At 41.7% G+C, this 144179-nt stretch overlaps 1 protein-coding gene across 4 annotated transcripts; it reads right to left on the bottom strand.

The window, feature by feature from the left end:
• Positions 1-13366: 13366 nt before the first annotated feature.
• On the bottom strand, positions 13367-116602 carry KLF7 (KLF transcription factor 7). 4 transcript variants are annotated; one of them, XM_027965128.3, is made up of 5 exons: positions 116555-116602; positions 116102-116341; positions 74397-75027; positions 27611-27734; positions 13367-19512 (listed from the first exon to the last, which is right to left on the bottom strand). In XM_027965128.3, the coding sequence occupies exons 2-5, from the start codon at positions 116201-116203 to the stop codon at positions 19461-19463; spliced, it is 909 nt and encodes a 302-aa protein (XP_027820929.1). In that variant the 5' UTR covers positions 116204-116341; positions 116555-116602; the 3' UTR covers positions 13367-19460. The 4 variants fall into 4 exon arrangements, with proteins under 4 accessions (XP_027820929.1, XP_027820928.1, XP_060266279.1 ...); XM_027965127.3 differs by having other exon boundaries at positions 74394-75027; XM_060410295.1 differs by lacking the exons at positions 13367-19512; positions 27611-27734 and adding an exon at positions 28308-39286.
• Positions 116603-144179: the final 27577 nt, after the last annotated feature.

Raw genomic sequence — 144179 nt, forward strand, 5'->3', positions numbered from 1 at the left:
ACTGAGCAATACACACTAAGAAACTCTGCCCTGAAAAATGTCAGCTTTCTGTTAGTACCGATAATGACTCCAGTACCTAGTGAGTAGGCAACATTCACCAGGCCCCACTCCCATCACTGCCATGGATTCATCTGTGTAATTCTTGAAATGATCTTCAGGTGGCTCAGAGAGACCAAGACAGTCCACATGGGGGATAATTTGTAATTAGTATCTGCTGGTATTTCCAATGCTTTTATATTTATCCTTGAATATAAAGGCTTCCGATGTTTTTGGAACTTCCGAACCTAAAGAGAAAGTCTGCTTAGAAAGACCTGATACTTAAGAAGATGGAAAAGCAGGGAAATTTCTCTATCTGGTCACAGCCATGTTTTTCCTTAGCAGCTGAGTGTTACGGTTTCAAAGTGTCTCACCGAGAGAGGGAAGGCTTCTAGCCCAGTTAGACAAAGAAAAAGAAGCCATACATCATCAATGTATGAAGAGTGCTACAGGAGAAAACAGCATTGTATTTACATAAAAGAAGGTTTATCTCAGAAACACTGCAATGCAGATGATAAAGATTTTCCTTAAAGTGCTAAATTGTGCCTTTGGTGAGTATAGGGATCATATTTGCACATTGCCATTTGCACATCTAGAGCCTAGCCCAGAGATGAGCTGGCATTAAAAAATTCCAGGCTCCTCTGTCCGTGGGATTCTCCAGGCAAGAATACTGGAGTGGGTTGCCATTTCCTTCTCCAGGGGATCTTCCAGACCCAGGGATTAAACCCAGGTCGCCTGCATTTCAGGCAGGTCCTTTACCATCTGAGCCACCAGGGAAGGCCCTAATTAAATGAATTAAAACAAGAAAAAACTAATTTTTGCTTAGTGAATTAAAAGAATTAATGGAAAGATGAATACCTTCTTGGAACCAATCATATTCTTTGGCTGTCCTATAATTTCTCTATCAAATATTTCTTGAAGTTATATTATCCCAGAACTGAAGAAGAGGAAATAACTTAAAAATCATCTAATTTATTTTTTATATTTTTCAAGAAAAGAAAGAGAGGCCCAGAAAGGTTAAGTGATTTGCCTCAGGCCACACAGCTCATCAGAGGCCTAGTTAGAACCAGGAAAAGGTTTCCTGACTCCTCCCCTGTCCTTTCTGCCTGGACCCCTTTCATGCTGCTTCAGAGATGAACTGATAAGGAAATCCATCTTTGTTTTTACTGCCATGGAATTATGCATTTTTTCCTCTCATTGCTGCAGCTCTTCTCTTAATTCTCAGGGATCTGTCTTGAAGGATCTTCTGATTCTCCCCCTCCCCCTGCCTTTTAAATCTTTTGAAAGGAGATCTGGCAGAAGTGTAGGTGGACAGGGATTGGTTCTGGTAAAGTAAATAGGTTAATACAAATGTTGGATATATTAAAAATTATGACACAGAAAACACAGAACTGTATGCAAGGTCGTGTTGGATACTAAGATAGTTGATCCCAAAATGAAGAGGCTGGCTCTTGGACATTGCACCGGGTCTGCCATCGTTTCTACTTCCCCACTCTCAGCTCTGAAAAAGCGAACGCCACATGCCTTGCCTCTGTTCCCCACTCCACCCCAGCAACAGCTGATGTAGCTAGTGATGAGCCCTAGATCTGAGCCTGGCCCATTAAATTTTTTTTCACGGGAAATTAGAATTAGGACCCTGAGACCATTGTCGGTTCCTGTGGGAAGCCAGGGGATAGGTTCTGCTGAGGCTGGAACTAAGGAATTGTATTAATATTTAGGGGTGGCTCAGGTGAACGGGACGCTGGACAGTATACAATGGATGAGGAAGCAAATAAGCTTGTTTGTGGAAGGAAGGACAGAGCAAACAGGCAGAGGAAAACAGAGATGAAATGTGAAGGAGGCTAGGACTCTCCTGTTCTCTCGGGGACTATTTTTTCCCACAGTGGGTTTTCATGTAAACCTCCTACAAAATTTTATTCATCTTTTAATGTTGATACAATTCTACTGTTTTTGTGGTTTCCAGAGAGAGGCTGGCTTTTGAGTTAGAGAAAGCAAAGGAATAGAAGATTGTTTGCTTTTAAAGGGGCAGGTGAACTGGAGCTGGAAAGGGAATATGACCTGGAGAAGGAGGGGAAACGGAAGGGAAGAGAGCCTACAGAGGCAGGAAAGGGGCAGAGAAGATAGGACACTGGGAATGCCAGCGTGTGAAAGGCTGGCGAGGCTGAGGGGAGCTGGGTGACGGTGGCCGCCTTCCAGATACCCCATTGACTCAGTGCCCAGCCAGGCTCATTTTCCAACCCCAAGAGCCAATCAGCTGCTCATCACTGCTGCACAGGGAAAGCATCAAAGGGATTTAATAATGGTTGGCAAATGTCAAATTACATTGAATCTAAACCAAATTCCAGACATTTAAGGCTGCGTAGTCATTAACAATCAATTAGTGCACTCCGCTTTCAGTCAAAGCATTTTTCACACCCTTCGGTTTGCATGACAAGGAAACACAGGCATGGCTTCCTCTCCCCTCGAGGCTGAGCAAGGCCTCACTCCTTGAGTGTAGGCAGTGGAGGAACAAACCACCTCCTGTTCTCATTGTTTGTATTTCCTCACTTTCAGGAGTGGAAGGAAGCATTAAGTGCCATTTGTACATCCTGTCCTGCAAGCAAGGGCTAAGGAAAGAGACACTGGTCATTTTTCTCTTTCTGTGGAATCCTGAAGTAATAAAAGGGTAAATAAGATGTCAAAATCATCTAAAACCTTCTCTCTAGCTGGAAACCAGGGACGTTGGGCTGCTGTTTGTGGAGGAGGGATGCATACCAATTACACACCGAGGGCATTAGGTGAACTCCTTTCACCTCTAATGGTCCATGTTCTGATGCGGCAGGATTTCATTCCAGCAACAGAGCCGTAAACATTTACCGCAAGACAAGTCGTTGCTCTATCGATTGAGGAGTATCTGCTTCATCCTTCCCTTTCCAAATCAGCTCAGATTTATGGTGATTCCCTTCCCCCTTCCTGTTCTCTGAGTTACTCCCCACCCCACCCTACCCCCATTGGTGGGATGCTGCGGGTCAGAGGAAGAAGATAAACAGGATTCTGTATCTGTACATTTTCAGGAAGAGATTTCACAATCATTTTTTAAAATGCCTTCTTTGCTCCTATTTTTCCCTGCTAGGTCTTCCACGGGCCTATTTTTAGAACAACTTTCTCAGAATATAGAAAAGCCCATATTCTCCAACTGTGACATAGATTCCTTCCACTAGTTTAGTTGATAAAATCTGTATGGGAAACTGGGCTTAGCTCACGGGGCTTTGCTGACAGACAGCGAATTCCTACAGGCTCCTCCATGCCCTTAGTTGCAGGGGACTTCTACTCTATGGATGAACTTCAATGGTGTAAAGGCTGCAAAGGTTTAAGAAACAGATAAGGCTTGACTCAGAGAGGGTGTCGCTGGTGTCTCAGAAGCCAGGGACAGGGCCCAGGCTGAGGCCTTAAGCCCAAAGTGGGTAAGTTGTTAGGTCCTAATAACAGGCTGGTATTTCTATGCCCCAGTTAGGAACTCTGCCAGGGACTGTGTCAACACAGGGCATGAGCTGCCGAGGCCAACTGAAAGGATTGAATCAAAACCACCAAAATCAAAATGCACTATCCCAAAGAATTACCGAAGACCTCCATCTCAGCACATTTTCGGGAGAGGGTTCCTGGGACTTAATCTGATCTGCTACCTCCTTGGAAGTCACCCAGTGTAACTGATGACAGACAGGCTGTCCTTACTGTGACAGATCCCAAACATATGCAGTGTGATGAACAGACATACCACACTCTGAGCACATCAGAGTCATAGGTACCTACGAAAATCCGTATTTTTAAGAATCAAAACTAAGAACATAACAGCAAACCATCTACTTTTAAATGTGGCTTTGTTTCGTATGTTTCTCAGACTCTGAGATGCTCTGAAAATGACCTTAGGAAAACCTCTCAAAGTGCAGATATCCAGACCTACCCCCAAAGAATGTCATTCAGGTTTGGGAGGAGATTCAGAAAAGTGTCTTTTTAAGAAGTACACTTGGTCATTCTGATGCAGGTGGTCATTGGTTTGCACCCTCAGTAATACTACACACAGCTTCTGTGTACATTTAAGAGTCAGTTTCTATTGTGGGGCCCTGGGTCAGGAAGATTTCCCTGGAGAAGGGAATGTCTATCCATGCCAGTATTCTTGCCTGGAGAATCCCATGGACAGAGGAGCCTGGCAGGCTACAGTCCATGGGGTCATGACTGAGCAACTAACACTTCTATTGGGGGTGGGGGAGGGATAATTATATTGCATAATCAAAACCCACCTATATTGTAGCAGGAAAAATTTATATTCAGTATTCTACAATCCTGACTATCTAAGATTATCAAGTAGTTATTTTATTATTATTTTATTATTGCACATGTGTCTTAGAAACATTCAAGTGGGTGTGTATATGGCTGACACATCTTACGCAATACACACAAAGCAGTCACTGACCTACTGCCTGGCAGATCATAGTGTTTAAAAAATGAAGATGTTCTGGAAACTTCCATGTCATCCTATAGTTTTCGATTTCTAACTGTACCAAGGAAACCAGGAAAACAACCACAACCATTCTCTTAGTAGTGCCATCTTAAATAATGCTGAAAATGGACACCATCCAACTGGGATATAGTGACGCCACAAAGGTATGTAGGAGGAGGGGAGGAGGAAAGAGGAGCTTATGGGACGATGGGTGAGGTCTTTGGGACAGAATCAGACAGAAGTCCAATATGGGCTTGGGAGCTACTTTCTAATACCAGATACTAGGAGGCAGAGAGGAGGGAGAAAGAAAAGAGGAAAAAAGAATAAATAGGAACAAAAATGAAAAGAAAAACATAAAGATTGGGAACAGAAAGATATTAAAAGTTCCATGAACCAAAGATAAGATTCAAATTTTGGCCATTCATTAATATAGTCATATTAACATGAGAAATAGAGTGTGATTAGATATTTCTAAGCAGGAATAGAAAATGACTTTGTATGGATGTGACACTGAGTCAACCCATTTAAGATTTCCAGTGGCAAATCTTTCTTTGTTTCCATGAGCTCACCAGAGCTTGTACGATTAGATGCTTGTTTCTTACAGCCTGGGCTCTTTGAAAGGTAATCCCATCACCATGTACTTCTCAGAACAGTCTGCAAACTTAACCTTAAGAACATAGTATGATGTAGAAATGCAGAAAATATATTATCATTGCTTTGTCTCTTCGTGTCTGTTAATGATGATTTTTTAAAAACTATTTTCACAGAGACTCAAGTACATTTCCATCTCCATGAAGGGACCTTGACTTTCTGCTTACAAGACCAGGCCTCCAGAAGTAGTTGCTTCAAGGAACAGAATCAAGCCAAGCAACCAGTAATCTCTCATTGCTATCTAACGAGAGGCCACAAATTTGCTGGTAGCTGTTTCCTGTGTTTAGTTCTGCAGACCCAATTTCCTGAAAACTTCCATTTTGATCACATAGGAGACTTTGCTGGTAACAAAATAATTGCTTCCTTCTCTATAAAGTAATTTGCCTACCCTGTAGCTCTGCAGTGATAGACAGAGAAATGCTTGACTGACTGCTTCCCCCTCCCTACTCTTGAGTCCTGAGGTTAGCCACCTACTCTCCTATCCATGGTCCCCATGTCACTCATCTTCTTTGCAGTTGAAGTCTTTTCTTGTGAAATGACAGAATGCACTTATTCACATTAAAGTACAGATCATGGATAGAGTTACCTCCTCTGGGCTGGCTGAAATTTTAAAATAGTGAAGTGTTTAGGCAAATAAAAAGATTTTAATAGTAGAATATCAGGCACCCGAAAGCCAATTAGAAGAATATTTTTGGGGCTGAATCGTGTGTATATGTGCATATACATGTGGTGGGCAGGGAACCCCAGGAAACATGCCGTGAAGTTAAATGCATCTTTGATGCCATATTTCATGGCAGGCATTTGTTTCTAGGCATTGATTGTTGACTGGGGGACACAAGGAAAGGGTGATTTCCTTGATGTGGTCAACGCCTGATGTTCAGGGCTGCATTCCCAGAATAATGGCATGACCTGGCCATAAGCCCATCCACGGAGAGCACCGTTCCATGAGGGAAGATGGGTGTTCCAAGGATGGGAAAGCAAGGCAGAGAATACACTCTCACTCCACTCACGGCTGCATTATCTTCTTCCTCCTAAGAGACCTCTGGGTCCTTAAGTAACTTCCCAGTCATCAAATCAGTCTTTATTAAATTTTCACATGCACTTAGTCTTAGATTCAATTTGAAATGTGCTCCAAGGAGCATCATATGGACTAAATAATTAGCTAAAGAGAAATGGCACAGAATAGATTTTAGAGAATGGCACAGAATGATGCCTCTCCAATACTGCCAGTAGTAATTGAGTCTTACAATGTAACACAATTATGTGAATTTTTTATTTTTGAGTTATACATTTATTGTCAATTATACTTAAAGGGGAAACAGTCAAATCAGTGTTTTTACTTAGGACAAAGGAAATTTTTGCCTAGGACAAAGCTAAAATAGATGTTTAAGATTTTTTAAATGGGGTTGACTTGAAGAAAAATATTAAGGAAGTATTTGTGCAAGGATATCACAAGAATCTCAAAGGCCATATTCAAGTGACTAAAGTTTAAGAAGCGTGGCCAAGGCTAGTTGATCATTACTGCATATCAACAACCCTGGGTTGCCTCCTGTTCTGCAAAGGGTGTGCTGTATGACACTGGGAGGGTAAAAACCTCTCTGAGCACCAGTATGTGCATGAGTGCCTGCCAAGTTGCTCTTTGCAACCCCATGGACTGCAGCCTGCCAGGCTTCTCTGTTCATAGGATTCTCTAGGCAAGAATACTGGAGTGGGTCGCCATTTCCTCCTCTAGGAACACCAGTATACTCAAATACAATGGTGGCATTAAAAGAGATCACTAAGATCTGTTCCAATTCTAGCAAGTGATGATTTATCTACACTGTAGGTTACCATCTGTGGCTAAAAGGAAGGAAATTGGGAAATTAAGTCATTGTTGTCAATGGGGATGTCATGGCTAAACATGCAGAAGCAGCAGCTTGGTTCCTGAGTCACCAAAGAAGAGTAAGGGGTAGAGGAAAATCCAGAGTGAGAAGACCTATGTGCCATCGCTGTCCCCTGGACCTTCACAAAGTCACATGCCATCTGTGGGCCCTCTATCAAAGCCACATGCCCTCTGTCTACTGAGTTCCCGTGTCTCTGTCTGTGAAGGCGAAGGGCCACGGTAGTGAATGATACCTATGCCATTATCACGCAGTCTTGTTGCATGGCTCATATGCAATGCATGTGAATGGAAAGTTCTAATCAAATACAAATCTTATTCTCCACTACCTCTTGTAGCTCTTTGTTGTTTCAGTATTTTTAAATATAGTGGGGTGGTATCTAACCATATGATGGTTAAGCAGAATTTTTAAGAAAACAATAGGTTACATTCAAGTGAGTCAATATTGATAGTTTTGAACAGCAGGGATAAAAGGTTTAATGCTGAAGAGGGAATCACCAATTGGTTCATAATGGGTATTCCCCAAACCCATCATCATTCACCAATCACCTCAAAATCCTCTTTCAATTAAAAGTTTTAATGTCTTCTTCTAAACCTATAATCCTAAGTAGAAGATGAGCTAGCTATACTAAATTATTTATCCATTCCACTGAGCTTTGCTTTTTACAAGGTTCCTTTCTATTAGCACAGAATTTCCAATCAAATATGTAACCTCAGATTAGAGCTGTCACAAAACCTATTCACTTTACTCCCCAGGTTACCCAGGGTACACTTTGTGACTACTGCCTTTGAAACTAGAATTATAGTTATTTTTTGCACTTACTAAGTTACCAAGCTTGCTTTCCTGATCTGTGAGTTGAGGAGGAGATAAACATTGCTAGAGGGAAACACAAAGAACTTGTAATTTACAAATAGGGAGGCTGTAACAGAGGAAGTAGAATCAAATCACTCATTGTTAAGACTGGAGTCATTTAGTGTTGGGTCAGACAACCTGTTAGTACTCATACCTGAATTTATGCTATATGACAAAAACAGATGCTTGAAGTGTTGTGAAGTGGGTAATGTATTTTTAGACATATTTTAAACAAAAGTTATATCTCTAAATATGGAAAATTCAGTCATCTAGAATATTCAGACTCAGAAAGACTCATGATACTGGTGGTGGTGGTTTAGTCGCTAAGTTATGTCCAACTCTTGTGACCCATGGATTGTAGCCTGCCCGGCTCCTCTGTCCACGGGATCCTCTAGGCAAGAATACTAGAGTGGGCTGCCATTTCTTTCTCCAGGGGATCTCCCTGTCCCAGGGATTGAACTCAGGTCCCCTGCATTGTAGGCAGATTCTTTACCAACTGAGCTATGAGGGAAGCCCTAAACAGAAGTCCATCAACAGAAAACTGGATTAAAGATTTACTGAGCATGGCCCCGCCTATCAGAACAAGACCCAGTTTTACCCCTCAGTCAGTCTCTCCCATCAGGAAGCTTTCATAAGCCTCTTATCCTTCTCCATCAGAGGGAAGACAGTCTGAAAACCACAATCACAGAAAACTAACCAATCGGATCACATGGGCCACAGACTTGTCTAACTCAGTGAAACTATGAGCCATGCCGTGTAGGGCCACCCAATACGAACAGGTCATGGTGGAAAGTTCTGACAAAACGTAGTCCACCGGAGAAGGGAATGGCAAACCACTTCAGTATTCTTTCCTTGAGAACCCCATGAACAGTATGAAAAGGCAAAAAGATAGGACACTGAAAAATGAACTCCCCAGGTCGGTAGGTGCCCAATATGCTATGGGAGATCAGTGGAGAAATAACACCAGAAAGAATGAAGAGACGGAGAGAAAGCAAAATAACACCTAGTTCTGGATGTGACTGGTGATGGAAGTAAAGTCCAAAGCTGTAAAGAGCAATATTGCATAGAAACCTGGAATGTTAGGTCCATGAATCAAGGCAAATTGGAAGTGGTCAAACAGGAAATGGCAGAAGTGAACATCGACATTTTAGGAATCAGGGAATTAAAATGGGCTGGAATGGGTGAATTTAACTCAAATGACCACTATATCCACTACTGTGGGCAGGAATCACTTTGAAGAAATGGAGTAGCCATCATAGTCAACAAAAGAGTCCAAAATGCAGCACTTGGATGCAATCTCAAAATGACAGAATGATCGCTGTTCATTTCCAAGGCAAACCATTCAATATCACAGTAAATCAAGTCTATGTCCTGACCAGTAATGCTGAAGAAGCTGAAGCTGAACGGTGCTAGAACTAACACCCCCAAAAGATGTCCTTTTCATTATAAGGGACCGGAATGCAAAAGTAGGAAGTCAAGAAATACCAGGAGTAACAGGCAAATTTGGCCTTGGAGTACAGAATGAAGCAAGGCAAAAGCTAATGGAGTTTTGCCAAGAGAATGCACTGGTCATAGCAAACACCCTCTTCCAACAACACAAGGTATAAGACTCCTCACATGGACATCAACAGATGGTTAATACCAAAATCAGATTGATTATATTCTTTGCAACCAAAGATGGAGACGCTCTATACAGTCATCAAAAATAAGACCAGGAGCTGACTGTGGCTCAGATCATGAACTCCTTATTGCAAAATTCAGACTGAAATTGAAGCAAGTAGGGAAAACCACTAGACCATTCAGGTATGACCTAAATCAAATCCCTTATGATTATACAGCGGAAGTGACAGACAGATTCAAGGGTTAGATCTGACAGAGTGCCTGAAGAACTATGGATGGAGGTTTGTGACATTGTACAGGAGGCAGTGATCAAGACCATCCCTGAGAAAAAGAAGTGCAAAAAGGCAAAATGGTTGTCCGAGGAGGCCTTACAAATAGCTATGAGAAGAAGAGAAGTGAAAGGCAAAGAAGAAAAGGAAAAATATACCCATTAGAATGCAGAGTTTCAAAGAATAGCAAAGAGAGATAAGAAAGCCTTCCTCAGTGATTAATGCAAAGAAATAGAGGAAAACAATAGAATGGGGAAGACTAAAGATAGCTTCAAGAAAATTAGAGATACCAAGGGAACATTTCATGTAGAGCTGGGCTCAATAAAGGACAGAGATGGTATGGACCTAATAGAAGCAGAAGATATTAAGAAGAGGTGGCAAGAATACACAGAAGAACTATACAAATAAGATCTTCATGACCCAGAGAATCACGATGGTGTGATCACTCACCTAGAGCCAGACATCCTGGAATGCGAACTCAAGTGGGCCTTAGGAAGCATCACTATGAACAAAGCTAGTGAAGGCGATGGAATTCCAGTTGAACTATTTCAAATCTTAAAGGCTGAAGCTTGAAAGTGCTACACTCAATATGCCAGCAAATTTGGAAGACTCAGCAGTGGCCACAGGACTGGAAAAGGTCAGTTTTCATTTCAATCCCAAAGAAAGGCAATGCCAAGGAATGTTCAAACTACCACATAATTGCACTCATCTCACACGCTAGTAAAGTAATGCTCAAAATTCTCCAAGCCAGGCTTCAACAGTAAAAACTGTGAAATTCCAGATGTTCAAGCTGGATTTAGAAAAGGCAGAGGAACCAGAGATCAAATTGTCACCATCCGTTAGATCATCGAAAAAGCAAGAGTTCCAGAAACACATCTACTTCTGCATTTTTGGAGATGCCAAAGCCTTTGACTGTGTGGATCACAATAAACTGTGGAAAATTCTTAAAGAGATGGGAATACAGATCACCTGACCTGCCTCTTGAGAAACCTATATGCAGGTCAGGAAGCAACAGTTAGAACTGGACATGGAACAACAGACTGGTTCCAAATAGGAAAAGGAGTACATCAAGGATGTATATTGTCACCCTGCTTATTTAACTTAAATGCAGAATACATCATGAGAAACGCTGGACTGGAAGAAGCACAAGCAGGAATCAAGATTGCAGGAAGAAATATCAGAAACCTCAGATAGGCAGATGACACTACCCTTATGGCAGCAAGCGAAGAACTCAAGACCCTCTTGATGAAAGTGAAAGAGGAGAGTGAAAAAGTTGGCTTAAACCTCAATATTCAGAAAACTAAGATCATGACATCCTGTCCCATCACTTCATGGCACATAGATGGGGAAACAATGGAAAGAGTGAGAGACTTTAATTGGGGTGGGGAGCCTCCAAAATCACTTCAGATGGTGACTGTTGCCATGAAATTAAAAGACGCTTGCTCCTTGAAAGAAAAGTTATGACCAACTGAGACAGCATATTAAAAAGTAGAGACATTACTTTGCCAACAAAGGTCCGTCTAGTCAAAGCTATGGTTTTTCCAGTAGTCATGTATGGATGTGAGAGCTGGACTCTAAAGAAAGCTGAGCACCGAAGAATTGATGCTTTTGAACTGTGGTGTTGGAGAAGACTCTTGAGAGTCCCTTGCAAGGAGATCCAACCAGTCCATCCTAAAGGAAATCAGTCCTGAACATTCATTGGAAGAAGCTGAAACTCCAATACTTTGGCCACCTAATGCGAAGAGCTGACTCATTTGAAAAGACCCTGATGCTGGGAAAGATTGAAGGTGGGAGGAGAAGGGGACAACAGAGGATGAGATGGTTGGATGGCATCACAGACTCAATGGACATGAGTTTGAGCAGTCTGGGAGTTGGTGCTGGACAGGGAGGCCTGGTGTGCTGCAGTTCATGGGGTCAGAGTCAGAGACGACTGACTGACTGAACTGAACTGAGAATATTCAATTATGTAAACCATCTTCTTTCCTTATGGCAAAAAGATTAGACTTACCAGCTTCCCCTCTTATTATCTCAGCACAGTGTATGCTGTCGCCCACTTGAAATGTTCAATTTGATATGCTTTGACATGTCAGGCTCATTCTTACAGAAAAATAAGCCTTCTTCTAAGTAATACAGCAATGTTATCCTATGCTTCCTTGAACAGACTGATTTCTAAGCCAATGGACTTTGGTTATGAGATGGTTGAATGACTTCACAAGTCACTGATCTACTAAATGACCAGAGACCAGGAGGTGGGGCCACGGACTCTGGGGCCAGTGTTTTTCCCCATCACAGCCTGTAGTCTTTTGTCAGAAGGTTTTGAGTTGCCTGGGTGCCTTGTTGCCCAGCTCACCTGCTTACTTGAAAGATGTGGGCGCAGATGTTTACAATGGTCACAATCATTTTCCTGACCCCTGAAGCATCTATTGTTCTTTCCCCTTCAGTTTTACTGGAGTGAGGCCACATCACTCAGTTTCCCTTCCAAGCTCACTGCAACACTCTTCACACCCGTGTTCCTGTTCAGAGACATGCCTGAGCCCACGCAGCAAGTTCAGCCACTATAGTCACGATCTTCAATGGGAAAATAGAAAACTCTCTCATCAGATTCATCGGAGGAGGGATAGAAGTGATTCGCCATTGTATTTGTTTCTATAAACCCGAAGTGTGAAAAGAAAGCTTGAGAGCCCTGTGTCCTTGGTAGGTGACAAGCGAGGAGTTTGTTGCTGCTCCCAGTTAACGATAGCACTTTTTTCAGAGATTTGCTCTGTGAGGGGTCCTAGGATTCTAACATCAACTAGGTTCTCTGCCTTCCTGCTAATGTGGATGTTCTTTCCTGGAAGTGTATGGAAGAAAAATTTTAGTAAGTATTGTTTTCTATTCTGAGGCTCTTTCCCAGGCTCTCCAGCTCCTCCTTTTCAGTGTTCGAGGCTGCTTATGTTTGCACCTACCTTCTTGTACTATGCCTAGCCACATAATGGCTCTATCTCTGGTGAGCCATCTCGTCCCCACTTTGTCACTGATCTTCCCCTTCAATTTATATTGACTCACCAACCCCTTACCTCAATTATTCCTTCCCACTCACCTCTGCCCTTCTTCCCTCCTCCACCAACTGCTTCAAGTTATCATTTCCAAAGCTGCTGTATTTAATGCCATCCCATAACAATCTTTCCCCTTCTCTCACCAAATAAACTGCTTTCAATTAAGTTGCTCCTAACCCCCAAAACAAATAACATCCCAGAATCCACTTCGTTCTAAAATATTGCTTTTCATAACTTCCAACCATTTGCTGTCTTCCTCTCCTTGAAGAAATAAACTGCTTTCAGTGTTCCTTCTTATTTGGGCTCTGAGCTACCTCACTGAAACCATAAAATACATACACACACATGCGCATACACACACACACACCCCCAACAGCCTCCCAAAACAAAGACAAATGACCTAATACAATCTTTCGCCTTCCTTTTCTCTGAGAAAGAAAACTCTCATGAGGCATATAAGGGCCCATTTTAGTCTCTTTGAGGATATTTTTTTCTCTCCAATGAAATAAGCTAAGGAGAAATACAGTAAGGCATTCCAAGGCCAAACACATTCTACTGTTTATTACACATATTACATTCTTAAATAAAAATGCGTCACATAACATTTTTTGCATAGATATCTTACAATATACCAATTTAAAAAAGAATTATGAAACAGACCAGTAACAAAAATAAATTTTTTCTTCATTAATAATTTTGTAACATTAACATACCACCATCATATAATACAAATAATAGTTTTAAATCTTAAGACTTTTGTACAGCAAAAAAACTTGACAAAGTAATATATTTATATATATATATATAAAAAGCTTAAAAAAAATAAAATGTCAAAAAAAGGCATAACCGAGGGCTATAAGACTGGGTACTTCTGTGATATATTATAAATACCAGAGAAGGCCTGAGAGCATGTGACCGAGGGAGGTGGGGGAGGGGTGGGGGCTGGGAGTAGGTCTCTCCAAACACACTTGTTAGACACATCTGGCAAAAAGAAAATGTATAGTGCAAAAACAAAGTTCTTCAAGCAACTGTTAAGAGGATAAGAGAGATTTGAAAGAAAAGTGGTGGTGGCTAGGAAGCCATGTGGTGGGAGGAGGGAGGGGGAGACAAGAGAGGAGGAGTTTGGGGAGATTTATGGAAAGGAAGGGGGAGGCTTCAAAAACATTAAACATTTATTTTTGCCTCTGTGTTATCAAGATCTTGGCCATAACAGGTGTATTTTTCCTCCCTGGAATGAAGCAGAAGTGAACGATAAAGAAATTCAACTAAGTCTGGGTTCAGATCGAAAATGCATGCTGAGAAAAAAAAAAATTAAAAAGCTTGAGGACCAGCCAATGAGCCCCAAAGCCTTTTAGGACTGAGATCTGCAGAAATCTTTCTGCCTGGAGTCCAAAGGCCTAGGGTTAAAATGTCCCCTCTCCCCACCCTCAGCCCCTCCCCTCTATGTGGAACTCCCTGTGTGTTTTCAATATACTGGCAATTATAAGCATCCATCCCCCCAAAAGATATTAGGCACTGGTGGCTACTCCTCGTAAACGTCAGTAGCCTAACTGTTTTCCTTCTGCGAAGGTACATTAGGTACATGTGCACACGTGTCTAGCTGCATGCACACATACCACCCTCATTATTCTGATGTGGGGTCCTTTTTTATGGCAGTAGACAGAAGCTGGAGTCAAAGCAGTTTACGATTCCAAAGCTCACAGTTGAAAAAAAATTGTATAAACAGTCCCCAACAAAGAACGCATCAACGTCCCCTCGTGACTGCTGAGAGGGAGCCCTGTTTGAAAAAGAGTATCTCGTTTGGGATATTTGTGAAGTGACGGTCTGGGATTTCTCTCTCCATTTTTGATACCTGTTTCCCGAGCACTTATGCGTAAATGCGAAACACCTGAAGAATACAGTACTATCTTGGAAGGGTGCACGTAAGAAAGTTAAATTGCAGCTTTATTTTTCCCTTTACCGGGATCCATTAGGAACCAACAGAGGAGATTTAAGCGAGTGTTAAAAGCAAGAGAAAACCCTGAAGCCTCAGGCAGTTAGTCATGGGATCTCACATTTTCAAGGAGTTTTTGCTTCCTCTGACACATTTTCATTGTTCCATCTCAAGTATTCCCAAAGATCCTCACTGAGGAAAGTAGACCATCAAAGAGGCATTGATGTACACTCAGAACAGCCCCTCTAGTTTTCAAACTGAGATATCACCATGTTTACCGAAACCCAATCCAGAGCTGGAATGCAAATTCTCTCCTCCTGCCTCCACCCCCCACTTGGCAGTGGCCACTTCCGGAAGATGCCAGGGAGTGTCCCCAGGTAGATGTCAACCAGGTTCTACTTAATGAATTTTCACTTTGGCAAAGATCTGGGTGCAAAACTGTGGCCAGAAATGCTGGACCTCATAAGATTTAAAAAAAGAAAAAACAATGAACCTGGTTTTTGTAGTTAATATGTTGCATCTCCGACTTTCCAACCTTCCTTCTCCTAAAACCAACTCATGCAAAAGAAAGCCATTTCGCACTTTGCACTGTATTTTATGTTTTACGAAGTGACTTCCACACAGGAAACCATGATGAACCAGTAACATTAATCACTAAGCTCTGTTGTTCTTGCCATTTGAGTTCATGTCTTTTGACTTTGCCACAGAATTCAGGAGTTGGGGCTACAGGCAGACGTCCTGAATGCACTGGGTGAGCTGCCCTGCAGGTCCCATTTATTTCCCCTTTGATGCAAATAGACATGGCTAATCTGGAAGCTTATCCCAAACTGATGTCCTTAAAAAAAATCTTCTCTGGCTTCTAGATTCAAAGAAGATTTTTTTTTAAACATAGGAATCAGTTCTACTAATCATGCATGAGGTTGGCTGTCTTTTTTACCCTGTTATCGTCAGGCAATCAAAGATGTAAAAAGGGCACAAGAGGTGCAGGAGGGGCGGACAAGGGATACTTGAAGGGCTTTGCAAGGGAGAGCACAGAGAGGAGAAGGAAATGGTCAGCATGAAGTTCATTTTGGGGGGTCTCTGATATATTTATAAAACGCAGCTTTGTCGTGGAATCCAAACATCTCTTTTTCTGGACATAATACTTATCACCACCAGGCATTAAGCTGGGCCAATGAACCATCAGTGGGGCAGGAGGCCAGTAGCTAGGAGCAGCATTATAATTTCAGGTTTCCACATCTTTGACTTACAGTCATGTGGTAGGAGAAAGATGCACAAATTGAAATAAAGAAAACTGTCGATGGCTTCGAAACACTCTTTCTATACATTACACTCTGAACCCTGGATAAAGCGTGCTTCGGAGGATCACTACAAGAAACACCATGACAGGTTTTTCCTTTCAAATTGGAGATCTCCTGGAATGCTGGGAGTTAACAATTTAAATGAGAAAATGGTTTAATGTGTTTCAACTGTCCACTAAAGCACTACTTTGAATAACCTGTCCTCTTGGAAGCAAACTAGCTTCAGGTTATTTCCCAGAAAGCCTGTTTACTCCAGCAGGCTTCTTCCAACCATCTCTGCCATTTCAGAGAGGATGGATACTTGATAACATGCCCAAATGACTGGGGTTACCGCTCTCCCCACCCCGCAACAGACAGGACTGGTTATTGTTCAGAGGTGTCAATCGGGCTACACAAGAACAGTTTCAAAGCCATACGCTTAGCACCCACCAAATTCTCAGGCCAATTCTCGGTCAACAAATGCCTGGAGCCAGCAAGCCCCACCATCAAGGTTCAGTGCACCCTGCTTGGAGAAAGGTCAGGAGCAGATTACAAAGGACCTCACTGATATAAAAGAGAGAAGAATTGCCCAATATTTCAGACACTGATGAAGACCCAAGGGCCTTTGTTCTGTCACATTCAAATGAGATCTTTTCAAGACCACAGATGACAACGGGGAGCGAACAAGCAATGATTACTCTTTTGCATTTTTTTAAACTTTCTTTTTAATAGAGCCTTGCATTGGTCAGTTCAAAAATTAAATTAAGTATTATAAACCCTTAATAATAGCATTTCGAGAGGCAAGAGCAGCTCCAGCGGGGGAGAGAACATTTGTAAATCGTGGCAGCCACGGCTAATGCCATCACTGGGACCGTGCGTGCAGTCGTGCTGGAGGCTGCTCTAGAAAGGGAAATCAACGAACCAACAAAATCTGGGGTGTCTAAAGTTTCATCTAGTGCACTGACTGGAGGCGCTACAGTTTAATACAGCTGAGGTTCAAGGTCCCTCACACATCCTTCATCCAGAAAGGATGAACCACACATTCAAATGTAATCCCATGGTCCGCCCTGATGGACTGGCTACAAACGCACTCGAATGCAGTCGAGAACTACGAGATTGTCAGCAAGCAGTGCTCCAGAAATGTTTCTAAGTCATGTCTAGTTTTAAATCTTTGGAATAAAACTGATTTTTTAAAATACCCTCTGACTAACATATACATAATTGCCTCTGGCAAATGGGCAGATTTTGTGTGTTTAGGGTGGTTTTTCTTTTTTGTTTTTGGTCTAAATTGAAAAAAGGAAAAGAGAGAAAGAAAACTTGAAGGGCCAGACCTCAGAATGCCCCAAGTGTCCAATTGGCAGCTACAGCATTTGTGATAAGGAGGCTCCTCTGCCCTCAGACGAGTAGTTTCAACATTTCAGTGAAATCAAAGTTTGCAGAAAGCTGAGAAACCAAATGCCAAGGATCTTGAAGTTTGCTGTCATAAATGAATCTGTGTTTCTTATATTTCCTTTCAAAGACTTCAGTTTTGCATCCCAAATAGGTATGGGGTGGCATTTTAACAGTCAATGAGTCAAACAGTCAAAGGAGGGCAGGAGAGGAGCCAGCTGGTATGAAGGAGCAGCAACCATGGGCGGACCAAATGCCATTTCTGTTTTTTTTAGACGTGTCTTGAAGGGATGGTCCCAGAATATACAAAATATACAATCTGCCCTAATAACCACCCCACTTGCTTGCATAGGCCATTTAATGGTCCTAAAGGCAGTCTTTGGAGTTGAGGCCAGTGCCAGCTAGCTAAGAATGCGGGTAGATGATGGAGACCGATATTGGATGTGTGTGGGGGATGGAAAGTGAGGCATGGAACCCCCTCGGAGTCAGCTTGCAGAGTAAAAGTGAGGCCTCTGTTGATCCCAGGTGCTCTAGGGCACAAGTCATGGTGGGCCTAGCCAAAAAAATTAAAAAATCAGAAATTTGTCTCTCCTTTTAGACAGACCATGAGAGAAATATCTCTACCCTTTCCTTAAATGTCCACCCTTTATTCCCACAACAGCATTTGAATTGTGTGTTTTAACAAGTGGGGTGACATGACTCAGTGGGTATGAGACAGGAAGAGAGGGTGATGGTTTTTGAAGCCACTAGACTTGGGAGGCATCCTCCGTTCTCCCCATTCCTGGAAAAAGGGATATTTTTGGCTTTTTTGTTAGGTCATAACCCAGAGTTACGTTCAATATGCAGCTGCCCTTTGAGACTAGCGACATCTATGCTGAAACTGGTTGTTAGGGTAGCAGTGACACACAGCACGGGGTTGATCACTATGAGCTGAGGTCAGGATGCCTCATGGGGGATGAAAAAAGTGTGATGTCCCATCTGATTGGCTGCTTCGAGAGCTGGACATCCAGGTGACGAGAGAGAGAGTCCTGGAGAGGTTTAGTCCATGGAGAAAAGATAAAACATTTAAGCTTCCAAATAAGCTTTTCAAGTTTTCGTTAGCAAAAAACAGAGAGATTAAAAAGAAAAAATCTAGCACTGGCAATAAGGTGAGGCTCAAGGGATACACTGTGATTGATCATCAAGGACTTTATTCTCTTGGCCACTTTGCAGTCATGCTAGAAGTTTCCAGAATCCCTAGTGCATATGGTGTGCAAGAGTCAAAAAGTAAGAAAAGAACACTCTTCCCTGGAGACCTGGAGAGTGAAGTCTAGAGAAATGCAGGCCAGAAAGGTGTAAGGTGTTATTCCGGAGTCTGCCGCCGCTAAGGCCGTTGGTATCGACTGGAAAGATCTCAATAGTACTAAGAACCAAAACTGATCAACAGTTCTGTGAGGAAGTCGGACGCACGGAATAGTAGGACTTTTCACACACAAAGGACAAATAAACCGAGAGTTAATTTTGGCTACCAAACTGCAATTTGGTTTGCTAGGTCATTTTCCCCCAACTATTGAAAAAGAAACATTAGTGCTACACATATGCAACTTTAAGACGTTGTATTCTCCTATCAAGTTGCACTGAGAAGCAAGTTAAATAAGCCCCTCTTACTGCCGTCCACCTGTAGAGACGTCACATCCATTTTCTTTGATTTCCATTGGCAACAGCGGGAAATAATTCCAATAGCGCTGAAGTAAGCAGCCAGACTGCCTTGCTGAGTTCACCTGGTTTCTTTCTTCTTCTTCTTCTACCATCTGGCTAGGGCAAGGCATAAAGATAGACGTATATATTTTAAATATAGCTGAGTGCATGACTGTGTGTGTGTGTCTATGTGTGAGTGCGTGTGTGTGTGTGTGTGTCTGTGTGTACACAGAGGTTTAATAAGTGAGAACTTTCTTCTGCGAGGCAATGGGTCCCCGCCTGAAGTCCAGCCCCCTGCCTCATAGCATTTCCTTCAGACAACGGCCGGCCGACGCCATGGCAACTCTGGCCTTCAGGTTTTTTAGATATGTCTCTTCATATGGAGGGCAAGATGGTCAGACCTGGAAAAACACCTAGGGAAGATAAGAAAAACAAGGATATTAGAGAGATCTGCATAAAGAACTCAACTTCTATCACCCCTTAGAAAATGATTAGCCCTAAGAGAGAGAGAGGGGCAGTGCATGTGTACTGAGGAACAAGGTATATGGGCAGGTGAGCTCAGCAGTCAAACTGCCTGGGTTCACCTCCTGCAATAGCCGTGTGACGGAGCACCTTAACCTCTCAGTGTCTTAAGTCTTAGTCGCTCAGTTCTGTCTGACTCTTTGCGACCCGACAGACTATAGCCCATCAGGCTCCTCTGTCCATGGAATTCTCCAGGCAAGAATACTGGAGTAGGTAGCCATTCCCTTCTCCAGGGGATCTTCCTGATGCAGGGATCCAACCCGGATCTCCTGCACTGCAGGCAGATCACCATCTGAGCCATCAAGGAAGCCTGGTATCTGAATTCCTCCTCCATAAAATGCAGAAAATGAGAGCAGTTACTTCATAGATTGGTTGTGAGGATTGAGTGAGATGATCTATATAAAGTACTTAGAAAATTGCCCAGCATATGGTAAAATCTTGATTAATATTAACTATTATTATTGTGATTGTCATTATTAAAGAAGAAACTAATGTAAAAGTGTTTTGGAAATAATATGTGTCATGCTCACATACTACAAAGAACGATTAGCCTGTACTATCAAATGATGACACTCCTAACATTTCAACACCCAGATTTCAGTCTTAAGTTTTACAGTGGAAGCCCAGAAATGCTGCCTGTGATATCTGAAGGTCTATACAGGCACTCCACATTCAAAGGGAGGAAAAGCTCATGTTTATTAATAATGGTGTCATATGTAGGCATGTGCTTGGTGTTTCTCCAGTACTACCCTAGACTCAATGGACATAAGTTTAAGCAAACTTCAGGAGAGAGTGAAGGACCGGGAAGCTGGCATGCTGTAGTCTATGGGGTCACAAAGAGTCAAACACAGCTTAGCGACTGAATAGAAACAACAATATCCTCAGCAATCTTTCATGGTAAATCTTCACACTCTTTTCATGGGCATGCATGTGGTGGGAACCGGAGGCTGGGGTCACACAGCCAGTGAGTGGCAGTCGTTGGGTGAGAAGGCCGGCAGATGTGTAAACCCATTCTTTGAACTGTTTCTAGTACCCAAGGTTGGCCACTGAATCCCTTTCTCAGAGTGAAAGCAGTGGCTGTTTCGACTCCTTCCCCTTTCTTTTAACACCACCCACTTGATTATGCCCTGGGTAGTAACTCTTCCACATTCTCAGCTGTATGTGGCTAACCCACCTCCTAAGGCTGAAGTGATGGCCACAGTGATCTGCTGAGTGACAGTCATGTGATCCACAAAGGTCAATGAGAGCGAGTTCTGGGACATTTGCTGAAACTGTTGGAAGAGAGATGCTGTCTTTCCACTGGGGCTTAGACACTAAGATAGGAGCTGCGGGTGTCCATGTGACCACAGGGGAGAGCCTATTTGAGAATGAACTCAACAGAGAAAAACAGGCCAAGGGGTAGGAAGGAAGAGAGTTTCTAGTCCTGAGGACAACATCTAAGCACCTGGACTCAGCCAAGTGTGAAGACAAATCGAATTCTGTTCTTCTTAGGTATAGGAGCTAATAAAAAACCCTGGAAGCTAACTCAAGACTGAGTCAGGGTTCTCTACTTATAACTAATAGAGTGGCCATTTCTGCATATCTGAGGCCTACATACAGTCTCAGGTTCTTGGGCTGGAATCCCAGGGAAGTCAGTGCATCAGACAGCAGTCATTCTGAGTTCTGGGTGTGAGTTCTCCCTCAGATCCAGCTCTAGAAACTGGTCTCCATCCTACCTGGGAGAAAATCCCCAGGTCCCCTGAGATACTGCCTGAGACATCCTTCCAGTTCAAAACTCTAGTTGGTGTGTTAGCAAGCTGTTCTGCTCAGGTCAGCAAGAGTTCCTGTTCAGGGCAGAATTTCCCTGTATTTGTTCATTCCTAAAACAAAGAAAGAGAAAACCCCTGGCCCTATCTGCTGACCCCAGCACTCTCCACGCACTGTTTGTGTTCATTTCTCAGATACACATGCCAGATAGAACCTCAAGAAAATGAAGCAAAATAGAACAAAGTAAAATGAAAAAAAAAAAAAAATTACCATAACAGGAACAATAAGGGTAGAAAGTGATCTAATTCAGTAACATATTGAACAGCAGTAATTCTAACCATAACTGCTTATTTCAGGCTCTGATTTGGTATAAGCAAGATACTCGAATAATTCCTTGGCATAGCATCTAAAGGGGATTTGATTTACTATAGAAGAGTGATAAATTTTCTTTAAAAGCAAGTACTTGATGTCACTGGTACAAGAAAAAGCAGTACAGCCTGCGGGGAACTTAGTATTTGACTGTCCTGTGCCGAGGGCACACTTAGTACTATCCACTGCCTCTTCTCTTTCTTTCCCTTTCTCCTTCCCAAGGGCACACTTAGTACTATCCACTGCCTCTTCTCTTTCTTTCTCTTTCTCCTTCCCCTCCTCCTTTCTTCCTTCTATCCTTCCTTCATCTCAACAGCGGAGAGAAAGAAGATCTAAGTCGGGAAGTTCTTTTTGTAGGTATTTCCTTTCTAAAGTTAACATTCTTACAAGAACTCCTTAAAGAAGGTACGATTCTTAGCCCTATTACCAGACGAGATATTCATCAAAAAGAAGCAAAGCCAAAATCTGAACCCAAGTAGCCTTGACTCCAGACCCCATGCTTTCAGCCATACCCAGTTCTCAGGCTGAGCAGAAGGTCAAGCTGAACTGTCCATTTAAAGAATTGGTAGTAGGCAGAACTGATGGATGGTCTTCCCCAAACACTTGCACCTCATCCCCAGAACTTGTGAATATGTTAGGTTCAAAGGCAAAGGAGAATTAAGGTTGTGGGTGCAATTAATTAATTTGCTGGTCAGCTGACTTTCAAATAGGAAACTTACTCTGGATTATCTGGGTAGACCCAATGTCACTGCAAGGGTCTTTAAAAATGGAAAAGGGAAGTAAAAGAGAAAACCAGAGAGATGGAAGCATGAAAAGGACTCAATAGCTTTGATGATGAAGAAATGGGGTCAGGAGCCAAGGAACATGGACAAAGCTGAAAGCTGGAAAAGGCAAGGAAAATGGGTTCTTCCCTTAAGCTTCAGGAAGGGAAAGGAGAGCAACCCACATCTTGATTTTACCCCCAGGGAGATCTGTGTTGGACGTCTAACCCAAGGAACCGTAAGATGATAAATCTGTGAAGATAAATAAGGGTGATACTAAACTCGTGACAACTGGCAATGTCAGCAACTAGAAAATGAATCCAGAAGTTAATCTGGTCAAGCCTGAGCAGCAAGGCCCTGCAAGAAAGCCACAGAGCATGTACCAAGAACCCTGTGTGTCCAAAAGAGGCAAGTAGGGATTCGAGATGGTAAGGAGCAAAGCAGAAGTCTTTGCTACTAGTACAAAATCTTTCTCTTTTCTTTTCCACACCCTGAGAACATACGGGACAACGGTATTTTTTTAAATTAATTCATTAATTAGTGTGTGGCTGTGCTGGGTCTTTGTTGCTGCACGCGGGCTTTCTCTAGTTGCAGCAAATGGGAGCTACTCTCTAGTTGAGGTATGCAGGTTTCTTACTGCGGTAGCTTCTCTTTTTGCAGAGCACAAGCATTAGGTCTCATGGGGCTCAGGAGTTGCTTCACGGCATGTGGAAATCTTTCCAGACCAGGGATCGAACCCATGTCTCCTGCATTGGCAGGTGGATTCTTAACCATTGTATCACCAGGGAAGTTGCATGGAACAACAGCATTCTTGATTTAGGATTCCATTTGAAATAACCACTCAGTACTGTATGTGTTCCATACTTGCATGCTCCTTTAACCAACTGCTTAACCTGTGCTGAGTACCTAGCAATCTGTACAAGCATCTATCTTTACTCTCTAAATTCTTTCAGAAAAAAAAAAAAGTGAAAAACCAACCAATTCTTTAACATGGTATAAAATATGATCACACCCCTCCTGAATCAAACTAGCATCATTATTTGTTAAAATTCTAGGAAGTTCATGGATTTAGAATGAGACTGGGTCCCTCACCGTTGAGGTCTTATTTAAATCCAATATACCAGTAGGATACTTAGTCATGATTAATTTATATTTATTAAATTATACTTACTGAATTCCACATAGGAATAGTAAAGTGAAAAGTAATAGATAAACTCTGCATCTAGAAACACAGAATCTAGTCATTCTAAGGGTAATATACCCCCAGAGGGTGTTTAGGACTTTACAGCAGTCAGGTGACCTTAAATAAGAAAGTTCCTAACGACTAAAATTTGTTTACTGCAGAGAACTAGTCAAACTCCTATTGTCATTTCTCTTGCTGATGAAAAAGGCCCCCTAAAGTCACATGGGCATTAAGCCAACAGGAACGCACCAGGGCCCCAAAGTGCTAGATATAGGTCGATGTTTCTCACCACCTGTAAGTGGGCTGACCAAGAGATCAAAGATCAAAATGCCTCCTCTAAACTTCCTAGGATTTTGGAGGTACTACCCTGGTGGCTCAGACGGTAAAGCGTCTGTCTACAATGTGGGAGACTCGGGTTCAATCCCTGGGTTGGGAAGATCTGCTGGAGAAGGAAATGGCAATCCATTCCAGTACTATTGCCTGGAAAATCCCAAGGACAGAGGAGCCTGATAGGCTACAGTCCATGGGGTTGCAAAGAGTTGGACACGACTGAGCGACTGACTATAACCCTGGGAGCAGGCTCCTTGGGTTACAGCTACATATGGCTACTTGGGGAAATAGACCTGCCTACTACCATCAGCAGCCTCTTGCTCTATGGGCTGAGAAACAACACTCATCCCTTTAGCAGCTGATCACTGAGTGGGCTGTACTGCGTACTTTGATGGTAAGATAGCAGAAACACCTCATTGCTTTCTCCCCAAACCTGAAGCCAGAGGTCACAAAACTTAATGTCTTTAAGGCCAGGCAGATAAAGTAAATGGGTGCAATGGGTCAAGAGTAAGAAACACATAGCATTTTTAAACCATTTGATTCTACTTCTGTGAATATAAAGAAATGTTGCTCTTCATTAAGAGGAGATAACTGGACATACTACACGGCAACTGATGCTCTGCCTTCACACTGGGGAGACCGTGGTGAGGGAGGGGGAACAGAGTGAAATGAATAATCAGAGGACCATTACCAAAGGCAGCTCCAGAAAATTATGGCCACCTGGGAATGTGAGTCCACTGTTACCAGATCTTCCAATTTTTCAAAGCCAGAAACAGAGATTTTTGTGACATTTAGCAATTTGAAATGTCAGCAAAACAAACAAGAACTCATGTATTTTTAAATTTACTCTATAGGCAAAATAAAAGTATAAGTTAGACTTGGTACCTGCTTTAAGGTCAAGAAACCCCAATCTTACTTAGTTCAGCCTCTAAGTAGATCGTCTGAGGGCTTCCCAGGTGGCGATACTGGTAAAGAACCCACCTTTCAATGCAGGAGACCTAAGAGATACAGGTTTGGTCTCTGGTTCAGGAAGACCCCCTGGAGGAGGAAATGGCAATCTGCTTCAATAATCTTGCCTGGAAAATCCCATGGACAGAGGAGCCTGGTGGGCTATACAGTCCATGGGATCGTAAAGGATCGGACATGACTGAAATGACTTAGCACGTATGCCCAGAGGGTAGTCTGATTATTCAATTATATGAGGCAAGAGATAGATTTCCCAGGCTCATACATATTGTGGCACCAACAGGATCCAGTGCTCTGCTAAGGGCTATAAATGTCCTCTTTCTTTGAAGGTAAAAGTCTTCTAAGGAATGCCAAGTCCGCGGTCACTCCAGGCTTCCCTTCCATCACTTTGGGACCACTCCAGCTCCCGCGCCACCTCCCAGACCTGCTCTATTTTCAGCATAGTTCCTGCAGCTGAAGTACAAGGTGCTGCCTGTCAGGAGACACTAACGAGGCTCCACCCCCTGGTTTCTGACACTGGTGAAAAGCACTGACTCTGCTGCCACAGAAGTTTGAGCTACTCGCCAGCTGCCCCAAATACCATGCCACAGAGTTTGTACCATCTGCTCAGCAAACTTCTAGCTCCAGAAATCAGAGTATATCTTGATGAGGAAAATCAAGCAAAAGACTAACTGAACTACCCATCCCTGACATCTCCTACACTGAAATATCCGGTCAGTTTGAAATTATTTCTCCATGTACATCAGTCAGGTTTAATCCTAGTATGTTAAGTGCTGGAAAGATGCATTGTTGTTGTTCAGTCGCTCAGTCATGTCTGACTCTTTGTGTCCCCATGGACTGCAGCATGCCAGGCTTCCCTCTCCTTCACCATCTCCTGCAGCTTGCTCAAATTCATGTCCATTGAGCTGATGATGCTATCCAACCATCTCATTCTCTGTCATCCCCTTCTCCAGTACAGACAGTTAATACTGCTTAATAACTCAGTTGACTTAAGAAGAATACGAAGTCTGGCAATTTCCCCAAAACAATTCTTTGCCTGTTTCCAAGGCTTATGGCTATACATAAAGCATGATTTCCAAGTAATAGCCTCACCGCCTTTCAGGGAAGGACGACTCATGTGTACCTACTACCACCACACTCTGATAACTCACAAAGGATATATCTTCATCCCCACTGATATAATGCCCTTCCTCAAAGGACTGTGGAGCAACATCAACATCACTAAAATATAATCTATAGGAGAATAGCTGCTGATTTCTATAAATTCAGGGGGACTTTGAGATGAACGGGGCAGAAATGACAAACAGGTTGTATTTTGGAGTAGCAGAAGAGAGCTCTAAGGGACGGACAGACAATAGCTTCATGGAGTATACTTCCTCAGCCTTGGGGTGGGAGGTTATCTTTGGGCTCCAGGAGGCATGGGGGCTTTATTTAGTTCTTTGAGAATGAAGATAAGAGGAAAATAGGCTCTTCAGGAAAAAGGGGGGAAAAAAAAGGAGGAACAACGTGAATACTTCTTTATAAGCATCTTAAAGGAGCACCAAGGCACTGGCCACCCAGGAAACGTGGCCACTTCTGTCCTGCTCTGCACCAGAGGAAGGTCTGGTGAGGGGGCTGGGGGAGGGGCAGGATGCAAAAGCGATCGCATTTCCTCCACTGGAGAGCCAGGCCTCTGTGGACATCCTGCACAGCCCTCCTGCCACCCTGGGAGCGAGGGGCTGGGCCGGGGAACCCTGAGGCTTTCAGGGCTTTTATCGTATTAGAAGCATTTTTCTCATCATAACCGAGACCTTTAATATTGCATTAAAAAGATGGTTAATTTTCTTAAGCTTCCTTTTAAACACAGAAATAGGATTAGAAGGATAACACGCTCAGATGCAAGCCCATTATTTGATTACGTCTAAACCTAATCCTGCCTTCACCTTGGCCTGCAGAGTCTCCATTTTGGGGTTTATTGGTTGATAATGCCAGGGCTGTCAGATACTATTACTTGTGTAGTGTCTGTTGCTACGTGCTCCTTCTTCCACTATCAAATGCTGAAGGTTTGAAATTGAATTATAGGATGAGTTCTCAAAGCCTCACCATCTTTTAGACCTTTGTACCTACTTTCAAAGAAGAAAGGATGGCCCAGGCCCCCCAAAAGAATGGGAACTCTCTTCAGTAAATTCATTTCTAACAATGCTTCAAAGGAGTCTTATAACTAATTTCCCCTCCTTCATGCAGGCTTTCTACTTCTCACACTGAGAAAAACGGTATTGATATTAATAAAAAGATCAGAAACTACCGGCGACCATTCTCTCTAGTCTATTAATTTTCTTATTATACTAAAATTATCTGTCACGTTATCCCCTCGAGGGTAGGAGTTAGGTCTCACTGATATCTAGAGACCATCACAGTTCTGGTGTTTATGAAATACTCATGTAACTGACCTAAGAATCCGTATCATCTCTTGAATGTATGCAAGGAGGCACCCTTAATCTCATTGGTTTTCTCCATGGAGAAGTACAAGGCATCCCCAGGCCCGAGTCTCTTCGAGAGAGGCTTGTGATGAAGCCAGGAGCGCACGACCAACCCAACCTCCCACCCACTTCACCGTCTCCCTTTCCCTTCCCACCAGCTTCTGCATTTCTTTACCTGTCGCAGTGGTTGCATTTAAAGGGCTTTGCACCTGTGTGTTTCCTGTAGTGCCTTGTGAGCTCATCGCTTCGTGCAAAACGCCACTCACACCCTTCCCATGAGCACTTATAAGGCTTCTCACCTGCAAGGAGAGATGGAATGACCATGGTCAGTGACAGGAACAACATGATCTGGGTCTGTTGCCTACTCTTCAGTCTTGGAAAAGGGCTATAAAATCATTCCTGAAAGGCTAAATTTCCTAACATAGTGTGTCACATTTTTTTAAGCCTCTTAGTACTTTTGTTGTTATTTTTTTTAACCTTCAAAAGTGGTTTCACAAGATCTTCAAATCTAGAGCTGTCATTTCAGTTCCCAGAGTCAAAGCATTTCCTTCGACTGGAGAGGGATCAATTTTTATTTATTTTCTATTCTCTGGAGCTCTCTGACCCCCCACATGCCAAGCAGAAAGGAAATGTGCTATTTTCATCAGAACCACAAATGCTTCTAATTCTATTTTTCTCCAGAACCGAGAGTAATTTACCATTTCAGCCTTTTTAGTCTTCTCCCCTCTCTTCCCTCCTACCACAAAGTGTAGCCAGGCAGCTGACTGACAAGGCAAAGAGCTCAGGGCTCCCAGAACCTCCGTTCCTTCCAGTAAATGTGAGTGGATGGACACTCATGAGGAAAGGCTACAATTTAAGAGTAAAACAAAAAATCACTCAACGATTCCTGGTATTTATGTAAAATACAGTCACAAAAGTCCCATTTAAGAAGATCATCACTGAATGACTCCAGTGCATTCATATGCGAGAGCGATACACATTATTACAAAATATTTTTAAAGTCAATTTGTAGAGCAAGGTTTCAGCCACGCTGAAGCTGCTTAGAAGCATGAAATCCAAGCTCTGTGCTCAAGTGACCTTTTTGCACAGTAAATACAGATGGAGGAATATGGGAGAGAAAGTACATGACTTTTCCTAAGACCTTTTTTTTTTAACCCATCAACGTCTGTCACCAAACATGACAAATATTTACCCTTCCAACTGTATGGTGGGCTGGTTCTAAAAAGAAGAAAAGAAAGTGATCTCTGAAATCTTGAGAGTTACTGAGCCCTGTCACTGAGAGACCTGTTAGCATAGAAGTCAAGAGCCCTCTGAAGCCAACTTTCCTAGGCTCAACTTTTGGTTCTGCCCTTAACTATCTATCCTTGGGCAAGATGATAAACCTCTCTGTGCCTCTGTCTTCTTTTACAAATAATAGTAGTATGTACCTCAAAGGGAGAGGATAAATGAATATACACATGTACTATATATTAATCAGAACAATGCCTGGCATAGAGACGATTAACATAACTGGTAAACAGTATAAACTGCCAAACCCAAAATTTCCAGATACACAAGTGCCAAAGTAGTACGGCTGCCCCATTATTTCTCCATTTTTAATAGCTCAATCTTTCACTAGGCAGCAGTTTAGGAGACCTTGCCCAGATACTATACTTGACCCACTTTCTTCTTTCCACCTTTCTCCTTCCCTTTAAACCTAACTACAAAGTGTTCACAATTCTTTATTTGTATCACCTAGAATTGAACCAAACAGGATTGAAAATTTTATTTCATTAAATCGGTGCCCTAGTGAGCCGCTGCTCTGTAAGGCCCACGGAGAAGAGGAATGAGAAATACAGGCATCTCTTTTCAACTGAACCAAGAGGACATGAAGGAGGGCCAGAGGCGCAGGAGGAAACCCATTCAGTTTTGGAAACCAGAAAAAAAAAAAAAAAAAGAATCACTAAGCGGTGTTAAAAGTTCACCTTCTAGATCCTCACAGCCACAATTTCAGAAAAGTGTGCCTGCTGCAGAGAGAGAAGGTGAAGTGTGACGGGGTCAGGTCAGCTTCAGAGTTAGCACACCTGGGATCTTATTCTGTTCGTTACAGACACGAGGCCTCAGGGTCCCCATCTGTCAAATGGGGGTGAGATTCCTGTGTCTACTGCGAGGCTGACGTAAGGTGTTGTGTATCAGGCATTTCTGGAGCCTGGAGCAAGGTAAATGGTTAATCTGAACCCCCACCCCTCCCCATTAGCCTGCATTCTCAGAGGAGGCTGAGGAGACAGGTCTAAGTGGTGGTCAATACAAACTTCCAGGACTCAGGCTCCAGCCTGCTGAGCCTGGAGTCACTCTGGGCAACCGAAATAGTGAAAAATGGGAGAGTCTTTTTAAGTCTGAAGTGTTACCTCAGTATACTGATGGAGAATGGACCAGAAAGACTGTGTCCTTTATATCTGCTCTGAATGAGTGGGATGTTGAAGGGGAACTAAGAGACCCAAGTTGGAGAGAGAAGTACCAGAGAGGACTGTTGGCATCAATTACTTAATGCTACTGATCACCCGTGAGCCTCTGTTACTTCAGAGAAATCTGGCAAACACAATAACAAGAAATGGAGAATGAGGCACCAAAGACTTCAAAATTCCAAATGCCCCTTACGCCCAAAGGCCTTCATGTACAAGTAACATTGGAGGGTCCTGGAACCTTGGGTACCAAGCACAGCTCCAAAGCAACAACGAGGCATCTGGAAATGCCATGACATTCTGCAGCAACAAGCAGAGACATCCGGTCCCCAAAATCAATCCCACAATCGAACAGACCCGTCCATCATAGGCAACCACACTCTGAAGGACACAGGAAGGACAGAGACAAAATGGAGATTAAAGCGGATGTCTTTGGTTTTTGTTTTTTTTTTAATTTCTAAGTGTTTGCTTTTTCCCTTGCTGAATTTTTTAAAATTAGTTTTGTTTTATGCTAACAAATAATGTCAAGGATTTAGTTATTTCCCAGAAGATAATGTGGATGCTCTGTTAATTCCCAGCACAAACCAAGCCACTCTGCCCAGTAGCTATTTCAGAGCATGCTTCCAGTGGCCGTGTCCCTGCTGCAGCTGCAAAGACAGAAGCTGCAGGCAGCTGGACTTGGCTCTGAACCGCGTTGCCTAACACTGTCTCCTGCTTCAGCAGGCACTGCACAGAGCACCACCGAGGGCAAGCCCCCCGCCCTGCCAGTTTAGCCATGCCATGCTACAGCGATTCGTCAAGCTAGTTTTCCAACATCTGATTAATTAACCCACAAGTTGCCATTTCTGCAAACGCTCATAAAAAATTAAAATAACCAAGAAAGAACTCAACCAAATGAAGGAGTAGTACCTGAAACAGGGGGAAGTTCAGAAATCAGAGGGACAAGAAAAGTAGAATGGGGAATACAATTTCATGTTTAAAGCTCACTAATACTGCAGGGCACGAATTCAGGCTTCCTTACAAAATGACCTCTGAAATGCAATGTGGCCCAAAGCAGAGTGGCCTTTTATTCAGTTTCTTACAGAGTAACTCTCCCTACATCGTGATCATCACATTTGGTTGATCAAAAAGTACCGTCACCATTGCCTTCTGAATATGCACCTCCAATACATGTAGATTAATCCATGAATTATATAAATGTACTAATGTCCTAATACATTAGGACGTTATAAAACATATACTCAATATGGAAATTTAAAAGAATTAGGGTCATTTAAATATAAACAGGGTCTTCCCCGGCGGCATAGCAGTAACGAATCTGCCTGTAATGAAGGAGATGCAGGTTCGATCCCTGGGTTGGGAAGATTCCCTGGAGAAGGAAATGGCAACCTACTCCAGAAACTCACCTGGAGAATTCCATGGATGGAGGAACATGGTGGGTTACAGTCCATGGGGTCACAAAGAGCTGGACAAAACTGAGCGACTAACCGCCCCCCCCAACACACAAATATAAACAGAAGTTATCAAATTTTCTTCCTGCATTCAAAACGACAGTGTTGCACAACTGTACTCACAACTGTGAGACCACTAACCTACAGGGTATACGAGAAGATCTTAGCTCCATGTTCACCAGTGTCTGTGCTTCCAGCCTTGGTCCCTACAGCTATTCTGCCTGCAGCAACCAGGAGAACCCTTTGAAAACAGAAATCGGAGCATCGGAGCACGCATGTCCCTTACAGGGGGCTTAATCTTTCTATTCCCATATAATTATTTTCTTTAACACCCTCTGGGATTTTATTTTATGCACTGAAAAACATTATTCTGCAGAGGGTTCCGCAGGCTTCACCAGACTGCTAAAGAAGTTCATGACCCAAAAAAGGTTAAGAAGAAATTAAAACGTAAATGTTCCAATGGTTTCCTACTGCTTTAAGGATAGAAGTCAAAAGCTTGTAAGGTCCTATTGTATAGAATCCCCATGATCTGCCATGGCCAACTCAATTACTCGTGCCCTACCTGACTGCTCCCACCTCAGAGCTTTTGCCTTTGCTCCCTGCTCTGCCTGGAATGCTCCTGTTCCCTCACTGCCACCAGGTCAATGCTCAACTGTCTCCACTTCAGAGAGATCTACCCTCGGCATTCTCTGTTGAGCAGCAGCATATTCTGTCATCTTCTGGGACCACTTAGTTGCAACAGACTTTATTTTTTTGGACTATAAAATCACTGCAGATGGTGACTGCAGCCATGAAATTAAAAGACGCTTGCTCCTTGGAAGAAAAGTTATGACCAAACTAGACAGCATATTCAAAAGCAGAGACATTACTTTGCCAACAAAGGTCTGTCTAGTCAAAGCTATGTTTTTTCCAGTAGTCATATATGGATGTGAGAGTTGGACTATAAAGAAAACTGAGCACTGATGCTCAGTTGATGAGCTGATCATTCTCACTGATGCTGAGAATTGATGCTTTTGAACTGTGGTGTTGGAGAAAACTCTTGAGAGTCCCTTGAACTGCAAGGAGATCCAAACAGTGAATCCTTAAGGAAATCAGTCCTGAATATTCATTGGAAGGACTGATGCTGAAGCTGAAGCTCCAATACTTTGGCCACCTGATGCAAAGAACTGACTCATCTGAAAAGACCCTGATGCTGGTTAAGACTGAAGGTGGGAGGAGGAGGGGATGACAGAGGATGAGATGGTTGGATGGCATCACCGACTCAATGGACGTGAGTTTGAGTGAACTCCGGGAGTTGGTGATGAACAGGAAGGCCTGGTGTGCTGCAGTCCTTGGGGTCGCAAAGAGTTGGACACGACTGAGCGACGGTACTGAACTGAGTCGCTTTGAAATGAGATTGCATATTGTTTGTGTGCAGTACTGTCTGCTTCCCCTAGGAGAGTATAAGCTTCACGCAGGCATCTCTTTTGTTTGTTGTGATACCAACAGTACCAACGTGGGGCCTGGCTCAACCCTGTAGAACACACTGCATGAATGAGGCATCCTTTCTGATTTGCAACAAAGACCCAAGTCCACACAGAGGAGCAGGAGGTCTAAGCGATCTCAGTCCCTCTCTATGTTCTGACCTGACTTAAGAGCAGAAAATGATTGCTGGCTTGTTTAAACCCGGCCATACCTCTGTGTCAGAGACCACAGTGTGAAACTCTACAATGGATTAAGTATTCCTTTACCATCATTCATCACTCCCCACTTCTTCTCTATCCACCTGAGCCTAAAAAAGGAGTATCCTGAAAATCTTCCTGTAACCTTCAACTCACGCCTGGGATCGGTCTCCTGAGCAACATCTCCTCTGGGAAACCATGTGCGTCATTTTATGGAATTCATTTGTAAAGGTTCTCACTGAAGATGAGTCTGGGAGAGTATAAGTGATATGTCAAATGTATTGCACTATACATTTGCCTTTAAGACAAAGACACGAAGTATGAAGTATGAAGCATGAAGTATGAACAGGTATCAGAATCTTGCATTAAAAGTCTCTTGAAAATAGACATTGCTAATGCATATTTTTTGCATTCATTTCCTGATCTGAAAATTTCAAGTTCCTAATCCAATTCCTAAGGAGACTAGGACCTTGACGTACCCAGGTTTCAGTTAAAACTAATTTCATCTATTTACTTTTCTTTTTCAAAAAAATGTAGCTACTAGATTTCTGTTGTCTAGGCATGTTAGGGTCCTAGTCCCCTTAGGACTTGGATTAGGAATTTGTAATTCTGAGGATCAGGAAATAGAAAAGCAAAATGGAAAGGAGGAAGAATACTCTGTAATGAGTTTATATTGCTACTGAGTACATCTAGAGGGAACCAGCAAAGACCTATCAATTGCTTTCACATCACACTCAGCAGCACTAGAGAATTTAAGCTACCTGGGGAATAAAGACATTGAGAGAGAAAATGTCACTACGCTTTCTTAACATTGGAAAAAAGAGTAACCAGTAAACATCACTCCATAGTTTGGCAATTCCGTCTCAGGGGGTACCTGCTACAACAAGAAAATACTCCAAGTTCTTAACTCTGCTTTGGAAAACTGTCTCAGAGTTCCTCTTAGATTCCAGATGAATCTTAAATACTTTCTTTAGGTGACTGATGGAAAAATGAGACAAGGACTTTATTGTCCATAATTTCAAAAGCATTTATTTTAATGACTACATAAAATAAAACACGTACTCTTTTATTTACGCTATATGTTGATTCTTTTCATTCATTAATCACTTGGTCATCCAAAGGCCAAATAGATGCTACGACCTGAGTTACTGAATTTACCAAAAGCACTAGTCACTTTACAGAGCATGCAAACATTTACTCTATTTTTTAAATTTTTAAAACAACTAATAAAATAAAAACTGCCCTAGGTTAGGTTAACTCCTCATCGCTTGGCGTGCATGTGTCCTTAGTTGCTTCTGTTGTGTCTGACTTTCTGCGACCCCTTGGACCATAGCCCATCAGGCTCTTCTGCCCATGGGATTCTCCAGGCAAGAATACTGGAGTGGGTTGCCATGCCCTCCTCCAGGGGATCTTCCCAACCCAGGGATCGAACCTGCAACTCATGTCTCCTGCATTGGCAGGTGGGTTCTTTACCTCTAGGGCCACCTGGGAAGCCCCTTCATTGCCTGGATTACCACCTTAAAATGGTTCTTTAAAAATCTATAATTTAGAATTTAAACTTTATGTCCTTAAGTAGTTATAGCTCCTATTTTAGAACGTGGAGAGAGGTGAGAAAGGATTTTTACTTAATCCCATAACTGTTGACACCTGTGGTGTCCAGTGCAGTAGTTACAAATCATATATGGCTGTGAGCACTTAAAGTGAGCCTAAGGCAACTAAAGAGCTGAACTTTTAACTTAATTTTAATTAAAATTTAAAAATTGAAGCAATGTAAAGAATATTTCACACTTTTGGTTAGTTAATGTATATTGTTAAAATTATTATCACTATTTCTATTTACTTCTTGAAAATGTGGTTACTAGAAAAATTTAAGTCACATATAGAGCTTACATATATTTCTATTTTGGACAGTACAGGTTAAAATATATCTTCTATGTGGAATTCCCACCATTAATTCAAGCGTAAGGGCTCATCCTTTCTAAACTCTTCCCAATGCCCAGCCCAAAAGCTACGTTACTACCCTGCTTTCCAGATTCACAAACCCTAACATGCATCATCACCAAAATACCTCATCTCTGTTCACGTGTGAGCAGGTCAAGTCAAATAATGAAACTTCTGATCTAACTCACTGATGGTGAAAATATCATCAACCTCTTCAGTGTGACCATCTGGATGCAACCAACCTAAATTATTGATTCTATTAATAAGATGCACTGAGCAATGACAGCGTTGGAGACTAAAGTGAAAAAGTCTCAGCATTAGAGGCATTCCCAGATTGGGAAACCCCATGTGTACACACAGATAATACGAACCCAATAAACGCCTGTGTGTGGATGTGTGGAGGAGACCATCCCTACGACTCTCTAGGACCATCAGGGTAGGCATCCCTTGATGTCTCAGTGAAACCTGAATCACTGGTTTGGTGGAGAAAAATGGACTAGACCTCCAAAAACAGATGCTTCTAATTCTGGCTTTGCTACATATCAGCAATATGGCCTGTACAGTCAGTTAACTCCTTCATCCCAACTTACGGTTCTTGAAGTGAAGTGAAGTGGCTCAGTCGTGTCTGACTCTTTGCGACCCCACGGACTGTAGCTTACAACGCTCCTCTGCGCATGGAATTTTCCAGGCAAGAGTACTGGAGTGGGTTGCCATTTCCTTCTCCAGGGGATCTTCCCGACCCAAGGATCAAACCCGGGTCTCCCGCATTATAGGCAGACACTTTACCATCTGAACCACCAGGGTGAAAAAGATATTTTAAAAGATCTGTCCTGCTTCCCTTGTCATTATGAAGATTCAGTGGAATCCAATACATAGAAGTGACTGGTCAATTACAAAGTCCCAGATAGATAAAGGGTTTTGACGATGATGGTGATGTCAAAAGGGAGTTCACAGATGTGCAGGAGGCCAGGGAAGACTATGGGAACAGAGACCAGTGTCCCCTCTATCTGCAAGGCAAGGGCACAAGGGCTCCTCCACGAGACTTAAGCTGGAGCCTAAGCATCGCACCAAATTACTCCTCAGACCCACCAAGCTTTGTGAAACACAGCCAGGAAATACACAGGATGAAACAAATCTTTGGGGACTTCTTCCCAGGTGGTGCTAGTGGTAAAGAATCACCTGCCGATGCAGGAGGCATAAGAGACTCGTGTTCGGTTTCTGGGTGGAGAAGATCCCCCGGAAAAGGGAATGGCGACCCACTCCAGTATTCTCGCCTGAAGAAGTCCACGGACAGAGGAGCCTGGCGGGCTACAGTCCATGGGGTCACAAAGAATCAGACACAAATGAGCAACTAACATACTTTTTCCAAAACATTCCTTTTGGAGGTGAACTGTCAGATTCTTGGTGAATTTGTTTGAAATGCTGAAGGAAGAGTGGATTGGTCCTGTAATTGGTCAGCAACCATCACAGATGCTGGAGCTTGTACAGCTCTCAGCAATTAGAATTTTTACAAGTGTATAACCTGTGATTCCAATATAAGTATTTTAGATACTGCAGCATGTCTCCCATAGCTCAGTTGGTAAAGAATCTGCCTGCAGTGCAGGAGACCCCGGTTTAATTCCTGGGATGGGAATATCTGCTGGAGAAGGGATAGGCTACCCACTCCAGTATTCTTGGGCTTCCCTTGTGGCTCAGCTGGTAAAGAATCCGCCTGCAATGCGGGAGACCTGGGTTTGATCCCTGGGCTGGGAAGATCCCCTGGAGAAGGGAAAGGCTACCCACTCCAGTATTCTGGCCTGGAGAATTCCATGAACTATAGTCCATAGGGTCACAAAGAGTCGGGCATGACTGAGGGCACTTTCACTTTCCCCTAAGGCTAGGAGTATCACAATATTCTCAAAGTCAAATTGATTTTTTAAAAATTTCATCAAAATGTATATAGTATTCTAATATTTTCAGTGAGGTACAATTAATTCCATTCCCCCAATAAAACAAAAACAAACTCCTGCAACTCTTAAGAGAATAATTCTCATACTATTATAAACTCATTTAAAAAGTCAGACCTCAACACTCATACCTTAAATTATATGTGCTCAAGTTTTAAAACAAGTAGTTTCTCATATTTTACTTGTGGGGATCTAAACTATTTTCTGGCAACATGGCTAATGTTTTCTGTATTTTTTTCTTATTTTGCTTTGATTCTCACTGGTTTAATTTGGTTGTTATCACCCAATATTAATTTTTACAAATAGTTTTATCAGCTTTTTAAGGATAAATTCAAAGAAAGTTTAATACCAATTTGGAAACCGAAGTACATTTTAGTGATTACCAAAGTTACAATAAAGTTAAAAACTAGATAGAAATTAGGTTTGAAAAGTTGTTAAAACATTTGTCTCTTTCTATGTCACCATAACTACACCATGTGAATTATTTGAAATTAATTCATAGGACATTTCTTCCATTTAGCAATAAAGATATTACTCTGTAAATCAGGTTCCCACAATTCAATGTGATATTTAGGTAGGAATTTGATTAAGACCTATAAATTTCAAACTCATGGTGAATCTTCAATTTTCACATTCAAATACAAAGATAGTATGATTGCAAAAGATCCATGCAGGAACAGTCTATTACTATAACCATGACTAAAGTATTCATTTTTTAATCATTTTAAAAAATTTAATTTTAAGAATGACAAGAAAAACAGTGTAACTTTAGCCACAAATAACATTAACTGACATGAAAAGAATCACCAAGCCACTGTAAGAGTAACAATATCTCTAATACAAGAGTGTGCCCTTCAGAAGCAAACCAACGTAGAACAGCACCCCTTCCCCCCAAAGATGCAATATGTTTCAGAGGCTGGGAACACAGGTGTAAAACTTCAAGTGAAAATCTGCAGGAATTTATTCTTCTTGTATGGAGGGAAGTAGTAAGACAAAGAGTAACTGTGGAGCACAGAGCTTTGAAGGAGAGTAGACCTGATATTGGGGAGGACCTGGGGGAGCCTGAGGACACTGGGAGAGGACTGTGTATCTGGGATTCATGGCAAAAACAGATATATGGAGGTCCAGTACCAGGGTGTAGGGAGGGGAGGCTTAAACACATCTGACCAGATCCCAGACACATGGCAGTCATCAATTGGCACATATCACATCAGTTGATGATGCCCAGTCTACTGTCTTAGAATAACTGTAATTTTCCTTTTTTCCTAATGAAAAAATAAGCTCAAAACACTTACTATTAGAGTACAGAATTAATTTTCTGCTACACAGGTGGTATACATGAAAAGAGAAGAACCAGTGGTATATAAAACCCGTAAAAGTGGATAATCCAAAAACCATGTTAGATCTGACTTTGGTAATTATCTAATGACTAGTGTCAGCATCTTGAATTTGTTCTGATTAAGCTAATGCAATCATTAATTGTTATTCCCTAATGTAGACGGTAGAGATGGTAGAGAGGTGGCCTAAGCAAATCAATATTTGATAAGGTAATTTGCCTTAAATCAATAAACAAAAAGGTAACTTTATCAATCCTCAAAAAGCCCAAATTTGATCATTTACATACAGGTGATGGAGACATGGGCCCACCCCTGGACCAGTTACCATTCAAGTTTAATAGATATGAATCCAATTCCCTAGAGATTTTGAGTCAAGATTTAAAACATCAATTTGTCTATATAACTTAACTCTCTTCCAAGATTAACCCCAGTTTTTTTTTTTCCAGAAACTGAATTTTCCCACTAAATAAAGCATCCCAAATATGTACCTTATCCAGGTATGAAGTTTAAGAAAAGACTAACACAAAAGGAAAATAGTAGTTTCTTACTTTGACAACTGATAACCTAAACAAGATGCTCTTCAAATACCACTGCCTGGACTTAAGAAGAAGAAATGTCCACAAAACCATCTCACTTCTTTTTCTACCCTCATCTATCCACTACTCTTTCCACAAACCCCTCACTCTCCAACATCCCCAAGCAGCCCTCCCAGCCCATCCTGCTTCCTGGGATGTCATCTACTCAGGACATGTCTTCTACACGCCACCCCAGCCCAAGCATTTCTTCCCTCAGAAACCTGTAGCTTTGTCTGAGTTTTCATTCTCTGGCCACTTTTTGCTATTTCCTGTAGATATTTATCCTTTCATGCCTTGATCATTTACCCTACTTTTCCCTACCCACATTACATGGAAATTGCTTTTAAAGCAGGGACATCTGACACCTCCAACTCAATAAATTCAACTGAGTATCCAATGTGTGTCTGGGTACAGGGCTGGATGCTTTCTCACTTGCCTCTTCGTCATCACCCACTGTCCAGCACCAGCTCAGGCACGTTATATGCACTCAGTACGGCACCTGTTAATGAATGGGTCAGTGATCAATCAGAAATCAACAGTAACATACTGTCTTCCAGATGAACAAGCCCTAACAGGCTTTGTTTCCGACACACCTCATCTCTGTTTGCAGGTGAGCAGGCAAAGTTAAATAGCAAGACTTCCGGCCTAACTCACTGATGGTGAAAAATACCATTGGCCTCTTCAGTGTGACAACATGGATCTAACTAATATTAATTCTTGATTTTAATATGCACTGAGCAATGAATGTGCTAGAGATTAAAGCAGCAAGGGTCTCTGTGTCAGAAGAACTCCCAGGTGGGGAAGCCCTACAAGTGCACACAAATGACCCAAGGTCCGATGTGTCTGATCAGTGCGTGGATGTGTGGAAAAGGTCATCCCCAAGACTCCACAGAACCATCGGGGAAGGCTTCCCAGAAAAGAGACGTCTCACTGAAAACTGAAGGATGTCGGGGACAAGGACAGTGGACATTTCAGGAAGCAGGAACATGAGATGCACAGGGCCAGAGATGGGGAACAGGGGGTTGTCATAGCTGAGGTGAAGGATGAGGATATGAAGAATTCCAAGAAAGGCCTGAAGCGGAGGTAAGAACCACACCCTTCGGAGCCTTGATGACATACTACGACCCCCTCACAGGAGGCTGACTGCCTTGGGGACAAAGCCCATGTCTTTACATAGCCGGATCCTCAGAGCCTCATCTAATGTGCGGCCCAAGGACCTCACAAAGCACCTTCTCGGGGAAGTGATTCTATGCCAGCTCTGATAGAGGTGGGCACCCCTTCCTCTCTGCTCCTGAAACTTCTTTTAGAAGAGTCTTATCTTACTACTTGAGTGACCTGTTTACATGCTGTAGCTTCATAGACGGGTCTCTTCAAGGGCAGAGGCTGGGTTTATTCACCTTAGTATTTCCAAGACTTAGAATACTGGAGACATTCCACACACTCTTGATGAATTTGATTGAACAAACATGCATCCTATGACTAGTCCTTATTCAAATCTTCCTTCAAAACTCTGTAACCTAGATCCTCCTACACTCTCTTTCTGTTGCTCTGTAGTAGGAATTAGGAAGAAAACACAATGATTGAAGCTACCCATGGAGTCTATAATAACACACACACACACGCACGCACCCACCTCCCCTCAAATCTGCAAACAATTCAGCACAAACATATTGACACCCACAAATGTAAAAACACCCCCACACAATCTGTCAGCCTATATACCTCTAACCTCAAATAGTCTTAATTTTGTCTGTGCTAAACCCATAGCTACAAAATACTTTTCACTCTCCTACTAAATTTTCATCCTGGGACAAAAATGTCAATGCAATGTGACTTTATACTTTGGAAGGGAAAAAATGTGCAAGAATATTAAGATGAGGTTAATTTGACCCTACAGGCTTACTATGTCAAAGTTATTCATTTCCCAGTCACTTCATATTATGCCAACAATGCAATATTCTCATAAAATGCGAAATGTAAATTAAATTTCCATTCAGAACTTCTGGCATATCACAGGAACCTAGTTTTCCTGCAGTTATTTGGATTGTGCAATGTGCTACAAACTAAAATGCACTCGGATTTTTTTTTCTTATCCTATTATACATTTAGAATTTCTGAACCCAAGTGCTTCATGCTTAAATGTCTTTAAAAGAGACTATTCTTAAGACTAAGGACAGAGAAGCAACAGCCAGTTGTCCTTCTATATTCATTCTCCCCTTTTTTATCATAAGAGACTCCCCAGATTTTAGCTGGGCTCCTTGCCATCTACAATGAGGATTCCATTTCCCAACTTCTTTGCAGTTGCATGTCAACATATAACTAAGCTCTGGCCAGTGAGATGAGAGTGGAAGTGAAAAGTGCCACTCCATGGGACATCCTTTCCCATTCCCACTTTCCAAATAGCTGCATGAAAACTAGATGCCTGGAAAGCAGGCCTGGGAATAGCCATCTTGAATTGCATGGATATTGGCTATTTCTTAAGGGCAAAAACCCCAGGGATGGGAACCAACAGGACAGAAGGAGTCTGGGCTTTTGACTGCTTCTCAGAAAACACCTGTCTGGGAGCCTGGACTCAAAGAGAAAAAATCTTCCATCTTCTTTAAATCTCTGTTAGCTTGGGTTTCTGTCACAAATAGCTTCATTTATGTTCTTATTAATTCAAAGGGTAACAAAAACCAATGAATGAAAATGATACATGCCCAAATGGAAAACCCACAGTACAAACCTTATTTTACATTTCAATCTCACTTTTTTTTTTAAATTCAGAAAGGTTGCCAGAACTTCTGAAAATGGAGTATCACGCTTGCAAGTAGCGTAGAACACACACACAACACACTTATGTGTTGACTCACATACACGACTTGCAATCAGGAGACCTGGGTTCTAACCTGACTCTTTCTACTTACTATTTAATCTTAGAAAGTTACATACTCTCACTTTCTTCCTCTGCCAAACGGGGCTAATTTCTTTGGAGTTGGCCTCACAGGATTACTATGAAGTCTGAGACAGATGACGTCTGGGCAAGTGCTTTGTATACTATAAAACACCATGCAAACAAAGTTATTATTAAAATATTCCCAAATAAACTTCCTTCTTTATGCAAGGTGGCTCATACCAATGCTGAGTGCCCAGACATACCATCCTGATAAGTAAATGGCCTGCAATCACCTGTTTCTACCTAAGATGGTTAGAGATCAGTGTTATAGTATTATGAGCAGACCACCTCCTAGGGCTCGTCTTCCATTTAATGATCAGAGATATCACCCTAAGCCCCTACTTCTCAACTGGTACTGTGTCATTGATTAGAAAGACAAAGTGTTTGGACCAAAGAGCAAAACCTTTTTAATAGAAAAATAGCTCATAGTCCATATACCACTAACACATGGTATGTATTTCACCATGTCTCACACCTCATCCACTGAAATATGTTCGACTTTTTCTCCTGGATACACGGATGGCAAAATCAAACCCTGATGAGATGTCTCTATTTCCCTTCCTCACACACACACACACATAGTAGGGAACCAAGTGAGAGAGAAAAACACAAAACATTTGTATATACAGACAGACAATAAATGTATCTTCCCTGAGAAAACATCTTGAATGATCATCCTGAGCCAAGACTTGTGGCCCAATCCTATCAATCCTCAATTGATAATGATGGTTTATAAATCTTGGGGAAACAAGCTATTGGCTAATATGTACTGAGCACTCATTATGGGTTGTCACTTCAAGCCACTAAGGGCTATTCTCTACTTTAATCCTCTCGACAGCCCTATGAGATGCAGGCCATCAACCTCCCCCATTTCATAGATGAGAAACTGAGAGACCAAGAAATTCAGCCCAAGTTCACCAGCTTGAAAGTGGCACAGATTTAAACCCTGGCAATCTTACCTTCAGAGTCCACATGATACCTTCTATCTCACTCTGCCTCTTATTTAAATGTCAACAATAAAAATAAATGTTCATATTCCTTTTGGAAATATTTTCTGATAAAATACATCTTTCAACTGGAAAGAATGTCACAAATCTTTAGAGGCACCCACACAATAGCTGTTCTAACCATTTTAAAATGAATAAGTGAAGGAATATTATCTATTGAAACTAGAAGCCAGAGGTGTGAACCACCCCTTGTTCACTCCTGTAAGGTCCCATGGTCTCATCTTTAGCTCATATAATGCTACTACTCACTGCAGGACCTCTGTGTGGGGTAGGCAGTCAAAGTCGATACCACATATCAACTGCACCAGTGGTTTTCCACTTCATTCCCTTCACTTTCCCAAAAAAGCATCAGTTCAGCCCTAGATAAACCAAAATAGAAACCCCCAAGGCCAATGACAAGGGAGGACTTCACTCTTAACCCATACCTCTGACTTTCTGAAGGCCCTGCAGGTTCAAAGGTAGCCTGAAGAAGGCTCCATATTGGGCTGGTTCCTCCAACTCTTACCTTCTGGCACATCTCCCACATCTAACCTAGAAAGCCAAAGATAGGTATCTGGAGCGTGAGTCCAGCTGGGGGAGAGACACAATGGGGAGAGAGGATCAGGCAGCGGCCAGACCGCTTGGTCCAATTTGGAAGCCATTTATCCCATCTGGCTCACATTTGAAATGTGAGCAATATAAATAAAGATCACTCTAAATGTAATATACATGCTGGGTATCAAAGACTTACTATGGAAAGAAATGTAAAGTGTTCATTAATAAATGTTAATATTGATGATGTGGAAATTAAAGTCTAGTACTAAAATTAATTAGTATAGTTAATCACTTTTTAAATAAAGTACACGTGGTTTGTATTACATATTTCTATCGGACAGTGGTCTCATACACCACGTTTAAGAATCTGGACAGGATGCTAAAAACAATGGCAGCCACTGTGAGCTGTTAAGCAGAGGCATATAGCACAATCAGATTTGAATCTTTAAAATATCACCCTGACTACAAAATGGAGAATGGGCTGCAGAGGGAAATGAGATGATGAGAGAGACCCTCTTGGATGTTCTACAACCATCTGGGAGAAAGAAGATGGTGGCTGGAACACGGATGGCACTACTCCTAGCAGCAGAGAGGCGGAGAGCTGAACAAATAAAAAACATAGTTAGAAACTATAGAAAACGACTGAATAAGGGGGAAACAAAAGGTTGTGTACAGAGATGCTTCCCAAGGCTCTGCTATGAATAGAGTGGCTGGGCCATTTGGTACCACCCTCTAGTAATTATACATCCAAGAAAAAACGGCCCATCCAGTCATCCCAGGGCCTCAGCGCTGTGTCTGCATGAAGCTTCCTCTGCAGGAGGCATGAATCATGGATGCTCTGAGTACTTGGGAACTAGCGCATGCTGTTCCAAAGTGCTTTCCTTCTGAAGAGCTCCCAGAAGAAGTAACTCAAGATTCTGCCAAGACAAGAATCACTTGGGAAAGCTGTAGGAAATGATGATAATTGCTGCTAAGATCAGGAAATGGGCTGAATGCAGAGCAAATGGGATGGACTGCAGTGGAGGTGGGGGGGGGGGGGTAGCGGTTTGCTCCTGTGCCCCTTCCTGGCTTCTTTCCTAGAAAACCCTGCAGAATGTTGCAGGAGAATGGGCTCCGGAGTCAGACTCTGACTCAGAAGTCAGCTCAGCCCCTCTCTAGTTGGGTACCCTTGGGCTTTCCCAGGCTTCTGTTTCTCATCCCTTGGATGGGAAAATCACCACCCACCCTGGGAAGGTTCAGGGTGATTTGATTTGCACAGGAGTGCCCCAAACTGAGGCTGGGACATCCCCTCTTTTCTTCTCTTCTCCAACCCATTCAACACCTACCATCCCCAAACCTGTCTTCACCTCTCACAACACCATCTCAAGAAAAGCTCAAGAAAAGCTGGGCTGGGTGTTTTGGCATTAATCTCCCAGAGCACCCAGCACTGAGCCAGGCTGCCAGGACACGTGGGGGACACTCCTCTCAGAGCAAGCATTAGCGTGAATAATTAAGGCGAAGCTCTGCTTATCAAAATAAATGAACAAAGGATGCCTCTGACATAGCAGGCACAATTTTTTTTCTTTTGTTTAGGAGACCATTTTTTCTCAGTTACTGCTCCTTCCAGTTTGATCATCTTCAGAGTCCTCCCTATCAATTTGGGTGAATTAGCAAGCTTCTCCATACAGAGCTGCAGCCACAAATCACCGATATGAGTATGTGTAAAATTATATAGCATGGGGCCCAGTGTAATAATAAACACATTTATATTTTATAACCGCTGTTTTCTCCACGCTCAAACCAGTTCACTGCTTGGGCCCCAGGGGCCGGGAGGCACCAGTGTCTGCCCTCACACACACACACACCCCCACGCCCCGTGGGAAGCGTTCCGGCTTTGTGTGCTGGTCTCAGACCCACAGTCTGCCAAATGCCAGCCGGCTCCGCTTTGTGCCGCAGGGGGGAAAGGAATCAGACCCATTCCCGGCCCTGTGTGCAGCACAGCGGAGACACAAATGAGCAGGTGACCTTTCAAACCGTGTCAAAAAGGGCCCTTGACCCAGAGACCTCAAAACTTCAGTGGTTTCACTGTCTAAATCAGCCAAGTGAAAAGACCCATGTTTGTACAATATGATTGTGTTTACACAAAGGTTTAACGCCTCAATAGAGCAAAAGCTGTTCAGTTAATTTTAATTATTGCTTTATTCTTCTCACAACAGATTTAAAAAAAAATGTTTACCAGTGAGCTCGCTGTAATTGATCCCGCAAACTTGGTGCCTATAGTTCTTCTAACTTGTGCAATGACAGCAGTGGGAAGGATGCATGAAAGGTTTTCCTTAGTTGAAAGGATTATTTCCAGTCCCTGTCACTGCTTATTTAACATTCTTTGTGGAAAAGATGGACACCAAGGAAAATCACAAAAAAAATTCAAGATCTGACTGTGGGGAAGTGGAAAAACACACATGGGTTAGAAAGCATTCTAATGCTTAGCAGCAAATTCTAAGCAAGCAAGAGACGCATATTAAGTGAGGATGAGGGCCCTGCCAGTTCTAATGATTTATTAGGTCAATTCTTTGGCAGGTAGAATAAATAGAAGAGGGAAGTAAATCTGAAAATATAAAGATGCACAGGAACCCAGGATCAGACAAAGGAAAATCCACAGGCAAACAATCCGCTAAAAGCAGAGCCCTCTGGGGTCACGTGTTGTTCCCGCCACCTTCCAGGAATTTGTCTTTCAGTGTTGAAACCATTTCACTCTTCAGATCTCCGGAAGACAATGCAAATGCCTGTCACTCGGAGGTTCCTGTAGATACTTAAGGCAGAATGCTAGAAAGCAGCTATTCTTCTCCACCTCATGCCCTTCTGAATACAGATGGAAGACTGTTGCACACAGCAGCAGAATCTTCACCTGTGTTGGGATCTCTGCTAACTAGGGGATTTCTAATTTCTGTATCGACCACGTGTTTTTCTCCTTAAGATATTTTACACATCCATAAACATCCTCCAAAAAATGTGGCAAAAAAAAAGAGATAAACAGAAATAATTTTAACTCCAAGAGGATCATACGAATAAAAATGAGAGCACAAATTATTTGCTCAAACTCCCCAAGCAAAGCCCTGGTATGCCTAAGACAGCAACGTGCAACCTACACACCAAGATCTATCCATCCATAGCTTCTCCCATCTCTTATCTAAGGTACCTCCACTTGGATTTTACAGTTTAGTAAGGAAAGCGGATTGCTAAAATGCATTCTTTTAAGGGATTGGAGAGAAGTTCCTATTTATGATTTATTTCTCTCCTCAAATTTTCTTAAATATGTAAGTGTATTAGTACTGAGCTATCATCTCGAGAATCAATGCTTTGCATTTGTTGGGTTTTTCAAAACTAGCTTTATTTCTTACAATCGAAAAAAAACACCCCAAAACCAAGATTAAAGATCATTAAGTTCAACCAAGACCGAATATAGGACTAGATGAGACAATCCTTCAGTTTTCTTATCTATTCTAACTTTGTCATACTGGATCCAAGATAACAACTCATCAGTTACTAAGCATATGTGTGAGACAAGAAGGATGGTAAGTATTAACTCATTTACTTTGCTAAACAACTAAACTCATTTATATTCTGTCTGAATTTAGTCCCTTCCCTCTAGCCCCACAAAAAACCTGATTTCCAAAGGACAAATAGAATGGGGTACACACTAGGCTTCATCACAGAAATCTTTGAAAAATCATTCTCAGAGCCACAGTTTCCTCATCTATAAAATGGGAATAAGAACACCTCATAGGTGAATGAGGCTTAAATAAAATGAGGTAAGTGAAAGCACTTGGTGAGCTACGACGATCAGTGTAAGTGATATCTTGCTGCTCACTTCCTTGGATAAAGCAATCAAGCTCAGGCAACCATTCCCAGGCTTGGTCCCCACCTGCCTTCATCATTTCCAATCTGAGTAGGAAGGTCTCAGCCTACCCTTTCTTTAGCACATCTGCTCTGGGGAGCTAACTAAATAACCACTGCCTCTTCAGGTCACCAAGATAAATCTTACTAATTCCCTACTGAACCTAAAACTAAGGTCCGATAACAACTGTGATCCAAAACATGGCACTCACCGTGACCCCAGGAGGCCAGCTCACTAATCGCAGTCTCTCCAAGTGGCAAGGGATAAGCTAATCTGTGTGAAAGACACAGATGTCACGTTCTCCCTACAGCCACATTCACATGTATGAGAGGAATAATGTCAGCAGTATTATCTCCAAACAGCAAGGACAATGCCACCCAATTATAATAGCATATTGTCCATTGTATCTGGGGATGACACGTCTGACAATGTTATTTTCTATGCATGTGAATGCAGCTGAAAGGGCCAATGCACGATTCACATCTCCTGACAAACGCAAGCCTGCAGTGTGTGTCCACTAGATAGTGCCACTTAAGATCCTCCCACCTCAGGCAGCACCTTTCTCCCTGAGAACTCAAAATGCCTCACGGTTCTTGCCTCACGGTACTGGTGTGAACCCAGCCGTGAATGATAGGAAACGCACTGAGATCGCACACACCAGTGCAATACAGTTTTCCCAGTAAAATTCCGGTCGACTTTCTGACTAAAAATATTTATTCTCAGCCTTATTTCTGCCCTAACAATCAACCTTCTCTTTGACAATAAGGAAGCAACTGTTACAGTTTGGCGAGACTGCTGTACGTGAGAGGATGGTAGAAAACGATCATTAGTGCCTGGTCAGATGGACCCATTTCCTGGCTAAAAGCCTCTCTTCCACCTACCAGCCTGGCAGCCCATGTGATTTAAACCCCTGCCTCAGCAAAATCTCAAATTGTTACAGGTCAGAAGCCTTCAGCAAGAAGGGAGGGGATGTTGCCTGTGAGCAGCTACAATAATGAATGTTCATTCAAGGAAGTTAAGCATTGGGTAGAGGTGGAGAGACTTCCCTCATATCATAACGGGGGAGGGGGGACAGAACGTCTTCTAAGACCCAAAAGAAATAATTATACAACAGTCATACTTAGTCAATTTTTATAAGAGCACAAAAGGGGGACTCCCCTGACAGACCAGTGGTCGGGGCCTCGCCTTCCAATGCAGGGAGTGCAAACTCGATCCCTGGTTGGGGGGAGCTAAGATCACACATGCCTCTCGGACGAAAAACCAAAACACAAAACAGAAGCAATATTTTAACAAATTCAATCAAGACTTTAAAAAATGGTCCACATCAAAAAAAAAAAAAAAAAGCCAAAAGGGAAGGCAAGACGTGGTCAGTAATCTTAAAAGGATGAAGAAATATTTTGCAAGAGGTGCAGAGGAGCCCAAAGAGAAGAAGCGAAAGCCAGCTAAAGTTGCGTGAGGCCAGGGTTTCTCAATCTCGGCCCTGTGGACACTTGGGGCCCGGCGAGCGTCTGCTGTGGAAACTGTCCTGTGCACTGAATTGCACTGTGTGGTGGACTGACCAGCATCCCTGCCCTCCACCTACCAGAAGCCAGTAGCAACCACCTCCTCCTCAAAGACGTGAAAATCCAACGTATCTCCAAACATCATCCAATGTCCCCGGTGCGGGGGAAATGGGCCCAAGTTGAGAATCACAACATTAGGCAACTAATGATCTCATATGTGGGGCTAGTGGCTGGGCTGAAAGGTTTCCTCTCACACATAACGGCTGGCCTCTTTAGCCACTGAGTTTCATACGTGCTCAGTTGTGTCTGACTCTTTGAGACCCCTTGGACTGTAGCCCACCAGGTTCAGGCCAAGACTACTGGAGTGGGTTGCCATTTTCTACTTCAGTGGATCTTCCCGACCCAGGGATGGAACCTGCCTCTCTTGTGTCTCCTTCATTGCGGGCAGATCCTTTACCACACTGCACCACCTTGGAAGCAAACCACTGAAGAGAAGGTCCCAGTATCCACCCTTGAACAGTCATGGGACTTTCATGCTCCTGCCGGAACCTCATTAGCTTCTCAAGTTCATGGAGGGTTAGGGAAGGCCGGCCAAGTGGATCAGCTCCTGTGGTGAGGAGGCAGCCATGTTGAGGCAGTCGGCACCGGGTGTCCAGCTGAAGGGTGAGGGGGGCTGACGCTAGCTCTGCTACCCAAGTACAGGTTGCACCTGCTCCATGGAAGGGCACCTTTTTCTGATTCACACAAAAGCAAGATCTGGGACAGCAGCAGCCCTGCGGGGTGGCTAGCAGCCATCGGATTCCTCTTTTCCAGGTCTGTGAACTGATGCACCTCATACAGGAAGTAACATTGTTATGTAGATGAGAATTAGCAATGCCAGGGTGTTTTGTGATTGAGGAGAATGCAAAGTTTGAAATCGCTGTGGACTATCTCATTCCCTCAACCCCCAAAGCATGCTTATGTGTGCTGGTATGTGTGTGTGTGTTTGTGTGTGTGTGTGCTACCTCGCTTTACTCGTGTCCAACTCTGTGTGACCCCATGGACGGCAGCCCTCCAGGCTCCTGTGTCTATAGGATTCTTCAGGCAAGAATACTGGAGTGGGTTGCCATGCCCTCCTCCAGGGATGCTGCTGACCTACGGATCGAACCCACATCTCCTATATCTGCTGCACTGGAGGTGGATTCTTTACCTGCTGAGCCATGGGGGCAGCCCTGAGAACTATAAACACTGCACTCTTCTCTCCATCATCCTTGTGTGAGGGCTTCTACCTATTTTAAGGATAATTTGAGCAGAAATGACTCTATAGAGTCTGGTCTGATCTACTAGTGACAGGGTTGCTGCTCAGAATAGAGCTTCTCCTGCTTCACTTTCAACAGTGGAGGGTAGATCTCATTAGTATGGGAAGCCAGTACCAGCCATTAGCGCCGAGTAAGAGTTGCCTTTGCTAACTATTTCTGTGCAGTCACACAACATGCTCTGAGTTTTCTCAATAAAACAGCTCCTTCCCAGGGGGACAAAGTTGCCTCTTCAAGGGACCTCAATTTACATACACTTTCTCAACCATTTAAAGTGAAACCTCCTTGAAGCATCACTTCACTTCTGCAGAATCTTCCTTCTCACACTTCCAGGGAGAATTTCAATAATGATGAAATAGAAACCTCTACTTAGATAGGAAATGCAATGATATAGAAAGTAATTACACTTAAAAAAAATCACAAAACTGACTCTGGGTTTACTTTGCACCACATTTGTTTGTTTCCTATAAGGAAAGACAAATAAGGTATGCAAACGTATTTATTTCTATGTAGATGTAATGTATCAGCAAAAAGCACTTAGGACATGTGCTGCACACATCAGACGAATGATGTCCATAATGGAAAGTCATGGGTCTAGAAGCTTCTCTCTACTCCTTCTTCATGAATAAAACAGTTGGGAAAATCCTACAGTTGCTTTTAGTCCATTTGATTTCTTACTTTATACTCTGTGTGATATCAAGAATGGCTATAAGAAATTTGCTCCATTTAAGAGATAAAGTGGCACTCTTCTTAAGACGTTAAAGATGCTGCTTTGTTACTAAGTTAGGAAAGTTCATGTTTGCACAAATTCTATTAGTGCCCATATCAACTATAGATGTGTAATGACTTGCCAGTTCTTTCTTAAGAAGATCAAATCCATCATTGAAGTAATAAGTCTTCAAATGTCTTGTTTCTTTTAAACGATATTCAAAAGGTAAGCAGAAGAAAGACTTCAAGATTCTAATGTGTTTTCACAGCAAAAGGATTTAGTTGAGAAAGCAGGCTGAGGGGACGCAGGTGCCAGACACTGTGTAGAATTTGCACTTATGCTCCATTAATTGCCAGCATATCTTCCTTTCCCTTTTTCCTCCCTTCCCCCCATTAAATCCCTTTGGAAAACAGCAGAGCAGCAGGCCCAGACTGGTACCCAGCAGCAACACCAGGAGCAGAAGTAGCCAATTAGCCTCCAGAATACAAAGAGGGAGAAAAAAATTGATGCAGTTACCTAGCAACCAGAAGGAGCAGAAACAGCTGTGTAGCAGGCCCAGGCTGGTACCCAGGCAGAAAAAGGATAGCCAATTAGCACACTGTATTTAATGCTGATGTGGTTTCCTAGTAACAGGCTGTACAAGTCTGTCTGTTGCATTTTCTCCCTCCTTTCCTCACATTTTCCTCAATCATGCACAGTATTACTATTTGCCCTAATTACTGTTTCTCCACTGCTTCAAGCAGCCATTATTTTGTCCCCAGAGAAATTGGAAGAACTCAGAAAAAAATCTTCTGTAATGACAGTATTTAGTTTCAAATTCAGATTAGCTGTAAGCCTTGAGACACTAAACAACAACAACAAAGAACGAAAAAACAAAAAACAAAAAAGCCAGCAAATCGCCTTCTGCCTAAATTTTTAAGTAACCTATGGTACCTTTTCTTCATGCTAATATTTACATGTGAGTGAAGCAAAAAACATTTAATAATGCATACCATCATTCTGCTACACACTACATTTTCGAATAGGTTGAATCCTCTATGTACTTGAATTTATTCATATTGATTTTCTGACACTCTCTCCTGAGCATGAGGAACATAAAATGTCTTATTACCTATATCAGAGAAGGGAGATGTATCTTTTGTTGCTCTTTTTAAAATACCGATACTGGATTCAATAAGCTCATGACCAATTGAGAATTCGACATGAGGAATCATTCTTTCCTTGCTACAACAGAGGCGGAGGACAGATGAAGAGTGTGTATTCTGCAGTTGGGGGATTCAAACACCATGTGTAGGTTCATAATCACACTAATGAATTCCAGTGAGGTCATGTTAAACCACATGAACATACAAAACGAAGACAGAAAACGTTTAAACATGCCTACTGCACTGCTATTCTAAACTATTTTCTACTGCATACTGTGCCTCTTATAAACTAGGACAAGTAGTGGCATCAACCATTTTCCTGGGTTTTAGTCATCAGGGCACAGTTTATGTAAGTCTATATTTTATTTAAGGCATCCATTAGACTCCTAGAACCTCTCTCACGTAACAGTATCTTCTTAGAACCAGCTATTATCCTTCTTACAAAATTATCCTGTTCTGAACACTGTAAAGGCTCCAGAAGATGTTAGACACTATAACACACTTAAGTGGGCAATGCTCTCCCATGAAGGAAAAGAACCTTCCCCACTGAGGACAGTGTTTGGCTTCCTGCCCACCACCAAAGGACTGATAGCTTTTGTCAGCTCTAGCTCACCAGTGAAATGGTTCAAACTATTCTATCCCAATACATTTGGGATTTTACAAAAAATGTTACCTTGTTTGTTTGACAACAGTATGCACAATGCTGCTGCTGCTAAGTCACTTCAGTCATGTCAGACTCTGCGCGATCCCACAGACAGCAGCCCACCAGGCTCCCCCGTCCCTGGGATTCTCGAGGCAAGAACACTGGAGTGGGTTGCCATTTCCTTCTCCAATGCACAATGCTGAACTCCATAAATTAAATGTCAAACCTGTTTCCTAAAACAGGGAATTTTCATTTTACTGAATTCCATAAGTTAAATGTCAATTACAGTAACGGAGAGAAGATACATTCTAAAGACAGAAACAACAAAAGAAGCCTAAAGTATATGTCTGCTGAAACCAGATGAGTGACTTACAGAAAACGAATTTTAAATTATAAGTTCTATTTATTTTGCAAATAAAAGGAATCTAACCTGAATACAGATAACTTTTGAAGGGAAGAAAGGAAAAGACCCAAGGCCCAAACTAATAATGGGGTGCCCTAGTCTTCTACCTCTAAAACCCTATTGGGTCCAATCCTGCATCTGTGCCCGACTCACCTACCTCAATAAGCACAGATGGTAAAGGAGGAGACAAAGTGAAGAGAAATATGGGACAGACCAAGGAAAGCGTATTCTCTCTGCAGACACCCTTAAATAATTTAAATGGGCTGACCTCCATTATATAAGCTAGGCAGGTCCTTACACTGGCAACCATATATGGGGACACTGCAGAAATGGGGAGTGACTCTGTCACTGGCAGCCCAAATAGCCAGCACATTAAAAAGCCACTACCTTTTGATTATTTTGAATGGTCTTGTTTCTATTAACATTCAATATGTTATTTTTTTTAATGGCTGAAAATAGGTTACTCTTAGAAAATGTAGAAAATCTGGTAGCAGGGGGAAGGGAATGAGTGGGAAGTAGAGAATGCTGCTCCAGCTTCTGAAAGCTCCCCCATCTTGTCTGCCTACTTGCCTGCAGATTCCTGAAATTCCATGAAGAGGCTTCTAGAATTGAAGAATAAAAAAATAGTAAAATATTTCTTATTTTATAAAATACTGGTTAATGGATATGTAATCTATCAATGAGTAGTGTACCAAATCCTTTCTGATGTAAAAGAGGGTATTGCTGTGCTCAGTCGTGTCCCACTCCTTGTGACCTCGTGGACTGTAGCCCACTGGGCTCCTCTGTCCATGGGACTTTCCAGGCAAGAATACTGGAGTGAGTTGTCATTTCCTCCTCCAGGGGATCTTCCAACCCAGGGATTGAACCTAGTCTCTTGAGTCTCCTGCACTGGCCGGCAGGATTCTTTATCACAGAGCCTCCTGGGAAGCCCCAAAGAGGTCAAAGGAAGGCCAAAAAGGCAGGAAGTGACTCAGTATAGGAAAGCATCAAGTATAAGATTCTTAGGTGGGCTATGAAGGAGGAAGGAGCCAAAATTTTTAGGAAACAGGTTTGCCCAAGGCCAGTGAATTCACCCCCATTAGTGTGGGAAAAACTGAAACTGCCTTGTTGGAAATGGCCAGACCCTCTTCATTTGGTACCTGAGGAGTCTGGCTGTGAGTCCCACTATACATATAATGCTGTACATATGCTGTACATATAATATACATATACAGATGATGCTGTGAAAGTGTTGCACTCAGTATGTCAGCAAATTTGGAAAACTCAGCAGTGGCCACAGGACTGGAAAAGGTCAGTTTTCATTCTAATCCCAAAGAAAGGCAATGCCAAAGAATGCTCAAACTACTGCACAATTGCACTCATCTCACATGCTAGTAAAGTAATGCTCAAATTTCTTCAAGCCAGGCTTCAACAATACTGAATCATGAACTTCCAGATGTTCAAGCTGGTTTTAGATAAGGCAGAGGAACCAGAGATCAAATTGCCAACATCTGCTGGATCATGGAAAAGCAAGAGAGTTCCAGAAAAACATCTATTTTTGCTTTATTGACTATGCCAAAGCCTTTGACTGTGTGGATCACAATAAACTGTGGAAAATTCTGAAAGAGATGGGAATACCAGATCACCTGACCTGCCTCTTGAGAAACCTATATGCAGGTCAGCAAGCAACAGTTAGAACTGGGCATGGAACAACAGACTGGTTCCAAATAAGAAAAGGAGTACGTCAAGGCTGTATATTGTCACCCTGCTTATTTAACTTCTATGCAGAGTATATCATGAGAAATGCTGGACTGGAAGAAACATAAGCTGGAATCAAGATTGCTGGGAGAAATATCAATAACCTCAGATATGCAAATGATACCACCTTTATGGCAGAAAGTGAAGAGGAACTAAAGAGCCTCTTGATGAAAGTGAAAAGAGGAGAGTAAAAAAGTTGGCTTAAAGCTCAACATTCAGAAAACGAAGATCATGGCTTCTGGTCCCATCACTTCATGGGAAATAGATGGGGAAATAGTGGCAGACTTTATTTTGCGGGGGCTCCAAAATTACTGCAGATGGTGAGTGCAGCCATGAAATTAAAAGATGCTTACTCCTTGGAAGAAAAGTTATGACCAACCTAGATAGCATATTCAAAAGCAGAGACATTACTTTGCCAACAAAGGTCTGTCTAGTCAAGGCTATGGTTTTTCCAGTGGTCATGTATGGATGTGAGAATTGGACTGTGAAGAAGGCTGAGTGCCGAAGAATTGATGCTTTTGAACTGTGGTGTTGGAGAAGACTCTTGAGAGTCCCTTGGACTGCAAGGAGATCCGACCAGTCCATTCTGAAGGAGATCAGTCCTGGGTGTTCTTTGGAAGGACTGATGCTAAAGTTGAAGCTCCAGTACTTTGGCCACCTCATGCGAAGAGTTGACTCATTGGAAAAGACTCTGATGCTGGGAGGGATTGGGGGCAGGAGGAGAAGGGGACGACAGAGGATGAGATGGTTGGGTGGCATCACCGACTTGATGGACATGAGTTTGAGCAAACTCTAGGAGTTGGCGATGGACAGGGAGGCCTGGCGGGCTGCGATTCATGGGGTCACAAAGAGTCGGACACAACTGAGTGACTGAACTGAACTGAATACATATAACCAAAGTAGGCTGGACTCCCAGAACTCCATTTACTGCCCAGAATTAGCTTCTTTATATGAAAAGCTTGTTTCCTCATGATCTATTTACGGGGCTTCAACTATAATTTCTACAGAATTGAAAATGTATATTTTTCAAAGACAGACACATCATTTAACAAATAATTTTTCATCTGTGCTTGTATTTCAACTAATTTTTTTCAAAAGGATTATTCCAAAGTTTAAAGGAAAAAAGGGTTTTGGTTTTAATTACACATGACTTTCTTAAACTCCCCTTGGTTTCCTGATTCAAACAGAATCACTCCACTACTGTTTCAGCTTCAGGAGACAGAAGTACTACCTACTACCAATGGCTTTTAACAATATTCTCTTCACCTGCAGTCTTTACAAAGGCTCTATTTAACTTTCTTCCAATCTCTCTCTATACAGGATAACCCTGATGATCATGGTTATTAATACTCTTATTATATTAGAAACAACTTCTATACATTATTTATTTATTAAAGGCAACACTTAAAGTTGGCCTTCCCAATGCCAATCTGTCATTGGCACAGACTTCTCGTGACCCTCATTTCCTCTTCTCGAGCAAACAGAGCTGGCCTAACTTTTAAATCTTAGAATTTATAACATTCCATTACTTCCACAGCCTTTTCTAAAATGAGGTTCCTCTTTTCCCTTCTCCTACCTCCCAACCTCAATCCATGCTCTCTTTTGAAATCAGGTTCTAAATTTGTATTTAGACCTTATGAAACCATATTTCAGGCTTTTGCATCAAAAAATGAGGTTCTCAGAGATGGGGAAGGAATAGTGTCTAGTACAGTGAGTGTTCCATAAATACTGTCTATGGTGCAGTATTTATTTCACGGTTTTTCCTTTCTCTTCAATTCTTATTTTAACACTTTGTGACTACTAATTATCCATTAAAAGGACATCTGGAATAGGCATTCTACAAAGCCTATGTTTATTACCATATTATAATAATAAAATAAATGTGTTTGTTGTGTATATGCTGAGTTTAAGCCATTCGACTCAACATACGTTTACCTAAATTTATCTTCATAAATAGTATGAAGATTTAGCATATTGCTAAATCATCATATGGTGAAGCTCTAAGATTCTCCCATCAATTGTTTTCCACAACCTCACTCACACCCCTTCTTTCAAACTCTTTCTCCTAAGTCCCTGAATATGCTAAATCCAAACTATCAAACCCTCCTATTAAACTCTCTCCACCTTGTGAACTGAACAGTTAACCCCTATGCTAGTTTCCATCCCATAATAGGGGTTTAATGAGTTTCTGCCTCAACACATGGATAAACTTCATTAGCAGCCATGTGTCTCAGCATATTAAAGGCCTTTTAATGTCTTAAAATTGCCCTATTTCAGTTGCTATTGTATAAATTCAAAGAATTCTTATCTATAGCGCTGAGGAGGTTGAAAGTGGTCGATAGGCCCCCTACAGTTCCAGACTGAGGTATTTAATTTTGTCCTGCTGATATGCCTGACCTTGAATTAGGGCTTCTATTTATATAAATTAGTGTATTATCACACTGGCATAATTTTAAAAGATGAACAGCGTCAATAAAAAAGACCCTTTCCAGAGGAGAAAAGTGACTTTGTATCTCAGAATCACCCATGCTGCTTCTGACCACTAACAGGAGCCCTAATCTCATTTAATGCCCTGTCTTTCTTTAGCCTTCCTTATCTGAACAGCCCTTCCTATCTTAACTGCTGGTTATTCCATAGCACAGCACCTGAAATCCACGGGCACTTAATACCTGATGGTAAGATGGCTGAGTGAACAAAGTAAGAATACTACTAACCCATATTAATACTAAATAGAACACAAGCTGAAGGGACATGGGACAAATTTTAATTTAGTGGCAGGTTGTATAGCCTGGGTCAAGGTATTTCCATATTTTTGGTCCTCGGTTTTTCCTATAGGTGATAATGCTTGTTTATATTATTTCATATGAATAGAGTACTAACATTTATCATTTTAATGAATGAATTGAGAATGTTACAAGAGTCTCTTTAATACTAAAGTAAAAAAATGGTTTCACAGTAATGATCATAATAATAGTAACTATTGCAGTAACAATAATGGGACTGGAAACGGAAGATCATTCCTTCGTAATTCCCTTGTTCTGGTTCTTAGTCACTTGATGAAGCAATATGTTTAAGGATCCTCCCAGTTCTTATCTGTTTAGAAGATACTTAAAGTAGTTTCACTGTCAATTTGTATTTAAACTGTAAGTTTCTCATTTCCTCTAAATAATGGGTTATTAAGAAAAATATCTAAATGACAGCATTTCCCCTTATGACTTAGCAAAGAAGTTAAAAGCTCAAAATGGAGAAACAAAATCAAACAGGATTTTATTCAAATCCTGGCCCAACCACCTAGAAGCTGTGTGATATTGGGCAAGTTACTTGACCTCTCCTGGCCTCATTTCTCTCATCTGTGAAACGAGAATAGTACCAGTGTCATTAGATTAATATGGCTTAAAGGGTTATATTCGTAAAAAACTTCTGTTTAGAAAAAAGACAGCAGGCCAAAATGGAGTCATTTGTGCTAAGCCCTGTACCATCAAACCAAGACTAACTTAAGTACAGTTTCCTAAAGGAAATAACCCTGAATATTCACTGGAAGGACTGATGCTGAAGCTCTAATCCTCTGGTCTTCTGATGTGAAGACCATGAAGCTGGGAAAGACTGAGGGCAGGAGGAGAAGAGAATGAGACGAATGAGACAGAGAGTGAGATGTCTGGATGCCATCACCAACTCAATGGACATGAGTTTGAGTAAACTGCAAGAGACGGTGAAGGACAGGGAAGCCTGGCATGCTGCAGTCAGTGGGGTTGCAAAGAGCTGGACACAACTAAGCGACTGAACAACAACAAAGCACAGTTTCAGCCTCCTTAGAGAATGAGATCTCAACCCGGTCAATCTGGAATTACCTGGTGAGCACTACTGAGGCCATCCACTTGATAGACCCCAGCCATCTTCTGCAAGAAAGATGACTTTGCCATAAACAATCAGGTCTTTGCTGGTATAACTTCCTGCCATCTTCTGCCTATAGAAGTCTCACATTTTGCTCAGCTCTTCAGAGCTCCTTTCTATTTGCTAGATGGGATGCCACTCAGTTCATGAATCACTGAATAAAGCCAATAAGATCGTAAGTTTACTCCGTTGAATTTTTTAAAAAAAACAAATTTGGGGGCAGTGGTGGGATCCAGCAGAAACTTCAGCCAGTTTCAGAGAACAAGAAACACAGGGGCTGGTACCTGTAAATTTTGAGTTCTTTATCTTTCTTATCATTTCCAAGTGCTGTGGGTTAAGTTCCTCTGGGCTCTGAGGTCCACTCTCTTTGCGTTGAGCTCCTGATCTAATTAGCTTTCCAGACTAGGGTTAATGGGCCAGTCTAGACTGACAGAGGGCTTCCCTGGTGGCTCCAGGTGGTAAAGAACTGAAGTGAAAGTCGCTCAGTCATGTCCAACTCTTTGCAACCCCAGGGACTATACAGTCCATGGAATTATCCAGGCCAGAATACTGGAGTGGGTAGCCATTCCCTTCTCCAGGGGATCTTCCCAACCCAGGGGTTGAACCCAGGTCTCCCATAATGAGGCGGATTCTTTACCAGCTGAGCCACCAGGGAAGCCAGCTGGTTAAGAATCTGCCTGCAATGCGGGAAGCCTGGGTTCAATCCCTGGGTGGGGAAGATCCCCTGGAGATTGACAGGAGGCTCTAACAGTGAGTCAGTCCTCAGCCCTTGGTTAGTCCACGGTCCCAGGCCAGGCCTCAGTGGGTCACTCAAGTCTCTAGCCCTTGGCTAGTCCACCGTCCCCATTTATTAGGGTCTGTTAGTTTAGCCTGTAGTTCCTCATTGAGAACAGCTGGAGGTGTGAACCTAAAGCTTTCTCTTGGCCAGCTTACTGTACCATCAGTTTGGTTACTGCTGGTATGTAAATATGCATGTAAAGACTATTGCTGTCTAGGTTGGTCATAACTTTCCTTCCAAGGAGTAAGCATCTTTTAATTTCACGGCTGCAATCACCATCTGCAGTGATTTTGGAGCCCAAAAAAATGAAGTCAGCCTTACTCCTTGGAAGGAAAATTATGACCAACCTAGACATCATATTAAAAAGCAGAGACATTACTTTGTCAACAAAGGTCCGTCTAGTCAAGGCTATGGCTTTTCCAGTAGTCATGTATGGATGTGAGAGTTGGACTATAAAGAAAGCTGAGTGCAGAAGAATTGATGCTTTTGAACTGTGGTGTTGGAGAAGACTCTTGAGAGTCCCTTGGACTGCAAGGAGATCCAACCAGTCCATCCTAAAGAAGATCAGCCCTGGGTGTTCATTGGAAGGGCTGATGTTGAAGCTGAAACTCCAATATTTTGGCCACCTGATGTGAAGAGCTGACTCATCTGAAAAGACCCTGATGCTGGGAAAGATTGAGGGCAGGAGAAGGAGATGACAGAGGATGAGATGGTTGGATGGCATCACTGACTCAATGGACATGAATTTGGGCGGACTCTGGGAGTTGGTGATGGACAGAGAGGCCCAGCATGCTGCAGTTCATGGGGTCGCAAAGAGTCAGACATGACTGAGTGACTGAAATGAACTGAAAGACTATTGCTAATGGGAATCTCAGAAGACCAAAGTCACAAAATTGATGGGTATGGTTGAGCACTTAAAAGCTGTCAGAGCACTTGTCACCTACCTCAAAAGACTCTTGTATTAGGACAAACTGGTCACAAAATGGGTTAGGCTGATACCAGGTCACCTGCCAATCCCAAGGAAATTTCCACACAACAAGGTAGGCTATAAAATACCACACAATCCCCAATCCAGAGCCACATTCCTCTCAGGTATTAATTCTGGCTCCAAGAGACCCAAGGCTTAACTAAAAAAAACTGAGATCCTTAAGTTTCAAAGAATTGAGTACACTACATTCTGGCACACCTGCTTATTTTATGTCTAAGAACTGTGGTCCCAGAAGCTATGAATATCTTACAACAATGGCCGCCAGGCTCCTCTGTCCATGGAATTCTCCAGGCAAGAATACTGTAGTGGGTAGCCATTCTCTTCTCCAAGGAATCTTCCCAACCCAGGGATCGAATCAGCATCTTATGCACTGCAGACAGATTCTTTACTATCTGAGCCACCAGTGAAGCCTGCAGATGGGTTTATGGGAAAACTGGGAGACCAGCAAAGGGTGAGAATTCTTAACAGGATTAGCTCTCCTGAATGCCTGTTATGCCCAGATGAAAAAGGAAACTAAAATTTCACATGGTCCTTTCCTTTCTAAATCCAGACACATTGGTTATTGATTCTTTCTCTCCCAAGGACAGCTGTTACCTTCTTACTTGTCTTGTTTTACATCCTGAGAGCTTGGTTTGTCAATTTGGTAGTGGTTTAGGCTTCCCAGATAGCTCAGTTGGTAAAGAACCCACCTGCAATGCAGGAGACCCCAGTTTGATTCCTGGGTCTGGGAGACCTGCTGGGGAAGGGATAGGCTACCCACTCTAGAAGATCCCCTGGAAAAGCGAAAGGCTACCCACTCCAGTATTCTGGCCTGGAGAATTCCACGGACTGTATAGTTCATGGAGTCACAAAGAGTCAGACACGACTGAACAACTTTCATTTTAGTTACTAGGTTGTATCCGACTCTTGCGACCCCACAGACTGTAGCCTGTCAGGCTCCTCTGTCCATAGGATTTCCTATGCAAGAATACTGGAGTGGGTTGCCATTTCCTTTTCCAGGGATCTTCCTGACTCAGAGTTGGAACTGGGATCTCCAGCACTGCAAGCAGATTTTTACCGACTGAGCTACCACGGAATTTGGGTGCCCCAAAACATGACTGGGCAGAAAATGTAGGTTATATCCCCATTTGCAGTTAGATATGGTTGGAAGGAAATATGGTTGAACTTCATTTGCAGCTCCAATATATGGCCAGTCCTCAGGGGAACTGTATTTTTTTTTTTCCTCCTATTTTTTTTCCTTTGGCTATCTTTGGCTCTGGATCTTGGGAGGGTATATCTTTTGCTCTGTCTTTGGGGACACTTCTTTAGTCCATAAGATTATTCAATACTGCCAGTATTTATTTATTTATATTTACTGTTTGTTTCAGCTGAAAATTGACAAGATATTTGAAAGCATTTTTTTAGCAGCTCTGTGATCAGAGGTTGGCCAAACTAGAAGCTGATCTTCAGAGCCTGATGGAAAAAAAATTTTAAACCTTCTCCCCTAAGATAAAATGAAACCATGTACCCAGAAGGAGGAAAAAAAAAATTTTGATGGTTTTATGGAAAGATTTACTAAAATGTTCCAAAGATTTTCATTTCCATCTTAGTTGGAAATCTTCTCCCCAATATAAAAAAAGTAAATTGAACATAATGTGGTTGGATAAGCAAATCAACCCCTTAATAAAATCATTTAGGCTATAACTTCTTTAGAGAAATAGAAATTAAAAGCAACTGTCTACATCTTACAAATTTTTGCAAAACCAGAAATGCAGCTCTAGAAACAATATGAAGTCCTATCCCCAAACCTTTCTTATTCATCTCAAAAGACTTGCAGGTTCCCCAATCCTGGCCTTTGGAAATAAGAGTCCTTCTAGGAGGAACTTGCATTCTTTCCCTGGCCTTTTAGATGTAAATATTCTACCTGGTCATCTCTAGGAAATCTTATCTAGGCCATCTCTTTTAAATGAAAACTCCAGGGAGGTAATTCCTATTAAAGGAAAAAAGGGGGGTAGGGGTAAGGAGTTATTTGGAACTTAAGACAAATGAAAAACCTTAATTGTCTTCTCCACCAATATTAGTAAAAAGCTTTAGCCACTTAAGCCATAATTTATTTTACCTGGCAAATACACAATTTGGATCCAACTTATTTTATGTAACTAGTGAGTTTTATATTATTGTACTTGATTTGTGGCTAAAATTTGAGAATGGAAGCTAGACCCTTGATGATGGGAAAGACTGAAGACAGGAAGAAAATGGGACAACAGAGGATGAGATGGCTGGATGGCATCACCAACTCAATGGACATGAGTCTGAGTAAACTCCAGGAGTTGGCGATGGACAGGGAGGCCTGGTGTGCAGCAGTCCACGGGGTCACAAAGAGTCAGTCACGACTGAGCGACTGAACTGAACCGACCTGTCTGTATGCGTATCTACACACACAGTTGACACCTGAACGACACAGATTTGAACTGTGTGGATCCACTTATGCATAGGTTTTTTCCAATAGCTGGTATTACAGTACTACATGACCTGCACTTAGTTGAATCTGCGGATATACTGGAACCATGTAGAGGGGGCAGACTATAAGTTATACACAGATTTTAGACTATGCAGAGAGTCAGCTCTCTTTAACCCCACATTGTTCAAAGGTCAACTGTATATGTGTTATACATGTGTGGTATTATCTACCTTTGGATAGTAAGGCTAAAATTAATTTGTAAAGGGCTTTATTCAATTGCTTTTAAAACAAACAAATGCTTCATAAATGAAGTATAGTCTCAGAAATAAAAAAACTATCCCAAATGTTTCAAGTTCACAAGACCTACTATCTCCACTAAATAAAGGGTAGTTTAAGTTTGTTGGTTTAATTAAAATAGACATGTCTATAAAGTTATCAACACTGAAAATAATGCAGGCATACCATTTTTATTCTACCTGGGTTATCTCTATTACACAATTTTTCACCAAGAAAAAAAATTTGGTATACTAAAATTTTCATGAGTAATCTAAACATAACTATTAAGAGCAAGTGATTTGAATAGATATAAGTGTGATAAGTATTTCCACTTTCCAGTAATTACTATAGTTTATGGTATGTTTATTTAAATATATTCCCCAATTTTTTTTTGGTAACTTTAAACCTTAGAGTTTTTCTATATTAATTTAAATGATGAATATGTAATTGAACACCTAGATTGTTTCCAAATAAATATTGGAACACTAGTCCTGAATGTAGGTTTATCTACTTTTGGCTTCCTATTACTGAGAAACTTCAGATATTTGGGTTTATTAGTAAACTTTTTTTTTGTTTGCCACATTGGAAATTTTATTATGAGGAAGAATGTATTTCTAGAAATTATGATGTGTATTTCTAAAAATTATGACATGTATTTCTAAATTTTCCAATCCACAGAATGCCCATGTAAGAGATAGTCCAGAGATAGTCCACAACTTCCTACATCTCAGTTTTCACTATGAATTAACCATTCTAAGAGTCATTCTAATCAAGTATGTAGTTAGAACTACTTAGAAAAATAAAGGTGAAGGAAAATAACTGTGTATGAAGAGTAGGTAAGGCAATGACTCACTGTTTTAGAATAAGAAAGAGAAAAAAAAAATGGAACAAAATTGTAGACAGTTTGTGTAAGAGGAACCTTGGTTTTATGTGTAGTCAGGATGGCTAGGATTAAAATAAATTTACTTAATTGTTTAAAAAATGAGTTTTACTATCAAAAGTACACTGGTGCAAAATTGGAATTTTATTCTGTTAACATTACTAAGGTGTTGCTGAACTTTTGGTCTACTTTTGATAACAGACTGTGAAATTTTCTTTATTTTTTAAGTAATCTGCCTGAACAGTGAAGATTTTATGTCATACCAAAATAACTTACTGTGCTTCACACTGTCTTTATCAGGTCTTTTACTTAAGAAAACCCAATTTTCTCAAAATTAAAGAGCTAAGATTTGCTCACAATTATGTAACTTTCTGTTTTGCCTTTAACAATATCTACTGTCATTTTATTAAATGGATATTTTTGACAAACTTGCCCCAAACCAAATTCTAAATGAAGTTTTTTGACTTCAAATTTTTTTGGAATTTTCTAGAGGGACCCTGGAACATCTCAAGAGATTTGTTCTCTCTCTTTATAAAAAAAGAGATGTTAAACTAAATAGGCTTATTTACTGTGTTAAATTAACGAAGAAGCACTGTCAAATAGGTAATATTAAGTCTTCTTTATTTTGTACTTGTATAGGTATATGTTACAAGTGTTCCAGAAACTGTATAACATTCCTGGAACTCTCATATGTTCTGGTAAAATATTATCAGTCACAATTTTAGTTACTATCTTAAAATGCTATATATCACAGAAATAAATATACCTCTTTAGCAAATGAGTTGACATCAGATCTTCAACAACGGGCATTTTAAAGTTTTTTGTAACTTACAGACAGCTACTGTTTTCTCTAATATTTTTGCAAAAATGAAACTCATGGAAAGGACTTTACCAAGTGCTCCTGACCACTGACACTGCTACAAAACTAGAAAGTAATAAACCTTGAGTATATATCTTACAGCTGAAGAAGGCTCCACATGGCATCTAGAATTGGGCAAACTCTGGAGGCATGCAAATAAAACTGACTAGGAAGAGAAGTAGCTGAAATCAATGCAGACTGCCTCCACCCAAGATGCTGGATCAAGACTTCATACTTTAAACAACAAAAACGTTTTCTTCTTTTCTTTCTTTTACTTTGGCACTATCCTAAAAAGGTGACACTATCATCCATATCTCCCAGGCCATTACTAAGGGGGATAACCTTTTAGACTACTATGACCACTTTTTCATCTATTCCAAATGTCCTGTAAACTACAATTGAAACTCCTTTAGAAATCATTTAGAGGGTCTAATTTTTATGGCCAGAACAACTAGTGCCTCGTTTTTACTTTTCTCTTATCATAGGTGCACTAGACACAATGCCTAGAGAAATCACAGTGTATCTGCACTCCCGTATTCTTAAGATTATCTACCTATGATTCTTCCCCAGTCATGGAAAGATCTTACCAGCAGCACCCATCTTTGCCAGAAATTTAGAACAACATTTTATTTTGAGCTAGATTTACTTTCCAATACACTGAAAACCTAGCTGACCCCTGGTTTGAATGGGCAAATGTAACAAATTCCTGCAAATGAATCCATCAGTAGGAATGGTTTGTGCCCCAACATGATTGATCTTTGTCTGTGTTGATTATCATTCTCCTTGGGCTTATACATGCCTTGATGGCTGGTGTGTAACCAGGCAATGCCTCTTAGGTTGTCTCTCTACGCCTGTGTGTGTGTGTATGCTCAGTTGCTTCAGTCATGTCCGACTCTTTGCAGCCCTGTGGACTATAGCCTGCCAGGTTCATGGAATTTTCTAGGCAAGAATGCTAGAGTCGGTTGCCATGCTCTCCTCCAAGGGATCTTACCAACTCACAGATTGAACCCTACTTTCCAGGTTAGGAGTGAGTACAAATGATCAGAAACTGTCATTAACTCAGAATCCACTGCTAAAGCTGCCCAAGAAAACTCCTTAGACTTTCTGACCAATGTTGCTCTTAATGATGGGACAGCTGTTGATTATCTTGTAGCTTAACAAGAAGATGTCTGTGCTGCATCCAATACCACTTGCTGCACCTGCATTAACCTTTCTGGGGAAGCTGAAACTCAGCTTCATAAAATCACTGAACAAGCCAGTTGGCTTTAAAAAGTGATTGCTTTAACAAGATCTTTCTTTGACATATTTAGTTTTGACTGGCGTGGGTCTTGGGGACCATGGCTCTGAAGTGCACTCCAGACACTGGGAATTGTCTTGCTTATAATAATCATAATAGTCTTTCTGGTGCACTTTAAATGCATGTTTAAGTGCATGTTTGTAGCCACTAACCACCAAAACAATACCCTAAGACTGAAATGTCAGAAAACGGATGAAGAGAATGATCAACTTAAAACATGTGAACCTTAAGTCATGATCTGTGAATAGCACACAGGGAATCAGCAAAAACTGGGATATCTTCAGAGCAGTGGCTGGGAGTGGCATTTGATACCTTAAATTTTTATCACATCTCTGAGGCTAAGTCTGATCAAAATAGGAGAATTACTAAAAAGGACACAACTGGCCCAAATGGAGTCACTTGTGCTAAGCCCATGAAATTGGAAGGAAAGTTATGACCAACCTAGATAGCATATTCAAAAGCAGAGACATTACTTTGCCAACAAAGGTCCGTCTAATCAAGGCTATGGTTTTTCCAGTAGTCATATATGGATGTGAGAGTTGGACTATAAAGAAAGCTGAGCACTGAAGAATTGATGCTTTTGAACTGTGGTGTTGGAGAAGACTCTTGAGAGTCCCTTGGACGGCAAGGAGATCCAACCAGTCCATTCTAAAGGAGATCAACCCTGGGTGTTCTTTGGAGGGAATGATGCTAAAGTTGAAACTCCAGTACTTTGGCTACCTCATGTGAAGAGTTGACTCACTGGAAAAGACTCTGATGCTGGGAGGGATTGGAGGCAGGAGGAGAAGGGGACGACAGAGGATGAGATGGCTGGATGGCATCACCGACTCGATGGACATGAATTTGAGTGAACTCCAGGAGATGGTGATCGACAGGTAGGCCTGGCGTGCTGCAATTCATGGGGTCGCAAAGAGTCGGACATGACTGAGCAACTGAACTGAACTGTGCTAAGCCCTACTTCACCAAGCTAAAACTTATAAATTTAATATAGATTCAGCCTCTCCCAGGAATAGAATCTTAAACCAGGCAATCTGAAATGGCCAGGTCAGAACTAGTGAGGTTATCTGACTCACAGACCCCTACCATTCCCTAAAGGAAGCTGACCCTGCCACAAACCATCAGGTCTTTCCTAGTATAACTTCCTTGTCCAGGTTTCTGCCTATAAAAGTCTTTCACTTTGCATAGCATATCAGAAAGAAAATGAAGTCATTCAGTTGTGTCTGACTCTTTGCGACCCCATGGACTGGAGCCTATCAAGTTCCTCCATCCATGGGATTTTTCAGGCAAGAGTACTGGAGTGGATTGCCATTTCTTTCTCCAAGGGATCTTCCCAAACCAGGAATCGAACCCAGGTCTCCTGCATCGTAGGCAGACGTTTTTACCATCTGAGCCACCAGGGAAGTCTCTTATAACATTTCAGAGCTCCTTCCTATAAACGCTAGATGAGATGCTGCCCAATTCATGAATCACTGAATAAAGCCAGTGAGATCTTTAAAATTTACTCAGTTGAATTTAGTTTCTTAATACTGTGAACATTATCTGACATATAACAAGTTTTTATCAGTGTTTGTTGAATAAATAAAATATAGTTCAAGCTTTCATTAAAGCACTTCGGTTTATCTCTTAAACACTATAAAAATCCTGACACTGTACAGTAGGCAGGGATCAAGACCATCCCCAAGAAAAAGAAATGAAGCCTTACAAACAGCTATGAAAAGAAGAGAAGCAAAAGGCAAAGAAGAAAAGGAAAAATATACCCATTTCAATGCAGAGTTCCAAAGAATAGCAAGGAGAGAAGAAAGCCTTCTTCAGTGATCAGTGCAAAGAAATAGAGCAAAACAATAGAAGAATAAAGACTAGAGATCTCTTCAAGAAAATTAGAGATACCAAGGGAACATTTCATGCAAAGACGGGCTTAATAAAGGACAGAAATGGTATGGACCTAACAGAAGTAGAAGATATTAAGAAGAAGTGGCAAGAATACATAGAAGAACTGTACAAACTAGATCTTCATGACCCAGATAATCATGATGGTGTGATCACTCACCTAGAGCCAGACATCCTGGAATGAAAAGTCAAGTGGACCTTAGGAAGCATCACCATGAACAAAGCTAGTGGAAGTGATGGAATTCCAGTTGAGCTATTTCAATAGCTCAAATGATGCTAAAAATGATGCTGTTAAAGTGCTGTGCTCAATATGTCAGTAAGTTTGGAAAACTCAGCAGTGGCAACAGGACTGGGAAAAGGTCAGTTTTCATTCCAATCCCAAAAAATGCTCAAACTACCATACAACTGCACTCATCTCACAAGCTAGAAAAGTAATGCTCAAAATTCTCCAAGGCAGGCTTCAACAGTATGTGAACCGTAAACTTTCAGATGTTCAAGTTGGATTTAGGAAAAGCAGACGAACCAGAGATCAAATTGCCAATATCCATTGGAGCATCACAAAAGCAAGAGAGTTCCAGAAAAACATCTACTTCTACCTTATTGACTATGCCAAAGCCTTTGACTGTGTGGATTAGAACTGTGGAAAATTCTTCAAGAGATGGGGATACCAGATCACCTGACCTGCCTCTTGAGAAATCTGTATGCAGGTCAGGAAGCAACAGTTAGAACTGGACATGGAACAACAGACTGGTTCCAAATAGGAAAAGGAGTATGTCAAGGCTGTATATGGTCACCCTGCTTATTTAACTTATATGCAGAGTACATCATGGGAAATGCTGGGCTGGATGAAGCACAAGCTGGAATCAAGATTGCTGGGAGAAATAGCAATCACCTCAGATATGCAGATGATACCACTCTTAGAGCAGAAAATGAAGAAGAACTAAAGAGCCTCTTGATGAAAGTGAAAGAGGAGAGTGAAAAAGCTGGCTTAACACTCAAAATTCAGAAAACTAAGATCATGGCATCTGGTCCCATCACTTCATGGGAAATAGATGGGGAAACAATGGAAACAGTGAGAGACTTTATTTTGGGGGGGCTCCAAAATCACTGCAGATGGTGACTGCAGCCATGAAATGAAAAGATTCTTGCTCCTTGGAAGGAAAGTTATGACCAACCTAGACAGCAAGTTAAAAAGCAGAGACATTACTTTGCCAACAAAGGTCCATTTAGTCAAAGTTATGGCTTTCCTAGTAGTCATGTATGGATGTGAGAGTTGGACTATAAAGAAAGCTGAGCACCGAAGAATTGATGCTTTTGAACTGTGGTGTTGAAGAAGACTCTTGAGAGTCCCTTGGACTGCAAGGAGATCCAACCAATCCATCCTAAAGGAAATCAGTCCTGAACATTCATTGGAAGGACTGATGCTAAAGCTGAACCTCCAATACTCTGGCTACCTAATGTGAAGAACTGACTCATCTGAAAAGACCCTGATGCTGGGAAAGACTGAAGGTGGGAGGAGAAGGGGATGACAGATGATGAGATGGTTGGAAGGAATCACAGAGTCAATGGACATGAGTTTGAGTAAACTCCAGGAGTTGGCGATGGACAGGGAGGCCTGGTGTGCTCCAGTCCATGGGGTCACAAAGAATTGGACATGACTGAGCAACTGAACTGAACTGATACCCATCTTTTTGTTCATAATCTTTTTATCCACCTTTCCATTTAAAAATAAACTATTTCCCTAAATCCTAATTAAACTTAGCGATTGTGCCACATTATGATTCATTACGACCTGCCTCAAGGTAGGTCTCAAATGCTAAGTAAACTGCATGGTCATTTTATCTTTTCACCTAAAAAGCATACCGTTGCATCTTTCAGTGCAAAACCTAGAATGTTCTATCACCACCCATGGATTAGGCAAAAGCAACTCCAGTCTATGGAGAGCCCTTGTCCAAGTAGCAGAAGACAGGACATGGCCTCTTTGCTCCTTCCTCTATGACCAACAATCAAAGATTTCACTGCTGGCCTTTGTCCTGACTTTACCAACATGACTCATCTTAACAGTGTAAATGTGAACATGATTTTATATGAATTTTCATATTAGAGAAGTCTGCTCACTTAACATAGTACTTCATTTCAATCACAGGCTTCTTTTCCTTCTCAGAAATGATCAAGAAGAAATGCGGAAAATTATTCTTTGTTTTTTTGAATAGAAACTACCAACATTTTAACAAATTGATTTTTGCTGAAAATGAACATAATGAAGCAGTATTTTAAAACCTGAAAGTGAGGGATTTCCCTGCAACAAAATTTTAGGATTAATCAGCTGTCTCCAAGAGGACAAATAACACTGTAAACATAATGGTTGACTTATTGAGAAAGAAAAATATATTATACAAAGACCAGAAAACAGTGGAAGAGAAAGGTCTGTAATGGCTTGGCTGCTAAAGCACATTTTTACCCTCATGCCAGCACTAAGTGCTCTTCCCAATGAATAAACCATATGTCCATTTTTATATGCTTCCTTTCACTTAGATTCTGCTACTTCACAATATTCCCTTTGTCCCAGCCCCTGCCTCATCTTCAGCTACCCCCAGCCTGGCTCCCCCATCCCTCACTTCAGCTCCTTGGGCAACCAGTATTTGTGCCCTAGCTACCAATTTTGAACATCTGCTACCTGAAAAAAAGAAAAATCACCTCATTGCCTAACATCCTCCAGGGCAAAAAGTTTGAAGGATTCAGCATCCTCAAAAAAACAGGCACAGAAGGACAAAAAAAGAAGCAGCAGCAGCATATCTTTTCCAGCTCAGTAAATTCTATCTATATAAAGATGAAATGAATAACACTTTTAAAAATTATTCATTGCAAGGAAATCCATGTTACCAACAATGTATTGTCTTTCTTTATGCATAGACTGAGACCCACACAGTTTATTTCATTTTTGCAAGTGTATCTCTTTTTCAACATATTACCATATAGAAGAGATAGAGCATATATATAACTCCAGAGAACAAAATGCCAGTATTTCCTCTCTTTCTCTTGGATTTTTTTTTTCTCTCTCTCTCTTTTTATGTCCCAAAACACTTCCCCAGCTGAAAGATAAGAAAATATTTTCATTGAATTAAAGGGAGCCCTGTGTTAAAACAGCTTGCCTGAATCCAACCAGAGCTTCATTTCAACACTTGGTCAGCAGCCCTCCCTTATTCATTTCTGTCTATCAATGGCCTCATCTCCAACCTGAATTCTCATCACCATATACCTTTGCCCCCAAGCTTTTGCTAGTCCACTTCCTTGACATGTTTGCACTTAATTTGATCCCATCCTTCATGCTTTTTTCATTATTCTTAGTTCATCCACACCACATAAATTATCACTTTTGTTTTCAGTTCCCCTGTGCCCCCTTCACACCAATTCCAAATAAATACTTCTGATTCTCATCTATTTAATCCAAATTAATTCAGATTCCCTTTCCTCATTGCCCATCTCCACTTCTGCCTCCCCTCCTGTCTGTTTCTCTTTCTTATAGCACCTACTTTTCCCTCCATGTTTGTCTCTGCAGAAGGTTTTACTGGCAAAATGCTTCTGCAGGGTGCAAGGTCAGTGCTTCCTGTGTTGTTTCAGGAAAGCTGTGCTCTACATTACTGCCAACTTCAATGGGCCAATGCCTGCATGTCCAACTTCATCCTCTATGACGAGGGGCTGTGCATCACCACGCCAACCCTGAAATTACGGAAGCGAGGAAAGAAAAGCCTCTTGCTTTTCAGTGGGATTTAACTTTAACTGGTTTATTTCTAGTTTACATAAAGCTGTTTTTCTTTTTTTCCACAAAATCATCTTTAATCAATATCATCGGCAATAGTCAGGACTACAACCAACCCTATTACTGTCTTTAATGAGCTCTTACCATCCGCCAAGTAATTTACATATATTTGAGCTTCCCTGGTGGCTCAAGGTAAAGAATCTGCCTGCAATGCAGGAGACCTGGTTTCAATCTCTGGGTTGGGAAGATGCCCTGGAGGAAGAAATGGCAACCCATTTCCGTACTCCTGCCTAGAGAATTCCATCGACAGAGGAGCGATCCCAGAGTCAGACACAACTGAGCGACTAACTTTCACTTTACATATATTTACTCATTTAATTTTCAAAACAATCTAGAGGGCAAATTATCCCTGTTTTACAGATGAGGAAACTGAGACTCAGGGAAGATGCATCAGGTATCCAGGTCATAAACCTAGGAAGCTGTAGAGCCAGAATTCAAACCTGAGTCTCCCTGACTGCAAAGCCCTGCTCTTAACCGCTCTGCAGCAGTGCCTTTCCAATAATGCAAAATGCCTTCTTGGATAAATTCCCCACAGGGAGGATTCTTTCCACTTTAAACCACTATAGGGCAAGTGGTTGCAGGTGCTGGGAAACATAATGAGCTCCACCTTGATAATCACTCTGAGTAGACAATGCCCAAAAAACAAGGCACAGAAGATGCATCACTTCTCAGAGATATCCTCCTAATACATCCATTAGAAAGAGGAGTCAGGAAAAGGAAGCAAATGCTCTGGACTCACCCCCCCAAAAAAGAATCTCTGCTTTCCCAGAGATGCCCAGCCTCCAAACTAGGCAGGACATAGCCTGTCTTCATGTCAATAATTTAAAAAATGTGCTCATCATCATGAATTCCATACCCTCAACAAAGCTCAACCTTCTCGCCTCATCCTGCCTTCTCTGGTTTCCTGGGGGGAACAAGAGATGAGTCATGGCTGAAGTCTGGGAGCACTGCAATGTCTTCCAGTTACTTTACTCACTGACTTCAGAAAGACAAATAAATAAAACTAACCTCCAGAACAACACCAGACAGGTGAAAAAAAGAAAAAGCTGACAGTAGCAGGAAGCTTTTGCCTTGAAGTACGTGAACTAGAGGACTCGAACTCAAACTCCAAAAGGAACCACGAATGGGACTTGAACCTGAGCCACGGGTTCAAAAGTAACCTTTGGATAACTTTCCATGAAGCAAGCAAGGACCACAAGCAAAAGTCAGTTTGAAATGAGAGGAGAATGTGCCTAAGTCTTATGCTGTGAGGAAACACTGTCCGCTATAATCCTCCCATGGCAATGACTTTGAAATTCAAGGTGGTGATGGTTTCTAGACACACATTATACACTCCTATCTCAGGGAAGCTCCTCTGTTCTACACAAAGACATTTCCCAAAACCGCCTCCCCCAAGAACATTAGAGCTGAGAGGGGCCTCAAAAGCCAAACTGTTTGGCAGATGTAGAGAATGAGGCCACCAGGGAGGTACGGGGATGTGCTCAAGGAGACAAAGCTAGTGAGGGACAGCACTAGGACTACAGCCTAGGTCTCCCCATTTTCCAACCACTGATCCTCGCACTGCACACTTCTCTGGTGACCCATCCCGCAAGTCACCCCAGAGCACCCGCAAGGCAAGCAGCAAGCCCAAGAAGAAGAACTCTCTCCAGACACATCTCCCAGCCTAGATCTAATCACCCATTTCTTCCCAGCAACACTCTGATTCTGCTACTTACACTTTCGGAGCTCTTCCCAGTTCAGTTGGTATTGTGCACGCAGATTGAAAAAACCATACTGGCAATATACTTTCAGGGACTCATTTAAAAACCACTAATGACAGTAATTGCTCCTACAATGCTAACCCCAAGAAGAGACACCAGCCCTAAGTTTCGGCCTCAAAGCAGAGGACAAAGACCAGATTCAAGGAAAATGCTAATCTCATTCTTTCCTTCACAAACCCCACTCTTCTAAATTATCCCATCGCTCCCAAGATCAGTATGAGTCCTGGGAGTCACCACAGAAGTCCTGAGTAAACTGTATGGTCCCTGCCGGTCCCCACCGCCCTTACCACACACACAGCAATGTAATCACTTTAGCAACTTCGCAGTAACAAGCTCGTTAAAAAGCAATTCTGCCATCTCTCCATAAAGCACGCGCCACAGAACAATGCAAAAGAGGAGATGCCAATTAATTACAGAATGATCACATCTAATGAACTCTGAAACCCTCCTGCTGTTGGTGACTTTGATGAAAAATCAGGGATGCTGGGAAAAGAGTAAATAGGGACACCCTGGCTACCTTGTTCAACTGCAATTCTCTCCAAGGTAACTTCTCAGATTCCAGTGTTCATCAAAACCGTGGAATCACACCGATAAAACAAGGAAAAGTGTCAGGGAAGTGACAGGTGCATACATCACGTACGACTGTGAGTCACACCACCAGAACCTCTGTTCAGGCCTCCTCAGCAGCGTCTGATACTACACCAAGGCTGGCCCTGCCCTCTGGAAGGATCTCTGAGCCAGCGAGTGGCAAACCCACGTCTGATGCCCGGGACACCTGGAGATCCTAAGGGTAACGGGTGAGTCGCTGGGCTTCCCTCCCAGGCCCGCCTGCCTCTCTACACCTCCTCGTTGGCATGGATGCCACTTCTCGGAGCAGAGAGAAGCCCTTACCCCCCAAGGCTAAAGGAAGAAAACGAAGAAACCACGTGCGGCCAACTTGTACCACTACCTGTGTGAGTCCTCTGGTGGGCCTTTAAGTGGGAGCTTTTTGTATAAACTTTCCGGCACCCGTTAAACTGACAGCGATGAACCCTCTTCTTGTTTTCGGGGCACGCCTCAGCCCCTACCCCTCCTTGCTCACTGTCGCTGTGTCCACTCTTAACTGTCCCAGCTGCCGCCACGGCTGCCGCCGCTGTTGCCACCCCTCCCACCTTGACTGAGCCGAGCGCAGCCTTCTTGGCCACCAGTTTCAACGTCACTGTGCCGTCCACGGCTGAGAGAGTCTGTGAGGTTTTCACCAGATGGCGGCTGAGCTCAGGGGACGATGGGGGCGTTAATGAGGTCACTGCGTTGAGCTGGGCCTGGTTGACGGCTGTGTAGCTGTCTAGAGAAGAGCTGGTTGGCTGGAGGCTGAGGCAGGTCTCAGATAGCAACTTGTCCCGAGAGAGCAGAATGTCCACGGCCGAGCTCTTCTCGCAGATGGTCGCTTCCACGGGGAGCAGCAGGGGGTCTAAGCGCCGGAAGCTCTCCTCGATGCATGGGGGAGGAGAAGCACGGAGGAAACAGTCCAAGTCCTCACCAAAGGTCTCTGAGATCCTCCTGGGTTCCGTCTGCAGGTAGCGTTCCAATTCAAGGCATGTCTGCAGAGGGCAAGGGGGGAGCGAGAGAAACAGCCATCAGAAGCAAAGAACACCAGGGGACCACATGTTGACAGGCAGAGGAGCAATCTACAGGAAGGAACAGAGGATGTTTCCTGGCTCATATCTGAAATTTTCTTGGTGAAAGGTCTGACCTTGTTATTTTTCTCCCTGGACACTTCTGAGGGGTTCAAAAGGGTCACATCATATGAGCTCAACTACTACAGTTAATGGGGAACTAGAAACCCAGAAGGGCTATCTCACACCATCAAGTTCCCTGAGAACAGTCAATGTTAAAATGATCTCACATCCCACAATCCAATTCGGTAGGTGAGATGCTCTTAGCCTCCCTAGGAGCCACTATGCAAGCAAGAAGCAAACAAAATCAGATGAGGTTTTCATAGCAAGGTAAGACTCCCCACAGTCCAACTTCATTTTTCAAACAGACTTTGGCAAATCACTAAGCACAATCGTTACGTATTGCAAGGCAAGAAGCATGAGTCCCATTACAATAGTTTGACATCTCTGTCTACATGATAAAAATAAGTTCAAACACAGCTATTTGAATTGTTAAAGAAAAAGACACCAATCTATTTCAATATAAAGTTTTCACCTGGTAAAGAAGTGAGGCAAGAAAAATATAATCAGAAAAGTTCATGGTACTCGTAAGTCTTTGTAAGATGGTAGAAGTGTTTTTACGGCAAAAATGGATATTTAAGTTTATAATCTGAAAGCTCTCCTCACTTAATCCTGCTCTTTCAGAATCTAGTAGAAAACCATAGTCCTAACTTATGTGTGCTAAGTTACTTCAGTGGTGTCTGACACTTTGTGACCCTATGGACTGTAGCCTGCCAGGCTCCTCTGTCCATGGGATTCTCCAGGCCAGAATACTGCAGCGGGGGGTCATGCCCTCCTCTAGGGGATCTTCCTGACCCAGGGATTGAACCCGTGTCTCTTATGTCTCCTGCATTGGCTGGCAGGTTCTTTACCAATAGTGCCACCTGGGAAGCCCAGTCCTAACTCATGCCATCAGTTCAATTTGTTGTAACTTCTGGGGCTTCAACAAAGAAACACTGCTGGCAAATGTAAAATCTGACTAGCTCCTAATTCTCTGGCTCTCCAGCAGTTCTGTTTTCAACCAGTGTTCTGATTCTAGGCTTTTATTCTGTTAAGAATATATTTTAATGATATACCTGGTTGTGTTGTATCTGTCAACAATTTTATTTTGGTGACATTTCAAAAGATTGGTTTTTAATCAGCCTTCTGGTAAAACTGCATTACTGAATAAGAAAAGCAGATTTTTAATGATGAATCACCTTTGGGTCTCACTGCAGATTTTTAATAGTATAAACTAATGAATGGTTCCAATCTTCATTCAATGCTCGTGTCACAAGTGTTCATTCAACGACTGTGTTCACAGCAAGGTACAAGCCTTTCTGTGTTAGAGGATGACACAGTAACAGATCCATGTGACATACATACAGAATAAACAATTACAAGCTAAAATTTACATGAATTTACAAGCAAAGTGATACCAGATAATATAACAATAAAGTAGGTTGACAAGTTTTTAAGGGACGATTGGACAATGAATTCTGTACTCGTATGTTATGGAGGTGTTAATCAAGGAAAGCTTATTGGAAAACTAAGCTTGATTCTATTTTGCTTATTGATTAAATAATAGCTCTTGCTGAGTAGCTTCCTACCACTTTATATCTAAAACCAATACTTCCACCTTCTCTGGTCTAGAAATTTCTCTTATCCTTATTTGTCCCTTTTCTGAATTCTATGTTTCAAAGATTTTTCCTTTCCTTTTTCCATCTCATTGCTAAAAATTATCATTTGCTTCTTTCCAGTATTAAAACCCCCAGTCTCAGCCCCAGTCAATTCACTTCTGAATTATATTACCCCCAAAAAACCTCCCTTTAGCCTCCCCTTCTCTTTTTAAACCATCACCTACCAAGAACAGTGTCTGGCACCCATCAGGTACATAATGTCTATCAACCAAAGATAAATCAACTATATACTATTACTTTTAATCATTCTATTCCACTCCACTGTACAAAGCTACCTGCTGACCTTACTCTGGACTACACTGAAGCTAGATATGACCACTAATACATGTCTTCTAGAACATAATCCTCCTTTAGCTTTGTTCAAAGAGTAGAACCAGACCTTTGAGATACAAATATGTTCCAGGGGGAAGTCAGCTGAATCATGGGTTAGAAGAGGTCCTTGGGACAGGTCCTCACACACAGGAACTATTTCATAGTCACCAGTGTCTATCGATAGGGCTTTTGGATGTCCTATCCTCTTGTATGGTTTTTAGCTCAAAGGTTCAAAAGTCACTAACAAACTGTGATTGTTACTAATAGGCTCAGATCTCTTCATATTCAAAGTTCTGAGGAACTGAGATATTCTAAATGCATTTACACACTCTTCAGGGAGGATAAAAATTAACCTACCCAATATGCCCTCGTTTGAATCCCAGAACACATGGATCATACTAATCATCTAAGGATGGAGATACTTCTCATCACTTAAATATGGGAAAATCTGGATCACTAAGAGAGGCTATCTCTTGCAGTCCTAATACAAGGCATTCTATTCCATCTGAGAGCTACAGAAGCATGAGAACCCATCAAAATATGCTGGATAGCCCTCTGAAATCATTATGGAATATGGTTGTCTTGAGAAATCTACTTCTTATAATATCTGCTGGTGATGAAGCTTAGATAGAAAAGATTTTGTCAATTAGAAACTCATCAGGAGTGCTGGAGAATAAAATGTTAAGGATGAGGAGTATTTATTTCATTGTTAGATTATTTCCAAGCAAAAGAGATAATTTATCTCCCATACTTTAAAAAAAATAATTACAAGAAGTCCCTTAAGAAACACCTATGATGTTTAACTGGAATTTGTGGTTTCAGTATTTATTTAGAGATTTCAATACATATACACACAGATATATATATAGTAACAAAGATGTGTTTGCATGTATGTGTATACATGTAGGTACTTCCTGGCTCTGTCAATCAGAAAAATCCACAAGCAAAGACACCCCAGTAGTAGTTAGCACACTTGGCATCAAGATCTTGGTTTCTAAATATCACTATCCAATAAAGAGAACCCGGGAGGGAAAAGTTGATTGGAAGGCCTGAGGCAAAGAAAATAAAGATGAGTCTGCGATACCTTGTTGTACTATCAGGTAAAGAAGTGCTCACAAAGTGATGAGTGTATGTCAAAAAGACACATGAGCCAACCTGAAGGAGTTCTCAAAGCCCAAATCTAGGAATTTGAGCAATAAAAATGAATAATGATAATAACAGATTCTAACCCATGGAATAAAATTAATATATAAGAAATTCAGTGACATAAAAAATGGTTGAATAAAAAAATGGAGGAGACAGATCAGCTCCTTATAGTTAAGCGACAATTAATAAACATAGAAGTATTGATGGAAATAGAAGATCACTACTAGTCAAATAACAAAGAAATAATGACTTCCAGCAAGAATCACCAATGGATGTTAAAATTAATAGATGAAGGTATAATGAGAAACAAGACATCTGTCTAGTCTCAAAGTATCCCCCCCAATAAGACATTTATTAATTATAAAGACAAAACATAATAATTTTATAGCAGAGAAACCTGGCATGCACCATCTTAACCATATGATGAAATTTAGCAGCATATTGATATCATATTCCACTGGTACGATAGGCTGAAAAGGGCACAACATTACTCTATGCCACTCTTTGCCAAAAGTTCCATAACCTCAATCTAATCATGAGAAAACATCAGACCAATACAAACTGAGGGCCATTCTACAAAATAACTGGCCAGTATTCTTTAAAAGTACCAAGGTCCTGAGGAACAAAGACTGAGAAACTGTCACATACTGGAGGACACTAAGACGATAAGAGAACTAAATGCAACAGATCCCTGTCTGGATCCTGGATGAGAAAAAGAACAGGGGTGGGAAAACAATGTAACTCAAAGAAAGTGTATAGATTTAGTTCATGGTATTTCATCAGTGTTAATTTCTTATTCTGATATCTGTACTGTGGTTATGCAATATGAAGGTAAGCTAGGAATATGTATACAGGAACTCTATGTACAATTTTTGCAACTTCTATAAATGTAAATAATTTCAAATAGAGAGAAAAAAGAAATACCAACTGGCAAACCAGGAGTGTCTCCAGATTGCAAATTCTGATACAGAGTTTGAATGCCTGTTTCTCTATCAGAACCAGAGATTTGCAAGCATGCATGTGCGCATGCTGTCGTGTCAGTAGTGTTCAACTCTTTGAAACCCTGTGGACCATAGTCCATCAGGGTCCTCTGTCCATGGGACTCTCCAGGCAAGAATACTGGAGTGAGGATGCCATACCCTCCTCCAGCAGACTTGTACTACAGTTATGTAATATCAAAGTAAATTGGGAATATGTATATAGGAATTCTATGTACAATTTTTTCAACTTCTGTTAAGTCTAAATTATTTCAAATGAGAAAGAAAGAAAAAAGAAATACCCATCAGCAAACTAGGAACGTCTCCAGATTGTCAATTTTGATATAGTTTGAATATTTGTTTTTCTACCAGAAATAGAGATTTACTCTGTCCCAAAGACACTCTAGCCAGTAAACTCCAAACTGGAGTCAGCAGATGTCAATTTAATGACATAAATCATGGCTGTCTGGTACCTCACCTTGGAGAAACGAGGCTTTGCTCAGCCTGAGCTTACAGTACAGCTTAAGGCTTGAGACACTGTATCAGCCTCCACCATCTCAAAAATCTACTAACGTTAGCAGTGAGAAGGAAAGGTGCCCAAGTGCAAAGTGAATTTCTTATTATTTATTAGTCACAGATGAGTTTTGTGAAGGCTCTCCAATATCCTGATTTCAAAATGCATGGCTTCTTTGAGTTTTCTAACAAATATCACTTGAATTTGGTTTTGAACCGATCACTCTGAAATATTTTAATATGCTCTCTCCATTCTCTTCATAGCCCTCTTGTTGAAACATACTTATTAAAAACCATCATCCAAGACCCAGGGTTATTAGTGTTATTCGCTCAGTCATGTCTGACTCTTTGTGGCCCCAAAGACTGTAGCTGGCCAGGCTCCTCTGTCCATGGAATTCTCTAGGCAAGAATACTGGATCGAACCTGGGTCATCTGCCTTGCAAGTGGATTCTTTACCATCTGAGCCACCAAGGAAGCCCCAATCTAAGACCTAGTCTCTAAAAAAGAAAAAAAATTCAAATCTATTACTGCCATATCTACAACTTCTATGATAGGCTCCAAAGGCATAAGTTGATAGAAAACAAGATAATCCAAGTCTTGCAGCACAAATTCAGTTCACCAAAATCTCCCTGCAGTAGTTACTTTCATAGGATCAAGAAGTATGTAAGAAACTTGTTATATGCAGGCAAGATGATGCCAAGGTTACCAAACAGCTCTTTTTTGACCAGTCCTTATCTCACCATAATTTACACGAAACTTGCCAGGGAAGACTACAAACATCTCCAGGCACTTCTGCCATCTCTCCTAAAGGGTTTCCCTCACCTATTTTTCCTCTTGTTAACTTTCTCTCATGCCCATATACTTGACACAATCTTTTATTTTCTCCCCAACTAATTACCCTTTCATTCAAAGTTCAACATAAAGTCTGTCTCTTTAAGGAGCCTGGTCTAGGAAATACAGTTAAGAAAATATGCTGGCTGTCAAGTGCTGAAAAACATTCCTCTTTAATCCTGGACAATTAAATAGTATCTCCAAAATGAATCTAAGGAGCCACAAATTGGTGACATGTCTGGTTTATTAAGATTTATGATCTCTTTAAAAGCAATAATCATATTGTTTAAATCAATTAAGCCTCAAACAATAAAAATAATCTTTTAGAGCTAAACACTACCTTTGTTATCTCAGATGGGAGATATATCTAAGTATTTGAAGTGGTGTAGAGTTGTTAAGAACTTTCTAAAAATTAACCTGACCTCATAACCCCCATCCATCACCACCACTGTAAATATTTCTGTATCTTTTAATTAGAACATAAGACAAAGTCAGTGGTCCAATATTCTTGGCACCACTCAACAGCTGTGTCATTAGGAATATTTATTTGTAGTCTTTGTACTTTTACTCAAGTATCCACATCTACTTGAGTTAGTGAGTAAAAAAGAAATAAAAGAAATTGCATTTTGCTAATGATTTCTTTCTGGAAACATACAGTCATCAAAATAAAATGCTACCTACTACTACCTATGTTTTCAATCATCAGTCATTTGTGTTCCCGTTAGCCATCTGCCCTTCATTCCAAGTATCCCACTTACTTCACTGATCTAAAAAATGTAAGAGTTAAAAATACAAACAGATAAAATAATCTGGGGAAAGAATACAGATGCAAAAATATGGGGAGACATAGCATTCTCCTTTGCGGAAACTTGCAAAGTCATGCTTCTTCTGAGGTCAGACCTTGACCTTCTGATGTTGATGGTTATGATGATGACGATGCTTCTAGGAAGAAAGGGGTGAACCTTGGTTCCCAGAAAGAATGCTCACCCAGGTAACTGCACACACAAGTGAACTGTACTTGGCTGCCCGTGGGAGTCCCTCCCTGCGACATTTATTATGTGTGGCTTGGTCACATGCTATTAACCATGGTGCCACAGTCCCCAAAGAGTCTGAAGTATAGAAACAGGGAGAAAAACCTCTTACCTTTCTCCTGGGAGTATCCCAAAGCTTAATTACTTTTCTGTGATTTGAAATCGTCACACACATCCCAGAATGGAAATTCAAAGTGACATAAAACAAGCTACTTGTAGTAGGGTAATTTGGCCTTCTGTAAAGCAATCTTTTAAAATACTCATTCTTTCTAACATATTATTAGCTATGCTCACACTTTACACTTTTTAGCAAAATCTTTATTCTTCCAACTCCTACAGCCAACTTGAAAACTCTATAGGATTGCAAAGTTGATATTTATGGGAACTTTGTGATTTCTTTTTTCCCTTCAAAGGATGATATGATGTAATGGTTCTGTCATATTTCTAGTCTTTTAAAATTAGGTTAGAGTTTAGAAAAGGAAATGGAAAGCATGGTCAGAGAGTTCTGGTACCATTTTTCTCAGGAACTAGAGGAGGGAAAGGAAGCACCATGATTGATAAGCTCAGTAAGCATATGGGAGAATCTTACATAAGAAGCACCTCAACTCTTTGCCCATCTTCCTGGGTTTCAACATTTCAAAGCAGGTTTGAGGAGGAGAGGGTAACACTGAACCTAACTCATGGCAGGCAAGATGCGTGAACCAGTGACAAGAATTAACCTTGTAGGATCTAGAAAGTGATTTCTCTGATGATTTTAAACCAACATCCACTTTTTCTTGACCTCCATTGCAGGAAAACATTAGGGTGGGAGGTTAGGAGAGAATAAATTCTATCTAGATATTGTGGGTAAGCAAGTATGTGGTATAAGTGAAAATCTCTTACTGCATTTTTCAGTTATTAGGTTAAAAAAAAAAAAAAACCACATCAATAGCACACCCCAGAGGTACAACAGAATTACACATCACTACCAGAACTGCTGAACTCCACAAAATAACCACAGTACTAAAATCACTGTAACATCGCATTCCTTTCCACTGTTTCCCACATCAACTGGTTGCTGGAGCTGAAACCAAATTAAATATTTCCCTCTAGTAATTTGTACATTCTGAGAGACAGTACTATGAAAATTAATTGAATTCTAAACAAACATCAAAGTTGGGAAATTTCTACCAAAACCTCTTCAGTGTTTCTCCTCCCCAAACTATTTTCAACATACAAAAAAAGTATTGTATATTTTTCAATGGGGAGTCTGGGGAGAAAAGAGACCAGATTAAAGGCTTGGGGAGAGGGTGATGTCTGTTTATTTCAAAATAAACAGCCTCAAATATCCGTTTCATCTCCCAAGGATGTCTTAGTTGTGGTACATTAAAAAAAAAAAAAACTCAACATAAATCCAAATTAAGTGTTAAGGCGAGTTTTAAAGTCACATAACCTAGGCAGAGTTGGGATCCAGGTCTTATACTCCTTGAAGGAAGGCTCCCCACACCTCCAACAACTTAGAATAGCACTTTCTTCCTTCACAGTGTCTGTAATCCTTAAAATTAAGTGTCCACCCACTCCAGTACTCTTGCCTGGAAAATCCCGTGGACGGAGGAGCCTGGAAGGCTGCAGTCCGTGGGGTTGCTGAGGGTCAGACATGACTAAGCGACTTCACTTTCACTTTTCACTTTCATGCACTGGAGAAGGAAATGGCAACCCATTCCAGTATTCTTGCCTGGAGAATCCCAGGGACGGGGGAGCCTGGTGGGAGGCCATCTATGGGGTCCACATAGAGTCGGACACAACTGAAGTGACTGAGCAGCAGCAGCAGGGATAAGGAGGTCCATGCATACGAGGTCTTCCTATCTTCGCTCAGGGTTGTTTTTCCACGTTACTTTTCAGAACACACCAATTAGAAGTCTATCACTCTGGCTTCTATCCACAATTACTGCAACTACCCTCCATCAGCCCTTTAGGAGAGGCACTCACTATTACTTGGCCACTGAACTAAAACTAAATTCAACTTACGAGTGGTAGAGAGACACCACTGCTCATCATAGCTAGATCACTGAAGATGCCTGGGTCTGCTATCAACATACTTCCCAAAGAAGCCTCAATTTAGCTTGACACACACTGGACGAAATCCCATTTGTTACTTTATAGCTTGAAAAGATGTTTCATTAGATGTCTCTGCTCAGTCATCACACTTTCATGGACAAAATAAAATTCATGCCTTAATAATAGTCAATTAAAAATCATCCTCCATTAGAGCAAAGACCTAGCTCTGGGCTGAGAGTGTGGATTAAGAAAGACAAAACTGCAGAAGAGATACCCTAAAGGAAAAGCCCATCCCCATGTAGGGCAGTGCCAACAGTTCTTGCTTTAAGTCCTGTCCCAGTGACTCACAAGGGCCCACGGACCTGGGAGAAGGCATGCCGTCCAAGGAGTGATGCTTCCTGGGAACAACAGTGATCCTGACAGTTGCTCAGCTTCACCATTAATTTTCCATAAAGAGCAGTTTTTGCAACGAGCGCTTGTGTCAGGAGGGGCCTGATGCTTCAGAAACCTGTAATTATTCTTGGTTCCCCACCCCCCACAGCCTCTGCACCTGTGTCAGTTCAAGGCACCAGCTGGCCATGTCTTGCCTCCTGCCTCTTAAAGGGGTGGGTTGGGGCTGAGGGGCGGGGTGGGCAGGGGAGCCTTCATTGAAAACCCAGACTCACATTACTTGCCTCTTCTTCCAAAATGCAAAAACAAAACAAAAATGTTTCAACTCACCAATCTCATCCCTTCCCCCAACGGGTCTTGCCAAAGGAAACAAATAAACATTAATTGGCTAGAGAGCCTTCATTCAAACCAAAATTGCTGAAAAACACAGTAACAGAGAAAGGTCTGACAAGGGGTTATTAATGCTGTTTCACAAGGCTCTCTTACTCACTCCCCCACTCACTCCCGTGAACTCTGCACACACATGCACACACCCTCCCCAAACTCCCTGGGCCCCTCTGCACCGAGTGGCCAAGATGGGAACATGCCGAACCCATGACATCATCTCCCCTTCCTCTCCCAAATCACTTGCACAGGCTGACTCAGGCTACTGGGATTTTTTTTTTTTTTTCTTTAAAGCAAACTCATTTTATGGACTCCCTTCTGGACAACTGTTATATCCTCCTCAGTCGGGTATATTAAATATATCCTTTCACTACCTCCCATAAAAATTACATATACATATGATTGCTTCTTTTTACCCTGAAGCACAGTTGCCCATGTGTACAGTATACACACATACACATACCCAGTCAAAGCTTGAATCTCCCAAGAACAACGGGTTCAGTTCTTATCAGGGCCCTCAGTGGTAGATGCAATTTATTGATTGGTGATCACAGAGGGTATTTTCAAAACCAAGAGAGTTTTCAAGAACTTCCACTGTGGAATGTTAAAGGTGGAGGTACTAAGGAATGTTTGTTCTGCTCCTCAGACTGCAAAAGTGACAACCAAAAACATAATGAAAACCAAGCCCTGAGCTGCCTTTCCTGACATAGAAGGTTATACGTTGACTTCATTTGAGGTACTTGGAATCCACTTCTCAAAATGCTTACTGTCTGGGATACACCCAGCATTCCTAAATGAGAGGCACATTTAGATTCCTAAAAGGCCATAGGGCAGCCCTGTGTAGGCAGTAAAAGTCATTTCCTCATCTCAGAGAATGTTCCTCTTCCTTTGGCCACTTCATCATTTCTCCTCTGGCCTCCGGAAACCACCAGGAAGAGACGCCAGAAAAACACAAGTGGACAAGCTGCTATGTCCAATTCTCACTTTTTGTTGGTAAAAGGGCCTGGTCTGGGAATCAGGTTCAATGACTCCCTTTCTGATGCTGCCTCTCCCCTTCCCACTAAACTACTAACCCTGAGCAGAGAGTTCATTTCCTTCTCTGCAAAATGTGTGAACCATCCTTGCAGAGACTCCTCCCAGCTCAAATTACTTGCTGACAATCCTTCAGTGGCCTGCCATCACATTTACTTACTTGCCATGGCCAATCAGATCCTACGTGAACTTGTCTTGCCTTCCTCACCTCTTACCCTTCTCCCATGTACACAAACACACCAAGTTCAGAGCCACAGTGCCTGCTATTACCTGCTTTCTTTTAACCCATGATGTTCTGGTTTAATTGCCACCTATTCAGAGTCCTTTGATCTGCCTAAATAACTCAAACATCCTATTCATTCTCTATCAGACTACCTTGTTTTATTTGTTTTTCAGTTACTTGCCAAGCCCTGGAAAGATCCAAATTATTTGTTTTCATGTTTACTGTCTATCTTCCCTACTCTTAAGGAAGTTCCAGCAGAGCAGGGACCTCCAGCTTATGTGCCAGTGAATCTCCACACTCAGCACAGGGCTTGGAAAAGGCCATCTACACATACTAGTTTAATGGGTAAAGGAATCAATGAAGCCATTAGTCAATGCCAAATTCTACGGAGAATGATAGCTGGTCTCTCTAGCCAAGAAATCTATTCTAAAAAGTGTACCTTACTAGGTCAAAGGGCTCCACCAACATTTCTCCTCCATTCATGTTAGCACCGAGAAAGCATGTGCTGATGAGTCATTCTCATCGGACAGAGCAGAATGGAGTCTCTGCTCAAGACAAAGGCATCAGTCTTGGGTCCCACACTTGCCCATTTCAGACAGAGGCAAGGAGGGCATTTCTTCTCAGCAGTCGGTGTTGCATCGTGTGTTCAGAGTGTCACTCAGATGAGCAAACCCACCCTCTCCAGGCTGCGGCACAAGGAGCTTGTTAACTGGTGCCCCAAGGGGACAGACTAAGGGCAGAGGCTCAAGCATCTTATATCATTTACTCCCATTTCTACACCCAAAGGGGCCTCCCTGGGAAAGGCACCTCTGGTCACTGGTCTCTGCAGCCCTTGAGAGTCACATCCATTTGGTCCCCAGTGTGGGTCTCCCCGTATTCACTAGTCTTTCCATGAAAGAGTGCATTCCAATTTCACAGGCAGCAAGGATCCTGTGTTTTGTCATCTTAAATGGCCTCACACTCCACTTACATAGGTGAGGCCCTGGGAAATTCCTGTTTTGGCCCCTTCTGGTGACCTTCCCATAAATTCCTAAACACAAAACATTTCGTTCCTCTCCATTCCCTTTAAGAATTTTACATAAAAAGATATCTCTACTGAGAGATGCTATTTATTCCAGGATCATTATCTCAGAGATACCGAGCTCTCAAATAGTGAACCTGGAAGTAAGCCAAAATCCAATTAAGAGGGTATGGCGTTTGAACTAGGCAAGAGCTAAGGGTGAAAATACTGAATATAGCTGTACAGGGTCCCAGTGCATGTGAGCGTGTGCACGTGTCACCGACAATGAAATGTAGATTCTTTTTCATGTCTTTCAGATGTTTTTCCCTAAACTCATTGTTGTTTCCAGAATCCCAGAGCCATTCCCTTTCTTGTTTATTATGTTAGGCAATAGGAAGCTTTCAACGATGGCTGGGAACAGATGAGGGAGAAAGGAAGAGATGGTTTTCCATCATGTAAAGAAAAGAAAACTGTGCCTGGCCCATTTCTGAACCACAATCCAAAATTGCAGATTTCAAATTAACAATTCAACCCAACTTGACAGGCAGGAACCAAGTGTTGAGGCCCTGAAGTTTGGTTTCCAGTAGCTCTGGCATCTCATTTAACCCTAGGTGGCTGGCCTGGTACGGCATGACACGCACTTTCAGGCGCACCATTCTTCTCATTGAAGAAGAGACACTAATTTGAATCATCACTGCCATCCCCTCTCCTCTTTGTTCCTGTCTAAACCAATTTCCATACAGTTTCAAAGAAATCATCAGCCCATGCAAAGGGGAACTCCCAATGGAACAAGAACTACATTAGCAGCATAAGGGGGAAAATCTAATTTCCAATCCAGTTGCTTTGTTGTTTCAACCTCCAAGGAAGGTTGCCACATATGCACAACATAAATTAAGTTTTAAAATGCCACCATGATTTAAAATTAATAAAAACTCTCATGGGGAAAAGGTGGTTTTTGGTACAAATCTCCTTACACAATTGAAGGTCAACTCCACCAGAGCTTGTGGGTGGTCTCGGTCTTTGAGATCTCAATCATATCAGCCAACAAAATATTTCAAAATGGCATATATTCACTGACATCAATACACATACTTTTTAATAGTTTATGGTGGATGAAATCTCAGTGTAAGGTGGTATCCACATTAAAAATTCTTAAAACTACATTGTTGACAGACCTCACTGAGATGTATTTTAATACTTCAAATTAAGGATTCCATTTTGGCATGACAGGATATGCCAATGAGATTTCCTAGTGCCCTGCTTACTGGGATAAAACTCATGGCAAGACACCAGTGTGACTACATCATTAATTAACCTGAACCACATACCGGAACATTGCTGCTAATAAAACTCCCCTATAAAGAAAACATGTTTTCTCAACTGAGAATCCCGGAATGTGGGCCCCAGCAGAGCCACAGCCTTAATTAAGGAGATGTTCTGATGATGTGTCTATATTTGCAATTGTCATAAAATTTGGTCATATCTGGCTTGCTCTTCAACAAATTGAGATCCTGAACGTGCTTTTTGGAAAAAGAAAATAAAAATGACATCCACACAATCAGGATTTGCAAACAACTATATGAATGAAAGGATTACGTTTGCTGAGGCAGGGATATATTATCTATGTTGTTCTTGAAAACACACTCTGAGCTCTGAACCCACGATTCACTGAATCAGAGATCCATAGAAACCTTCCATTTTCTCTAGAAAACAGGCTAACAGAATCGGGAACAAATCATAAATATAGCAGCCAGGTGAAACTGGGACTTTTCCAGTCCAATCCATATGAAATGGCATATAACTTTTTTATAGAGAACTGTTTTGTGCAAAGCTTCTGAAAATGGTTGTCAACGTTTTCATGTAAACTTAAAGTCCTGCTATGAGTCTAACTAGACAACAAGGATTAAAATTCCCTTCCTATTAATGGGGAAGCCTTTCTGGTAAAGAAAACGGGTTTTCCATACTTCTATAGCCGTACTACCAACAAAACCAGAAATAGAACCAAAGGATTCTTGGGCTTTTCCCTTAGGCTGTTTTTCTGGTCCAACTCTGAACCCTCTATCACGATCTCAAAACACAGAAAGTTCAACAAATCATCTGCAATAAGCTTGAAGGAATAGGATTCCTGACAAAGGCTCAGGATCTTCCCAAATTATAAGCACAATACCCAAATTTCATTCCACAAGCTTTTCAACTATTTGTGTAATTTCTGTGTAATTTCTCCTGTTGAGAAGGAAACAAGAGGTCTTAGTTTTGATGACACCCTTTATTAGGAAATTTGAGTTTTCTCTGGCTGTTCCAAACCTTGGCTGGACTGTTAAAAGTAATTAGATTTTTAGTCATTCCAATCTGTCAACATCAAGTGTCATCAATGAAATAGAAAGAAATAGAATCAGTATCATTAAGATCTGAACTAAGAAAATTTATAATTATGGTTTACTAAGAACCTAATTTTATTTTTTATTGGATTAATGACAAATATATGGAAACTATAAGTGACACATTTTTTAAAAGGGTAGTTGAACCTGCCATTCAACATTTAAAAAAAATTTTTCATAGTTTTAATAAACATAAAAATGCATATTTGACCAAACCAGATTCAACATCCCTCTCAACCAGTGCCCTTCAGAACACTCAATCTTAAGCTATTTTCAACACCAGTACTATCAATCACTCATTTCTTTTGTTTAAGATTCAAATAAAAAAAATGCAGCTTGAAAAAGGACATAGAAGGAACAGAAGCAGCAAGAAGAGGAGGAAAAACAGCAGCATGCAAAACAGATGAACAGCAAGCATCTCACTCCTGTGTAAAAACCCTGGATGCCAAAACCTCTTCTCAGGTGACCCACCTCTAACCAAGGAGATCCATCAAACTTTGGGCAGCAAATCAACTCAAGGGTAAAACAGACACTTGGCCCTGCTCCCCGCATGGAAACTAAACCTTAATTTTAAAGTGGTTTTGTCTATAATCATTTGGTAGTCAGCTAAGAAGAAAGATGGCTAGAACATTATTGTGATTCAGAAAGGTGTGACTGTGGAAGACCATCTTTATTTAAAAATCAAGGAATTAAGCATCTTATTGGGATGGGGTACCTAATCAATCTTGGATATCAAAACCTTTCCACTTTGGGACTTTTTACAGATATCAAAGGCAATGTGGGGTCACAGAGAGAACACAGACCGACATCAGGAGGACTTTAACCAGCTCCTCCCGTGTAATTAGCTTTGTGTCCTTCTTCAAGTCACATCCTGTTTGGTCCTTGCTTTCTCATGACCAAATCTTGCTTGTCTAAAGGAAGCAAAGCATGTGGAAGATGAAATTTTACTATTCTGATCCCTCCGCTTACAGGAGTCTTCAGGTATCTCCATTTCAGATTGTAGACTGCAGTTTCTGCCCAAACTCCCAGGTGAGATCCCAGGAAACAAGGGCACACAGCTGTCCTTGAGGTACTGGGGTAGACAGGTGTTGTTTTTAAGGATCCCCAGGTGACTCAGTGGTAAAGAATCTGCCTGTCAATGCAGGAGCCGTAGGAGAACCACGTTTGATCCCTGGGTCAGGAAGATTCCCTAGAGGAGGAAAATGGCTACCTACTTCAGTATTTTTGCCTGGGAACGACCCAGATAATCATGATGGTGTGATCACTAACCTAGAGCCAGACATCTTGGAATGTGAAGTCAAGTGGACCTTAGAAAGCATCACTACGAACAAAGCTAGTGGAGGTGATGGAATTCCAATGGACCTGTTTCAAATCCTGAAAGATGATGCTGTGAAAGTGCTGCACTCAATATGCCAGCAAATTTGGAAAACTCAGCAGTGGCCACAGGACTGGAAAAGGTCAGTTTTCATTCCAATCCCGAAGAAAGGCAATGCCAAAGAATGCTCAAACTACCACACAATTGCACTCATCTTACATGCTAGTAAAGTAATGCTCAAAATTCTCCAAGCCAGGCTTCAGCAATACGTGAACCGTGAACTCCCTGATGTTCAAGCTGGTTTTAGAAAAGGCAGAGGAACCAGAGATCAAATTGCCAACATCCGCTGGATCATCGAAAAAGGAAGAGAGTTCCAGAAAAACATCTATTTTTGCTTTATTGACTATGCCAAAGCCTTTGACTGTGTGGATCACAATAAACTGGAAAATTCTGAAAGAGATGGGAATAACAGACCACCTAACCTGCCTCTTGAGAAATCTGTATGCAGGTCAGGAAGCAACAGTTAGAACTGGACATGGAACAACAGACTGGTTCCAAATAGGAAAAGGAGTACGTCAAGGCTGTATATTGTCACCCTGCTTATTTAACTTCTATGCAGAGTACATCATGAGAAACGCTGGACTGGAAGAAACACAAGCTGGAATCAAGATTGCCGGGAGAAATATCAATAACCTCAGATATACAGGTGACATCACCCTTATGGCAGAAAGTGAAGAGGAGCTAAAGAGCCTCTTGATTAAAGTGAAAGAGGACAGCGAAAAAGCTGGCTTAAAGGTCAACATTCAGAAAACGAAGATCATGGCATCTGGTCCCATCACTTCATGGGAAATAGATGGGGAAACAGTAGAAACAGTGTCAGACTTTATTTTGGGGGGCTCCAAAATCACTGCAGATGGTGAGTGCAGCCATGAAATTAAAAGATGCTTACTCCTTGGAAGAAAAGTTATGACCAATCTAGATAGTATAGGCAAAAGCAGAGACATTTCTTTGCCAACTAAAGTCCATCTAGTCAAGGCTATGGTTTTTCCTGTGGTCATGTATGAATGTGAGAGTTGGACTGTGAAGAAGGCTGAGCACCGAACAATTGATGCATTTGAACTGTGGTGTTGGAGAAGACTCTTGAGAGTCCCTTGGACTGCAAGGAGATCCAACCAGTCCATTCTGAAAGAGATTAGCCCTGGGATTTCTTTGGAAGGAATGATGCTAAAGCTGAAGCTCCAGTACTTTGGCCACCTCCTGCGAAGGGTTGACTCATTGGAAAAGACTCTGATGCTGGGAGGGATTGGAGGCAGGAGGAGAAGGGGACGACTGAGGATGAGATGGCTGGATGGCATCACTGACTCGATGGACATGAGTCTGAGTGAACTCCAGGAGTTGGTGATGGACGGGGAGGCCTGGCGTGCTGCAATTCATGGGGTCGCAAAGAGTCGGACATGACTGAGCGACTGAACTGAATCCCATGGACAGAGGAGCCTGATGGGCTACAGTCCATACAATCATGGAGAGTCGGAAATGACTGAACAACTGAGTGTGCACGTGCACACGCACGCGCGCACACACACCCACACACTTCAAGTAGGTATCAATGCCCTTCCTGATAAATCTAGGTCAGGATTTACACACTCAAACACCTACAGGGGCCAGGATTTAGTGGGAAGAATGTGACCACAGAGATAGGTGGGAACTGCAGTAAACCTTCCACCCAGTTTTCCTATGAAATTGCTTACTTGAGGAGAGACCCATCTGGAGGAAATCACAAATGAGCAGCACTTTCATTCACCTTCTGCTCAGCTACCCTTGCCCAGCACCACACGGCTGGAATCCCTGCTCTCGAGAAGAATCTTGACGCAAGAAAGGGAAATGTGCAGAGATGTCACCAAGAAATGTCAAGCAGGCCAAGGCAAGTGCGGACAAATCTACAGGAGCCTGTAGGCCAGGCACCAGGTTTTAAACCTCCCTCGGGCTAAGCACGATGCTCGGTATCATCAGCAGTTGCTCAGTAAATTCTTCTTAAACGAATTTTTTTTTTAAAGAAATCTTGATTAGGAGCCACTATTACTTATCATTCTGTGTTCTTTGCAGAAGTGACCAGATCAAACTGGTAGCTTTGTCAAGCAGGATAACAGCCAGGGAGAAAGAACTTTGCTGGGATATGCAGGTTACATCCATTTGAACTCGGTTGGCCTTTTAGGGGCAGGTACTGTGTCTTGTCCTTCTTTTAAATTAATTGAATTATTATTTACTCAGTCTCTACTTTACATCAGACACTTTGCTAGAGATTTTGGGGAGTCCTAGGGCTCAATATTTGCCTACAAGATGCCCACAGGATAGCAGGGACAGAGGGACAGAAATATGTTCAACTCTAAGAGAGTATTTGTATGACTGATAATTAGGACTAACCACGTATGATGGCACTGCAGCAAAAGAACCAACTCACTTTCCTAGAGAGGTTGGTAAAGGCCACATGAAAAAGTCACATTTGCGCTGGACCTTGAAAAATAAGCAGGCTTCTGTTAAGTGGAGAAAGGGGATAATGACATCCTAGAAAGAGCACACGGACACATGAAAGCCCCACTGTGCACCTGGAAAGGATGAGCAGACTAGTGATTCTGATACACAGGGGTAGCTATAAAGGGGCAGCAACAGCATCCCCAGGGCCTAGAAAATGCAGCTTCCGGCTGAAAATGATGCTGTTTGTTTACTCTGGGCTCAATTTTACCAGTATAATTTACTAAACAGCAATGGCTATTTCTCTAGCACATCTGGGATAATTCAGGGAAAGATGAAGAGCTCAAAAAACACTAGTGAGGCCCAATGGTCATATTAATGCTACCAAGTAATACTTCTGAACCAAATGTTTTACAAAGTTATCTGAGGCTTCTTCCATTTCAGATTTATACTCCTAGTTTAAGACACACCTATAATAAGCCTTCAAATGAGAATGAAAGAAGAGATAAATATTATTAAAAAGAAAGCTTAAAAAATGCTAGTATATCAAGCACAAAATGAAATTCAGCCCTGAGTTTCCTGGCAGTCAAGGCAAAATGATCAACAATAAGTTAAGAACTTATCATCATCAAGAAAAAGAAACATCAGTTCCTCAGATATCAGTTGATCTGTGTATGCCAGGTTTAAAGCAAGAGCTGGAAGATGACAAAATATGGAATAAAACAAAAAGAACAAGAGGAAAAAAGGAGATGATTAAAAAATATATCTCCCTATTTTTTTAAGGAAAAAAAAAAAAAGGAATTTCCTCACTAAAACCATCAAATGTTTTGTTGGTGAGGGGACCGAAGGTTCAGCGCCTGGATGTGTTTTTCTCCTTTGTAGCCCCTTTCTGTTGATGTTTTTCTGGCTTTCTAAGCAAAGAGGAAACCTCACCCATTCCTGTAGACATGCATTTATGACCACATTCTCCTGGCCAATAACACTAAGCGGCTCCTTTTGGCACCTCTCAAGGGTGGAGCGTCAAGCAATTGGACCTGGTTATGAAGTTGCTGTTGCTACTGCTCAGGTTGAACGCTGGCAAGTTCAGGGAGGACTCCAGGGCAGAGCTAACTCATTAAGGACAAAATGTGCAGGCACATTTGACCTTTGGAAATCCAGCCCTGGTTAGAAGCTTCCAGATTCAAAACAACAGCTCCAGGCTGGAAAGAGAGTTGGAGGAAGCGTACTATGAGCACTGGACCCATCCCCGCCCCCACATTCCCCTGTGACTGAGAGGCTCACAAAATCAATAGAGCAGCATTATTAACTCGGCAATATCATAAGAGAAGGCTCTGCTCTCTGCCTTAGTGGAGAGTGAAGACAGCAGAAAGGCAGGCTGGCTCCAAGGGAAAGGATGCTTCATTAAAGTCTGAACTCTCGGGAGGCAAATTCATCTAAGCTCTACAGATGAACCCAGTATTGATACAGCACCTCCTCCACTCCCATAAAAATTGTGCCCTTGGTCAAGGAGAAGTCACAGAGGGAGACAAGTTAGGTCTGAATGACAAAGAGTTATTGTTTGGTTTAGACTTCCAAAAAGTCACGCCAGGGGGCTAACCCAAGGCAAAAGTTTCAAAAACGTCATAGAAATGTTCAGTCACAAGCTTTATAGCATCCCACTGTTGCTAATTTTTCACCTTGTTTTCCTGGGTCACTGACAAGTACCAAAATGAACATTTTCAAATGTCAGCAGAAGAGAACAGAGTCTCTGTTATACCTGCAGGGAAATGAAACCACCAGCCCTATCCTTGTGTCCCTTCTGATTTGCTTAGGACTCCCAACCAGCTGGGTCACAGCTTCCCTCGAAGAGGTCACATGACCCAATTCAACTGCCTCTATCACCAAGTCAGTTTCACCAACACATTTCATGCATGCCTGAGGAACAGGGTTCATTTCACCGTTCCTTCATGTGAGGCTGTACCTTGGTCTCTACAGTATCCTGCCACCATCTCTCAGGAATGCCTGTAACTGTCACTACAAGGCTGAAAGGTGGCTTAGACGGTAAAGAATCTGCCTGCAGCGTGGGACACCTGGGTTCAATCCCTGGGCTGGGCAGATCCCCTGGAGGAGGGCACGGCAACCCACTCCAGTATTCTTGCCTGGAGAATCCCATGGACAGAGGAGCCTGGCAGGCTACAGTCCATGGGGTCGCAGAGTCAGACATGACTGAGCGACTAAGCACACAGCACAAAGATAAGCGAAGTAAGTTTTCAGATGCATCTTTATCCCCAAAGCCTTCCTCCCAACATGCAGATTAAGCGGAAGTCTTCTCTGTAAAGTCATTGTTGTCTTCAGCGCCTCTGATTCTGGCATTTGATTCTAGATAGAAGGTTAAATATCCCTTGTTGCAAACCATACTTACATCAATTCAATCCATTTGCTATTAAAGAAGCATCACTCTTTCCAGAAAGGTTTTTTTTCCTTTAGCTGGAATCAAACAAATACGACCTGATATATTTAATCAGTATTATTCACATCACTCAACAGGACACAATGGCAACTCACCAATCAGTCCTGAGGCAGAACTTAAGGAACAGAATGCTTATCACATCTATATTTTTTAAAACTGCCACCACTGATGACTATAAATTACCTCCTGCTTTTACGTATACAGATTTTATAAGGAAGTGCTGCATCGTAACGTACCATTAAGGCTTTAACTGACATGCTTAGTCAGAATCTCCTGCCTGCCATGATTTGCTGTGACATGAAAAGACCATTAGCTTTTCCTTTTCTTTACTTCCCTCACTTTTTCCTATGAAAGGAATAAAATAAATCTATTGGAAAAGATGAAGTTAAAAAAAAAAAACCTTCAAACAATAATACACTTACTCAAACACTGACAATACATATAGTATATGGAGTGTGACAGCCTTTTCGTTTAGCAAGAAATTTACACACTCAAGAGGAGACTCATGATAAATGAAATATATGCAATAAATGAAACAAAGGTCATAAGTATACTAAACCCAAAATATTTGTTCCATTTTAGATTTCTTTTTCGAGTGTCAACTACATACTTCCAGGAAAAAGTTTTGAGAAGAACATTTTGGGGAGTATATAACAAAGCTATGAGATGAGCAAGAAAATTCCTTAACTATTTCAGATGTGACTGGGAAAGTCACGGAAGAAATATTCTCTCCTGACACCTTGTTCTTTTCCTTATATGCCCATCACAATGCATCCGTCCATATCTATTTATCTTGTGGGTCCACCTCTAGACTCTAGCAAGGACAGTATTCATGTTTGGGTCATTAATACATTCTCAGCACCGAGTACAATGCTTGGCATATCAAAAGCCTTCAAGAAAAGAAGAGAGGAAGGAAGAGAAAGAGAGAGGGATGAATTAAATTAATCAATTAAAGAAAAGGAACCAAGAGAGTGATGTCACCAGGATAGCAACATAGGTGGTTCCCGGCTTCACAAGAAGCGCCACTATCAACTATTCATGAGATAATAGTTGTTATCTGAGAAATCAGATAGAAACTGAGTAAATCACAAAGAAAGAGAACCAAACAAAAGTCACAGAAGAAAAATGAAGCATAACTACAAAACTGAGCATTCCCTACTTCCTTCTCAAGCATCCCAATGGTTAATTACGGAGGAGTATGTTCCGACTCCTTCATCCCTTGTTAGTGGATGACAGACTCTGATCGGCAAGAGCCAGCTGACTTCAGGGACTAGGAGTGAGTTCTATTTTGATGCGAAGCGGCCAGGAAGAGGCAAGTGTACAGGTGGACAGGTAAGGGACAAAGCAGTCCCCACACCAGCATTTTTGGAGACACAGGATTCTTCTGTTCCCCTCTCTACCTCCACCACTCTTCCTTGAGGCTACCTGCCTGCAGTCCTCAAATTCTTTCCATTTTTACCTGCAGGGTGAGGTTAGGGGAATTCAGGACAGACTAGAACTGAACACACCCTGGGTCACTCCCCTTCCCTAGCTGTTCCCAGCCCCTTTCTGGCCAGTGTTCCTCAAGGAGCAGGGCCTAGGACCAAGGTCCCTTGAGCCCCTTCCCCTGAGTCAGACCAAGATAAAACCATCATTGCTGCTTCCAGTCTTCCTTCTATGCTGGGGCCTGCCCCCGCGCTGTACTAGACTCCTCCCTTCCTCCCCTGGAATTCCTCAGAGGCACAGGGCTCCCTCTTTCAGGTAAGTATCTCCCAGGATGTCCTGCAAGTAAAGCTTCCAAATTTCTTTTTACCACCTTCCCTCACTCCTGCCCAAGAAAGGTATTGTAAGAGAAAAGATGAAAAAGAAAAAAGAAAAAAACACTATAGCCCGTGCTCCTCTCTTCTCATCCTAACCCCTTCCTGGAAACCCCCTGCTGTGAGGGAAGCCCTGAGGGGTCAGGTAGGCGGTGAGGTGCAGGCGACCTGCTCAGCTGGATGCACATTTCCTTCCCCTGGATAAGCAGCCTACAGCCATGGGGTGAGGGTGGGGAGAGGATTCCACAGTAGCTACTGGGACGCCAGGATGAGATGGCACTTCCCAACTGGGTCTCAATCCAGTTTTACCCACTTGAAACCTGATATTTAACCTCTAATCTGTCTGGTTCCCGTATCTATTTTCTCAAATGGGTTGGGGAAGGGAGAAGTGGAGTTAATTTATTGGCCCCACTAAAAGAAGAGCAATCACGGTATAATTATAGACAATTGTCAGCAGTCCAAATTATTGATCCTCTCAAGAGGCTGAGTATTCTTTTAAATGAACATAAGACTGAAAGAAAAAAAATAACACAAAGAAAATGCAAGTGGCCCATCACTTCATCACAGGATTGCTCTTAAAAAAATTGAAGGTAATGAACACACGTGAAGGTCAAAAACATTTAAACAGAACAGAAAAGGTTTAAAAAATAAAATCTCCCTTTCTAATTCCGAGCACCCTCTCCTCCTTCCCCCTCAAACTGTCAATAAGTATATCCTTTTATTTGAATGTATATATAGAGAGACAATTCTATTTCTTCTTTTTTCTCATTTACACAAAAGCTCATTGGCTTTTTAACAGCCAAGAGGCCCCAGCTACAAACAAGCTGGGGAAGTATGACCTGGATTCCTTCTCAGTTGCCCCTGCCTTCTGCCTACAGCCCCTTCTGCCCCATAACATCATCCCTGTATTCCAAGGTATCCCCACTTACCACACCCACCCCACTCCCTCAGAGCAAGTCCCTCAAAAAGAACTAAGTCATCTGATGGCTATGGAGTAAGATGCCCTCACTGTGGGGAACACAGGACTCTATTATTTCTGTAACTTACTGTGAGTCTATAATTATTTCAAAATAAAAAGCATTTTTAAAATGAAATAAGTTAGTACTCAACAGGGAAAACCACAGTGGAAGAACCTGAAAGTAAGAGGACAATAAATAACAGATGATGACAAATTTCTCTGATAATACAATGTGCCAACTTCAGCCCCAGCCTCTGTTGCTTCTTTCCACCGTGTTTGTTCACTGGCCAGGGTTGTAGCATCAGCCAGTTCTTGCAATGTCTTAGGACAGGTTTGATTTTCTTTAAAGAACAAAACATTATTTTCCAATAAAACTGTTGCAAACTTGAAAATGTTACCACTAGATCTGAAGCAAGTTTTGTTTTGTTTTGTTTTTTTCTTAATAGCTGATTAAGTTTCTATCCTCTTTTTAAAAAAAAATCAAAACTAAACTTTAAAAGTACACAAATATTTAAGTTTGCAGAGAAAGGTATGGCTCTCCAGATGGGGAGTCCATCCAATTCATGATCTCAAGCATTTTATGGCCACACTTCCCTGAAAATCACATTGATGGCAAAAATCCAGCTGCATGCTCAAGTGTTTTGTCACATTCCTGACCCCAGAATCAAATTTCTCATGTGGGAGGTTGAGCCAAAGGTATGTCCTGACAGATCCCTACAGAAGCAGATTTCTGTCCCTCTCCATTTCCACTTCCGCTTAAAAGTCCGAAGAAGGGCAAACTGGAAGCTGTGAGTTTTAAGAAGCCCCTTAACGGAGAAGGCAATGGCACCCCACTCCAGTACTCTTGGCTGGAAAATCCCGTGGACAGAGGCTGCAGTCCATGGGGTCACGAAGAGTTGGGACACAACTGAGCGACTTCACTTTCACTTTTCACTTTCATGCACTGGAAAAGGAAATGGCAGCCCACTCCAGTGCTCTTGCCTGGAGAATCCCAGGGACGGCAGGCCCTGGTAGGCTGCCGTCTATGGGGTCGCACAGAGTCGGACACGACTAAAGCAACTTAGCAGCAGCAGCAGTAGCAGTAACTCTATCAAGGCTGAGAGGAGGGCCATGTCTGCCATCCAACCATGATGAGAGAGAGTAACAGAGGCCTGTGCTAAGCCACCACATGGGCTGCTCCTGCAAACCTTCGCTTTGAATGGATGTCTTTGAATAAGGACAGAGCTACTCAAACCCCTAAAACAGGGATGGGCTAAAACCCTAGTGGCCCTCTCTCAGACAGGGATCCAGATACTCCCTCATTTCCACCAGTGCTCAGGATGAGGCAGTATGAGAGAGGGCCTTTGGACCTCACAGTCTGAGTTCCCCAATTCTTGTCAAAATGGCACTCTCTTCGCAGCATGGAGATCTGAGCATCCTGAGTTGAAGAGTTCATGGAGCTTGACCAACGCAGCCAGTGTGGTCCTCATGTCAGACAGATCAACCTCCCTTCTTATCTACAGTTATCTCCGACCTGGGCTGTCCAGGGTGGGATGAAAGTCCATGTCCCTGAGACCATGAATGCTGCCCTGTCACTCCACCACTGTGCAGCATAAGCTAGGCTTTTCTGGAAGTCAGCTGAAAGGTCCTGGCAAGTCCAGGACTTCCTAACCAGGCCAAGTTCCCATCTTATCATTGAACCACATGTGACAGACATTGTTAATGAGTCATTTTAGCCACACAGACTTCTACTTTCAGGAGCAAACTGTCCCCAAGGTTCTCCTTTCTACACAAAACCCAAACTTCCTTCATCTCTGGGCATCAACACACACACACAATTCCTTCATGAGTGTGATAAAATATTTTTTAAGTTTTAAAAATTTATCTCAAAAGAATCAATTAACCCAAATGTATTCTCTTAATCTAGCTTTGACATACTATAAACTATTTACTAAATTTACGTTTTCAAAATTTATTTAAAAGCTCACACACACACAAAGAAATTAGAAATTATGTCCCCACTAGAAAACCAGTAGGAAGATTTTTCAAAGTGCTGCAAGTTGGGGACAAGTAAGAGCCCCACTTGAACAAGTAAGAAGCTACTATATCTGTGCTCAGAACACTGAATAGAAATCATAAGGAAGAAGAAAGTCAAGAGAGTGCTAGTTTAAGTCTGAAACTAAAGCCTCCGCTACCGCAGAATAGAAAACAATAACATTATGTAGCATATGATAGTTTGCAAAGCACTTTCACAGCCATGTATCATTTGATTATAATAATCCTATTATTATAAACCCCACACTGCAGATGGGAAAATGCAGTTTAGCGATTTGCCCTGGTTTCTATTTACAAAGTCAGGACTAAATTCCAGTTTTCTGACTCCAAGTCCCTTGAATTCTCTACCACATCAGTGTTCTTCATATGTCATTTCATCCCCCGTTCATACATTTTTACCAAATCAGCTTTCCATCTGTATAATCATTTCCCTATTATTTAAAACTGCCTCATGAAGGCACTGAATCTTATAACAATCTATTAACAGAAAAGTGTCTGAAAAAGTATACGTGTGTATGTGTGTATATGTATCTGAACTGCTTTGCTGTACACCTGAAACTAACACCACATTGTAAACCAGCTATACTACAGTAAAAATTTAAGGCTGAATATATTTTAAAATACTTTTCCTACAAATGATCATCAATAAAAAATAACCATAAAATTAAAAACAATATAACCAAAATGATAATATTAACTTATAGCTGGACATTTGACTGTCAAAAACTCTGGGTTTGGTTTCTGTTTTCTCTTCATTAAAAAGAAAGAAAGGAAGAAAAATGAAAAAAAAAGGATGGAATAAAGAGAGGGCAGGATGGAGGACAGGACAGAGAAGGAGGAGGAAGAGAAGGAAAAGATTATCAAGCCTTAAGGACACAAAGCTGAGACTTTCTCCTGGAGTTAGTCAGAAGGACTGAAAAAAACTGAAAGGGGAATAATAATAAGGCCTCCCAAGGTGATTTTGTTATTTAACACTGTGCTCCTGAGCCCACAGAGGATAGCTCATCCTTTGAGAAGCACTGCCTTGAGCCATGCTTCACCATGCATTAAGTTAACATGGGAAGACATCTGAAATATTGAAATGGGATAAGTTAGGAGTTTGGGATTAATATATACAAACTACTATATATAAAATAGATAACCAACAAGAACCTACTATATAGCACAGGAAACTATACTCAGTATCATATAACAATCTATAATGGAAAAGTGTCTGAAAATATATATGCGTGTATATATATCTGAACCACTTTGCTATACACGTGAAACTAATACCAAATTGTAAATCAACTATACTACAATAAAAATTTTAAAATAAAGTATTTCAAGTAAAGCAAATTACTTGAAGGTCCAATACTGGCTTGGACTTAAATAATGCTCTCTAAAGCTCAGGCTCTACAGCAAACTCCGGGAAATAGTGGAGGACAGGGAAGCCTGGTATGCTGCAGTTCACGGGGTCGCAAAGAGTCAGACACGACTTTGCGACTGAAACAACAGAGCTCAGGCAGGTTATCTGCAAATCAAGAAGAAAGAAAAGAGATTTCGATGAGATGTCTAATAGTCCTCAGATTCTAATATTTGTAAAATCTTAAACTCTTTGAATAGGGTGCATAAAAAAAGAGGGAAAGACACATCTTGGATAGGAAGACTTGGATAGGAAGATTTGCATTCTGCTTCTCTTTCACAGAAGAACTGTGCAAGGACATTTGAGGGCCACATAAGGTCTGCCTGCTTTTTTCTTCTTGCTTTTATTTTCTACCTTTCTTTCTTCCTTTCTAAAGATACTTTCCAGAAATATTTTAATAGCTGTCAATTCACATAGTAAGATAAACAACTATTTAGTTTTTAAAAATTAATAAACACATATGCTAACAAGATAATGACGCTGGACTTTTACTTAACACTCAGAGTTTTTTAAAAAGAAAAAGTAATTGGAGATTGTAGCAAAGGAGGTATACCCAGCATCAAGTAATTCAATGGAAGGACTGGCTTTTTTAACAGGAAAAGAATGACTTGAAAATCACCAGCCGGTCAACCTAAATGATATCCTTAGTAATATCAGGGAGCCAATACAAAAGAATAAATTTTTTTAAACGCCTCTAATGTAGAATAGCATCCTGAAAGCATTAGAAAATGAAGGCCAAGTGCCTTGCTGGCAGTATTTGAGTGCCAAGGGCAAAAAAAAAAAAAAAAAAAAGCCAATTACTTGCTTCTCAGGAAAGTACTTTATTATAATACCCTAGAGTTCTTCACACAAAAAGCATCACTTCCTCAGTGAAACAAGTCACATAAAATCCACTTCCACAAAAAATTAGCAGTTAAAGCAGATGATGGGGTTCTTCTATACAACATACTTCTATATCAAGACTATGAAACCTCAGCAATGGATACACGTTTTTCTTCCACAAAAAGGACTTTTCCCCACCTCTGATCAGTTGTGTCTCATGAGTGACAAAAGAAACCCAGACAATGGCAGTCATTTGTTAATGAGGGTTGTCTGACCAGAAGAACTTTTTTTCTTGGTATTGTCTCACTTCACTCCCATTTCCACCAAGAAGAGGCTGCAAGCTCAGGAAACTTAAGAGTCAGTTTCCAAATTGGAAAATGTTGCAAATACCAATAAGGAATAAACATGCTAGGCAGCAACTACTCAGCCCAGGCGGGGAGTGGGGTAATCCAGATGGTCTTTTCCAACCCAGATTTCGATGATCTACAACAGAACCTGGATGACTCGGAGAAATTGAGATGCAATTTGGAATCTGCTTTATAAAATAGAATCCCAAACAAAGACATTCAACAAGGCAGAGAAGTCTAAAAAGGAATGAAAATGGATTCCGGGTAAGAACAGAAATCAAGCCAGCTTGAGACTCATGAAGAAATAAAGGCTGTCCCCCAAATCACAGCATTTTTGGAGGGGAAGGTGACTTAGAGAGCTGACAGTCTGGGGGTCACAAACTCAAATGCATGCTCACCTGGCTAGAGATCAGAAACAAAGCAAGGTAGAAATAGTGGAGACAAGGTTAATTGAAGAGTGTATGATGTGTCTGAAAGCATGCCAATTAAAAAGAAAACTGAAATAGGTATGCTGGCCAAATAAAACAGCTCTTGAAGCCAGTTTAGCCTAGGAGCTTCCTGTTTGTATCTGATCATCTGACTGCTCCTAACTCTACCTTACTGTCTACACATGAGGAAACTGGGGACCAGAGAACTCATATCATTTGATGATAAGCATGCAATAGTGTTTGCATGTAGCAGAGCCAAAATGCTAGGATTATATTACACACCGAGATGATGTTAAATGGAAAAAAATGAAATGACATTAAGGCAAAAATCCTGCATGCCTTTAGGTCAGGTATACTAAGTTCACGTAGTTTATTTTTTCAGAGGCCAAATTATATTATCATCTAGTTAAAACATAAAGCTACTGAGCATTGGGGGAAGATGTATGCAAGGAGAGGTGTGCAAAGAAACAAAACAAAAATCCTAAGTAGTCAGAGTCAGATATTCAGTTTTTCAAAAACCAGTGTTAAGTCCATAATTATCTTTGTCACAACAGTCCTGAGTAAGATGGCAAGTGGAGTTCCTGACTTCTATTTTCCAGGCAGTAAAAACGAGGGACATAGAACCCTCACAGTTTTATTTTTAATGGATTCTTTAAAGTTATATGCTCAAGGTTCCTTCTAGATACTCCTCAAAAAGCAAGGTAAGAAAAATCCTTTCCATTCTTGGTATTGGGGAATGTACATTTTTTAAAAATTGGGTAAGCTTAAGACTCGTTAAAAAAAAAAAGTGAAATTCCAAGGGAAAAAATTTCATTGAGATATATTAAGTGGTGTGAAATCTCCCTAGGAAATTCATGAAGTCCAGAGAAGGATGACGAGATCCTCCCATGGGGCAGCTAGAAGCAAATGAGACAAAGAACTAGAAATCTTCTTTCTGGGAGCCCCCCCTTCTGTCAGCCAATGGGACTTTCCTTCCCTGGTTTCTGTGTGTCTAAGAAACACACAAACACACACTTCTCAGAAGGAGGAGATGTAGTCTGTACATACAGCTGGCATCTCTGACATAAATCTCTCCATAGGTACTGGGCTAAACCTTCAATATGAGGAAATAATCTTCAAGTTTTATAGCAGCATATGTATGATTCTTCCCCCTCCCGCATAAAACTCCCAACATGAACAACCACATCAAATTATTGCTTTTCAGAGGCCAATTCAAAAACACCCACTTTATCACAGAAAGAATATTCCTTGTGTATGTGAGTGCTTCTATTATGTCTTATTTGAAGGGGGAAAATGAAATAAAAATCCTATCGGAGATATTTATAGATCTCATAAAACCTGATTCACTCTCATAAGCTGCTGTAAGCTCAGTCATCAGGTAAGGCAGAAAAGGCAGGTATAGTAACCGGCACTGTATTACAGTATATGTGCATAATTCTGACTCACAAAGAAAAATATCCACATGCTGGAGAAACTTAGGAAAAGTCCTAAGTAAGACTGGAAAGAGAGGGAATGAGTTGGACATGGGCATGAGCAAGCCAAGCAAATTCCAGCAGTATCAAAGGAGGCTGAGTTTTGGGGGGCAATGGATATTGCGAGTGTTTCCCCACTACTAAGCACAAGTGATTTCATGAAAGCTGCTCTGGTGGGATGGATAAAGGAAATACCATGCCTTTCCATCATTCACCTTCTCTTAGACACTCGAGATGACTAGGGCCTTAGAGAAACCAGTGATACTATTTAGAAAAAGAGCACTGTTTTCAGTGGAAGGAAGGATGGTTGAAAATGGGAAAAGAATATGTTGAGTGGATGCTATGTGCCAGACACTGGGCCAGAGAGCCAACATGCCTGCGCTTACTGAGGCATTACTGTCTCCATTCCACCCACGACAGAATAGACTCAGAGATGCTGGGTGACTTTCTCAAGGCTCCAGCTCTGCCTGATTTCAACACCTCATGTAATTTGACTAATACAAACGCTATGACCTTAAGAAACCCTAGCACAAGTGTTAGTCACTCAGTCATGTCCAACTCTTTGAGACCCCATGGACTGTGGCCCACCAGGTTCCTCTGTCAATGGGATTCTCCAAGCAAGAATACTGGAATGGGTTGCCATGCCCTTCTACAGGGGATCTTTCTGATCCAGGGATCAAACCGGGTCTCCTGCACTGTAGGCAGATTCTTTACCATCTGAGCCATTAAGGAGCCTGAGTACAATCCAGTTCTTTTTCAGATGAGAAAATCAAGTCCCAGAAATAAGATAGGCCAAAAAGCCTTCAAATCCATACAGCTCCATTGAGTCCCAAGCCATGACCTTTGTTTTCTGCCTTGGTGTCTCCTTCCTAACTAGGATTCAGTATAAATGTAGAAATTCTGATTCCTGAGCATACTGCCTGGGCTCATTCTGAGCCCAATCTGGCTCAACCAGACTTTCAAGTTGTGTGACTTTAGGCAAGTCATTTAATAACTCTCACCTCAATGTATCCATCTGTAAAAGGAGGATTAAGCAGAAAATGTATCTCATAGGGTTCATGTGAGGGTTAAATGAAATGATGTGTATAACGTGCTCAGATGAGATCACCTCTAGGAAGTATCTGATATCTATTAGATATTATTCCTGGAGGAGGGCATGGCAACCCACTCCAGTATTCTTGCCTGGAGAATCCCATGGACAGAGGAGGCTGGGGGGCTACAGTCCACAGGGTCACAAAGAGTCAGACACGAGTGAAGCGACTTAGCACAGGTATTATTATGATGCTTGTTATGGTGATAGACAGAATGGCCAACTTGAAAGAAGGAAGAGGAAAGAATGTTCCACCAAGGGTGTTGCAACTCATCTGCTTTGCAGCCACATGAAGACAACTTGCTTCATCTTCCTCTGCCCCATTTTTCTCACCTCTGAATGGGAAATTCTGTAATATCTGTGTGTTCCTTAGTTACAGAAAGAATGTGCCAGTGACAAGAGATCCTGATCAAAACACCCTGAGTCCTTGAAAACAAAAGCTCAATACAGATGTCTGTTAGACTCTTACAAGGCAACATGAACATCCCCATCACAGAGGAAACCATCTCTTGGTCCATATTAAAGAAAGAAAGAAACTTAATACAGGGAGGTAAATGCACAGGGGAGGGCGGGGTCATTTTGGAATGCAGAAGGCAAAGCCAAAGACTCAGTGTGACACTGAGCAGCATCTCAGGGAGCTCACAGGAGAATCAGCTCTGCACAGGGGGCTCCTCGCAGATGACATCCTTCACCTCTTAGACAGGAGCTGTGCTCTATGAACAGGGTCTACAGTGGCCCTATGAACAAACACTAAGAGCTCAAAAGGGAGGGATGGGGCCATCTATTTCCACTCCTTTGTATGCCAAGCAAATCTGCCACCTCTCCAAAAATAAGAGCCAGCACTGTGACCAGGCCATTGAATTCCCGCAACCTGAGCTCTGGAAGGTGAGCATGAACGCAGGGTCAGGAGCAGGCAGGCACTCCCTTGCCGAGCGATTGCTCCACAGCTAATTGCCGTTTTCACAGCTGGGTTGAGCTTTCCAAAAGATATCCTTCAACCCTGAGCTCTGAGCTCCTCTCCTGATGTTCTCTCTTGCCAACCATACCCCCATCAAAGACAGTTTATAGATGAAAGGATGCAGCTACAGTACATACATTTTTGCAAACATCACAGTTTGAAATCGAGGCCTTTCTAAGGTTTCTTTGTGAAAATCACCACATGCCCACAGTCATTACCACAAGAGCTAAAGCCTTCTATGGACGAGGAGGCGGCCTCCTTGCCTGAATGTCCTCAGTGGCAATTCTTCTACAGTTTATTTTTGCTCCTCTTACTAGAAACATGGGTCCTTTGAAATTCTTTATAAACAGAGTCTACTTGCAAACAGTGAGGTCAGGAAGAAATCTGTTGAACTGCTACCTAATACCTATCTGGCATCATCCAACAGATGTTCACGCATGCATCCATCCCTTTAAAACCACAGAGCGGGCTGAGCTAAGTGGAAAATCATGGTCGAGAGCCTGCCGAGAATGAATTATTTGAAGCACGGCACGGCTGGAGTTTAGTGCCCACCACCACAAAAGTACCAGAAATGGAATTTGACCAGGTTAAGCAAACCTCTAGTGGGTCAGAGGAAATGTAAGCTAAATGAGACTGTACTCAACACTTTAGGGTAAAGGAAAGCAAAACAAGAAAGATCAAACAACACTTGGACAGTTGCTATTAACCAAGGAGCTGGATGAAGTATACCCACCACTACCCTGCTTTACTATAAACCTCTTTTACACTTAGCTTCCAAGTTATACAAGAAATAAAATATTTCCATATAAGGAGTAGCCAACTACTACTCTGATATATCTGATATTAACCTTCCATAGATTAAGAGCTCAAAGCCTTGGCTGCATATTGGAATCACCCAGAAGATTATAAACAAAAAACACAAAACACTGATGTCTGGGTTCCACCCAAAGGAATACTGATATAATTGGTCTGGGGTACAACCACAGTTGTGAATCATTACTGCACACATAGTCAAATCTTAAGTCATAGTCATATCTTAAGTCCTAAATATCCACTGATTGTCTACCATGTACATGGCTTTCTAAGAACCTCAAGGGTTATGTATTAAAAGTTTATTCTCAGAATTATAACCAAGGCATGGACTTTGCTCCAAATCATACAACCTACCTGGAAAAACAGGGTAATGGGGAAAAAAGAAAAACTATATTACAGGACAAAACTGAAAAGCATCACGAGGAAGTAGAAAGTTCTACACAAGAGTGTAGAAATAGTAGCAATTACTGTTGGCAAAGGGAATGTGAGGGAGTTTCCTGGACGATGCGGCAACCATCTGAAAGTCAAAGGATGGGTAGAATTTGGACAAAGAGACTCACGAGGGAAAAGGAAAAAGAAGGGAGAAGTCTGAAGGAAATGACATAAATGAAGACAGAAGCAGAAAAAGTAAAATCATTCAATTTGTATGGCAGCTCACATGGTAACAAGGGGGGAAACTTGTGACTACTACCTAGACTCAGTCCAGGAACACTATGACTCTTAGAAGTTTGGCTTCATCATACGCAAAAGAGGGAAACACCTACAATCAGAAACAGGGTGATTGAGGTAGTAAGTCAATCCAGGCGAGGTAGCCAGGCTGCCCTGGGGCAATGGCAGAACAAGAAGAAAGGAGACCAGGTGCAGTACGGTAAGAACCAAGTCAAGGGGGTTTTTCAACCGATTACAGTCAAGGGAAAGAGAGGAGCCAAAGATACTAGAACCTTCAAACCTGGATCCCATAAGAAAGGTGATTAGTAAAAGAAACAGGGAAGCCAGGAAAAGGAGGACAGACTGGATGAGCTCACACTTCGGGGCATATTCAGCTGAGGTCATAACGGAACAATCCCAAAAGTCTTTAGCGTCAGCCCCCATGTTTCCAATTCCAAACTGTGAGCCTGAACTCAGGAAGATATCGGAGCTGGACATGTAGATTACGGCTTTGACGACATAAAGAAGTCTCCATTTGGGAAGCAAACTTCAGTTTCTAAGATCTTAGAGGTGAAGCCAGTCTGCGAGACAAGTTCCAACAGAGAATTTTCACCATCATCAGTACCAGAGATTGGGTGGAGAAGGGCCAAAAGCTGCTGGGAGGTAGAGTGAAGAGCACTCCGAGTTTCCTTTCCTCCCTAGAGTCACTCAAAATTAGGCCAGCACAATCCTTCCAGCCCCACAGGACTTTTTAAAAAAACACACAGAAGTTGACTCTCTTCCCAACTGCTTATCACAATGTGCAATATTTTTTTGTTTAAATTTGTAAACCATTACAACTTCACTGCCCATCCAACCCTCTCAAGAAATCTTAAAACACTTCAGAAAAGCTTTTCCTGAATTGGCACATGATAACTGCTACAGTTTCACGCAGTCTCTTAGTTGGCAAGTTGTCAGAGACAAAGCATTTCGCCATTTCGCACTTGACGCTTTCCACATAAAACCCCAGTTCCACCATCCATCCAGCTCCCTACCACATCCATCTCAATGCACCTCCTTACTCTCACTCCATTTGTTATCATTTAAGTGACAGCACTTTTTTTCATAGGGCTGGAGTTGTAATTGGGGCTTTTGTTTTGTCTTTTTAGTACAGTGTACATTTTCCAGGTTACCACACATTATTAAAAGTGGAAAAGAGATAAAATGACACACATAAGCTTTCTCCAAGATATCAATAGCTTGGTTTAGGGCCCAGATAATCCCCAAATTCCATGTACAAGTGCTGTTCAAAGTAAAAACAGGATTTTCTTGCCTCCTTTTAAGGGGAAACAGGGAAAGAAAGAGGAGGAAAGATGAGAACTCACTCAAAATATATTCAGAACAACATGATGAAAAGCAAGCAAACGGATCATGTGCACATCTGAAAGTCTGGGGCCTAGGACCGCCATCCGTGTTAACAACAGCTGGGGGACCTTGGAAGGTTCAGTGCTTCATCTGGCTACTTGGTCCTAGCCTACTGGTTTAAAGAAACCAAGAGTCTTTCAGGATTTGAAATTCTAAGATTATCTGCATCTAGCTTTGATAACAGGCCTGGGGCCTGACTTTCAATATGACCCCTAGGAAATGTCAATAAACCCATATTCAGAAATAGATATTGCATACGGCTCTACATTAATTATTTTAATTACCTATAATCATTTCCGAATGACACAGACACGGATGCTGTTTCCTGGCCATTACGGACATGTGTATTTACACTGTCTACTCATCTGCCAAAGGGCCACCAGCCCCATTACCCCATTAGCTAAAACAAAAGCACAACAGAACTTAGTAAATCTCAAGTATGTTCTATAAACAAGATTTTAACAAGCTGAGGCTATATAGAGAGGCATGGGTCAGTACTCAAATTCAGGGCTTACTTTTAAAATCTCTTTTTGGCAATGGTGTTCTAACAGTACATTACTTAATTTTGAACATGCTCACTCTCCCCTACTGGAATCAAGCTCATACAGGGCAGAGCCTATAGCCAATTCAAATTCACATCACCCAAACAGTATTTTGCACATAACCAAAGTAAAGGAATGAAGTACTGACTGTGAAATATTTTCCATATTTTCTTATAAACAGAGAAAAGCCCACAAGGTGTGACTGAGTGCCTCGACCAGCTCAGTCAGCAGTGTGAATCACTATGAAATCATAAGTCACTCCCATGTCAAGCAGGCTGATCCTAGATGGATCTCGAAGCTGCTGCTGACCCTCAGCTGTCCCTCTGTATGTCACGCACGTGGTGGATGGGGACAGCTGGAAGCTGCTCTAATGGAGAGTGCAGCAGACACAATACACTCAGCAGGACCAAGTTCTCAGGGTCACAACAAAATACCAAGTGAGGAAAACAAAAAGGTACCAAGGCAGGAGAAATGCTTCTCCAAATTAGCAGCAGAAAACCAAAGTGAAAGAACAAGAAGGGAGAGGAACAGGATGATGACCAATTTTAGGTAAAAACCTGTCCTAGTAATGCAGGACCTGATCTGGGGAACACTTAAAATTGAATGAGGAGGGTTTCTCCTGTGGGTGTGTGATATTATAAAATAAGCACACAATGTATCTGGGCAGAGGAGTATTTCTTAACCTGCAGGTGTTGCACGTAACATTAATGATTAGCTGCTGTATCTTGTTCCACTGACTTTAACACCTTTAGTGCTCGTAGAGCTTCCTAATCACTGTTCTTGGTAAGATCTGGCCATCTGGGTTAAAATATTTCTACCTGTTCATGCAAAGCAAGCACTCAGCTCATCTAGGAAAACAAAGGGGTTTGTTTGTAGAGAGATACATCTCCACCCCTCACCCTTCTGGCACTGCTCAGGTTACGTTGGGGAGCTGTCCTAAACTTTCAGCAAATCTCTGTCCCAACATACAGGCTAACTGATAGACTGAGTGTACCGGAATCACAGAGGCATTCTCTGCATTTGCCAATCATGGAAGCCAGCAAAGGTGACTGAAAACTCCTGGTGTGCTACTGCCAAACTGCAGAGATAGGGGGTGTCTGCCACCCCGTGTGGCCAGCTACCCTATCAACATGAGTCATTTGGGGCTGGCTGGAGGAAACTGCCTTCCCTCCCCAGTAAGCATAGGCTGATTAAAGAACTCTGCATTGCCTTCTTGAACGCACAAAGTTAAAATGCGGGAATTCTCTGATGGGAGAAGAATCTGAAGATTTATAAGAGAATGGCAACTAAAAGCGCCATTAGGACCCTCTCTAAACTATTCCCATTTAAGTGGAGAGGCAAATAGCCCCCACTGGCATTTATATTTAGAATGGGCTGAGAGAGAGGAAGAGCGCATTTTGAACACTGAAGGTCTCTGACATACCCATACATAAATCATTTCAGGGTGAGGTGTCACAGTGCATCTTCTGCTCTGCCCTTTAAATGGATTGGACCCCAACATCACATTCTCCTCAGGGTAGGGAGTGGGGGTGGGAGTTACATGGAGAACAAAGAAGTCACCACTTCCTTTACCCCCTCTCCCGCAACTAAAGACAGATGTAGTAAAAAAAAAAAAAAAAAATCTGCATTGTAACATTCATTCACTTTAAAATACCAAACTGAAACAGGTAGACTTAATGATCATGTTTGAGAGACCCTAAATCTACAGAGAGATGTATCTATTCAGAAGAACATGGAAATGAATCTGTTAAAGAAAGGCTAAGTGTGTGATTGATGGCATTCACACGTGCTTTCATTTGCAAAGCTACATTTATTTAGTGACTGCATCCTTATAAAGGAAATCTGGGTAACAGGGGCAGTTCCAATTTTTTTTTTTCATCTGCCAAGTCACTGTTTCAAATTTTCTAAAAAATAGGCTTATGGTAACTAAAGAACGCACAAATCACACACAATAAATAAATAAATAAATAAAAAGCCAGCTATTTTATCCTTTCAGTGTGGTTAGCAAGGCTCCTTTGTGTCTACAAATTTCCCTGGGTGGTGCTGTTGCCAAGAAATTCTAATTCACGACAAGGTTTTCTGCAAACTGGGGACAGAGGCAAACCTGCGGGTGCAGGGACCCTACAGTTTGCTTTGTCTTTCTGGCTGAGACAGCACCTGGCTGCTCAGGCCTGTAGAAGGCAGTGTGAAGGCACGATCCCTGTGTAGGAGAAGCAGTGCAGCTCACAGAGCAAATCCTATCCCTTGCACCATGAGGCTGTTCTTGGATGGCAACCATTTTTGTAGGTTGTCCCCTAGAGATGCTTCATACCAAAGGCCCTTGTAAAAAGTGGTTCAGGGTGCCTGTCACCAAGATGAAATTGCAGTGTTATGGGGACGCTGCAGTTCTTACAGTAGCCAAGTATGCCATTAGTTTAAAACAATGGGGGAGTGGGGGAGGAGGGAGGAATGTTCTATGATTTATTTATTTGTTTCCAGTAGCAGTGGAAAATTTTCTCTGAGCACAAGGGAGGCCTGAAACTGACCCCAACTGCCAATTATGAATCAGCATTAACAACAAACATAATTCCATAAGAGTTTTCCAGTAAACACACCATGCTCCTCAATGGCATAAAGTTAAGGCTAAGTGTAAATAAGACTTAGAACATCATTACTTGACCTGTACTCATGAAACAGCAGTCTAGGTGTGAAGAATATATCAAAATTCTTAAAATGCTTGTAGCTTCCCAAAGAAAAATAACCATCAATATTGTATTAAATCCTTCTTCATCTTCCAAATCAGCACCGCATCCAGAAAAACCATGATTTCTGATGGCGACAAAACTCATGAATGGGTCCCCTATTATCCATCAAGTGGTACCCTATACACTGCGCTAGCTTCTGTCCTACCTTTGACTTTTTTCTACTTTTGCTCAGACAGCTCTTGGAAAATCTCCTGCAAGTTTCCGAAGGGCTTAAGGCTGGTGGCCTTAGGAGTTGTGCGTCAGCTGAATTCCATAAAATAATAGACCACATAAGCACAGCGTAATTTACAGTTATATGACAGGCAGGGATGATGTTACTTGAGCCAAGTGCTTAAATATGCAGTCAGAGCTCAGGAATGGAGAACTGTTAATGTAGGATGTCCATCTGGATTTAAAAATTATACCGGCAACGATTTTCAGAGTTGGCGCTGGATGTGGAGAAGACACGATTGTCCCAAAACCCAATGTCAAAATGATGACCCCTGTGACAGGAGATCCATGATGAGCTCACTGACAGTTAAGCAGGACAATTATCTCAGGCAAGAGTTTAAAATAAAACCTCCATCCTTAATTTTCAAATGCACAGATGTTCTTGGGTTTATCATCCAAGCTAGTCTTTCTTAGGAACCAAATCAGATTACTGGAATCTTTGCATTTCACTCATCTCAAGGTACACTGTTCACTTTCAGGAGTACATCTAATAACTGCTCCTCATTTGACCTCTAAAATCTGATTACCCCAGAGCATCAGGAAACTTCCTCCGGCCTGGGGTTCTTTGTAGCAACCTTCCTGAGCTGATTTGAGCAAAGGAGACTTAAAATTTCACCATCTGATGGTTGATTGGGAACCAACAGTTGCATGTAACCACATTCCCCTCCTTTATACTCTGAAGCGGCACAGGGGAGGGTGTAGGGAGAGAGAGGAAGAGATAGAAGTCAGAGATATGTCACCAGTACGAACTTGGGAGTCACAGCCACCTTTACAGAAAGCATTTGTGATTAAGGAGTCCAGAGAAGAAAGCTCCTTGGAGTAACAGCTCATTTAGGACTGTGTCCTCACAAGTTACATTTCAGTATGGACTATGAGCATGCTTCTGAAAGAGCGTGGTAAAGGATCTGACGGTGAGGGTAACAGGCAGTAGGACAGGATTAAGGCAAGAAATAGGGAAGGAGGTTCACTGGGCTGAAATTCCTTTGCCCACAGATAGAAACTAAACTAGAGGTCCCTCGAAGGGGGTGAGATGAAGTGAGGAGGAGGGGGGTTGGGAGGTGGAGAGAAAAGAAGAGAAGTCTTCTGAGGAAACAATAGACCTAATACATCCTCTAATTATCAAACCAATGACGTTTCCTTATAGATCTAGATGTTCTCATGGATGGTCTAACCAGATCTAGAAAGGCAGGTTTCCTCTGGAGAGGCCTTCCCCCAAAAACAGGCTTTACTACTGTGAAAACTTGAACCAAAACAAAGTTGGGTGATTCATCAGGGGGGAACGTTGTAACAAATAAAGCCAACTTTCTTTCCTCCAAGCCTACTTAACAGTTAGTCACAAACAAGGGCTGCCTAAATCAACAGATTCTCTTCCCTAACCAGTCTAGACTGTTGTTAATAGGCAACCAATTCAACACCAGTGGGCTGACAGTGTGAAATGAAGACTATTTCTGAAAATGAAATTCTGGCAACCTTTTGGTTTAATTAGCATGTGAAATAAAAGGAGGAAAAAGCTCCAGTGAGACCCTTCATGAGGCAGTCTCATCAAGGATGGAAGAAAAGATGCACTGGAGAAATGCCTTATGCTGAAAAAAGTGTGTGCTGTGTGTGCCTTTAGAGAAAGACAAAGTCAAACACATCTGCCAGCATCCTCAGGCAGGAATGCATGTGTGGACCCACAGACACCAGAGACCAGTATCCAGAGAAACTCCAGCCTGGAAGAATCAGGGGAATAACAGCAATTAGTAACAACGGTACAGAGGATCACCTCCTTACACCGAAAACCAAACCTCACTCGCTAAAGCAGCGACTGTTACATCCTTAGACTCGAGCCGGCAAATCCGGCTTTGGATCCTGGCAGAGGAAATCCAGCCGTTCATTAGCCTTAACAAGCTGCTGTCAGGAAGCAGAGAAGTTACATGAGCAGCCACACACCAAGCCTCTCGCAGCCCTCCCCAAGGGCAAGCACGTTTCTCCAAGACGGATTGTGAACGTTCACAGTTCCACCGTGCAAATCTGAATTGTCTTCTTGGACTTTCCATGATACACATTGTAGAATTTTGAAAGAATACTAAAGCATACTCGTGTCCCTCCACCTTCCCCCCATCCACCATCTTTCCTGAAGAATGTCCCCTCAGCAGCTCCCAATCCTTACTGAGAAAAACCACTGTTTCTGCAGCAGATCTGGCACTTTCCACTGACCAGCACTTTCTTTATTCCACTTCACAAAGCCCAGTGAACTTGTCACCAGCCCCACTTCCCCCTCCCTGGGACATCTAGCCAACTTGGCATTGGTGCCCTTCAGCATCTTAGGAGTTTCTTAACTAGTCCTCTAAGACAAAGTCAGAGGCATGGAAGCACACACCACCCTTTGTCGGAGGTTGTGCTGAGTGGAGAGGGACACCAAACGAAAGAGGGAAGCAAGGACACAGGCAGAGAGTGATCTCTTTCCGCGGATATTGCACTGGGGAAACCTAAAAATGCATGGTCAGCATTAGATAGATATATCTTCCCGTCCTCTTCCAAGATATCCTTGAGTACCTTTTATAACTGGGTTCTTCGTCCTCCTGCCCACCTTCTAATCTTAAAATCAAGTTCCTATTCTTTATTGACACTCGCTAATTACTAGGAAAACACCCCGCTTTGCTCTTACCACCCCCCACCCCCTCGCATCTGACGGCCGTCAGCACCAGTTGAAAGAGATGAACCTGATTTAAGGTACCAAGTAGGTACAGCTAGTGCATGTAGGGACGCGGCAGCTGTCTGCGATGGCTCGTTAAGCCCCAAACCACCTTCCCACCCGGCTCCTCCTGAACCCCAGAAGTTAGGCAGGTCTCTGCTGGAGGACTGTGAGCCCAACAAAATGTGCACAAGGATGTGTGTTGGTGACTGAAACGCAGGCAGCTCGGACCGGCTGCTCAGCTCTGCACACTATACGGGGTTAGGGGGTGGGTGGAGAGGTAAGCATATGACTGTTTCCGAAAACATTTTCAACAACAAACAGCCAAAAAGGGGGTAAAAAATTAAACAAACAAACAAAAAAATTCAACCCCAAGCCCACACCAACGCAGCCCCTGCGAGTCCGCCGCCACCACACGATTTACACAAGTAATTTAAATCATTCACCTGCTGCCAGGTCTCCTCCAGGGATGGCAAAGCTGAGAAGTAGCCGGTGTCGTGGACAAGTTGTAGCTCCTGGAATATACTATAACTAGCCAACACGTCCATGTTGCTGCTGCCGGGCAAAACGGGAGGAGAAACCCTCCCCCGAACACAGTTGGGTCTGTTTGTTTGTCAGTCTGTCTGGCTCACCCCCCAAGAAGGCAGACATCCAGTGGCCCTTTTGTTTTGTTTTGTTTCAGTCAACTAAAAAGGAAAAAAAAAAAAAAAATCAATGCAGGAGAGAGGGAGAGAGGAGGTGAGAGAGGAGAGACTGAGTGGGGTGGATGGAGAGAAGCATCCAGCGTGTACAGTGCAGACGGCTGCCAGGAAAAGGGGACTTCTCCACGGGAGTAACAATTCCCTTCCAGGGCTCTAATCACTCCAGCTCGTGGATCAGGAAGGGGGATGCAAACTCACTGATACGAAGCTGCCATCTATTTCTGCAGCGCTGTTCGCTCCTAATGCAATCTTTGCTCTTTATTTTGGGAGGTTGCATTTTTTTTTTTCTCGCGATCGCTTCTCTCCCCCCCCTTTCCTTCCCTCCCCACCCCCCACCCCATCCTTGCTAGTTTGTAGTCTCTCCCCCTCCTCCTCCTTTTCTCCTCCTCCTGCTCTTCCCCCTCCCCAAACTCCCTCCCTCCGCCCCGCTCTCCGCGCAGCCGTGGGATCTCGGAGGAGGGCGTCCATTAGGCCGCGTGTGACCATGTAAGGTAAATAGGGGGCTCATGAAGTCACTCAGGACCAATGGGGAGCGCGGAGCGGGACCTGAGGCGGGGCTCGGCCCTGGCGGCGGGCGCCGATTGGCGAGCTGCGAATCTCCCCGCTGCCTTACAAGGCGGTGCGAGGCGAGCTATTTTTAGAGGGCTATATAAGGGGGTTGAGGCGGCCGCACCGCGGCCCGGTAGCGTGAGCGCGAGGGACGGGGAGGGTCGCGGCGACACTCTCGCCGGCTCCCGGGACGCCGAGGCGGCTGGGTTCGGGCCGCACTCCGGCCTTCGACCTTCGCTTTGGTGCCAGATGGAGCCCCGGGCGGCCGGAGCCGGCGCCCCTCAGAAGGGAGAGGGTCGCGTATAACCATTCGGGCTCGGATGCGGCCGGTCAGGAGGTGAAAGTCCAGAATGCGGGGTTAGGATGCCTCCTGGAGGAAGAGCAAGGTGGGAGGACGAGGAAGCCGGCGTGGGGAAGAGGGCCAGCCACTTCCCACTCCGCCTCCCTCCCAGGCCCGGAGGCGGGGAACCGCGAGGGAGGGGCAGCGCAGAAGAGTTCCACACTTCCTAAAAAATAAACCGGAGGCGGGGGGAAAGAAAAAGTCACCAAAACCCCTTCACGAATTCCCCACCGGCTACCAGAGTGCAGAGAAGAAGCGCCGGAGGAGGAAGTGCCACACAATGGAGCAGAACAAAGGGGAGCGGGGCGCAGACAGCGGCCCGGGGCCCGCCCCGCGCGCAGGCCCCGCCTCCAGCCCGCCGGCGCCGCGGAGCGCGCCGCCGCGCCCCCCACCCCCTCCCCAGCCCTCTGACCCGGCTCTGGGGACCGGCGAGGGTCGGAGTGCCAGTTAGAGTTAATTGGAAGGGGACGTATTAGAAGAATTGTCTGTTAAAGACAATAGAGGGAATCCGGGTAGACGTGAGGTGCTGGCAGAAGCAGGCAACTTGTTTGGGGTCTTAAAACGTGAGGCCCCTCTTGTGACTTGGAGATAAAGTGTCAGCCAAGCTGCGGTGGTGAGAGGAGGACCCAGAGTGTGTTTTCGATACACCTAACGTATAGAGATGTATAGATCTAGACCCTATTATCTCAGCTGAAAGCCCTGCGCTATGCCAGCTGCTGGGGTTGACCAGTTCTTTGCTTGACCTTAAATGGTTAGTGTGGCTTAAGCTTCCCCAAAATGCACTGTGAGCTGAACTTCCACTTTTGGAATGATTGCAGAATTTGGTACTTATTCAGAAATGAGAAACCTAATTCAGCTCATAATAGAAGAAACACATCCATGTTAATCGCCCTTCTCAACTCTCTCCTTCTGACAATGTGGATCTCCGCATCACAATATTTGAAAGATTCTACTTTATAGGACAAACACAATTTGAAATTCAATATTTGCCAGGGGAAATTAAACAGGAATTATTGAATTGAGGAAAGTTAATTTACTTTTTGATGTCCTGAATTCTGTTGGTCAGATCTACAGCATCCAGTGTATGTGTATAAAATTGGTGTGCTTACTGCAAGTGTATGCACAAGAAATGCACAAGGATCTTGGTGCGCTTAGTGTTATGTATACACATTCGTGGTACTAGGAGGTAAATGGTATAAAAAGGTTCAAAGTCCTACATGAATAAGGTGATATTATGATAGCACACATATAAGTGCCGGTATGCAAAGGCTATGTGGGCCTTTCCTGTAAGCAGAAAACCACTTAGAGCCATCACACCCCAATTAATCCATTAACTGATCCTTATGACCACTGATAGTGCCACTTTCTAGCTGTGTGTCTTTGAGCCAATTACTGGCTCAGACCCTCTTGACTACCTTTCTCAGAAACAGGAATAGTGAGATCTACTTGCCTGATCCTTATGAACAGTCAAGATGTCCTAAAATAATGTTTGTTACTCACCTGACATACTGTATCTGGTGCTATTAGGTGAATACTAAATGTTAGATGTTTTTATCTCCTGGCTTTAGCTGAGTACATAAATCTGAACTAATCAGGCTTATGGGGGGATATTACCAGAGTCTTAGGGAAGGAGGAAGATAGAAACCTCTTGCCTATTTGGAATACTGTCTCCCCTTACCCTCCACCCCCACCCCACATGCTATTCTCATTGGGTGGGGATAGGGAGGAGACCACCCAGAAATACTGGGGCAGAAGATACGTTCAAAAGTAATAGGGGAAGAAAAGGAAGCTAAATATAGGAAACCCAGGAGGCAAAAGACAAGGGAAGACCAAAGAACCTAAGTTTGATGTTGGAAACTCAAGTGAAATTTTTTTTTTTGTTTCTGTATTATGCTATTACCATTTTGAACAAAATATGACATACCTGTTAACTTAGGAGTCCAAAGATTTTGCACATAATATTTATTAAGCACAATGTGCCAAGCTGCATGGGCACGTAAACATTTTATATGCAATTTCACCTTTCAGCTTCATGACAGTCCCAAGGTAAGTGTTTTTATTATTCCTAACTTTATGGGTAAAGATACCCAAGCTTGGAAATACTAAGTTGCTCAAGGTTACACAACCAGGAAGCAGCCAAACAGGGGTTCAAACCTAGGAGCACCTGACTTCCAAGATTGTGTTCTGAATGGGGCTTTCTACAAGGTAAAAGACTGAGTTTCTTGATTTTAAGTCAAGATTTGTTTATAAAAAACTTCTTCAGTGTGGAAAAGGGAGGCTTCCATTGAGGTTTTTCTCATGTAAATTGCCATACTAATAGAAGAAGTCAACCAAAATTTTAGTGTAAATCCTAAAACACTCATTATGACTTTTTTTCAGTTTCTAGAATTCATTCTAAGAGATTTTTCCAACAAGGCTCTCCTAAAGGCACGTTTTCAAAATTAGTCATGTTTAGCTAACTTTAATAGCCTAGAGACACTTGGTTCACATTGCAAAGCACATGGAAAGGATCTGAAGGTACAAAATAATCAACAAGTTAAGATCACAAGGGAACTTTGGCAGTCAAAAAAATAACAAAGCAAAACTAAGTAGCGCTGCTATAACTTGCATACTGAATGCTTTCTCTATACCTGGCATTTTAAATGTGTTCAAGTCTGATCTTCACCACAGTCTTTTGAGGGAGCTATTATTGCTCCATTTTCACAGATGAAAATACCAAAGTCGGAGGGTTCACATAATTTGCCCATTGTCACATGTCTCAGTGGCAAAAGCTGATGGAAATATAGGTCTGACTCCAAGTTCACTCCAAAATCTATGTCCCCCGCATGTGTTGCCTTAGAAGACACTGATGATACTTGTTAAAATATCAGCCTTTGAAAATCATCATATAGGAAACACCTAAGATTAAATAATGTTTATTTTATTATGAGGATATTTATGACCAAAATAGTAAAAATTTTATATGTAAATAGAAACAGTCAAGACATCAGACTGTTACTACCAGAAAAGTTTTGTGCCATAAGTACAAGAAGTGCTTATTATCCTAGTGTGATTAGCACTGAGAAAGCTTCCTTAAAGTAAGTCTACTTGAAACAGGGACCAAATTTCAGAGCCATTAGTGAAAAAAGGTTTGCCAAGACTTTTTTTGAAAATAAAACTAAACGTTTTAAAAACACATTCTATCCTATATTGGACAAAATGTATAAGTACAACTATGTGCAAATTGTGGAATGAATAAATAGTACATCAAGACGATTATTGTTGGCTTAATTTTTCCTGGACAATATGAAGCACCTAACAACATGCTTTATTTCATGTTTGACTTTTAGAGAATAATCAAAAATAGGATCATCAAAAACATTTGTAAAAATGTGTGAGAGCTTCTTCAGTTTTCCCAAGGGTCTCAGTTAATCCTTTGATATTCAAACTATTCTCTTCTGACACACCCATGTAGTCATCCCAGTTGATTTTACCTTCATTTGTTTGTTTGACTCTGTAAATCCTCATCTGCCAGCTTTACCGATCTCACTTTTATTGATCTTATACCTTTTGCAAGATTTGCCCCTTCACTTTGTAATAGAATTGAGTGTATTTGCATTGTACTAGAAATGGCAACCCACTCCAGTATTCTTGCCTGGAGAATCCCACGGACAAAGGAGCCTGGTGGGCTACAGTCCATGGGGTCGCAAAGAGTCGGACACGACTGAGCAACTAACACACACACACACATAAATGTTTACCATCGTGGGGGGAGGGGCGAGGAGTGTGGTATTTAAAAGAGATGTTTGAAGGGGGCACTAATTTATAAGTGGCTATGTCATTAATAATACTTTCATATAGTATTGACTTTTGCTTCTCTTTACAGTCTTACTATAACAGAAGAAAATGTGAACTTAGGAAGGAGGCTTTAGTTGTATCAGAGAAAACAAGAGTGCCAAGGAGATGGAAATAGAGATGCCACAGAGACTCTGTGGGAGGCAGTTTGAATCTAAAAGAAAATGTATGTGGTCATACACACAGTGACATACATACATACAACCAGAGAGTTATTTCATGACTGAAAAAAGAAGTGGCAGCTTCATCAGGCCTCTCATGTTCCAGATAAAATATTCCTTGAGAATACACATCTCTTCTTGTTTTCATTCTTTGCTTACTCTCAGCTCATAATTTGGCTTCCTACTTGTTCTGCCTCCAGGGAAAGAATGTGCTGGTTACAACCACAGGAGTCTGGTGGTCATTGTGACAGTTCTGGTTGTTTTTGTCCACACACAGTCCTTTTAGTTGTACATGTGTTCCTTGTGAGTTTAGTTAGTATGGGTCTGATTCCCTGGGTGTGTCCAGTTTTGAGACTCTTAACATGTTGAGGTTTCTGGATATGATGAGTAAAAAAACAACAGAAACAAAAAAAATTCTTGGTGAATTAACATGTAGCCTCTTGCCATTGACTTTTCAGAATTCTGTGGGTATGTCATAGTTTGATAAAAATATTTCCTTTTTTTAATCAGATGTTAAAGTCAGCCCTGAATGTTGAGTCTGCACTGGAGTGGATTATACTAAAGGAATTAAAGGGGACACCTGAGGTACATCACCAGTGATGGGCATGTTGCTCTGATTGAAGTAGTCAATTTATTGCTTAATAAAAATTGACTTACCATAATGATGTCGGTAGGGAATTCAAGAATTCAGCAAGAAATCACTGTCAGGAATGTCCTGTCCAGACCTTAGACTGTTGGACATGTAATGCCATTATGACCTTTGGTACATAATGCCTGTGAAGATTAATGTCTACAGCCACTTTTCCATCCTGAGCTACCAGCATTTAGAACTGTCAATATTTTCTAATGAAAAGCAAAATCATCATCTAAATTCAATCAGTCATTCAACATATATTATGCAAAACATTCAGTCGTTCAGCATAACTTATGTAAAACATTTGGTCGTTTAACATTATACAAAGTGCATAGGTTGAAAGTAGAATGGTAAGCACATACACTTTACCAATGTCAGATAGTTGAACTGTATCTCAGACGTGAGAAAAAAGCATTTGAAGTCTCTAGTCCTACTTTCACAGAGCTACCACTTCCCTCAACAACATTCCTTCCAGGAGATGCTCCAATGATGGGTAAATCCCAGCAGGCACTGGAGTAAACTACTACGATCCAGCCTGGCTAATTTTCCCCATCTGAGAAGAGAGTCAAGCTATTCAGGGGTTTCTGGACAATGATTTTGGAAAAGAGGCCAATAGAAAATGAGAAAAGATTTTAAATAATGAAAAGAAGGATTTCTTTGGCTGTGTAATGATAGAAATGCCAAGGCAGTTGTGAAGCTAGTGAAAAATTAAGTTGCTCATGTTTTAGGGATTATTGCCCTTTGCAGTATGTGAGGCAATTTATAGGACTGTGTCACGTTTCATCCTGAACAATTTCTATTGTGACATGGTGAATACAGCCCAGCATTACTATTAATATATAAATATCACTGTCAATGTTTTTCAGGATATTATCATTTTTCTTTTAAACATGCCATTTCCAAAGGGTTTGGTATACACTTAATGGGATTTAACAGCAGAATGCATCTCAGATTTAGTAACGGGAATCAATGGGAGAATAAGATTGATTTGATACAAAGTCTGGACCACAAACTTTGCTGACAATGCCCATTCCTTTAAGTGAGGGATACCTATTCCACAAGTGCCCAATGATGAGTTTTTATGTGGATGATAGATCTGAATAGTTTGGAAGATTAATAATGTCAGCAGCAGTTTTTTGCTGACTGGTTGCTCATTTGAATTTCACTGAATTTTCTTTACCAGAAGGATGCTTATTTGAATGGTTAGGAGAACCAGCTGAGTCACAGTTTTTAATACTGGTTACTTCTTTTCTCAGGAGTAAGCAAGTCATGTCCACCAACTCAATGGACATGAGTTTGAGCAAACTCAAGGAGATAGTGATGGACAGAGAAGCCTGGCATGCTGCAGTTCATGGGGTTGCAAAGTCGGACCCAACTTAGCAACAACAACTGTTGTTGTTGACTGAACAACAACAACAACAAAGCAGATACCCTTACCTTCCATTTATGCAGCCCAGAAAGGGGGGAGGTATGTGTAGGAAACACCTCAGTGTCCATTTCAGAATGCTTCACAAACCCTCTCCCAGCTCTCATCATCTCCCCCTGCTGCTTTGCAATGCTCGAAGATTTTTCTAAGCAGTCATCAGGGTCACCACATTTTGGTTTCACTCAAGCTGGTCCCGTATATGACACGCTCTTCCTTTTTGCTGGGAAGCTAGGGAAATTCCATTGATGAAAACCAAAATTCAGTATAATTGAGAGAGACTCCCTCCCTCCACCTAATTTACCTAAAATGTGAGATTCAGCCTGGCTTCTTTGTGCCATATATTACTGTGTCCTTTGCTTTTCTGCAGCATCCATTCTTGATCTTTGATGGAGGTCCATGTAAAACCCCTCTCAAAGGTTATTGTCCTTTCCCCATGTTCATGGGCATCATTGCGCTTTTGAGATTATAAATTCCTAAGGAACATTTGTCTGATCTCCCTAAGGAGAATCTAGTATCTGTTAAACACAAGCTTTAAAAAAAAAAAAAAAAAAAGCTAACTTTTGAAAGATCATGCAAAATATTTTTAGTAAAATTTAAAAACAATATTACTCTTTCCCCAATATTGTTAGGGCATTGTATTGTTTGTGCTGGTTTCTGTTAGGTTGGCCTAAGCAGGAGAAAATGGCATTATCTCAAATGACGTCAAATGTGGTTGAAAGAGAAAGGAAGATCTCAAGGCTCCTGGCAAAATTCTCTGTAATTAAAATACCAAAATCTGCATAAAGTGTATGAGATATATTGTCAAAGAACCCACTTTACAGGGTGATTCAGAGATAATGTATTTTTTGAGGGGTATCTAGTTTCCTTTAACTTTTTTCTTTTTTAATTTTTACAGTTTGTGTTGGTTTCTACTGTACAACAACTCCGATCAGCTGTAATTATATATATATATATCCTCTCCCTCTTGAGCCTCCCTCCCTTCCGCCCCACCCCACCCTTCTTGGTCATCACAGAGCACTAGGCTGAGCTCCCTGTGTTATACAGTAACTTCCACAAGCTATCCACTTTGCACATGGTATTATATATATGTTGATGCTACATTCTCCATTTGTCCCACTCTCTCCCTCCTCAACTGTGTCCAGAAGTCCGTTCTCTACTTCTGCGTCTCCATTATTTCTCTGCAAATAGGTTCATCAATACCATTTTTCTAGATTCCATGTATACACGTTAATATACAGAGTGAAGTAACTCAGAAAGAAAAAAAAATATGGTATACAGAGATAAAGTATATTTTAAAACAAGGTTCTACCTGGTCTATCAGGAAACAGCCAGTTACATTTGTTGCATTTTAAGAGAGACTGTAATCTTGACTATTGTAACATTTCACAAAGTGGACTATGTCTGAAATAATAGACTTTTCTGGGAACTAGTAACAGCATTAGCAGAAAGAAAGCTGGAGAATAGGAATTTGTTAAATTTGAGTTTCTTGTATACTGACCTGGGGTAGAGGATGCCTTGATGCTAAATGACCTTTAAAGATCACTTAGAATAGAAAGAGATCTACTTTAGCAGCTTGAAAGTAAGTGATTTGTCAACCTTGAATTTCCCCTTTCTGACTTGTCTTTACCAAGGCAACCTTGTGATCTGTAATTTGGTCTTCTGAATGGACTAACTTATATAAGATTGCCCTTTGTAAACATATGGTATCAATGTTATTTATTTACCTACTTTTTATTATTTCTTCTACTTCCAGAGGGGAAGTATGAATAAAGATATTAAAACACAGGAAACATAATACAGAAAACTATTAGCATTAAAGAAAAGACAGAAGTTAAGTACCAAAGTATCAGGGAAGAAGGAGATAGCTCAGTTGGTAAAGAATCCACCTGCAATGTAGGAGACCCTGTTTCAATTCCTGGGTTGGGAAGATCCCCTGGAGAAGGGATAGGCTATCCACTCCAGTATTCTTGGGCTTCCCTCGTGGCTCAGCAGGTAAAGAATCTGCCCGCAATGTGGGAGACCTGGGTTCAGTCCCTGGGTTGGGAGGATCCCCTGGAGAAGGGAAAGGCTACCCACTCCAGTATTCTGGCCTGGATAATTCCATGGACTGTATAGTCCATGCAGTCGCAAAGAGTCAGAAACAACCGAGTGACTTTCACTTCACTTCACTTCATTATCAATCCAGCTATAGCTCCTATTAAGCGGTGATCAAGATTTATTTATAAACTAGTTCCTTGTAAATTTGCCTAGTCTGAACTAACACACAGAATCTTGTCTCTGTGAACATAGTCATTTGGTTTTTAAGCTGGCAAAACTGAACTTCATATGTTTCACTTCCGGTGGACCCACTAAGATGTGCCCAGAGGGTCTCATTTAAAGCTTCATCATTTCATTTACTCAACAATTATTGAGCACCTATTTTGTCAAGCACTGGCTGGGGAAAGGGACTAAGAGGTTAAGTGAAACACAATTCTTGTCCTTCTGGAACTAGGATGTTAAGTGAAAAGAGATTTAAATAAAAACTAGCATGAGTAATATGACAGGCTAGATTATTGGACCAGACTCTTTTTACGTAAAAACAACCAAAGTACTAGGATATAAGTCTTGATGAGCTGACAAGATAATAAGGGATTATTGAGCTAAACTCTAACCAAAAGTGGGATTCAACATCGCTGCTGGCAGTGAGCACTTCTAAACTCAATAGTCTCAGCACTGGCTGTATATTAGCAAGAGCTTAAAAATTGTCATGTGTGCTTCCAGCAAAGGTCAACTAGATGGTATTGGACAAACCCTGCCCTTCTCTATCCCGAGAACAACTAGAAAATCTAGACAAAAGATAAAAATTACATGATGAAGTAACAATGCCGCAATAACTCACTATGCCTAGATCCTGGAGAGAAAGGAAACAAAAAGCCATAGACCAAAAAATCAGCATGGTTTTATCCCAGTGGAAGTAATTACCAGAGAGAAAGCTGAGAGACTCTGAAGCTGAGCAGAAAACACAACTGAAAAGGAAAGTGAACAGAGGATCCAGTAAATTCAAAAGGCTGGAAGTATGAATATTACAGTTCAGAGTTGACTCAGAGGTTAAGGGAGGGCAGGTGTAGAGGGCAGAAAAAGACAATACTTTACCAGGGCTAAAGTCTGGCTTTGATATATCACAATACTTGATTGGAGTAAAGTAGTCTGCCACTAGTCAAGCTGTCTTCAGAAGAAAAGAGGAAATCATCTCTGCCAAAAAGATAATCCAAAACTTTGAACTAGTCTACATTAAAAAAAAATTTAATATCCAGCTTCCCAGGTGGTTCAGTGGTAAAGAATCTACCTGCCAATGTAGGAGATAAAGGACATCCAGTTTCGATCCCTGGGTTGGGAAGATCCCCTGAAGGAGGAATGGCAATCCACTCTAGTATTCTTGCTTGGAGAATCCCAGACAGAGGAGCCTGGCAGGCCATAGTACACGGGATCACAAAAGAGTTGAACATGACTTAGCCACTGAGAATGCACGCATGCAGTCGTTTAAAAACAAAGAGTTATAAAAAGGCAAAATTTCCCTGAAGCCAGGATTTTGAAAATTGGATAGTAGAAAGAGACCCATAAGAGATCCAGACATTGTCGTTTTGAGACATACACTTTATTTTTTTAAATTTTATTGGAGTATAGTTGAGCTACAATATTGTGTTAGGGGTATAGTAAAGTGATTCAGCTATACACATATACATATCTACATTCTTTTTCAGATTCTTTACCCATATAGATTATTGCAGAATATTGAGCAGCATTCCCTGTGCTATACAGTAGGTCCTAGTTGATTATCTGTTTTATATATAGTAGCATGTGTATGTTAATTCAAAGCTCCTAATTTATCCCTTTCACCCCATACTTCCCCTTAGGCTTATTTTCAAAACCCATGAGTTTGCTTCTATTTTGTAAATAACTTCATTTGTCTCATTTTAAACATTAGACCCCACGTATGAGTAATAGCATATATTTGTCTTTCTCTGTCTGACTTGTTTCATTAATATGGTCATCTCCAAGTCCATCCATATTGCTGCAGATGGCATTATTCCTTTCTTTTTATGGCTGAGTAATATCCCATTGTATACATGTGCCACATCATCTTTATCTGTTCCTCTCTCAATGGACATCTAAGTTTCTTCCATGTCTTGGCTATTGTAAATAGGGCTGCAATGAACACTGGGATGCATGTATCTTTTTTGATTATATTTTTGTCCAGATACATGCCCAGGAGTGGGATTGCTGGATCATATGGTAGTTCTATTTGAAGTTTTTTAAGGAAACTCCACACTGTTCTCCATAGTGGTTGACCGATTTACATTCTCACAAACAGTGTAAAAGAGTTCCCTTTTCTCCACACCCTCTCCAGCATTTATTATTTGTAGACTTTTTGATGATGGGCATTGTGAGTGATATGAGGTGATGCCTCACTGTAGTTTTGATTTGCATTTCTTTGATAATTAGTGATACTGAGGATCTTTTCATGTGCCTCTTGGCCATCTGTCTGTCTTCTTTGGGAAAATATCTATTTGGATCCTCTGCTCATTTTTTATTTAATTTTACTTTTTCAATTTATTTATTTTACTTTACAATAGTGTATTGGTTTTGCCATACATTGACTTGAATCTGCCATGGGTGTACATGTGTTCCCTATCCTGAACCCCCATCCCAACTCCCTCCCCATCCCATCCCTCTGGGTCATCCTAGTGCACCAGCCCCAAGCACCCTGTATCATGCATTGAACCTGGACTGGTGATTCATTTCACATATGATAATATACATGTTTCAATGCCATTCTCCCATATCTTCCCACCCTCACCCTCTCCCACAGAGTCCAAAAGACTGTTCAATACATCTGTGTCTCTTTTGCTGTCTCGCATACAGGGTTATCATTACCATCTTTCTAAATTCCATATATATGCATTAGTATACTGTATTGGTGGCTTACTTCACTCTAATAGGCTCCAGTATCATCTACCTCATTAGAACTGATTCAAATTTCTTTAATGGCTGAGTAATTGTGTATATGTACCACAGCTTTGTTTTCTATTCATCTGCTGATGGACATCTAGGTTGCTTCCATATCCTGGCTTCATTTTTTATTTTTATTTTTTGACAAAGAGCGGCATGAGTTGTTCGTAGATTTTGGAGATTAATCCCTTTTGGTCACTTTGTTGCAAGTATTTTCTCCCATTCTGTGGGTTGTCTTTTCATATTGTTCATAGTTCCCTTGACACTTTAAAATAACTATCATTAATATAATCAAGAAACTAAATGACAAGATATATACACACACACATATATTGTTGTTGTTGTTCAGTTGCTCAGTTGTGTCTGACTCTTTGCAATAAACTGCAGCATGCCAAGCTTTCCTGTCCTTAACCATCTTGTGGAGCTTTCTCAAACTCATGTCCAGCAATACCATCCATCCATCTCATCCTCTGCCGTGCCCTTCTCCTCTGGCCCTCGATATTTCCCCAGCATCAGGGTCTTTTCCAGTGAGTCAGCTCTTCACATCTGGTGGCCAAAGTATTGGCACTTTAGCTTCACCATCAGTCTTTCCAACGAATATTAGTCAATCCTTTGCAATTGACTGGTTTTATATCCTTGCTGTCCAAGGGACTCACAAGCCTTCTCCAACACCACAGGTTGAAAGCATCAATTCTTCAGCCAGTCAGCCTTCTTTATGTTCCAGCTCTCACATCCATATGTGACTATTGGAAAAACCGTAGCTTTGACTATATGGACCTTTGTCGGCAAAGTGATGTCTCCGCTTTTGAATATGCTGTCTAGGTTTGTCATAGCTTTTCTTCCAAGGAGCAAGCGTTTTTTAATTTCATGGCTGCAGTCACTGTCCACAGTGATTTTGGAGCCCAAGAAAATAAAATCTGTCACTGTTTCCACTTTTTCCCCACCTATTTGCCAGGAAGTAATGGGACCAGATGCCATGATCTTTGTTTTTTGAATGTTGAGTTTAAGTCAGCTTTTTCACTCTCCTCTTTCACCTTCTTGAAGAGACTCTTTAGTTCCTCTTCACTTTCTGCCATTAAAGTGATACCATCTGCATATCTGAGGTGGTTATTATTTCTCCCAGAAATCTTGATTCCAGCTTGTGATTCGTCAATCCTGGCATTTCACATGACGTACTCTGCATATAAGTTAAACAAGCAGGGTGACAATATATAGCCTTGGCATACTCCTTTCCCAATTTGGAACCAGTCCATTGTTCCATGTCTGGTTCTAACTGTTACTTCTTGCCCTGCATACAGGTTTCTCAGGAGGTAAATAAGGTGGTCTGGTATTCCCATCTCTTTCAGAATTTTCCACAGTTTGTTGTGATCCACACAGTCAAAGGCTTTGGCCTAGTCAATGAAGCAGAAGTAGATGTTTTTCTGGAATTTCCTTGCTTTTGCTATGATCCAGTACATGTTGGAAATGTGATCTCTGGTTCCTCTGCCTTTTCTAAATCCAGCTTGAACATCTGGAAGTTCTCGGTTCACATACTGCTGAAGCTTAGCTTGAAGGATTTTGAGTATAATCTTGCTAACATGTGAAATGAGTGCAATTGTATGGTAATTTGACTATTCTTTGGCATTGCCTTTCTTTGGGATTGGAATGAAAACTGACCTTTTCCAATCTTGTGGCCACTGCTGAGTTTTCCAAATTTGCTGGCATATGAGTGCACAACTTTAACAGCGTCATCTTTTAGGATTGGAAATAGCTCAGCTGGAATTGCATCACCTCCACTAGTTTTGTTCATAGTAATGCTTCCTAAGGCTCACTTAACTTCACATTCCAGGATGTCTGGCTGTAGGCAAGTGACCCTATAAAACAATAATAATAAGGTCTATGAGATTTTAAATTATGTGGAATTAAAATAGCACAAAAGTAGGGAAGTAAGTAAGGTTAAAATATTCTCATACCTTTGCATGGCCCCAGGACATGTAAAAAGTTCAAATGTATATCAGACTTTAACAAATCAAAGAGAAATGTTGTGATTTCTAAGGTAACCACCAAAAGAGTAATTTAAGGATATCAGATAACAAGCTAACAAAGGAGGAGGAGTAAAATTATTAATCTAGGAAAGGAGAGAAAAAAAATAGAATAGTTGGTACAAATAGAAAGCAAATAGTAAGATGGTAGCTTTAGACCCAAGTATATCAGTTTATTTCAGTAACTGAAAACAGCTAAACTGCCCAATTAAAAGGCAGTGTCAAACAAAATAAAAAGCAAAACTCAAGAACAATGAAATTTCTATTTTTGCAGATCAGAAGTGGTATAATATTGACCATTTGAAATTTTTCAACCAGAAATATATGCTGCTTAAAGAGATACTTAAAGGAATAAAAAAGGTTGAGCGTGAAAGAAAGAAAAATGATAAATCTCACATATGTAACCAAAACAAATCAGATCTAAGATTATTAGACAAATTAGACCCTATGTTAATAAATTAGGCATAAAAAGGGTAGCTTATGAGTCCACCAAAAAGAAGACTTCTAAAACTATTAATTTAGCCTCAAAATGATAAAATAGAAGGCTAAAAGTAGAAAAATTTGTAATCATACTGAGTTTAACTTTTTAATTTTTTTTTTAATTTTTGAGTTTAATTTTGTTTGGTAACTGATAGAACAAGCAAACAAAAAAAAGTAAAGAGAGAAAGAATTTTATCAACAAAATGTCTACCTAGTTGTCAAATGTAGAGTATGGCCCTTAATGCCTATAGAAAACATAAATATGTGGGACATTTACCAAAATAGGCCATATGTTGTGCCATACACAAATCTCAGCAAACTCCAAGAATGAAATTATGCAGAATAGATTATTTTACCATATTTTACCATTATTTTACCATATTTTACCATATCTTTTACCAAAGATAACTGTAAAGACCCCATGTGTTTGGAAATTAAGAAATAAACTAGTAAACATCCTATAGGTTAAAGACAATATCATAATACATTTTCAATGTACCTTGAGCTACTTAAAGACGATATTTAGATAGATGTGTAACAAAACAAGTGTAGCAAAATGGTATTGATGAAATACTCACTGGAAAATTTTGTTGTATTCAGCTCAAGTTTCCTTTCTGTCCAAAAATCTAAATCTAAAATGTTCTTGATTTCATAATCTAACACATTTGCTGTCCCTCTCAATTCCATGTCACCTAAAAATTGGTTAGGCCTAGTAATAACATATATGTAGCTTCCCTTATGCTCAGCACTGTTCTGGGTGCTTTACTTGTATTATTTCATGCTCATAATAATACCCTGAATTAGGTACTAATTGTATACCCATTACACAAAACAAAACAACAACAACAACAACAAAAAACTGAGGCTTGGAGAGATTAAAGTAGCCAACCCTGGGCCACACAGCTCCTAATTGATAGGCCAAATCTGAACCCAAATTCTGCATGCTTAGTCATTACCCTATGGTTTGCCCCTTTAAATCTCAGGGCAAATTAAGACAAATTTTAGAATGCTGAACAATGTGAAGACTGCCCTCTAAGTTAAGCCCAGTTCAGTTCAATTCAGTCGCTCAGTTGTGTCTGACTCTTTACAAGCCCATGAAACACAGCATGCCAGGCCTCTCTGTCTATCACCAACTCCCTGAGTCCACCCAAACCCATGTCCATTGAGTTGGTGATACCTTCCAACCATCTCATCCTCTGTTGTCCCCTTCTCCTCCTACCCTCAATCTTCCCCAGCATCAGGGTCTTTTCAATTGAGTCAGCTCTTCACATCAGGTGGCCAAAATATTGGACTTTCAGCTTCAACATCAGCCCTTCCAATGAATACCCAGGGCTGATCTCCTTTAGGATAGACTGGTTGGATCTCCTTGCAGTCCAAGGGACTCTCAAGAACCTTCTCCAACACCACACTTCAAAAGCATCAATTCTTCTGCACTCAGCTTTCTTCACAGTCCAACTCTCACATCCATACATGAACACTGCAAAAATCATAACCTTGACTAGACGGACCTTTGTTGACAAAGTAATGTCTCTGGTTTTTAATGTGCTATCTAGGTTGGTCATAACTTTCCTTCCAAGGAGTAAGCGTCTTTTAATTTCATGGCTGCAGTCACCATCTCCAGTGATTTTGGAGCCCCCCAAAATAAAGTCTGACACTGTTTCCACTATTTCCCCATCTATTTGCCATGAAGTGATGGGACCGGATGCCATGATCTTCGTTTTCTGAATGTTGAGCTTTAAGCCAGCTTTTTCACTCTCCTCTTTTACTTTCATCAGGAGGCTCTTTAGTTCTTCTTCACTTTCTGCCCTAAGGGTGGTGTCATCTGCATATCTGAGGTTATTGATATTTCTCCCGGCGATCTTGATTTCAGCTTGTGCTTCCTCCAGCCCAGCATTTCTCATATGTACTCTGCATATAAGTTAAATAAGTATATACAGCCTTGACGTACTCCTTTTCCTATTTGGAACCAGCCTGTTGTTCCATGTCCAGTTCTAACTGTTGCTTCCTGACCTGCATACATGTTTCTCAAGGGGAAAGTCAGGTGATCTGGTATTTCCATCTCTTCAGAATTTTCCACAGTTTATTGTGATCCACACAGTCAAAGGCTTTGGCATAGTCAATAAAGCAGAAGTAGATGTTTTTCTGGAATTCTCTTGCTTTTTCCATGATCCAGCGGATGTTGGCAGTTTGATCTCTGGTTCCTCTGCCTTTTCTAAAATCAGCTTGAACATCTGGAAGTTCACTTAGGGGACCTATAATGTCAGTAGACCGGTTATCACACACATCTTTCATCTTGTCCATGAGGATACCATGAACGATTTCATTGGCTGCTTTGCATAGATGTCTGCAGTCCCTCTGCCTCTGGCTAGCTCATCACTTAAATGAGGACATTGGACTGTTTGGCCTGACTCCATCTTGGGGCATAGATGTTGGATTCTGGGCATTGTGCCTTTTCTTTTTGGGTCCACACACAAATTTTTGGTTTAATGATTCTAGAATTTTGCTTAGAAACAGTGTCAAGATTTAAAATACAGTCTGATCCAGGAGGGGAGTTGGTAAACCCCCAAATACATTGTTATCAGGACACACATGGTATTAAGGGAAACAGGAATCTTGGCTACGGGTCTACCTCCTGGGTACACTAGCATTGCTTTGCAAAATTTAACTAATTTTAAAATAACTTTTAAATAATAGTTCACTTTGTCCTAATGCCATCTAGACAAGTCTATACCATTTGCTTATAATTGTCCTTGATTATACATTTCTCCTTCTAACTTTTACACATTATTTTAGAAGCTGAACTTATTGAAGCTACCCTAGGACAGTCCAAGCAATATCTTTAGATGCCTTACAATTTTTTCCTTGGTGGAGTCATGCGACCCCATGGACTGTGGCATGCCAGGCTCCTCTGTCCATGCAATTTTTCTAGGCAGGAATAATGGAGTGGGTTGCCATTTCCTGCTTGAAGGGATCTTCCCGACCCAGGGATTGAACCCACATCCCTTGAGTCTCCTGCACTGGCAATCGGATTCTTACCAACTGGGAACCTGATGCCACCTGGGAAGCCCATTCATCAATATGTTGTCAGAATTTGGATTCTGAAAAATTCTTTTCCCTTTTGGGTTCAGCCTTCCTTTCAGTGATGTAGATACTGCTATTCAAAGTGTGATCCTTGGACCAGCAGCACTGACAACACCTGAGACTTGCAGAATGGCAACCCGCACCCTGGACCTACTAAACTTGCAATCTGGTTTTTAACCAAATCCCCGGATGACTTGTATGCATGTAAAGTCTGAGAAGCACCGTTATACATCGACTCATGACTTCTCTTTTTCTGCACTTGTTAAAAATGGCTGCCTGAATCCTACAGCTAGCTCTATCTGGCTGTACCCACCTGCCTGACTTCTATTTACCCTGAGATAATGGGGTTATTTCCTGGGGTGTCACTTCATCAGATGGTGCCTTCTTTTTGGTAAGAATTAGATTTAGAGAAACTGCCATTCCCCTTTCACTTCCTCTAACTTCTAAGAGAAGTCTGTTTTTGTTCCAACTTTCCTTTATTTCCAAGACACAGAAGCTGAAATATCTCCTCCTTAATTACCCTTTTATATTGAACAAACAATTTACAATGTACTATATGTTAATTCAAAGGCACTTTCATATCAGCTATTTTATTTGGACCTCACAACTGTTCTATGATGTAGCTAGCGTTAAAATGCTCAGAGCATAAATTACTATTCCCATTTGTCAGATAAAAAAGCTGAAGCTTAGATGCTAAAGCAACTTGTGTGAAACCATACAGTAAGTAGTGGCAACTTCACTGCTAGTATGCGGACCCCTTCTATTCTTGCCACTACTTGTATTCACTCAAATCTCTGAGCTGTGTCAGAGGGATAACTCCCCACCTCAGCATCACCTACCAAGAGAACACTCCCCTATGAAAAGTGCTCTGGCTTATCTACCCAATGCTCAACTTCCTTTTAAAATTTGCCCCCAGAATCCTAATGCTACGGATGGATTGTGTTCAGCTGTATACATACTTGCTCGGCCTCCCTTTAAGTTAGGGGTGGCCAGGGACACACTTCTGGCCAAGAAGATGTAAACAGAGGTCATGAGGCATGGATTAGTGTGCTGGGGCTGCCATAACAAAGCACTACCAACTAGGTGCTGAAACAGCACAAGTGTATTATCTCACTGCTTTGGAGGCTTTAAGTCTGAACTGAAGGTGTTGGCAAGGTTAGCGCCTCCCACGGGCTATGAGGGAAGGATCTGTTCCAGGTTTCCCTCCTCAGTTTGGAGTTGGCTGCCTTCCCATTCCCATGGTGTTCTCCTTGTATGTACATCTTGGTATCCCAATGTGGTCTTTTCATAAAGACATCAGTCACATTGGGTTAGGGCCCACCCTAATGACCCCATTTTAATTTTATTACCTCTGTAAAGACCCTCTCCAACTCAGGTCACATTCTGAGATATTTAGGAAACATTCTGGGGTGTTAGTTAAGACCCTGATTCTGGGAAAGACTGAAGGCAAAAGGAGAAGATGGTGGCAGAGGATGAGATGTTTAGATAGCATTGCTGAATCAATGGACATGAATTTGAGCAAAGTCCAGAAGATAGTGGAAGACAGAGAAACCTGGCGTGATGCAGTCCATGGGGTTGCAAAGAGTCAGATATGACTTAGTGACTGAGCAACAACAACTCCAACGTACCGTTTTTAGGGGTGTGCAGTTCAACCCTAACGTGGGAGTCCATGGGCTTCTGGGGAGACTTTGCTTTCCTCATAAAACAGAACAGCCACAGTGTGCCATCTTTCTGCCTTGTATACAGTCTCAGTATCTGGAGCTGCCCAGTCTTATTGGGATAAATAGGGGAAAACCAGGAGAACTAAGGAGTTGAACCAACGTTAGGAACTTCCTGACTCTTCATCTTTTAACATGAGACAAGTTAACCCCTATGCTAAAAGTCCTTGTAGCAGGTTTTCTGTTATTTATAGCCAAACACATCCTAATATATCACATTCTCAGAGTTAGCTTTACATGATTTTATCAAATAATACCAATTAATCCAGAGTAAAAGTGCTAGTTATTATCAAGCTATGTGTACAAATGATTTAGATTGAAAATGAGATGGACCGAATTGAATAATGAAAGTACTGTACCTCTGCAGACATTCTAGAAAACAATGTCTAAGAAAAATATGTATGTTGGAGGCTGTCTACCAACTGCCAGCCAACCCACTTTTGTTGCTAGTTCTTGAAGGTGACTGGGTCTTCCAGCCCTCAGTGGTGTTCTTGACAAGCCAATAAAAAAGATCCTGCTTCCTGCTGCTACTGCTGCTGCTGCTAAGTCGCTTCAGTCGTGTCTGACTCTGTGCGACCCCAGAGACCACAGCCCACCAGGCTCCCCCATCCCTGGGATTCTCCAGACAAGAACACTGGAGTGGGTTGCCATTTCCTTCTCCAATGCGTGAAAATGAAAAGTTAAAGTGAAGTCGCTCAGTCGTGTCTGACTCTTAGCGACCCCATGGACTGCAGCCTGCTTGCTATTCTTGCGTTTATACTAAGGCTGCAGTGTGAGAAAACGAGGTCATGACTTGTAACCCTCAACAGTGGAAGTTTCAGCAAGTCCCTCCTTGTACTTCTTTGATGACTGGACATGAGATCACCTCTGCAGTTAAAATTTAGAGTCTTAAATGCACCTCTGTCCCCTTTCACAGGCGGGCATCCTGTAATGATCTCTTTTGGAATTCTTGGGAAAGTTAAAGAAGTCTGATAGCAGTGCCTGTCATATTTCCAGCTACTCCTAAGTGTAAAAGAAAACACTGGGGAGAGAGCAAGGTTCAGTTATCGGCAGGAAGGATGTCTCTGAAGGGGAACAGGCGCTAGACTGAGGCAGGAGGGGAACCTTGAAAGAAAAATTTAAGGAGGCGCTCATGCGCCGCACAGGGCAGCATAGGGCCAGCCCCTCTTAATGTTTGCCCTGGGTGTTTCTCCTGCTTTACCCTCTTCCCAGCCCTGCCTATCAGTAAGAATGATCTCTCACGGACACTGTTATCCCCTTGAATTCATTTCAGGTGCTATACATCTGCTTTCTGCTTCTAGCCCGTATGTTTTCATTAATTTCAGTTGACTAGTTATACTTTTCAACATAATCCTGATAAGGACACAATCACAGAAAAAGGTATTTTCTTTCTACCCAAGCATTTAATTTTTTACAGTGATAACTCCAAATAAGTGAGTACCTATGTGACCAAACTGTATAGGTGTTTTACATATATTGTATATAACAGCCACTGAGAGTTTCTGCAGTCTAGGCATCCACATCCCACTTGGTAGATGAGTCTGTGCTTAGCATGTGTGCTTAGCCATTCAGTCGTGTCTGACTCTATGCAATCCCACGGACTGTAGCCCGCCAGGCTCTCTCTGTCCATGGGATTTCCCAGGCAAGAATCCTGGAGTGGGTTGCCATTTCCTCCTCCAGGGGATCTTCCCGATCCAGGGATCGAACCCTCATCTCCCTTCTCCTGCAGTGGCAGGCAGATTCTTTACAGCTGAGCCACCTAGAAAGCCCACAGATGAGTCCCAGAGAGAATAAATGACCGGCCTTCACAGCCCCACAGAAGACGGGGCCACTCCGACACAGCACAATGTGGCGCTCACTTCCTACACTCTCGTCAGGCCTCGAAATCCCTGCTTTCTAAGCTTTTCTTGCTTTAATTCCCATAATCACCACAAATTCTACCTCTTTGTCTCCTGATCAGTTTTTCTTTCTTGACTAAAAGATTTTACTATTGCTTTGCTTTTGTGGTTTCTTGTTTTCCAGCTTTAAAAAAATTTTTCATTGAGTTTCAGAGTAGATCAGTATGTCAAGTTTTCTCAAAACATTCTTTAAGCCTTTTTTTTTTTTTACTTAAATGTCTAGAGGGCAGAGCTAAATGGGGCCACTAGGTAAGAAAGCAGGACGGCTCCACACACATAGAGGGGATGAGGAAGGAGAAATGGAAAGGCAAAATCTTATTAGGCTTTGTAGGTCAGGGAAATCCTTTCTAGGCTGGATTTTTAAACCTTCTGAATTTTAATTGGAAGCATTTCTCCAGGGTATTTACTTTAACATGACTGTGCACTCTCAAAAAAAAATTCCCTATCCATATTAGAAAAATATTACAAATCCCAGGAAGACAAGGTTGCATTAGAAGGAACAACTTGATGATATGCCCTTTCTGCTTCAGACGTAACCATGAAATTTCTGGTAACTACAAAAGTTGCCAAACTTCTATTGAGCATGTTTGCTGAGAAAAACCCAATGCTCACGGGTGTGATGCATGACTATCTGGTCCCACCTAGGAATCACCAACAAGTCTTAAAAGAAGTGAGCAGTACTCTTTTTGAGAGATTTATGTTCATCCTCACCAGAAAATACTCCCAAACTAGACAGTAAAAGATTAGTTTGAACATATCTTTATTAACCTGGGGCTATTGTTAGAAAGGTATAAAAATTAATGAAAAAAACTTGAAATCACCCCAATTTCCAGCTTTGACTTGAATACAATATATTGCTTATTCTCTTTTAAAGAAAATAAAGAATCCACCTGCAATGTGGGAGACCTGGGTTTGATCCCTAGGTTGGGAAGATCCCTTAGAGAAGGGAATGTCTACCCACTCCAGTATTCTAGCCTGGAATGGGGTCCCAAAAGTTGGACACGACTGAGGGAATTTCACTTTCACTTAAAAAAAAACAAAAACCTTTTTATACTATGTTGAAGTATAGTTGGTTAGGTCTTCCCTGCTGGCTCAGCAGTAAAGTATTTGCCTTCCAGTTCAGGAGACCCAGGTTCCATCCGTGGGTCAGGAAGACCCCCTGGAGTAGGGAATGGCAACCCACTCAAGTATGCTTGCCTGGGAAATCCCATGGACAGAGGAGCCTGGTGGACTATGGTCCATGAGGTCATAAAGAGCTGGGTACTATTTAGCGACTAAATAACAACGACAACAAATAGTTGGTTAAGAAGGTTGTGATAGTTTTAGGTGTATAGCAAAGTGATTCAGTTATACATATACATGTATCCTTTTTCAGATTCTTTGTACAGTTTTACACACACACACACAAAGGCACATTCCAAAAGACAGAAATTTTCAATTGTTTCCTTACAACAAATGCAAAATCAAGTGACAGCTAAGTTACTGCTCATCTATTTTTAATTAGTGTGTATGTACATTTTTACCCAAACTGGAAATTATTCTCTTCATCTGGCCTATAGGCATATTACTACCACTGTGATTATTGGTAATAAGGCAGATTATAATAGTACATTTGTTTAAACAGTACTTTTTGCCTTTCTGTCTGGCTTAACATATTTTTATAGTATTGTCTTTTCATTATTATCTCCCTGTAAAGGAGGTGACATCATTTCTGATTCATAGGTGTAAAAGTCAGGTACTGAGAATCTAGGTAATGAAATGTGAGGTCAAACTGTCGTGAAAAGTTGGTCCTTCAATACACTTCCTATATTCAAATTAATCAGCTCTTTTTAAAGACAGAAAATGGAGTAGAGTAATGTGTAAGGAAGAATTTTCCATTGAAAGAGTGCTTCAGCCTTAGAACACATTCTCAAGTTGGGGATCTTCCTTTCCAAATTCCTTTAAACATAGCACAGAAGACGGGATTTTGGATGGTTCCGAAGCTGACCCACCTGAGCCAGGGCATTTCCTGGACAACCTTGAAAGGACTCTGAGTAAGAATTCTTGTGATGCTATGACTAAGTGAGCGTGCCTTTCCTGCTTCATCCACCTCTTACTCATATTTTCCCAGAACTCTGCTTATAAAGAATCACTTTGGCCCCTCCTTGGAAACATACTCTCCCACACTACTTTAGAGTTTTTGCCTTACTCCAGGGCAGTCTTGCAGCTTGACACTGGGATGAGAAGGAAGTTTCCTGTCCATGAGACTCGAAGCTAGAAGTGATCTCAGCATTAATGAAGGATACACAACATGTCCGTTGATTAGCCATTCATTTGGGTAGGGGTATCTCTTCTCTCCAGATTGCTCCCTGATTCACTGGAGCCAACTCCCCACCTTCAACTTCATTTCTATTCTGCAAGTCTCATGGATCTTTGCAGTCACAGGAGGCTCAGACTGACAGCAGTATATGGGCATGGCCATGACCTCCACTGTCAGCATTTAGCACGCAGGATGATTCAGCCCAGCCATGAAACAAGAAGGTGGATGAGAGTGGAGATGGGAGGGCAACCATCCACACTCTGCAACCGGTGAGATTGTTAACCTCCCACCTTAGCAAGGGCAGGGTAGAAACAGCACGAATCAATCTAACATGCAGGCTCTCTGCGTTTTAACTCTAGCTTAGGTGTTTCCTTTGCTGCCGTTTTTACGTTTAGACCTAACAACATCTTTTCTTGAAAACAACTGGGCCTTGAGTATATGTTCAATGCTTTTATATATAATAGTTCTAGAGGATAGCTATTGATTTTTGGTCCCCTAGTATCTTGAATGATCCCCATTGATAACCCTACTCTGATTTTCCTCTGAGAATTACCTCTTTTCCCCTCTCAGCCCATGAGCTTCACGATAAATTTCTCACTCTCAGTTCCAGGGCTGTCAGTCTGTTCAGTTCAGTGACTCAATCCTGTCCAACTCTTTGTGGCCCCATGGACTACAGTACGCCAGGCCTCCCCTTCCATCACCAACTCCCAGAGTTTACTCAAACTCATGTCCATTGAGTCGGTGATGCCATCCAACCATCTCATCTTCTGACATCCCCTTCTTCTCCCACCTTCAATCTTTCCCAGCATCAGGGTCTTTTCCAATGAGTCAGTTCTTCACATGGTAGCCAAAGTATTGGAGTTTCAGTTTCAACATCAGTCCTTTCAATGAATATTCAGGACTGATTTCCTTTAGGATGGACTGGTTGGATCTCCTTGCTGTACAAGGGACTCTCAAAAGTCTTCTCCAACACCACAGTTCAAAAGCATCAATTCTTCCGTGCTCAGCTTTCTTTATATTCCAACTCTCACATCCATACATGACTTCTGGAAAAACCAGAGCTCTGACTAGATGGATCTTTGTTGGCACAGTATTGTCTCTCCTTTTTAATATGCTATCTAGGTTGGTCATAATTTTTCTTCCAAGGGGCAAGTGTCTTTTAATTTCATGGCTGCAGTCACCATCTGCAGTGATTTTGGAGCCAAAAAAAAAAAAAAAAAAGTATCTCACTGTTTCCACTGTTTCCCCATCTATTTGCCATGAAGTGATGGGACCAGATGCCATGATCTTAGTTTTCTGTATCTTGAGCTTCAAGCCAACTTTTTCACCCTCCTCTTTCACTTTCATCAAGAGGCTCTTTAGTTTTTCTTTGCTTTCTGCCATAAGGGTGGTGTCATCTGCATATCTGAGGTTATTGATATTTGTCCCAGCAATCTTGATTCCAGCTTATGCTTCTTCCAGCCCAGCGTTTCTCATGATGTACTCTGCATAGAAGTTAAATAAGCAGGGTAATAATATATAGCCTTGACATATTCCTTTCACTGTTTGGAACCAGTCTGTTGTTCCATGTCCAGTTCTAACTGTTGCTTCCTGACCTGCATACAGGTTTCTCAAGAGACAAGTCAGGTGGCCTGGTATTCCCACCTCTTTCAGAATTTTCCACAGTTTGTTATGATCCGTGCAGTCAAAGGCTTTGGCATATTCAATAAAGCAGAAGTAGATGTTTTTCTGGAATTCTGTTGCTTTTTCAATGATCCAACAGATATTGGCAATTTGATCTCTGGTTCCTCTGCCTTTTCTAAATCCAACTTGGACATCTGGAAGTTCACAGTTCACATACTATTTATTGAAGCCTGGCTTATAGAATTTTGAGCATCATTTTGCTAGCATGTGAGATGAGTGCAATTGTGGGGTAGTTTGAGCATTCTTTGGCATTGCCTTTCTTTGGGATTGGAATGAAAACTGACCTTTTCCAGTCCTGTGGCCACTGCTGAGTTTTCCACATTTGCTGGCATATTGAGTGCAGCACTTTCACAGCATTATCCTTTAGGATTTGAAATAGCTCAACTGGAATTCCATCACTTCCACTAGCTTTGTTCGTGTGGTGCTTCCTACAGCCCACTCAACTTCACATTCCAGGATGTCTGGCTCTAGGTGAGTGATCACACCATCATGATTATCTGGGTCATGGAGATCTTATTTGTATAGTTCTTCTGTGTATTCTTGCCACCTCTTCTTAATATCTTCTGCTTCTGTTAGGTCCATACCATCTCTCTCCTTTATTGAGCCCAGCTTTGCATGAAATGTTCCCTTGGTGTCTCTAATTTTCTTAAAGAGATCTCTAGTCTTTCCCATTCTATTGTTTTCCTCTATTTCTTTGCACTGATCACTGAAGAAGGCTTTCTTATCTCTCCTTGCTATTCTTTGGAACTCTGCATTCAAATGGGTATAATTTTCCTTTTCTTCTTTGCCTTTCGCTTCTCTTCTTTTCATAGATGTTTGTAAGGCCTCCCCAGGCAACCATTTTGCCTTTTTGCATTTCTTTTTCTTGGGGTTGGTCTTGATCACTGCCTCTTGTACAATGTCACGAACCTCCGTCCATAGTTCTTTAGGTACTCTGTCAGATCTAACCCTTCAATCTATTTGTTACTTCTACTGTATAATTGTAAGGGATTTGATTTAGGTCATACCTGAATGGTCTAGTGGTTTTCCCTACTTTCTTCAATTTAGGTCTGAATTTTGCTATAAGGAGTTCATGATCCGAGCCACAGTCAGCTCCTGGTCTTGTTTTTGCTGACCATATAGAACTTCTCCATCTTTAGCTGTAGCCAAAAGGCTGTACATCCAGGGCTATCGAATGCAAATTAATCCTGGCCCATCAGAATTTCATATTGCCCTAGATTATCTGGAATAAGTCTCATGAATTCTCTAGAAGCTGCCTGTAGAGGATTGCTCTAACTTGATCAATCTGTGTGCTGGGTGTTGTCATGCTAGGAACCTAAAATCATTGAGCCACATCACATGGTGGCTAACAATGAGCTAGCCCAGAGGAATCTATGACACAGAGCCAAGAAATGGGTCCTCATGGCAGATTTGTTGTGGACTGAATCATGCTGACCCAAAGCTCTATGTATTCCTCCACTCTTAGTAATAAAATTCCTTTTTAGCTATAGACAGTTTGAATTGGGTCTTCTGTCACAATATCATTTTGCTGAAAAACTGATTGAACTAATACACGATACTGTTGTAAACATTATAAAATGTAAAAAATAAGGTAATGCATAGAAGGGGTATTTCAAGAGTATAAGCAGAATTATGGAAGCATGAAACGTTATTCTTGATCTACCCTAAAAAGTAACCCCCACTTCCTATTTTCCTTCTTCAATCATGATATTTAAAGCATGATTCCTGTGAAGAAATTGTGCAAACTGATATATGAATATCTAGCTCATTAAAAGTTATTTGGCTGGATTTTGCTTTTACTCCTTTTGGAACTGAGTACAGTATAGCACAAACTGATCAAGTCTCTAACTCGAAATCCTGTCACTCTTTAACTCTTCCTTCCCCCCATCACCAACTCTATCAAATACTTCCTTAGTGTCTATTTAGTCCATTCATCTCTGACACATCTGTTGCCACTATTTTAAACAGAGTCTTCATTATTTCTTACATGGATTGTTGAAATTAGACATGTACATTGCGGTGTACATGTCTGAGGAAGGGGACACAGGAAGAGTTTTAAATTTTGTTGAAATATTGATTATATATTTGCTGCATGGCCCCAAACTTAGCGTCCCCAGACAACAGTAAACATGTATTATTACACACAGTTTCTATGACACAAGTCTTGAGAGTGGCTTAGCCAGATGGTTCTGGTTCAGGGTAAGAGATTACAGTCATAATGTTGGTTGGGCCTGCAGCCATCTGAAGGCTTGACTAGGGCTCGGGCTCTGCTTCCAGGTTGGCTCCCTCACATGTCTGGCCAATTAGTATTCGTTGTGGGTAGGGAGCATCTTCCATGCTGCACAGGCCTCTCCATAGCGACGTTGAGTGTCCTCATTGACATAGCAGCAAGCTCTCTCTAGGGCACATGGTCAAGGGTGAGCAAGAAAGAAGCCGCAATGTCTTTTATGTCTAAGCCTCAGAAGGCACTCTTCACTATCTCTGCATGTTCTTTTGGTTACATTGGTCAGCCCTATCCAGTATGGGAAGGGGTATGAGGGCATATAAAAACAGGTGGGGTCATGGGGGGTGTCATCCTGTGGCTGCACTGCTACTGAAAACTTCAGTCTGGAATGTTCAGTTTTGAACAGGAAATACTTATCAAGCAGTATTGAAGTGGGAATGAGCAGTAGAGGGCTGGACTTCTGGACTGTGAATCAGGAGAGGGATG

Source organism: Ovis aries, chromosome 2 (assembly GCF_016772045.2).
Source record: "Ovis aries strain OAR_USU_Benz2616 breed Rambouillet chromosome 2, ARS-UI_Ramb_v3.0, whole genome shotgun sequence".
Classification (NCBI taxonomy): Eukaryota; Metazoa; Chordata; class Mammalia; order Artiodactyla; family Bovidae; genus Ovis; species Ovis aries.

Excerpts from the sequence above, each read along its gene's own strand:
- KLF7 (XM_027965127.3), bottom strand. The coding sequence starts at position 116,203 with ATGGACGTGTTGGCTAGTTATAGTATATTCCAGGAGCTACAACTTGTC. Across the intron at positions 75,028-116,101 it reads TGGAGGAGACCTGGCAGCAG|ACATGCCTTGAATTGGAACG; the intron begins GTGAATGATTTA and ends TGCCCTCTGCAG. Across the intron at positions 19,513-27,610 it reads AAATGCAACCACTGCGACAG|GTGTTTTTCCAGGTCTGACC; the intron begins GTAAAGAAATGC and ends TATCTTCCCTAG.